A 144179-nucleotide genomic window follows, 5' to 3' on the forward strand; every position below is an offset into this window, starting at 1 on the left:
AAGTACAATGTATGAGAACTGCTTTTTATACACTACCAAAAAAAGAAAAATCGAAGGCTTTTGCCACACTAGTGATTAAATAAAACAGCAAAACAAGAATATCATTGAGCAAAAAGCTTTTGAAAATTATCTTAAATGCTAGGCCTTGATTAAATGTCACTATGGAAGTCAGTAGGGGAAGGCTCTGGGGCATTTTTTTTTTTTTTTGAACATTTGAGTTTGAAACGTTTCTTTATTCTGTCCAGTTTACTTCAAACATATGGTTCCCTCTCCGCTTTTTGATTCAAGTCATTCATTGGTCATGACTGAGAAGTTTCTTGCTCATAAATGTAATTTTGAGATGAATAGAATTTTTTTCAAAAATTAGTTAATATATATAAAATATAAAATAGTGCCTGGCAGGTAGTAAGTAGTTTAGAGTGCTGGGTAGTCTTCTATAGGCTCTTTGAATGTATTCACTCTCTTATATTCATTCACTTAATTCTTACATAACAATCCTGTTATTGCCCCAGATTTATATTGAGGAAATGGAGGCCCAAAGAGCAGCTTTCCCAAGGTAACACAGCTAGCCAATGGCAGAGCGAAAGTGCAAACTCAGATTTTTAACGACTTTAAAAGGGAGGAAAGAGGCTAATGAAGATGTGTGATGGTTAATTTATGTGTCAATTTGGGTAGGCTAAGGTAATCAGATGTTTGATCAAACACCAGTTGAGATGTTGCTGTCAAGGTATTTTTTAGATGTGATTAACACTTAAAGTGGACTTTGGGTAAAGTAGATTACCTTCCATAATGCGGGTGGGCCTCACCCAATCAGTTGAGGCCTTAAGAGCTAAGACTCCGAACACTCAGAGAAGAAGCAATTCTACTTCCAGATTGCCACATAGAAATTCTGCCTGAGTTTCTGGCCTTTGGACTCAAGATTGCATCAGCTCTTAACTGAATTTCTAGCCTGCTGGCCTTCTCTGCAAATTCCAGACTTTGTAGTCCCAACAATTGCGGAAGCCAATTCCATAAAATAAATCTCTCTAATTCTCTTTCTTTTTCTATCTAGACAGGCAGATAGATACACAGACAGATGATAGATAGATGATAGGTAGATAATAGATAGATAATAGAGAGAGGGAATAGAGAGATCTCTGTTGGTTCGTTTCTCTAGAAAACCCAAATACACATGTGATAAACATTACCCACAATCAGCAATAAAGCCGTGGAATGAAAGAAAAATAGGCAACAGGGAAGGCTGAGCTTGCCTACTACGGAGGAAGATGTGGGGAAGGGTTCATGTTGGCTCACACTATACTTGGAGCCAGATACCAGGTAGTAGTGTTGAACCCAAGCAGCATGGCTTCTCACGGTGGAAGAAGGGGTTTTGGAGAAGATGGAGGGCCTCTTCCAATGGGGGCACTGGAGTGTGGGTTGGGTGGAGGTGGGTGAACAACATGCAGTTCACAAACATTAAAGACAAATTAGCACCAGCATCCTGGGGACTCCTTTACACGGGTCTCTCAAGTGTCCAGGAACGAGTTATTCAATACGTTCATTACTATCATCTTTATTCCTCCCTTATGATTTTGGTCAGCTTTTTTGGACCTTTTGTGACATGCAGCAAAACTCACCAATTTGTTAAGTATTTAAAAATTTTATATGTTTCGAGGAACATGCAGTCGTGTTACCAGTCACCACCACCCCAGTGCGGGACATTTCCAGCACTCCGAAAAGCTCCCTCGTGCCCCTTTGCTGTCAATCCCCTCTCCTAACCCCTGGCTCTTGCCAACCACTCTGTGTCTATCACTGTAGCTCCGCTTTGTAGAGCACTATGTGTAGGTGGAATCAGATGGTATGTATTCGTTTGTGTTCAGCCACTTTCACTTAGCATTATACTTTCGAGCTCCCTCCATATGGCTGCATGTATCAATAATTCATTCATCCAATTTGCTGGAATTGTCCCACTTACCAGCTGGATATTTGGATCCTTTCCAGTTTTTGTCTATTATGAATAAAGTTGCTATGAACATTCATGTACAGGCCTTTGTGTGGACATATGTTTTCATTTCTTTTGGGTAAATACCTAAGGGTGGGATTGCCAGATCATGTGGTAAGTGTATGTTTAACTTTATAAGAAACTGCCAAACTCTTTTCTCAAAGTGGCTGTATATGGTTTTTAATTGACCACAAGAGGGAAGGAAGAAACTAGGGGAAAAAAATCTTGCTGTTGTTTACTAGAAAGTCAACAAGAAAAGGCTTGGTGGAAGAAAAGTTTGGAAATAGCAGTGGGTTCCATTTCTATGTGCAATTCTCTTCCATGGGCCACAAAATCAAGAGCTGGTTGTGCTTTGACTTCTTCAAGTTAACATAATTTGAGACAGGTATGAGTATTCTCAGACCTCGGATTCGAGGACGCCAGGAAAAAAATGCACTAAAACATTTTTTTAGATCAAATTAATTTTGGCTTGGTGCCCACATTCCCTGGGCTAGAAGAAAACTCAACCTCAAACCATTCTTAAGGTTCTTTCCTTATCTCCAGTGACATGAAAAGGTGCCAGGGTCTTACCTGGACCAAAGCCAAGGGATGGGTCCCCTCTGGGACACCGACTGACCAGTCCCTAGGTCACTTGGCTGTGCTAGAGAGTCACTAAGATATTTCTGCCAGTCTTGGAGGATTGATGACAGGAGGCCTCTCTTGGTCTAAGTAGCTCCAAATGTCAAGCACCCCTGATAACACCATGAGATTCTTGGGGCACGGGAGCATTTGACAAGGCTAGGGATCCCACAGCCCCTTCTTCTCTGAAGTATTGCCAGCTCAAGGAGCAGGATGCAGTGCCCAAAAAGGTTTATAAATAAAAGGGAAACAAAGAAGTCTTGGAAATAACTCCTACTTTCCACCCAAGTAACTTGTTAGCTACTTGGAAAAGAGAAAGAAAAATACACGGCAAGGAAAACGTAAATTAATGTTATAAAATTATCCTGCCAATACGGAGTAATGTTTGTGACATGGTCAAAATAATTCATCTTTTTTAAAAGATGGAAAAATGAACACATGAAACTATGAGAAATGTTGAAACCAAATGGAAAAAAGGATTAAATGCCAGCTCACACTCTGCCTGGTAGAGATGAAGATCTTTCAGGAGACCCTCTAGCTCCATGAGCGACCTTCAAATTGCTCACCCAGAATCCTCAAGCATCCTCGACCCAAGGGAGACAAAGCTCTCAGGCTCGCAAACCTGGTTGATCTGAGAGAAGAATGTGAAGGCCAAAAGAAGCCACTCCTAGAAGGTGGCTTGTCTCTGGCGATGACAACAGACTGCACTGGGCTTTGGGGCTTTTCTCCCCTACAGACACATCTTGTTAATCTCAGATTTTTTGCTTTTTCACGCAACAGGGAGTAGAAGCTAGACTTCGTGGAGACGTTGAGAAAAGTTTGGAAGGGGAAACTGTGGTTCACACATGTTGAGAATGCTTAATGTGCTGCAGGTGGCTAATCGTCCAATTCCACCATCATGGCGGTGATTGTGAATCATGCTTGCGATACTATCTCAGTGCACAGTCACTGGGTATCTCCGCTAAAAACTATGGATTGATGGCAGTGGGACCCCGCTGGTCAAAGTGGCTTTCAAAGGGCCTTAGTGTCATTAGCTGGCGGATCTCACTCCCTTCAAAGCCCTCCTGGTGAAGGAACTAACATCTCCACTTGCCAGACCCAATGACAGTATATGATGCTTACCCCAGGGCACCTCTTGGTAGCTCTAATCTCAGCAGAATGATCCCTCCTCTTGTCACACCCTCTTCTCTGGCTTCTCCACCTCCCTGGTTTTCCCCCTTCGTCTATGACTACTCTCCCTCTTTGCTGGCCCCTAATTCTCCACTTGACATCTAAATGAGACATTTCCACTTGACATCTGCCCAGCTCAGCCCTCCCTGCACCATCTTGCTTGGCCGTCTCATTGGTCAGTCACCTGTTGTAGGCGCTGGTTCCCCTGCCCCCGCCCAGCAGACTCTCTTCTGCCTTCACTACAGTTTGGAAGTCACTTGTACCATTTGTCAGGCTTCCATATGGGTGCTTCTCCAAGACAGTGTTTGTGTGAAAGGCAGAGTTAGGCATAGGAAACGGATAGAGACATTTGAGCTTTTTTTGATACTCATTTCTTTTTTTTTAATTTTTGTTAATATTTATTTTTGAGAGAGGGACTGAGAGAGAGGGAGACACAGAATCCAGAGCAGGATCCAAGCTCTGAGTTGTAGGCACAGAGCCCGAAGCCAGGCTCCACCTTATGAACTGCAAGACCATGACCTGAGCTGAAGTTGCCACTTAACTGACTGAACCACCCAGGCGCCCCTTGGACACTCATTTCTTATTTGGTTATTGACAGTCACCCTTTCCTGACTCTCACTCTTTGGTTGTTTGCACTGTTAGGTTTTGAAGGAAAGAAGTTTCTGAGATCAGTGTTCCCTCTGTCAATGTCAATCAGAGGTCAGAGACCCAAGGAATATGTTTTCTTTCCTTCTTTCTTTTTTCTTTTTTGAGAGAGAGAGAGGAACAGATCACGAGCAGGGAAGGGCAGAGGGAGAGAGGGAAAATCTTAAGCAGGCTCCACACTCAGCACAGAGCCCGAAGCCATCCTATGATCCTGGGATCTGACCTGAGCCGAAACCAGGAGTTGGATGCTCAGCCAAACTGAGCCACCCAGAGGCTGCCCCCCGACTTTACTATTTATTTATTTTAAGAGAAAGAACACGAGTGGGGGAGAGGAGCAGAGGAAGGGAGAGAGATAATCCTAAGCAGGCTCCATACTCAGCGCAGACACGAGCCTCGATCCCACAACCCCGAGATCATGACCTGAGCCAAAATCAAGGGTCAGACGCTTAACTGACTGAGCCACCTGGCACCTCTTATTTTGTTTTTATTTAAAAATCTCATTAGAGGAAGCATATGTTTCTGCTGTGTCTCATACACCAGCCTATCTATAATATTCTTTCCCTGCTCTTATCGCAAATTGTAATTATGTATTTATTTGAGTAGTTATTTTTTAATTTCTTCCCCAAGCGTTAGAAACTCCATGAGGTCAAGGATAGTATCTTTGCTGTGGTCTCAGTCATTAGCAAGCTGCCTGCACTTGTATAAAGTGCATAAAATATTTGTTTGTGAACGAATTAATCAACAAATCAGTCAGTCAAGCAATGGTTACCCTCTCCCACTCATAATATCATGGTAACAACTAATCATGCCTCCACACACATTATTCTGGGGTGTGTGTGTGTGTGTGTGTTACCATTAACAGACCTAGTTGAGTAATACATCCTGACACTGTGCTATTTGCTCTGCCACATGCCAAGGTGAAGGAATTCAAAGTATGAATCCTTTGTATCTTTTGGTCCCCATGCGGTGTTTAGGCTAAAATAGACAGTGGCCGGTATGTGCCGTATCACAAGCATAGACCAGGGAAATGGCAAATCAAAACCACAATGAGATAGCACCTCACACCTGTTAGAATGGCTATTATCAAACAGACAAGAGATAATGAGTGTTAGTGAGGATGTGAATAAAAGGGAACCCTTGGGCACTGTTTGAAGGAGTGTAAATTGGTGCAGCCAGTAGGGAAAATAGTATGGAATTTTCTCAAAAAATTAACAATAGAACCACCATATGATCTAGCGATGCTACTTCCAAGTATTTATCCCAAGCAAATGAAAACACTCTCTCTTCACCACCATGTGCATTGCAGCATTAGTTGCAAGAGCCAAGACATGGAAAACAACCTAAGTGTCCATCGATAGAAGGATGGATAAGGAAAATGTGGTTTGCAGCGGAATATTAGTCAGCCATAAAAAAGGAAGGAGTATTATCAGTCTTGAAACGAAAGAAATTCTGACGCAGGCTACAGCATGGATGAAGCTTAAGGACATTATGCTAAATAAAAGAAGCCAGACACAAAAGGTCAAACACTGTATGATTCCACCTATCTGAAGCACCCAGAAGAGCCAAATTCATAAAGGTGGAAAATAGAAGGGAGGTTGCCAGGGACCTGGGGAGAGGTGGGGGATGGGGAGTTATTTTTTTTTTCAGTATATGAAATTTATTGTCAAATTGGTTTCCATACAACACCCAAGTGCTCATCCCAAAAGGTGCCCTCCTCAATACCCATCTCCCACCCTCCCCTCCTTCCCACTCCCCATCAACCCTCAGTGTGTTCTCAGTTTTTAACAGTCTCTTATGCTTTGGCTCTCTCCCACTCTAACCTCTTTTTTTTTTTTTTCCTTCCCCTCCTCCATGGGTTTCTGTTAAGTTTCTCAGGATCCACATAAGAGTGAAAACATATGGTATCTGTCTTTCTCTGTATGGCTTATTTCACTTAGCATCACACTCTCCAGTTCCATCCATGTTGCTACAAAGGGCCATATTTCTAAAGAAGACATCCGGATGGCCAACAGGCACATGAAAAGATGCTCAACGTCGCTCTTTATCAGGGAAATACAAATCAAAACCACACTCAGATATCACCTCACGCCAGTCAGAGTGGCCAAAATGAACAAATCAGGAGACTACAGATGCTGGAGAGGATGCGGAGAAACGGGAACCCTCTTGCACTGTTGGTGGGAATGCAAACAGGTGCAGCCACTCTGGGAAACAGTGTGGAGGTTCCCCCAAAAATTAAAAATAGATCTACCCTATGACCCAGTAATAGCACTGCTATTTATGGCAAGGGATACAGGAGTGCTAATGCATAGGGGCACTTGTACCCCAATGTTTATAGCAGCACTCTCAACAATAGCCAAATTATGGAAAGAGCCTAAATGTCCATCAACTGATGAATGGATAAAGAAATTATGGTTTATATACACAATGGAGTACCACGTGGCAATGAGAAAGAACGAAATATGGGGAGTTATTTTTAATAAGTATAGAGTTTCAGTTTTACAAGATGAACAAGGCTCTGGAGGCGAATGGTGGGGATGGCTGTACAACAATGTGAATGTACTTAAGGCCACTGAACTGCCTACTTAAAAATAGTTACAATTGCAAATTGTGTTATATGTTACCATATTAAAAAACAAACAAACAAAAAAAACTGTAAAGTCTAGGCCAAGTGCTGTGGGAGTTCAGAGGGAAGTCTTCTGTGTCTCTCCTGCGAGGATTCTGATTCCAGTTACTATGACAACGTATTTTTTCATCCCTAGTGTAGCGTATTAAGTAAGGTCCTATGGGCAGAGGCGAGTGCTTACGAAGCTAATTAATGAAAGATTGGGTAACACTAAGGAGAAGTAAAATGCATTTTGTTTAAGCGCTTTTCACGTGAAAAGATGTTTGAAAGCTCTTCAGGAGAAGGCTTGGGGCACGGTTTCTAAACAGCAGACTTGGGGCACTGTCTCAAGTCCTGATCCTGACCTTGAATCACCCTGACTTGGACCATCATTTCCATTTCAACATGGATCCCAGGACTGTTCGCTTCTGGAGACATTCACCAGGCAGAACAGAGCTGCTCAAATATATTTGCTGCTTCCAAATAACAGAGTTTTCTTTTCCATTTTTAAAAAGCAAATTTCCTCTTACTGCCAGCTCCAATCAGTACTTAACCGCACAATGACTTCAACTATCCCAAATGTTCCAAGAGGATGGAAAACATTTCCCCTGCACACATGTACGTGGCTCTGAGGCAAATGGAAAACGCCAAGTAAGGGACGCTTTCGGGAGCTGATGGCCGGCCTTGCAGATCCTTTTCATGAAAGCCTCGTGGTGGTGGGGAGTGCTATTTCAAATGAATTCCCTGGAGCCTGAAAAATAATAAATGCCACTCTTACGTCTTCCCCCTTTTTGTGTTTCATTCTCTCCTCCAGTCTTTGACCCTGGCACCCAGATGGTGCCAGCATCTGTTGGCTTGTTCCCACCAAGATGGCTGTGCATTTACGCAGCCACAGGAATTAAAGAGTCTGGAAAAAAGGAGCTCTCCCACCAGCATGGACCACCAGCACAGCACAGCCACTCAAGATGGTCCTTGTGAGAGCAAAAATCATTATAAATGATAGTTCCATCTGAATAGGTAGTGTTCCAACAATGGTTGGAACATTTTTGGTTCCTTTTTAGTATTAAGTGCCCTTAAAAGATAATAGAAATTCTCTTTTAAGGCACCCAGTCTTTTTAAAGAGCACAAAACCCCCCACAGACTTGTAATCTGATAATTCAATTTCTTTGGACATGAAATCAGTGTGAGCATCTTTACTGAAATGGAACTCTCATTATTTTCTGCTTCCTTTTTATAATCTCTAGGATAAAATCTGAGCAATTCCTATGTATCCAAGACCCCATTTTACATGGGAAAAAGGTCTTATCAAATGAAAAGTCTCTCAAGGTTTGTACTCCTCCAGATAAACTCTGCTGACTTTTATTTGTCATTTGGGTCACCTTTCATTTGCTGTCTGGTGCAGCAGTTGTGGAAGCTCTGATGAGGAAGGTTAAGTCAGCAGGCAGAGAAGGACCACACCTCCCAAGGCTCTCCCGCTCCTTCCCCTGCTCCTAAACAGCTGGGACCCAAAGACTGATCTCAGTATTGTCAGAAACAGCCAAGCACTACCATTTGTAGTTAATTTAATGACTGTTTTATCAGCCAATTAGGTAGAGCACTCCAGGTGGGAGAGCAGACCTGGATGGAGATTTAGTGAAAACATGTTTTTAAAATAGGTGATCCCCGTTTCATTCGATGGTGGACCAGCGGACGAGGAGTTGCAGTCCCAACATTGGTTGGTTACCTCACAGTCAATAGGTACCCCACAAGTTCCCCATGATTCAAGCATCCCTGTGGCTCTCCAACCTGGCAGGATGACTGAAGATTGGAAGAAGCGATCAGAATTAATTTAGCTGAAGCCCACTGGTTTTGTGTGTGTGTGTGTGTGTGTGTGTGTGTGTGTGTTAATTTTTTCGAAATTTTATTTATTTTGAAAGAGAGTGAGTGAGAGCGGGGAAGGGGTAAGGAGAGAGAGAGGAAGAGAGGGAATCCCAACCATGCTGCCAGTGCAGAGCCTGATGCAGGGCTCTAACTCACAAACCTACCAGATCAGGACCTGAGCTGAAATCAAGAGTTGGATGCTTAACCAACTGAGCCATCCAGGAGCCCCTGAAGCCCATTGTTTTTAACAGATGCTTTTACCAGATCGTATGGCTGGTTCCACTATTCTAATAACCCAGGAAGTCCTGAAAGGAAGATACCATGGGTCCAGTGATGGAGCAGCTCCAAGCCCTGTGAGTTTCAGCTGCTCCTTGGAGATTTCTCCTTTGGACTAACCCTGCCTCCACCACCTGGGCTCCTGCTGCTGCTGGACCACCCAGGCTCATGCTTATGCTTATGCTTAGCAAAAGTGAGGCAGGCTGGTAAGAAATCCTTAAAAGATGATAATATCATAATATATATCAATATATAGTAATATACCATATAATTATATAGTATATATGTATATAAAATAAGGTCAAACAAAAGGCAATGTACAATTAGTAGGGAAATAGTTTGGCTTTACATAGAAAAATGGAATAGAGTGGGGCGTCGCAGGGGCTGGGGGGAGGGGAGACGGGGAGATAGTGGCCAAGGGGTACAAACGTCCAGTTATAAGATTAAAGTTCTCGGTGATCTAATGGAGAGCATTATAATACTGCATAATACTGTACATAGTACTGTATTACAATACACTTCCACTGTACTATAATACCTGAAAGTTGCTAAGAGTAAATCTCAAATATTTTCAGCACAAGAAAGAAACGGTAATTATGTGACAGGATGGAGCTAATGCTATGGCGGCAATCATTTTGCAATATAGAAATGTATCGACTTACACAATGTTATATGTCAACTATATCCCAGTTAATCTGGAAATCATTTTTTAAATTTTAGTTTTAAAAAAATTAAAAATAGTTCAGCTTTGAAGGTAGAAAGTTCTGGTTCTACTAGAGTTTGCTTTATTTCAGGTCCTTTCCAAATACCACATAGAATTCCCCAGTATGAAGACCCACAGAGGGAACCCTCTTTCTGATACTATAGCTTTTCCTCCTGTTTCCTAGTTTTTGACATAGTGAGTAACCTCCTTCCCACCCACTTGTGCACAGGGACTGGTATTCCCAGGGCAGAGCCAACAGTTTTAAAACACTTTTTTTTAAGGTTGTAAATCTCTGATTTGGAAGACAGTATAGATATAATAGTTTAAAATGAGATATGTAGAAAAAAAACAATAAAATAAGGGCATGTGAGCTCAAACTCTCTGTATGTAACAAATACACTTTCTGGGAAAAAAATTTCCAAAGAGAAGTTTTACTTCAGGTTCTAGCACAGGAACACAAGTACTCCTCACTCTAAACAAGTTCCTTGTAAGATACAAAAGAGAGAGAATCCAAGCACACAATGTGTCCGTATTCACCATAAAGTATCCTCTCTGGGACGTGCGCATGTTTGCAGGAAACAAGCACAGCTTTCTGCAAAGGTAATTTCTACTTTCACCAGAGAAGTAGGTGAAAGTGGTTCTGCTTCTGCAGCGGTTCCTAGTGCATGCAAACACCAGCTTCAGGATGTCCCATGTCACATATTTCCTCCATATGAATTATAAGTGTGGTCCCCCCTTTGCTGAAGGCAAGTGACACCATGATGAAGGGCATGCAGGTGAACTGGTAATTGGGTCCCAAATAGTTACAAATCCATGAGAACCACTTGTAGAAGTGTATCCTAGATATTGTGAAAGAAAATCGCACTGACTGGATAAATCTGCTTGGTATTACATTCTTTTAGTCTGTGATATTTGCATATATACCTCTTCTGTAGCTCAGGACTTAAATATTCACAAGCCATCTGACATCTGACAGAGTTTAACACATAACCTTGCTTAAATATTGGACCCTCTGCAAGGTCATATGCAATGGGTCCAATATTTAAGACTGAACTCGTTTTTCTCTGCACATCACCCATGTTCCTTAACTTCTGCTCCCACAGTCCACATATTGACAGTGTAGATGCCTTTTCAGGCTGAGATGAGGGGTCTACATCACAAGGACTTCTGGGATCCTTCCATTTAACTAGCTGATTCCAATTTCCAGTAACTGTCACATTCCCTCCTGGACAGAATTCAAAACATCTCAGTTTCACTCCATATCCTTCAAATAAGAATGGGGATCCAAAGCAACCCAAGTGTCCGTGGATGATGGATCGATAAACAAAATGCGATGTCCACATACAATGGAATATTCCCCATCCTTAAAAAGGAAGGAAAATCTTGTCATATACTGCAACATGATGAAACTTGAGGACATTATGCTTAGTGAACTAAGCCAGCCACAAAAGGACAAATACTATATGATTCCACTTACATGTGGTGCCCAGAGTGGTCAACTTCATGGAGACCGAAAGGAGAAGTGTGCTTGCCAGGGGCCAGGGTGTGGGGAGGGAGAATGGGGAGTTACTGTTTAATGGGACAGCATTTCAGGTGGTGTCAGAACATGTTATGCATAAGCTTAATACCACAGAACTGTACACGTAAAAATGGTAAAAATGTTTAATTTAATGTTATGCATATCTTACCACAATAGAAACATTTATCAAAAATGCAAAGAATACGGGGAAACCTGGGTGGCTCAGTCGTTGAAGCGTCCGACTTCAGCTCAGGTCATGATCTCATGGTCTGTGGGTTCGAGCCCCGCGTCAGGCTCTTGCTGACAGCTCAGAGCCTGGAGACTGTTTCGGAGCCTGTGTCTTCCTCTCTCTCTGATCCTCCCCCGTTCATGCTCCGTCTCTCTCTATCTCAAAAATAAATAAATGTTAAAAAAAATTTTTTTTTAAATACAAAGAATATGGATCCAAATAGTTGCTTTGGGAGGAAACCCCAGGAAGAACCATGAAGGAAGAAAAAATTCAATATGGGGTATATCAATGCGTTTCCACTGTGGGCGACTGGGTTCAATTTCTCTGAGCAGAGCACATCTCAGATGGGACCCCTGAGAGTGAGGGGGCTGGGGTCTTTACCCACCACCTGCAGTCCCATGCTTTCTGGGAGTTTTAAACTCTCTGACCCTTCTAGCTCGCGTGTACCAGGCAAAGCAGTCACCAGAGGCCAGCAGACGCAAAGACAGGTGCACAGGCCATGGACGGGTACAAGAACTGTCCGCAGACAACCCCAGGGATAGGCCAGGGAGATGTAGGTCAGCCACCAACGGTGTCTGCTACAGGCACACCACGTTCCAATAGCCCAAAATTCATGTTCCAGGACAAGCAGGTCTGTTGTTTCCTCACACAAGGGCAGCATAATGCTTTGGTGACGATTCTTTAAAAATGCCTCTATTTGCCACTTCATTCGCAGTTAACAAACGACATAGTTATGTTTGGAAAAGGTTTCCTTGTCATCCCCTAATTTCAAACTGCACCCTCTGAAAACATTTCCTTTTATAGATAAACATTTCCAAGCCGAGAATATTCAGTCTGAGGGTATTCCAAGTAATGTTGGAAGGATGGAGGAATACTCCTCTAAGCCAAACAAATTTGTTTCACTCTTATTAAGTTTGGTGATGTTTCAATTTGAAGGCTTCAGACAGAAAATGCCAGGAACTCCTTAGGAGAAAGAAGTGTGCATTTTTTTTTTATTGTGGGTAAATATACATAAAATTAAGCACTTTAACCATTTTTACGGGCAGTCCAATGGCATGAAGTACATTCACACTGTTACACAACCATCACTGCCACCAGGACTTTCTCATCTGCCCAAACTGACACTCTGCATCCATTCAACGCTGACTCTCCATCCCCCACCCCATCCCCGCCCCCAGCCCCGGCAACTGCCCTTCTACCTTCTGTCTCTGTGAATTTGACTCCTTGGGGACCTCATGTAAGTGGAGTCGTGCAGTGTTCGTCCTTTTGTGGCTGGCTTATTTCGCTGAACAAAATGTCCTCAAGTTTCATGCATGTTGTAACATGTGTCAGAACCTCCTTCCTTTTTAAAGCTGAATAATTTTGCGTTGTACGTAAGGCCACATTTTCTGTATCCATTTATCTGTCAGCGGGAGCTTGGGTTGCTTTCACGTTCTGGCTGTTGTGCTTTTTTAAAAAAGAAACGAAATTTTGTTTGGATCAACTGATAAGATAAATACCTCACATAGACGTACTATTCTGTGCTTTCTTGCTCTCATCAATAAAATAAGAATGAGAATAGGGGAGCCTGGGTGGCTCAGTCAGTTAAGGGTCTCTTCATTTTTGCTCAGGTAGATCTCACCACTGTGGGATTGAGCCCCGCGTGGGGATCTGCACCGAGTGGGGAATCTGCTTGGGATTCTCTCTACCCCTCCCCCCCTCTCTTTCTCAAAATAAATAAACACTAAAAAAAAAAAAGAATGGAGGGCCCCTGGGTGGCTCAGTCGGTAAGCATCTGACTTCAGCTCAGGTCACACACTCACTTTCACGAGTTCAAGCCCTGCATCAGGCTCTGTGCTGACAGCTCAAAGTCTGGAGCCTGCTCTGAATTCTGGGTCTCCCTCTCTCTTTCTGCCCCTCCCCTGCTCGCATTCTGTCTGTCTCTCTCTCTCAAAAATAAGTAAAGATTTAAAAAAAATTTAAAAAAAAGAATGAGAATAAGAGTGCCTTCCTCCTAGAGATTAGGACTGAAGAGGACTGGCTGAGTTAATACATGTAAAGCACTGGAACACAACCAGGCACATAGTAATCACTTAGTAAATGGTAACTATTATTACCATTATGACTGTGATTGAGAATCTACTTTAAATGTATTTGTTCTTTTCCCGGTCTACTAGTCTCATGGGACCTTGAGAGTCCAATGTACACTTTCTCTTTGTCATCACAAATCCGTTCTTGAGGCTGGGGTGTGTCATGGTTACATATCAATATAATGACTAGCCATTTATAATGGTGTCTTGAAGAACATCAAATGACAAAGAAATGTGTTCCTAATATGAATAGGAAGCTTAGTGGTGGATTAAAAGTTATACAAACAGCATAAGGTCATTCAAAAATACATTAAGCCTATACAAAGATGTTTTATAAAAGTATGTCCATTTTTGGGGCGCCTGGGTGGCTCAGTCAGTTAAGCGTCCGACTTCAGGTCAGGTCATGATCTCACAGTTGGTGGGTTTGAGCCCCATGTCAGGCTCTATACTGACAGCTCAGAGCCTGGAGCCTGCTTTGGTTTCTGTGTCTCCCTCTGTCTCTTCCCCGCTCCCACTAGTTCTCTCTCTCTCAAAACTAAACATTAAAAAGTTTTTTTTAATAACAATAAAAATAAATAAATAAATAAATAAAAGTATGTCCATTTTTTCTTTCAAACACCAGAAGAACAGTGGTCCTTGCTTTCTCACCTGGGCTAATGCAATCCTCTCCTGATTTTCTCTGACCCCTCTCTGCCCTCCATTCATTCTCCATTCAGAGACCAGAATGTTTCAAATATCTAAATCCAATCCCAACTCAGGGCCATAGCCTGTAAGGTCACGGGCTGCCTTTCAAGGTCTGGCCCCTCAGGACTTCTCAGCCTTCACCACTGCCTCCTTTTCTCCTCGCTCAGCGAACTCCTGCCGCATCAGCCTGGTCCCTGCCTTGGGGGGGTCTCTGCCTGGAATGCATCATCCGCACCTCATCTGCCCATAGCTAGCAGCCCCTTGTCAGTCAGGCCATGGCTCAAATGTCCCCTCCTGGGGAAGGCCTTCCTCACTTCCCGACCACAGCCGTCACCCAGTCCATCACTATCACGGCACACCGATTGTCTGCACAGGATTGTGCATCCCTGAAAGTTTTCTTCTTTGTCCAGTCTGTGGACTGTGAGTTCCATGACGGCAGGGACCTTCTCCGGTTCACTGCGGTGTCCCCGGAATGGTGTGTGGAACAAGGCACAGACACAGTGGGTGCTCGCTGTGTGTGCTGGAGGAGGGAGAGGGGGAGCGACAAAGACCACACCACACACAGCAGTAGAATCTCTGAGACACAGAGTTAGGCTACACATGATTTCGGGGGGCCTTGCTTGTATTTCTCACCTTTCCTACAATGTGTGGAAAAGGTGTTTGTGTAACGTAAAACTCTTTTTGTATCAGGCAATCAGAAGGAGGTAGTTTGCACGAATAACGGCTTCTGTGGCGTAATGAAACCAGCGCAAGAATAAAATTTGGAGGAAATCATGCAAAGAGGGCTCACCCACATGTTTGGTTCCCTTGCTTGGTATCTGTGTCTCCTCTCACATCCTCAGCCTGCTTGAGGCACAAACGGGGACTTCTCCCTCATTCCAGGGCTCGGAACATCAGCAGGTGCCATGTCAACAGTTACTCGTTCTTGGAGAAATCTGAACCGAGCATCATCAAGGAGCAAGACACAGAGCCAGGCACTGACTCTGTCTGGGGGGACGACATCCCTGCCGTCATTTGACAAGGAGGTATTGAGCGTGAGGATGAAGACTCGTTCGGGGCATTTTGATTTCTGGCGAGTATAATACAAAGCAACACCGCCAGGAAATGGCTCTGGCCAAAAAGGTCGGGAGTCATTTGAGAAGACCCTTATGGGATGAGTTAAATTTCAATACTGGAGATGCTCCCTGATAGACAATTTTATCTAGCCAGATTCAGAGGGAGATCGGAGAATCATTTTCCTCTGGTCATACTCAGCACATTCTGAATACAGAGAATGGTGGGTATGAAGGTGTTTTAGGGAAAGGACTAGAGGCAGAAGGAGAGAAGTGACACATTCAGTCATCAGAGGAAGAACAGAAGTGTCTGTTCCCTCATCATGATGGCCCTGGCACCTTATCAGGAATCCAACCTGAACTCCCATCTGTAAGATTTTAATAAATCTGCCACAGCAGTGTATATGAGTGTGCATATGTGTGTATACATTCACACACACACACACACACACACACACACACACACATTGACATGGTGCCCTTGTACTAGGTAGGAAGATGAACTCGGAAAGTAAGGGTGAAACATTTAATATTTAATACACACATTAATCTTGAGTAATTAATACACACATTAAGTGTATTGAGTCATAATACACACATTGATCTTGAGTAATGTGTGTATTAAATATTAAACGACACCAAGCAATTACAGAGGTGGAACCTATTCTGATCTTTAGGAAGAGTCTCAGTAACTCAGTAACTGTAAGACGTAAAGGCAGAGGAAAAACCACAGCCCTGAGCCAGGAGGCAACTTTCAGTGTAAGTGAGGCTGCCTCAAGAACTGCATAATAACTCCAGGAAAGCAGGAAGAAGATGGCTTGTAAACAGAAAAAGTTAAAGTTATCAAAGTTACCACCACCTCTTGCATTTTTAAATTTGCGTGAAGAGTCTCTTTGGCTCGTGTTGTAGGATTGGCAATTCCAGAATTCACGGTGAGAAGATGTGGGGGTGCGTGAGTGTGGAGGTAACGGGAGTGGGAGTGTGGACATAATAGAGGTGGGTGTGGGGGAAGTGAATGTGGAGATAACAGGGGTGAGTGTGAAGATAATAAGGGCGGTGTAAGACACAGACCAGACTTCCTCTCTTGTGCCTCACTTCTATGGCCAGCACCATGACTCCATCCCCCAAGAGACAAAGAATCTTTGGGATTATTGCCTCAAGAGAGAAAATCAATGCCTTTTTCATTAATCTCCCTCGCTCTTCTTTATCAAAGCAGTCCTTCTGGATGAACCTAAGTGCCTTGCTACCAGGACAAGATTGACCTGGGTAACAACTATGTGCAAATAGATAAATACGTGTACAGAAAATCAACCCTGATAAGCTGTGTTAGGCATGACAGTGTCTGCTTTTAGTTCTGGATTTTCGTGCAGCCATCTGAGATCAGCACATGACAGTATTTTCCTAGCACGGGTCAGATACTCACTCAGGAACAAGATAAAGCTGGGATGAGGACCCAAGCACTCAGAGGCCCGCTGGGAGCGAGCGTGCACAGGACAGAGGGTGGAAAGCCCCTGCCCCGCCCACGGGCAGTATCATCTCTGAGAATAGAGAGGCCTTGGAAGAGCATCCACGTCTGAATGGAATTCAAACCACTGGCTGAAGGTGTTGTGAGGGGAAAGACATGCCTGTACCCTTTGCCCACGGCAAGAAAGGAAAGGGGTCCTGGCCACAGACTGACCTGTAGCTTTAGCTTTAGGAATGTGGATTTCACACACCTCAGAGGAGCGAATGTTACTGCAACATGGAACTGAGAGAGTTTTTAAATGACTACAAATCAAGACACAAGGGAAGTTCTAAAAGTGAAATTGTCATAGCCCCTGCTGCTGGGGTGTGGCTCTTGTGAAGGCTCCATGGGAAATTCTCTGTCCCCTTCTGCCCCTTTCACTCCTCCTGGGGACACGCCGGGCGGATGGGTGAGCTTAGGAGGAGGAGCTGGGGATTCCCCGCCTGCACAAGGCAGGTGCCTGCTCCACAGGAACAGGGCCTGACGGAGGGGCGTGCATTTGCCCAGCTGTGCGGACAGCTGGGGGTGGGATGCCATCGGGGTCCCCCATACTTCAGCTGTGTTTTCTTAGAGTATCAGCATTAATAAAGCCAACATTACTGTTCCATCTGGCCCCTCTGTCCATCCTGTTCTGAATTTGGGTGGAGAGCAGCGGGATCCTAAATTATACCAATTATGAAACAATGGATGGCCAGTGTTTCTGTGGAAACAGAAAGCAAGTTAGTGGATGCCAGGGGTCGGGGGCAGGGAGAAAGGAATGCGGAGTACTACAGGGACTGAATAGTGTTCCCCCAAAATTCGTAGATGGAAGCTAACTCCCGGTGTGACTATATTTGAAGATTAGGACTGGGATGGGGGTAAATAAGATTAAATGGGGCCATGAGAGCGGGGCCCTGATACAATAGGATTAGGGCCCTCCTATGAAGAGATACCAGGAAGCTTGCTCTCTTTCTCTCTGAGCGTGCACAAACAGGTCACATGAGCACACAGGCAGTGCCTACAAGCCCAGAGAAGAAACCTCAGAATGAAATCTACTTTGCCAGCACCTTGATCTTGGGACTTCTCAGTCTCCAGAACTGTGAGAAATAAATTTCTATTTTTTTTTAATTTTTTTAATGTTTTTTATTTATTTTGAGACAGAGAGAGAGCATGAGCAGGGAAGAGGCAGAGAGAGGGAGACACAGAATCCCAAGCAGGCTCCAGGCTCTGAGCTGTCAGCACAGAGTCCAATTGGGGGCTTGAACCCACGGACCGTGAGATCATGACCTGAGCCAAAGTCGGACGCTCAACCAACTGAGCCACCCAGGCGCCCCCATAAATTTCTATTTTTAAGCCACTCGGTCTGTGGTATTTTGTTAGGACAGCCCAAGCTGTGAGTGACCACCAATGGGTACAGGGGTTTCTTTTCAGGGTAATAAAAATGTTCAAAAACTGATTGTGGTGACGGATGCACAGCTCTGTGAATATACCAAAAACCATCAAACTGTGCATTCTAAATGGGAGAATTATATATGGTATGTAAATTGTAGCAATAAAGCTGTTTTTTTAAGCAGTGATAACATTAAAAAAATTTTTAATGTTTGTTTATATTTGAGAGAGAGAGAGAGACAGCATGAGCGGGGGAGGGACAGAGAGAGGTGGAGACAGAATCTGAAGCAGGTTCAGGCTCTGAGCTATCAGCACAGAGCCCGACATGAGGCTCGAACCCACAAGCTGTGAGATCATGACTTGAGCTGAAGTTGGATGTTTAATGAACTGAGCCGCCCAAGAGCAGTGATAACATTTTATATACAGATTTCTTCTAGAACTTACAAATAGTGAAACAGAGTTAAAGTCCACACATGGCAGATTCCACCTGTAAAATGTCAAGTGATGGGAGTCGGCACACCAGATAGTAGGCTTGGGGATGCAAGTGACAATGACTTAAACACAATGACACTGCATCTCGATTACTGAGAAGTCCAGATGCAGGGCTCTTCCAGGATTGGTTCGTTCTGAGTCTCAACACTGTCACCAAGAACCAAAGCTCTCACCACACTGCAGCCTTCAGTATGTGGGTTCATCTTCTTATGTCCCAAGCATCATGCTTCACACAGCCATGTGCTGAGGTACAAAAGTGAATGCTTTTTCTAACATATCACTTTTTAAGAACAAGAAAAGCCTTCTCCAGGAGGCCCCCAGGAAACGGCCTCTTATGTGACACTGGCCAGAACAGAGTCACATGACCACTCCTAAATCAATGGGGGAAGGTGTTAGGTCACATGACTAGCTTAGACCAAGGAGCCGGGGAGTCCCTTTCCTGAGCACATGGGCTCTGTAAGCAGGAAAGCAAGGGTGAGGAATGGACTTAGGGATGCAACCAGTGATGTCTGCTAGTGAGCTGAATGATCCCTAAGGGTCTTTGCAGCTCAAATATCTGGTCACTATGTGAAACACCAACATGTAACCCCAGCTAAATAGTGCCCCTTGTTTCTAACATGCACATGTCATAACATTTGCCTCTTTGTTCTTTTACATCAGCTCAGATCTTCCACCAAGAATCTCACGATTCATTCAAGAGCCCAACCCAGGACAGGTATTCAGAGCAATGCTAAAGAAGTACGTACCCAAAGCCACTACATTAGTTAGGATAACCTAGGGTGTGCTATGGTAACAAATTAATCCTGAACTATTAGTAGCTTCACATAACAAGGATTTATTTCTTCCTCATTTGCACATCCCACGTGCTGTAGTCACTCAGCAATCCGGGCTGCCAGACGATCTGCGTCTCATGATGCCACCATAGTAACATTGCTTCAGAGTCTGACCTGACATGGAGCATTCACACCTGCTCATTAAGTGCCTTCTGGTTCAAAGAGACACTTGTTCCTTCTGCTCATAACCCATTGGCCAAAACTACTCATATGGTCCTAACATAACCGTTAAACATCTGGGAAATCTTCTCACGTGCCCAGGAAGTAGAGAAAAATCGAGTTTGATGAACACATCTAGTCTCTATCACAGACACTTTCCTTCTCAAATCATCAGAACCTGGACTCTTTCTCCAAACACTTCTATCTTCTAGTTCTACACTGACATCTACCATCTGAATTATCAATTAATAATTTTGCATTTATACCTGAGGACTTATGCATTATTTTTTTAAGCCAAAAAAAATGTTTTTAAAGCACTCCCTCAGTTTTATTTGTTTATTCCTTTCTAAGTCATGAACATACTATGTAAGAAGATGACAAAAATAAATGAACATAAACTAAAGGCTGGGTATCCATGAACAGAGTCTAGGACTGTAATCAAATAATTTTATATTAAATATATAAATTATCATATGCAGTTACAAATACAGTCATTATTTGGCTCTACTGAAATAAACCACAAAGGTGGAAAGTCCACATAAAATATTATAATTCATGTTAATTCTAAGCAAACTGACACCAACTCTCCAACACCAAGTGGGTGTCTTGCAACACAATTTTGATACTAACTACCTGCAGTTAATATCACACTAACACAGGCTTAAAAAGGCTCCATCCTCCACAAGACTGCCCTCACTTCAGATGCCAGCCACAAGGTGGGTTCCCAGGCCACATGCATTTCTGATTACAGTTTAGCATATAGGGTGCAACTCAAAAACAGCCAAATGAAGGGACGCATAGGGCAAGGTCTGGGGGCAGGAAGATAGGGAAGACAGGACAGGGCACAGAACTTCCATGCCTTCTCCTCATGGAATGTAGCCACGCCACTTTCCCAGGACACCAACATGTTCGCCAACTGGGAAGCTCTACTGAATCTCAATGTCCAGAGTTTTTTATAGGGGGCTTCATTATTATACGTGATTGATTAAATCATTAGCCACATGACTGAGCTCAATCTTCAGTTCCCTTCCCGTCCAGTGGAGGACAGGCTGGCCCAAAGTTCCAACTCTTAAGTGGTGGGTTTTTCTGGTGACCAGATCCTGTCCTGAAGCTACCTTGGGACCCACCAGGAACTGTCTCCTTAGCATAACAAAGACACTCCTGTCACTCTGGAAGTTCCCAGGGGTTTGAAGCTCTATGCCACGAAGTGGGGACAAAAACCAGATGTATTCTTTATTATACCTTGCAAACAAATCATGTTTTCGGTATTTCTTTTCATGCTCTGTTAATCCTACAGTATTTCTGATCAGTGATGATAATGGCCGTTTTCCTAATAGGATAACAGACCTAAACTAATATCATCAGGAAGGATCTTAGAGATTCCCCTTTTAACAGATAAGGAAAGTAAGACTCATAGAAGTCATACTGCTTGCCTAAAGCAAAGCTAGTTGGTAAAAGAATTGCAATTAAATCCTAATCTTCTGTTTGGCCTTCATACTTTATAGAAAACCACAGTATCTCTCTCTCTTTCTCTCTCTCTTTTTTTAATGTTTATTTTTGAGAGAGAGAGTGTGAGCAGGGGAGGGGCAGAGAGAGAGGGAGACACAGAATCCAAAGCAGGCTGCAGGCTCTGAGCTGTCAGCACAGAGCCAGACACGGGGCTTGAACCCACGAACTGTGAAATCATGACCTGAGCCAAAAGTCGGATGCTTAACTGATTGAGCCACTCAGGTGCCCCCCAAAACTACAGTGTCTCTTAATGCCATGTGGCTAATACATATTTTTGGAGAGGCCCAACGCCTCCAATCCAGAGTTCCCTACGAACCTACCCCACAGCCAAAGGTAAATTGCTCTTGGTCACAGCTGGTACCAGCCCTAACTGGCTTCTACTTCCTGATGCTCCAGCAGCCAAGTCTGTCCCCTACTTCTATCCTGGTCCTTTCACAGAAGCAGAGAGATGACAGAAGAAACCAGTTCCCCCTACACACCTCAGAATGACCAGAGCAGGCTTAGAGCCAGCCTAAGCAAGGGTAGTATGATTACTATGCTATCAGAACCCACTCCAATACCATCATCTGCATTCTGAAACCTAAGACCTTTAAGGTAAGCAAATCCTTTCATTTTATGATGAGGGATATGTTCCAAAATTTCAAAACCCAGCAGAGAGAATACACTTATGCAAACTCTCTCTAGAGTGTGATTGACTGCTATCTGATTATGAGTTTTGCTTTGCATTTCATTTTAAAGCCAGAGAGCATTAACAACCACAAAGACACTGACTATATTAAGTGCATCCTGAAATTATACCCTAAGCTGAGCACAGCAACACTGAATGTGCTTGTATTTCATTTCTAATCCCTTGCCACTGCTTATGATGGAGATGTTGATGGGGGTGAAGTACGCTATGGGAGTAGAAGCAGGAAATGTATATCAACTACAAATTGACTAGTAAAATCTTGAACTGTCTAATAATGAAAAAGCATTGCCCAATTGCCCCATAATCAAGAATCATTGCCCAATTGCTTAATAATCAAGAATAATCAAGAATCCTCATGAATTGTTGCCTTCTTCCCTGGAAGGCCAATGAATAGAGAAAGATATGAGCTTCTAACATGAAAGTAAAACTCAAAATTATTAAAGAAAACTTTTTAAATGTTTATTTATTTTTGAGAGACAGAGCACAAGTGGGAGAGGGGCAGAGAGAGAGGGAGACACAAAATCCAAAGCAGCTCCAGGCTCTGAGCTGTCAGCACAAGAGCCCGATGTAGGGCTCAAACTCACAGACTGTGAGATCATGACCTGAGCCAAAATCAGAGGCTTAATCAACTGAGCCACCCAGGCACACCAAAATTCAAAATTATTTAAAAATTCACTCATCTAAACATATGTTTGTTAAAAGCATAAACATACCATGTTTATTCATCTGGGTCCTTTATGAAGAGAAATCTTCTCTACTTGTTATACATCCCTTCCCCTCTAAGGAATAATTGAAACAAGCTGTTTTTTTCTAGATAATTCTTTCTCCCTCTTCCCCCAACCTCTAATCAAACAATTTCCTCAAAGATCATAATTTTTTTAAGATTTTATTTATTTTTTCAAATTATTTTTAAACGTTTACTCATTTTTGAGAGACAGAGACAGAGCACAAGCAGGGAAGAGCAGAGAGAATGGGAGACACAGAATCTGAAACAGGCTCCACACTCTGAGCTATCAGCACAGAGCCCAACGCGGGGCTCAAACTCACAAACTGCGAGATCATGACCTGAGCCGAAGTCGGACGCTTAACCAACTGAGTGACCCAGGCACCCCTAAAGATTTTATTTTTTTAAGTAATCTCCACAGGCTATGTGGGGCTCAAACTCACAACCCTGAGATCAAGGGTTGCACGTTCCACTACCTGAGCCAGACAGGTGCCCCTCAAAGATCACAATTTTTAAGACCCCTGAAGAAGGATGAACTGTATTAAAACATGATCCCTTTAAGCCAATGGATTGATGAATCAGGCAGTGGTTCTCCAAGGCTGGCCAGTGAACAACTATCAGCCCTTTTCATCAAAATTGCCTGGGAAGCTGTGTGACAATGAGATTCTGAGAGCTTATTATATTAATGTGTAAATGTGCTATGCTCCTGCTGTAGGCACTTAGTTTGATCTCTAATATATCAAAGCTGTTATTAAAAAACAGTTGTCCTTCAAGTTATGCATAGTTCATTTCATCAAAAGTAACTTGTTTTTTAAAACTTCTGCATTTTTTTCTCAAAACAGTAAAGTCGTGTATCACTTGATCATTATTAAATGGAAAGACCATAAAAAGAAACATTTATTAATTATCTGTAATATGGCTAAACTCTGCACCAAGAGGAAAATTCATAACTTTTGATGGTGTTAGTCTTTAATTCCCAAACGAATGCCTTGATTCATTGCCAAATAAATATTAAAGAATGTTAGTAAATCAAAAGAGTGATTATTTTAAAATGCTAATACTGGGAGTGGAAATAAAAGAGCAAAGACAAGTGTAATTTATCTCCCTTTTTATGTGCTATAACATTCTCTAATTTGGACAAATAGCTCTTTATATTCAATAAAACCACTAGGCTATGAGTCATAAGAACAGAGCAGCTACATAATTTGCAGGGCCATGGGAAAAATAAAAATGCAGAGCCCTTGCTCAAAAAGCAGGCAAACCAAAAAGATTTTTCCTGTCTTTCATGATCTCTTTCTTGACCCGTCATAATGGGTTTTATTTGTTTTCAGTCATGAGGATGGTCACTGGTCAACTGTTGACTCCCATAGGAACACTGGGGTGAAGGCGCCCAAGCTCTCATGGGGCCAAGGTTGGGGAATGAGGGGCTGTCTCAGTGAGGTGGGAGGTGAGAGTGAACCAGGGCTCTAAGCCCCAGTGTCCCATAGGACTACTCTAACAAGACACAAATTCAATGATAAAAGCTATTAGGAATTTCAGAACGACAATGGCAGAGGATTGAACCCCAAGCACAGATTCTCTTCCTGAGAACGGGGCTCAATGTAACATCTACGAGGTTAGCCCCACAAAAGCGTTGGGGTTATAGGGATATGCTATATGGACATCCAGAAAGGACACCCAGAAAATTGTCAGAATAAAAGCTGGAAGATGCTGTTACTTATTTTAAAACACACACACACACACACACACACACACACACACACACAATTAGTCATTCTTTTATAAACAAAACCCAAACTTTTTGATCAGGGGTGGGCAAACTTTGTCCAAAAAGGGGCAGATGATAAGTATTTTAGGCTTTGGAGGGCATACTATCTTGGTTGCAAGTACTCAACTCTGCTTTTACAGCTCCCATATGGCCATAGACAATATATAAACAGGTACAATGGTGTTCCAAGAAATAGTCATTATGGACACTGAAATTTGAATTTTATAGGATTTTCATGTCATGAAATATTATTTTTCTTTTGACTTTTCCCCCAACCATTTAAAAATGTAAAAACCATTATTAGCTCACAAACAGCAGGTGTCTAGTTGGATTTGGACTGTGGGGAGTGGCTTGCCAACCCCTGCCTTGCAACAAAGTAGATTCAGTATGGATGATTAAAGAAGCCTATACTAAATCCCTCAAATCTATAAGGGTGCCATTTCGATAGTGTGATCAAGAGAAGTAATATTTATGAGTATTCAGAAGAGAGTGAGACTTCAAGTTAGGAAACTTGGATTGTAGGCCTGGTCCTGTTCCACACCAGCTGGATGCTAGGGACTGAATAATGTCCTCCAAAATCTAAATGTTGATGCCCTGACCCTCAATGTGACTACATTTGGAGTTAGGGCCTGTGAGGGGGTAATTACGGTTCAATGAGGTCATAAGAGTGGGGCCCTGATCTGATAGGATTCGTACACTTGTAGGAAGAGACACCAGAGTTCACTCTGACTTGTGAGGCCACAGTGAGAAGGCGGCTGTCAACAAGCCAGGAAGAGGGCTCCCACCAGGAACCACATAGCCAAACCTTGATCTTGGACTCCCTGGCCTCCAGAACTGTGCAAACATAAATTTCTGTCATTGAAGTCTATGTGTCGGCATTAGGAGAGACTAATATGTGAGGCAACCTCAGTTTCCTCACCTATAAAATGAGGGGGGAGAAATGATGAGATAAGCTCCAAAGGCTTTTCTAGCCTTAAACATTCTAAGATGTGAAAAAGTCTTTTAAAAAGTCTTTTAAGGGACGCCTGGGTGGCTCGGTCGGTTGGGCGTCTGACCTCGGCTCAGGTCATGATCTCGCGGTCTGTGAGTTCGAGCCCCGTGTCAGGCTTGGTGCTGACAGCTCAGAGCCTGGAGCCTGCTGCGGATTCTGTGTCTCCCTCTCTGTCTGTCTCTCCCCTGCTCACACTCTCTCTCTCTCAAAAATAAATAAAGATTAAAAAAAATTTAAGTCTTTAAAAAAAATTTTTTTTTTTTAAGTACTCATTTCATCCATCCTTTCCAAGAAAAATACCTGAGGGTTAAGCCCAGGGCAAGGTTCTATGTTTCCACCTGCAAAAAGCAAACCCAAGACCTCTTCTTGTTCATCAGAAAGTTTTCCCTCCTTAAACTGTATTCATTTGGTACACATTGTATGTGAAGGGGGTAGGGAGGTGTGTGAACCACAGCTTTAGTAGGCAGTGCTTTTGAAAGATGGAGTTTATCTAAGAATTTGCATTCAGTCCCTTCAGAGTCAGTGAACTTTAATTAAACAACACCAACAAAAGCACACAAGCAGTGTGGCTGACACCATAAAATTCTGCTTCTCTTTTTCCTTTCTGTCGGCAAACCTCTAACATAGAGTCAAGAAAAATCATCATAATCTATAGATGCCCTCCTACCAATCTTTAATTAGCCACTTTTGTTCTCTGTGCTTTCTCAATCCAGTTAGTTGATAAGTTTAACTGACATCAGAAGTATCTGGGAAATTTGCTTAAAATATAGATTCCAAGGTCCTATCCCAGACTTTATGTAAATTGTGATCTTCAGAGATGGAGCCCCCAAATCTGTATTTTTTATTAGCCCCCATTATGATCTTGATACAGCCAGCCCAGTTCAGGTCCCCCGGCCAACGTTTGGAAAGTGGCACCAAATCACACAGGTCCAGTGTTCAGTGACCAGGACCCTAAGGCCACACTGGCTTTCTTGTACACTGAAATCCTGGGTCACAAAAACATAATGACCAAAGGTCGTTCACCCAGTATTTACTAATGACCCACAGTAGGATCAGAACTATGATAGCCAGGCACTTCCAGCCCCTTGTAGGGAATTCTGGTTCTACCCAGAGATCTCAGACATGATGAGACATAGGCAGAATTGTGGCTCTTCACCTTGATTCTCTCATCAATGAAGTAGAGATTATAAATAGATGTGTACCCCTTTCCTGCATGCATTCCCCGAGGGGCAAGGCCTGCCACCCCACCACCTTGCAGGTGATGGCCCTGCTCTGAAGAGGTTGTTGCCAGGGGTCGAGGAAAAAGGCTGTGTGGTGGGCAGGTCACAGAGGGCAGTGGCAGATGAGCACAGCCAGTCAGTGGATTGAGGTCCCAGAGGAAAATGAGTTAACTCTCACAGGCCCTGTGGGGAAATGAAAGCCAGATGCAGAATTGTCTCAATAGTCCTGAGCAACAGATGGATGTCCCTGCATCACACAGCCCCCAGCTGTGCAGTGGACATGCTCAGCACCTCCCCGGGAACCCGCAGAGGCAGCCAGGCAGGGGAGACAGATATATTCACGCATGCACCAACGTTTGACTTTGTTCAGACCAACGGGAGAGAAGTGACTTTTGGGTGCGATAAATGGTGGCAGGGGCATCACATGACCAGCCCCATCGCCCACTACCTGACATCATGCTGCTGGCCCAACGAAGGAGCAGACGATAGGCCACAGGGCAGGGGCTCCACAACGACCTTAGCACTAACCAGCCTCCTTTCTTTGAGGTTTCTCAAGATCTCCATCCACAATCATAAGGGACAGCAGCTACACCTGAAGTCTGTCACTGGCTGTACCTTACCTGCAATAGTGTCCCCGCTTCAGACACCAGGAAGACCTCACGGTCTATGGGGAAAGGTCAGACCAGGTCAAGGTCAGGTCTCACCTGAGACCACAGGGGAGGTGCATCAGGGCCAGGCCAGCCCAGCTGAGGACACAGTAGGCACGCCTGTTGGGGCAGAGTAAGCCGAGCTCAGCTGTAAGTCTGCAGGTGCAGGAGGATGGGAATGCGGCCAACAGCTGATATTGCGAAGCCCCTGAGCCCTGTTGGGCCCACCAGGAAAATGTATCGCATTTGAAAGGGCTCAGGGCCTAGAGTCACCCCTGGGGGACATGCCACACTGGAGAGTCCTAGGGGTTCTCCAGAGCATGACACGAAGCTGCATTTCCCAACGTTGTAATCCCCTCCACAACACCCTGGTCATCCATGCACTTCTGGAACACTTCCTGCCCCGACGCAGACGGTCTCAGCGGTTGTGAGACATTTTAACCAGGAGAAAGTCCTTGGTTTGTCTGAGCTGCAGTCTGTCTCCCCATGACTGCCCTACACTGCATACCAGCACAACGTGTGGGGGGTGGGGGGGTACCTGTAACGTGTGCATGAGCAGGCCCCCTGACCAGCAGTCTCACTTGCAGGAATCGGTTCTACAGACATGAGCACAATGTGCAAAACAGAACAGTGAACGATTTTCATGGGGAACTTTCATGCTCTCCTGCTGAACAAGCAGAACCTTCCGTCTTGCTCTCCTGCTGTCCAAGATTGCCCCTCGGGTGTGCCGCAGAAGGGAGCCCTCCCCGAACTCCCCAGGACAACGGACTTGACAGCCTCGAAGGGTCTTCCTTTATATGCTCTCCATCTGAGATGCTCTGGCCTCACTGTCTTCTCGACCTCATTTCTTTCTCCTCCTCTCAGGATAAGCCGAGGGCTCCATGGAGAGGAGACGAAGGTAAAGTTGAATTCCACATGCTCCCTGAGCTGTCCGAGGCCACCTCTTCTGGCTAGGCTGGAAGGGGACAGTCGGGAAAAGGGAGGGAATCCACGTGTCCCCACACAGACTCTGCTCATGGGACGCCCAGCGCGACCACCCCTCCCGCAGTCACCAAGTGCACAGCTGTGGCGGAGGGTCCACTGTGAGGAGCAGCAGGAGCGGCCACAGGTCCCACAGCCAGGCCGTGAGCACAGAGGCCCCCGCATCTGCAGGCCCAGGACGGAGCAGCCGCCCAGGCCCAGGAAGGGGGGAGGCAGAACGGCCACGGGAGCAGCAGCACAGGCCCCTGGGGGCCCTAAAGGGCTGCAGGGGCAGCGCGACCCTCCAAGGGCTGCACGATGGGACTGCAAGAGGGGCAGAGACGCCAGCAGGTGGATGGCCAGATGGGAGCCTCATGTCACCCTCACAGAGGGAGGCGACAGGAGCAGCTGAGGAGGAAGCCAGGTCTCAGCGCGGAGTCGAGGCCAAGGAGGGAAAATGGGGAAGAAGGGGATCCCAGGAGGGGGAGCTCCCCTCACCCACGTGACCATCCTCCGGCTGCCCCACCAGCCACGACAAAGGGAGAGGCTGGAGCAGCCCAGGGGCAGCCCCCAGGGCTCTTCTGCTCACAGCGCCCCCCCCTCCCAGTCTGGCCCTTCCCTAGCTGGAGGGTGGGGGGTTGGGGGGGCCCTGACATCACCCATCCAGGCCCTGCTGGTGACAGGCCAGTGGCACAGGCTCCTCCTCCAGGAAGGTCAAAGCCAGCCCTGGGCAAAGGGGTCACGGGACAACCGTGGGCTTGAGGGCTGGGCGAGTGTCTAAGGCCGCGGGGGGAGCACACAGGCCAGGGAGGTGACTGCAGAGGGTGGCCGAGGCTGACATCCGGGGCCAGACATCTGACGACCTTGGACCCTGCAGCAGGAGCCAGAGCAGCACGCAGTAGCAGCCAGGCTTTGGACAACGCCCCCAGAGCCACACGGTTTTGCTTACTGCGTGCGGGTCCACGAAGGAACCGAGGCCAAAGGGCCTCCGAATGTAACATCCTCTAGTGTCCCACAGCCCAGCAGTGACCACGCAGTGGATTCTGTGATGTCACCATGCTGCAGCCTGAGGCCCCGGTCTCCAGGTCCCCGGAGAGCAGGTGCCAGGGCACCGCCCTGCTAGGCTGTGCCTGCTTTGCCTCCCTGGGCTGCCGGCAGGAAGTACCGTCCACACCTCCTCTCCTCCTCCTCTCCTCCTCCGTCCCCAGGGCACCTGACCACAGACATTCAGGCCACAAGCAAGGCCTCCTGTCCCCTCAGGATGGTCAGGGAAGGGGTGCAGATGCATCTGAATTGCCAGCAAACAGAACTGGGAAGAATCACGCAGACCCAGCGGTTCCAGAGGTCTGTGCTCTGGAGAAGTGCTCACCTGTGTTCCAGGAGATGAGCAGGGAATACTCGCAGGAAAGTGTTTGCAGCAGCAAGCACCAGGAGTGCCAAACGTCCCCAAACAGGAGGAAGTGTGGACGCACACACAGCGGGACACAGACCAGAGTGACCGTGAGCACACTCCGCACAGGAGCAAGGCTGCACCCCACATACCGTTGAGCGAAGAAGTAAGTGGTGGAAGAAGACACGCAGAACGGCTCAAAGCCAAGACTGAAAATGTCTGAGGGCACATGTTTGGAACAACAGTAGAGAAACGAGGGCATGGAAACCACAGAAGGCAGGAGTGTGGATGTCTGCAGGGTGGGAGGAGGGAGACGTGATCAGGGAGGCTTCCACAGGGTTGACACATGACAAAAACCCACTCACCCCCTTCCAGTAAGATTCAAAATTCGAAGTGACAAGGTCACAAGACGACGTCCACTGTGCAGTGCTATGAGGAGGAGGAGAGGTCATGCCCATCAAGTGCTTGGCACAAATAGGTGCCCTACAGTTATGCTAATATTATTACTGTCATATTAGTGCAATTGTTCCTGTTTTCAAAGGGTTTATGATCTAGGAAAGAACCCTGAAAATATACACTAAATGATTAATGAGATGATAGAGGTGCTGTTTTCATGTTTCAGTGAAGAGAGTGGGAAGCCTCCTGGGTGGGACTCAGGGAATGAGCCCGATTCTGTTAAAAGGAAAGACAAGAAATGTAATTGCAGTCAGGAGGAAATGAGTATCATACATTTGTGGAGAAGCTTATAGCAGAAAACTAAGAAATTTCATTTCAAAGATACTTTTCGAATAACAACACAAAATGAAGTACTCTGCGGGGGGCGCCTGGGTGGCTCATTCGGTTAAGGGTCCGACTTCAGCTCAGGTCATGATCTCGTGGTCCATGAGTTTGAGCCCTGCGTCCGGCTCTGTGCTGACAGCTCGGAGCCTGGAGCCTGCTTGGGATTCTGGGTCTCCCTCTCTCTCTGACCCTCCCCCATTCATGCTCTATCTCTGTCTCAAAAATAAATAAACATTAAAAAAAATTTTTTTTAATGAAGTACTTTGGAAGATGAGTTTGCTGTCATTTTTCTCTCGCAAATATGTTATACCAGAAACAGGATAAGCAAATACCAGGTGACCACGTAGTCCATGCAAGGCGGGATGGGGTGACACAGTAAGGAGGGAATGTACCTGGGCTTGCAACCGGCATTCCCACTGACAAGTCATTCGAGCCATGTGAGTTCTGTTTCTTCAGCTGTGAAACTGGGACCAGCCAGTACCTATCTCGTGGGGTAGTTACAAAGGTCAAATACAATGGTGCCTCAGCTGCTGTTCGGCACCCCACAGAAGAAACTCTGCTCCTAGGGAACCTAACCCAACACATCTATGCAAAGTGCCTCATTAGTAGAAAGCACTCAAGAAAGAGAAGCTACCATATTTCAAGTCTAAGAGGCATCAATCATAAGATGCATGCTAAAGACAACATTTGTGTCCGCCACAAAATATATATGTTGAAACCTCATCCCCAGTTTGTGGTAATTGCATTGGGGCCTTTGGGAGGTGATCAGGTCACAAGGGTGGAGCCCTTGTGAATGGGGTTAGTGCCCTTATAAAAGAGACCCCAGAGAGTCCTTGCCCCTCCTACCATGTGAGGACACAGCGAGCCAGGTCTCACCAGACACTGAATGTGCTGGCACTGTGATCTTGGACCTCCCAGCCTCCAGAACTGTGAGAACTAAATGTTATTTCAGTCAGCCAGTCTATGGCATTCTGTTACAGCAACCTGAATGGCCTAAGACAGTGCATGCTATTAATTAAGGGGGTAGGTGCTTACAAAACTACTGAAAAAGGCTGGAGGAACAGGCCCCAGGCTGGCTTTTCAGGAATAAATCCCAGAACAACACCTGAGAACTGGCCCGCCAAGAGAATTGCCACCTCGGCCACAACCAGGAGCTGGGGAATCAGGAAGCTGCTGAGTGACAAAAATCCAGGATCACATGGCTTAGCAGAGATTCAATGATAAGGAAGCCACTGCTACTGTGGCTTTCTCCAGAGAGAAATGCCCTTGGTTCAAAAAACACCAGGAAATCTCCCCAAGAACCAAACCTGCAGAACACAGGCCCTGCTTTCTGCCTGGGATGCCAGCTTATGCTGCATTCACTCCTACCTGCAGATGGCCCACAGGCCCATCTGACTGGAAGCCCGCAATCGCATCGTTAACCCTTGTTGCAAACCAGAGGCATGGCTTTTAGCCTCTACAGTGCAGGAAGACAAATGAGAAGGAGGGTAGAATGAGCCCCAATCCCCCACACCCAACCCAGGGAGCTTAGGTAAAGAACCCATCACTGGCCTGTAACCAGCTAGAGCAAACAATGAAAACTGATACCTGTTTTCCCTCTTGGCATAGGGAAGAATCAAATAAAAGGGAACAGCTAACCTGTTTCTTTTCTTCTAGGTGACTTTTGTCCCCAAACAGGAATGTCTCCCACTGTTATCTACCCAGCAATAACACAGATGGCTTTTTGAAGTAGCTGGTTTGCAAAGCAGCTGAGGAAGTGAAATTCCTACAAAAAGTAAAAGAACGCTCCTTTCAACTAAAAGAGTTATCTTTTATGGCTCTCACATCAGATTCATTGAAATTTTTTCCTCCCTGCAAATACACTGCTCCTTCTTAATGATTAAGCAAGCCAACAGAGCCCTAGAAATTTCAGAAATTCTCTGAAATGCTTTACTTCTTGCTTCCCACGGAAAATTTCAAGACTGGTGACACTGGTTTCTCCAAGCAGGTGAGGAGACAAAAGTTTCATCTAACCATCACCTGCCCTGGTCACCTCAAAGGTGAAGGGGACAACATCTCACCCTCCCGTTAAGAAGCCTCTACTGGTGGGGGTGCCTGGCTGGCTCAGTGGGTAGAGTATGACTTCAGGGTTGTAAATTCAAGTCCCACATTGGGTATAGAGATTACTTAAAAAAATCTTTCTTGGGTATCTGGGTGGTTCAGTCAGTTGAGCATCCAACTCTTGATTTCAGCTCAGGTCATGATCCCAGGGTGGTGGGATCAAGCCCTGTGTTGGGGTCTGTGCTGAGGGTGGAGCCTGCTTAGCGATTCAGTCTATCTCTCTGCCCCTCTCCCCTGCTTGCTCTTTCTCAAAAATAAATAAATAAATAAATAAATAAATAAATAAATAAATAAATAAATAAATAGAAAAAAAAATAGAATATTTGGGGGAAAAAAAAGAAGCCTCCACTGGGATACACATGGGGAGCACAGGGACAAGGTGACACATCTGTGCCCTGGTCATCAAGTCACCCCTTCGCATGATTCTGGGCAAACTACCATCTTCCCTGGCCTTAATGATTTCACTTCTAAAGTGTGGACTAAGCTACTTTCTCTAGCACCTTCCATGAATATGAGGGCAGGAGATAAAACATCGCCATAGACTGGGGCACCTGGGTGGCTCAGTAGGTTAAGCGTCCGACTTCGGCTCAGGTCATGATCTCACAGTTTGTGAGTTCCAGCCCCGCGTCAGGCTCTGAGCTGTCAGCTCAGAGCCTGGAGCCTGCTTTGGATTCTGCGTCTCCCCCTCTCTCTGCCCCTCCCCCACTTGTGCTCTGTCTCTATCAGAAATAAATAAATGTAAAAAAAAAATTAAAACACATAGGCATAGACTGCACGGAGTGTAGAGCAATAAGCTAGTGTGGCTGCCCACCCCCCCCGCCCCCATTCATCACCATAGTGAGTCCCTGCTACCTCCTGTGCACTTCTGTGTAAAACCTAGCCTTACTGTTTTTTTCATTCCAACAGAGAAATTCTTACTACGGCCAGACATGTACATTTCCCTCCTTCTTTTCTACCAATGAACGTACTATGAGATGCCAAGAGTGCAGCCCTCAAGCTTCATGGTCAAGAGCTGAGTCTTAATGTCAGGACCGGATATGAATCTTCAGCAACTTACATTAGCTGCTCAATCTCTCCAAGCCTCAGTGTCCTTATCTGCATACTGGATATTGACGATGACAGTAATTCCCATAGGGTGAAGAGTGAATATGATATATGTGCTGCTGGCTGTGGTGTGCCACCCAGATCTCCCCTATGAATGGAGGCAATTTTCCCCAGCCACCAGATGATAGCCACTATCTGACATACTCCCCCAAATTGCCTTTGGTCCAAGGGAGACCGCGTCCAAAGTTACAGCCCATCCAGGGTGTTGGGTAGAAGGTGGAGCTTGCACCCAGTGAATGGTGGATGTGGGAGTATAAAGGTCTGCTTGCTGCTTGCCCCAGCTAGAGACAGCTCTGAAGGATCACCCCAGTCTCAGAATCCCTACTCCCTCTAGGATCAGGTAAGGCCTTTGTCCTGACTGCATTGGAGTTAAATTTCCCCTTCTGGCCAGTCAGGCTTCTTTCCCCATCCCACAGGTGCAGATCCTGAGAGCACGCTCAGCATCAAATCTCAGTCTCAGACACTGTTCCCAAGGAACCTAAGACATGTATGCAGTGTCTCATGAATAGGAAGAATTCAGTAAAGGGAAGCTCCATATGTCATCAAGTCTAAGAGTCATCAATCACAAGAGGCCCATTATTTTATGTACCATTAAGAAAGAAAAGTATCCCAAATGGCAAGTCTAATAATAGGTGACACCCACATAGATAGAACTCAAACACCAACCAGAGAGTGTTCCTCCTGCAGAATAGGACAGCAAGGCTCAGCCACAGTACTGGATGAAGGAAGGGGGAAAAATCACCCTGACGGTCTGCATTGAGCTCTCTTCAAGCAAAGAATTGAATCTGAAGGACCTCAGGGTGATAGCACTGTTCAGGTTTCAGAGATATTAAACAAATTTTTTTTAACGTTTGTTTATTTTTGAGAGAGATACAGAGACAGAGTGCAAGCAGGGGAGGGGCAGAGAGAGAGGGAGACACAGAATCCGAAACAGGCTCCAGGCTCTGAGCTGTCAGCACAGAGCTCAACGTGGGGCACGAACTCAGAAGCCGCGAGATCATGACCTGAGCTGAAGTCGGACACTTAACTGACTGAGCCACCCAGACGCCCCAGGTTTCAGAGATGTTAAAATAAGTAAGAGAGGTATTTATATTAGAATCAATGAAGTACAGCACTATTCTGTTCAGAAAGACGTGAGCATGCCCAGCTGTCACTCTGCCATGACGGTCACTCCGAACATTGCCCATGTAGCTCACCACAATCAAAACTGGCCACAGGAAATGACCATGTTTCCTCTGAACCCTGGAACCAGTAGACCCAAAGCAGAAATCACAGAAATAAAAGCATAACCCACTATGGGCAGAAATAACATATTCCAATAAGACTGATAATGATAGGAAAGAACTCAGAATAGGAAATGGGAAGCCAGGGCCCCAGTCTATTTCTCCTAATTAGCTATTGGAACCAAGATAATTCACTTAACTTTCCTAAGGCTCAATTTCCTCACACCTTCTCAACAATGCGAGGGGAACAAAAAAATTAAAAAAGAAAAAAAGAAACTATCCTTCCTACTCAAGTATTATAGTAGATGAACAAGTACTTTGAAGAGTTAGTAATTATTATTAAACATATATGTATTGAACACTTCCTACATGTTTTAGATCCTGGAGATACAACTTTTTACAAATAAAATCCCTGCTCACATAGAGCTTGCATTCTAGCAGACTCTAGCATCATTACTGTAAATCGTTCTTCCTTCTGTAGCAGGAATTTGCCACACTCACAGATCACCAGAGAAGGCTCAGTTCCACACGGGCAAGGCTTTGAACAGGGTACAAGAAGCACAGTATGGTCATTGCCTACTTCCACACATACTATTTAGAAACGTGTAAATCAACTGCACTCTGAGTTCTGATAATGAGACATTAGACATTTATTTGCTTGCAGGTCATGCTGGGAAGATGGGAATTTGGGCGAGGCAGACACATCTGGAGATAAGAGAATACCTCTGATTTGTCACATCCAGCCCACATCCATTGACAAGGGCATTGAATCCTTCCACATTCCTGAGCCCCTCTCTCTGGTCCAGTCCCCTCGGATCAGGCACGATCTACCTTAACTCCAGACCAAAGCAAAGCAAGCGATCACTTTCAGATGACTGCAACAGTAAGTACGGTGGTTAGGGGCAGATGTTCCAAAGGTAAACACTTCTGAGTTGGGGTCACTTCTCTGATTTGTGGTGGCTGCGCAGTCTTGGACATGTCCCTAGAGCTCTAAGTCTGGGTCCTTATCTGTTAAGTGGGAATGATAGCAGTTCCTATCTCGTATGGTGTTGTGGGGATTAAGTGAAGTAATGCATGTTAGGTGCACGGTACTTGGACAGAACAAGTGCCCAATGACAGCCGTCATCATTGCTGTTGTTGCTACTGTTGTTATTACCAGCCTCCACTTCCGGTCTAGATGTGTGTCTCAGTGATGTTCCTGACAGTTTCTGGAATGTTCCCATAGCTAGAGAATTTTCGGGGAACTGAAGAGGAGGCCAGAAGTCCTGACACTTTTCATTGCAGCTTCCTGGTAAAAGAACAATGGTTAACACTTCCATGACCCTCTAAGAGATGCCAAATCCGGAGGCCTGCCTGTCCCGTCTGAGCTCTGAGAGGCAGTTAGCTGCTGTCTGCTCACCTGTGCCCCACTCCCTCCATCAATTCCCTCAGGCACCCGGATGATACCCAGTGCTGCTCAACCCCTCTCCTCACACAGACAGTACAGGGGCTGGGCCACAGGCCCTACACTGACAAGTGAGACAGGTAAGGAAGGGTGAGATGGCGGGAGAGCCTCCTGGGAGCAGCTATTCCCTTCATCAGAGACCAGCTCACCAGCTTCTCCTAACTCAGAAAGCCCAATGCTCCGAAATCAAGACTTGGCTCTTTCATTTTGACTTTTAATGTGCTTCAATTAAAAGAAGCGGGTCCGGAGCCAGAAAAACATGGCACACTGTTCCTTTTATGTTTATATATTACTCAGAAAACTGACCTCCAAGAAGTTTTTGAAAATTTCCAAACTCAATTCTTACCCTGTCAAACAAAGCCACGTTTACAAATAATTGTTTTTAAAAATAGATTTTATTTTTTAGAACACTTTTGGTTCACAACAAAATTGAGCGAAGGTATAGAGCTCCCATACATCCTGACCCCCGCATGCACAGCCTCCCTGTCAACATCCTCCCCAATCATTGTCTTTGATGATCACCTCTAATAAAACAATCTAAAGCTGCAGACCTTTTTTCGTGAATCTCCTGGAATAACTTGCCTTGCATATACTAGTCACACTCTAACCTGGCAAAAAATTATGGGAAATGTATCTATTCTTGATAAAACCATGATTCAACAAAGCTATCAATTCTGCCTCCTTGGCTCCAAATTCTACTTTTTCTCTGAAGAAATCAAACTGTTTACACCTGTAATATTTTTTAGGTGATGAGGCTATTTTCTCAAGTGGGTTGTCCACATATATCTCCTGTAACAGGGAGAAAATTCTTTCTTTTCCTTCCACCTCTTTAAGTCTCAGCATCCATCTCAAATTAGATCCCTTTCTCTTTGTGGCCTCAGAGTTAGTTTATTTCTGCTTCAGGGTTATTACTAGAACCACTAAGTTTGGTACTTCATCTCCAATAGACTGCTACTCGAAACCCATGACCCACAGGCATATGCCCACAAATACTCTTCATGTAGAATAACACAATTTTCCACATGTAGTCTGTGTCTTCACCTATACTGTTAACTTCCCAGTGCTTCTCAACTGTTGGTTTCTATTCTCCCAGTGATTGTCCTAAAGTGTGTTTCTTTCAAATTCCCAGCACCAGGCTGGATACACTGTACATATTCCAGTTGAAGTACAGTTGCTTCAAGTTGCCTTACCCAGGGGAGTCCAGGGTCCTTCCAGATTGATAAAAGTAAGACAGGCTGACTTGTTAAGAAGAACGTCTCTTAAATTCCTTCCTCGAAGGAAGCTGGACTTGCTTCCCTCATGGCTTAACCGAGCATTACTGATAACCATCCCAGGGCATGGGGTTACAGCTACCAGTCCTAGGCGTGATAGAACATGTTTAACTGAACTAACTATACCTGACTCCTAATCATTCGTTGCCTTAAGTTTCTTCCAGACTATCTTGACTCCCTACATAGACTGGGAGCTCCTGGAGGGGGGGATGCTATCATATTCTTTCTTTCCTTTTTTTTTTTTTTCTCTTCCCATTGCTGAGGCATAGCTTCAATAAAATAAAATTCACCAATTTTAAGTGTGTGATTTGGAAAGTTTTAACAAACGTATTCAGTCTTATAACCAACACAATAGTGACACAGAATATTTCCATCATCCTAAAAGCTTCTTTGTGCTACTTTATAGTCTCCTCCTCCCGCCAACCCCTAGCAACCACTGATTTATCACTGTTTTACCTTTTCTAGAACTGTATATAAGGGGAATCATATAGTATATATACTCTTACGTGTGGCTTCTTTACTTAACATGCTTCTGAGATTCATCCATTGCTGTATCAGTAGTTCACTCCTTTTTATGGCTGAGTAGTATTCTATTGAATGGACAGATAATTTGCCTATCCATCTGCCAGCGGATGGACATTTCAGTTGTTTCCACTTTGGAGCTACTGTGAATAAAGCTGCTATGAATATCTGTGAACAAGTCTGAGTGTGGATATGTTTCATCCTTGGTAACACAGAAACACTCTAGGAGTAGTCTAGGAAAAAGACTGCTGGACTGTATGGTAAATGTACATTTAACTTTTAAAAAGAAGAAAAAAACACTCTAAGTCTTCTAAAATGACTGTACAGTTATACAGTCCTGCCAGCATTAAACGAGAATTGTAGTTGTTCCACATTCTCAGCAACACTTGATATTATCAGTCTTTTAATTTCAGCCATTCTTGGGTGTGTAGTGTTGTTTTATTGTGGTTTTAGTTTGCATTTCCCTTAGTAATGACGTTCAGCATCTTTTCATGTGCTTATTTTTCATGTATCTTCCTTTGTCAAGTGTCTACTCAAATCTTTTGTCCATTTTTGGGAGGTTGTTTCAAAAGAGTTCTTTACATAGTCTAGCTATGTCCTTTGCTACATGTTTTGTGAATGCTTAGTCCCATTCTACAGTTTGCCTTTTCAAGTGCAAACGTTTAATTTGATGAAATCCAACTTAATGGCTTTCTCTGTTTTCTTTTATGTGTCCTATTTAAGAAATCTTTGCCTAACCCAAGGTCACAAATAACTTCTGCTATGTTTCCTTTTAGAAGTTTTATATTTCAGCTCTTATATGTAAGTTTATGATAAACTTCAGGTTGATGTGGTATGAGATAAAAATTGAGGTTCATTACATTTCATATGGATATCATGTTGTTCCAGCATATTTTGGTAAAAGTATTATCCTTTCCTCACTGAATCTCAGTAGGTTCTGAAAAATCAACTGGTCACATCTCTGTGCATCTAATTCTGGATTTGCTCTTCTGTTCTACTCATGTCTATCCTTATGCCAATACCACTCTGTCTTAGTTACTGTAACTTCATAATAAATCTTGAAACTGGGTAATATAAGTCTTCCAACTTTATCCTTTTTCCTTCTAAAATGTTCTGATTCTTTTAGGTCCACTGCATTTCCATACACACACACACACACACACACACACACACACATTTGTTTTTTTTTTTTTTTTAAGAGAGAGAGAGTGAACAGGGGGAGAGTCAGAGAGAGAGGGAGAGAGAATCCCAAGCAGGCTCCATGCTGTCAGCACAGAGCCCAATGCAGGGCTTGATCTCACAAACTGTGAGATCATGACCTGGGCTGAAATCAAGAGCTGAATGCTTAATCGACTGAGTCACCCAAGCACCCCTTCCATATAATTTTTAAATCAGTCTTTCAATGAAAGAATGGAAAGAAAGAATGGAGGGAAAGGAAGAAAGAAAGGAAGAATGAGAAAAGGAAAGGAACAAAGAAACAAAGCAGGCCAGCCAGTCTGCTAGCATGCTACAACATAGATGAACGTTCAGGGCATTATGCTAAGTGCAATAAGCCAAACACAAAAGGACAAATATTCCATGATTCTACATAAATGAGATTCCTAGAGTAGCAAAGTCAGAGACATAAAGTGAAATGGTGGTTGCCAGAGGCTGGGGAAGGGGAAATAGGGAGCTATTTAATGGTACAAGAATTTTGGTGTGGGAAAATGAAAAAGTTCTGGAGACGGATGGCGATAATGGTGGCACAGCAATGTAAATGTACTTAATGCCACTGAACTGTATATTTAAAAGTGGTTTGGGGACTGGGTGGCTCAGTTGGTTATGTGTCTGACTCATGATTTCGGCTCAGGTCATGATCTCACAGGTTCCTGAGATGGAACCCCACTTTGGGCTTGGCGCTCACAGGGCAGAGCCTACTTGAGGTTCTCTCTCTGCCCCTCTCCTGCTTGCATGTGCTCTCTCTCAAATAAACATACAAAATAAAAATGGTTAGAATGGTAAATGTTATGTATACTTTATAATAAAAAATACATTATGCTTTTTCTAAAAAGGGCCTGCTGGGAATTCATTGCACTTGCATTGAATCTATTGTATTCAATCTAATGAGAATTGGTATGTTACATTTAGAGTGTTCTGATTTATGAGCATGGCATCTCTCTTCATTTATTTAAATTTTCTTTAATTTCTCTAAGCAAGATTTATAGTTTTCAGTGTACAGGTCTTACACACATTTTACCTCTCTACATATATTTTATGTTTTTTTATGCTATTTCTAATTTTCATTACTAGCATACAAAAATTATAAGATTTTTGTATATTGACTATATAGCCTTGCTAAATAAGCTCTAGTAGATTTTTTTTGATAAATACCTTACAGGATTCTACATAGAGGATTATTTCACCTGTGAATAAATACAACATTACTTCATCTTTTCTAATCTATACACTTTCTTTCTTTTTACTGCATTATTGCACCAATTAGGACCTTGGTACAACATTGAGCAGAAAGGGCAGAGCAGATGCCTTTGTCTTGCTCCCAATCTTAAGAGATTATTCATTCTTTAACCATTAATTATGATGTTAAATCCAGGGTTTTTGTAGATGTCCCTTATCAGGTTGAGGAGGTTCTCCTCTATTTCTAGTTTGCTGACAATATTTTGTTTTGTTTTTTAAAACCATGAATAGGTACTGAATTTTATTATCTGCTTTTCCTGCATCTAGAGAGGATAATAGGATTTTCCTTTTTTAGTCTGTCAATATAGTGAATTACCTTTATGTTCAATGATGTTCAATATACCATCCTTAAATTCCTGGAATAAAACTCACTTGATCATACTTTTTTTTTTTTTAATGTGTTGCTGGATTCATTTGTTTGCAAAACTTTGCCAACTTTTTGTTAAGGTGTCTAAGCTCATGAGATCTGTTGGTCAACAGTTTACCTGTAAGATCTTTGTCTGATTTTGTTATCAGGGGGACAGCTGGGAGTTTTCTTCTTCCATTATCTGGGTTTGTGAAGAATTGATATTATTCCTCCTCAGATATTTGGTAGGATTTACCAGTGAAGCCACCTGAGACTGAACTTTTCTTTGTTGGAAAGTTGGGACTAAAGTTTTCTTTGTTGGAAAGTTTTTAACTGAATTCAATGTAGTTACTGAATAGATATAAGATGATTTCAAATGATGTTTCTTCTCAAGTGGGCCTAAGTGATTTGTATATTTCAAGGAATTTATCCATCTAAGGTGTTGAATTTATTAGCATATTATTCATAATACTTTTTTTTTTTTTATCATTTTTTAAGTGTTTATTTTCAGAGAGAGAGAGTTCAAGTGGGGGAGTAGAGAGAGAGGGAAGAAAATCCCAAGCAGGCTCTGTGCTGTCAGAGCAAAGCACAACACAGGGCTTGATCTCATAAACCAAACTGTGAGATCATGACCTGAGCGGAGATCAAGAGTCGGACACGTAACCAACTGAGCCACCCAGGTACCCATTCCTTTTTATCATCTTAAAGTCTACAGAATCTATAGCAACATTTCCATGTTCACTCTTGGTATCAGTAATTTGTGTCTTTTTTTTTGTTTTTCCTCTTGGCTAGAATCTGGTTAGATCCATCTGTCTAGAGGCTTGTCAATTTTTTTCAACATTTTCTTGAAATCTGCTTTTGGTTTCATTTACTTTCCTTACTGCTTTTCAGTTTTCTAGTTCACTGACATCTGTTCTTTATTGTCTCCTTCCTTCTGTTTAATTTGATCTTTTTCTACTGTTTCCAGGTGGAAGTTTAGATCATTAATGTGAAATTTCATCTTTTCTTAGTTAAGCATTTAATGCCATAAATGTCCTTCCCACAAACTTCGATGTTGTTTTTATTCTGATTCAGTTTAAAACACATTCTGATTTGCCTTATAATTTTTGACCCATTAGTTACTTAGAAGTAGGCTGTTTCGTTTCTAGATGTTTGAGGATTCTTCAGATATCTATTATGGATTTCTAGTTTAATTCTGTTGTGGTCATATGTGAGCACATATTTTGTATGATTTCAATCCTTTCAAATGTACTGAGAGTTGTTTTATGGCCCAGAATATGATCTTGGTCACTATCACAAGTGTGTCTGAAAAGAATATTCTGCTGGTTGTCCAGATGGAGTGTTCTACAAATGTCAGGTCAGGTTGGTTGACAGTGTTGTGCAACTCTTCTCTTCTTCTCTTCACTCATGTGCTGTCTGCCCGTGCTATGAATTACTGAGGGAGGAGAGTCGAAATCTCCACTGTAATTGTGAATTTGCCTGGTTCTCCCTCAGTCCTGCCGATCTTTGTTGCAGGTATTTTGAACCTCTCTTGTGAGGTGCACATATATTTAGGATTGTGACATACTCTTGATAAGCTGAATTCTTTGACATTTTGAAATGTTCCTTTTCATCTGTGGTAGCATTCATTGTTCTAAGTCTACTTTGCTTGTAATATACTTTCTTTTGATTAGTGTTAGGACACATTTTCCCTATCTTTTTATTTTTAACCTACTTGTATCCTTATATTTAAAATGGGTTTCTTATAGATAACATGTGGCTAGGTATTGCCTTTTTATCTAATTTGACAATCTCTGTCTTTTGAGTATTTAGAATATTTACACTTAATGTTTAATAAGGTCAGTATGAGTGGGTTTAAATCTACCCTCTTGCTATTTGTTTTCTATTTGTCTTATTTGTTCTTTTCTTCTTCTTCCTTGTATCTTCTTTTAGATTGTTTTTAATGATTCTGTTTCCTCCCCACTATGGTTTATTAGCTATTCCTCTGTGTTTTATTTATTTAGCAGCTTCTCTGGGGTTTATTATATATATTTACTTACCACAGTCTGTATTCAAATACTATTATACATGTACAGTGTGAAACCCTTACAACAATATACTTCCAATTCCCCCTTCCACACTTGTGCTACTGTTGTCTACAGACAGCTGTGGCTGATTCAAGTATGTGTAACCAGGTCGCGATCGGTATTCCCACAATACCACAACCTACATACAGAGCATACTATATAGGAAAAAGTGAGAAATGGAATAATACATTCCATGCTAACAATGGTATCTCTATTTGGGGGAGAGGCTGACTGCATAGTCACAATTAATCAGAACAGCCACCAACCAGCTTTAGCTCTGGAGCAGGGTACGCTGAAGCCGACAGCTGTGCTAGACATCAGCCCTTATTTGTTGGATCATGGCGGTGCCTAGGAGAGAGTCAGGAAACTCTGTGGCAAGAGGGTGAAATGGGAGACAGCAGTTATTTACTAGGCAGTTTAGAAGCATTTCAGTATTTTTACACTGGTCAGCCATTCAGGTGCGTACCAGCTGTATATATACCCTGGAGGTAGGTAATGTGAAGCACCTCCCTATATACACTTCTTTACAGAGTCTTCAATGATGTATTGGCTTATGTGCCAATATTATAGTCAGACAGAATTCTGAAGGCCTAAGAGAGGTTGGTCTCTAAGCCAAGCAAGACATATGAGGCAGAGCAGAAAGAAAATATTCACAAGTATGCTACAAATAATAATGGCAGGTACTTAGTACTTAACATCTATCAGACACCAGGTGAAGCAAATCACATTCATTATCTTGAAACCTCAGAGCTACCCTTGAGAGCATACTGTTACTCTCAATCTACAGATGAGGAATAGGAGGCATGGAAAGATTAATTCACCCAGGGTCACAGTGAAGAAGGAGGCAGACCTATACTGTATCCATCTGACTCATCACAGTGGTCCCTTTGATAGGGTATTCCTTCCATTATGTGAAGAATTTGTTATTTAAAAGTGTTTCATTTATATTAGTGTCAGCAACAGCAAATAAAGCCCATCTCTCTGTATTCCCTATATCTCCCCTTAATTAGCTTTCTCATTCTAAAAGAGGAATCATGACTTCGAGCTGGAAGAACAACTTGGGTTACCAAAGCGCCATGATTATGGGAAATGAGCCTCATAAACACAGTACTCAAGCAACCCAACCCCAAATCCCTTAATTGGTGCCACAAGGTATGATCCTCAGAAGGCAGGACTCTCTGGAGCCTGCAGCCTTCCTTAATTTAATAGTGTCCAGATGTTATGTGCAGCAACTTTTTAAAGTGGAAGTGCCTCCTGCCTTTTATTACTAAACCAAAGAACTAAAAATAAGCTTAGAAGTTTACATTCTATTTTATGGCAGCATCCTTTCTCTTAGGTGGCCATACTGGTTTTTTGAATGGGAAACTGACTCAACTTACTCAGTACAGATGAATCTAGCATGCAGCCCCTTACATCCGACAAATCTTACTTTTTTCTTTCCTGAAAGACAGAAATACAAATCCTGGTCCCAATCTAAATATCCAAAAGCTGTGAGGACTTTCAATTACACCAAATTCCCAAATTTGTGACCAGAGTAGGAAGTACAATCATTAATGTAACAAATAAGTGAGGTTTAGTTTAGTAATTAACACACCTGCTGGCTCAATTGTAACAACTCAAAAGCAAGCTACATAAAAAGAAATTAGCCTTATAAATATACTCAAACAACTACAAGTAGATTTTGTTTTTTTATACTCAAAGCAACAAAGCTTTACATCAGACCTCTTGGACCTTTATGAACTCACTAAACATTAAAAGAAAGCATCCTCAAAGACATGGGTAAAAACCCTACACACACTTTTATAGTATTAATATTTCTGTGTGATAGAATATATAGGTGATTAGAAAATATTTTTCAAAGCCAATTTAAAACATCTTATGTAAAATTTACCATTTGACAACTAATTTTCACTAAAAGGCCTGAGATTATCCAATCAGCCTTACTCAAAAGTGGCCAATACCTGGAGATCATTGATCTAATTAAATTCTGAGTGATGAGTTAAGTTTCCTATTGAATGTAATCAGTGTCCTGGGCTCTGCACAGCAGCCACCTTGACAACAAGTACATGAAAGCAACCAAGTCTAAATATTTGAGAAGCTTCCTTAATTTCTTTCTGCTCACAGATCCCTTCTCTCTTGAGTTTCAGCATTAGCACCATTATCCTATGATAGATTGAAAAACCATACCCACATCCTCCTCCTCAAGATAAGCAGGAAATGGGAAGCAGCAGACAGGGGATTAAGCAGGTCTGAGTTTTTCCTCAGTTGTTTCCAATTTCCTTATGTTGGCTAAGATTTCTCTAAGAATCTATCATTTAACTATCAAGCAGTCTTAATTTGGGGAGGTGCTGTGAGATTTTGATTTTTATGAGTTCATGTGAAATGTAAAGCTGATTGATGCAATGAACTTGGGTGCACAATTAAAGGGTATCAAGATACAAAGCAAGTTCATTTATGGATCAGCTTGAATTTAACAAAATGGCAGGCGGCAAAATGTTCATTTTTTTTGGATTTTATAAAGGAGTTCAGAGAACTTGGTGGATATACAGAGACTGCTATGAAATGGCAGACATTAACATGATGGGAATCCATTAGAAAGTATCCACAGTTAATAAAAGTTTGTATAGGGGTGCCTGGCTGGCTCGGTTGATGGAACATGCAACTCTTGATCTTGGGGTTGTGAGTTCGGGCCCCATGTTGAGTGTAGAGATTACTTAAAAAATAAAAATCAAAAAAATAAATAAATAAATAAAAGTTTATATAGTGGTTAAGAGCAGGGGCTCTAGTTCCAGTCTTTGTTGTGTTGTTTGTATGATGTTGGGAAAATAATTAAGCATCTCTATGCCTAAATTTTCTCATCCACAAACATTTATTACCTACATTATTCAAGGAATCATACGAAGCACTTTGGGGATTCAAAGATAAGCATTATGTATTTTACTTTCAAAAAATTTTAAAACCTAGTCGGAGACAGAAGCAGTGCATGAGTAATTATGAGAGAGAAATACTGAAAGAGCACGGACCCTGGGGCAAGACTGCCTAGACTAGAACTCCAGCTCCACCACTGTCTTTGAGAATGAGAGAAAGTTACTGAGTTCCTTCAGCTTCAGTTTCCTCATTTCTAAAATGGTGATAATATCAGTATTTAATGGTGTGTCAGAGTGTTTTCTGAGAACTAAATATGTTTAATATAAAGAGCTCATCAAAACCACAATGAAATACCACTTCACACCCACTGGAATGGCTATTACCAAAAAACAAAAAACCACCAGAAAATACCAACTGTTGCCAAAGATATGGAGAAACTGGATCTCTGGAGCATTGCTGGCCAGAATGTAAAATGCACAGACCCTGCGGAAAACAGTGTAGTGGTTTCTCAAAAAATTAAACACAGTTACCTTATGACCCAGCAATTCTAATTCTAGGTACACATTTACAAGAAGTGAAAGCAGGGACTCAAACAGATCTTTGTACACCCATGTTCACAGCAGCCAAAAGTTGGAAATAACCCAAACATCCACCAACAGATGAATGACGAACAAATATGGAATATACACGCAATGGAATATTAGTTAGCCTTGAAAGAAATGAAATGCTGATACATGCTACAACATGGATGAACCCTGAAAACACTAAGTAAAATAAGCCAGACACCAAAAAAACAAATATTCTATTATTCCACTTACATGACTTCCCTAGAATAGTCAAATTCCTAGAGACAGAAAGTGGTGTGGTGGTTACCAAGGGCTGGGAGAAGGGGTAAACGGAGAGTTGCTGTTTAATGAGTAGAGATTTTCAGTTTGGGATGATGAAAACATTCTGGAAACGTATGGCAGTGACAGTTGTACAACAACATGAATGTTAATGCCACTGAACTATACACTTGAAAATGGCTAAAATGGTAGAGGAGACTGGGTGGCTTAGTTGGTTAAGCGTCAGACCTTTGATTTTGCCTCAAGTCATGGTCTCACAGTCCGTGGGGTCCATTCGCACAGGCTGTCAGAGACTGCTTGGGATTCTCCCTCTGCCTCTCCTCCACTCACACACACACACACTCTCTCTCTCTCTTTCTACTCATACACACACACACACACACACACACACACACTCTCTCTCTCTCTCCCCCTCTCAAAATAAATAAACATAAAAAATTGGCTAAAATGGTCAATTTTATGTTACGTACACCGTGTGTGTGTGTGTGTGTGTGTGTGTGTGTTTGTGTATGTGCAAAACAGAGTCTGCTACATAGTGAGTGCTCAATAAATGTTAGCTATCCTTAGTGCTTTTAAAAGACTTCAGGAGAGAATATTGTTATAGCCAGTAGATCATAAATGTAGGCAAGAAGGTACCATCAGAAATAGGATTAAATAAACAGGTAAAATGGGTAACAGTTATAGTAATTATTAATATCAGTACTTTATGAATCAAAAATTAGATATTAAATGACAGGGGCTTGCAAATGCTTTTGTCAAAATTTAAGATAATAAATTGACAACCACTGTGGGGGGTTATATTGATAAAAATGTAAAACCTGCTCTCAAGGAGCCATAATCCAGTGAAGGAGTCTGAAACATAAAGAGGCAAGCATGGAAAATTAAAACATGCAAGGATCAAACAAAGCCTCTTATCATCTACATCTATATTTTAATGGATAGTTCGCAGTAGTTGATATTATACTTAAAAATCTGTAAAGAACCCTGGTTACATTTTACGTGTCATTCTTGCCCAGAAACCATACTAATCTTCTCTGTATTATTCTCTGTATTATTTCAATTTTAGCGTATGTGCTGCTAAAATGGGCACTCTGGTTACATTTTTCCATACTATCCTACTTTTCCCCAATCCCACCACCCCACTTCTCCTTTCCACTTATTTCTCTCTTCTACTAGAAACCCAAGTATGCCTTTCAATCTTACTCTTCAGTTTCTTCCACTCAGCAAAATCAATGAAATCATATTGAAAAACAAAATGATAAATTAAGTTACAATATATAAAATTGCTGGTAATTCAAATGGTTTTGACCCACAAAAGCAGCAATTTTACATGGTTCAACATTATAATGCCAAAATCCTTAAGATTTTTAAATCTGAATTTTATATATTTAGAAATTAAGTACAACAGCAGTAATAAGACTTCAAATTGGCAAGTGAACAGTTGATTTCCAACTTATAAATCTGAGAGTTGTTTCTCATACCTGAAGCCTAACAGCCAATCTGATCTAAATCCAGTCAACCTTTGTGTCATTATCAGTCACTTATTGAAATAATTAAAGTTTCATTTCTATTTGGAACCCACCCTGGAGTCTTTATCCTGGGTATCCAAGAATCACGATGTTGCTATTAGACATGAGATGATTAACATTTAATGCTTAAGTCTCACCTGGGTGATCCATCATAACAACAGAATATACTAAGAAAAATAAAGGGACGACTGATGCATACAACATGGATTGATCTAAAAACACGTGGAGTAGAAGAAGGTATGTATGGTAGGATTCTGTTTATATGAATTCTAAAAAAGATACATCTAATCAACAGCAACAAGAACCAGTCTGTGGTTGCCTAGAGGGGGGGCAGAGAAACTGCCTGGTAAAAGGGGCATATGGTAACTTTTGGGGATGATGGAAATGTTCTCTATCTTGATTAAGGTGATTTTGTTGGCAGGGGTAAAAGTTTGTCAAAAGTCAATGAAACTTACACTTAAAATGGATGTATTTTATTTTATAGAAGCAGTAAACCTCAATAAAAATGATTTACATGAAAGAAAATACAGTGTATTTTTAATTTTAATTAAAATCTAATTTTAATTAACAAGTGAAACATAAGCATCTGATTTTTAAAAATTAATGTATTATGGATAAAAGCTAAAATCTTCTTCGACCACCTTCTCAATCCTGGTTTTCACTCCTAACGTCTCCCATCTATAACTCCTCCCCCAAATAATCACTATTATGAATTTGGTATGGGTTCTTCTAAACCCTTAAAAATGTATTTACATACATATACGGTCACAGAAAATGTATAGTATTGTATTGTACATAAGTATAACTTGTATCTATCTTTCTTCAGCTTGTCATTTTCACTCAGCATTATATTTCTGAGATCTATCCATGTTAATCTAGATAAAGTTTATTTCTTTTAGGTCCAATATAGTAATCACACGACTATTCCATATTTTATTTAACCAGGCCATTTCCCTTCTGACAGATATGTAAGTCGTCTTTCCCTATTACAATTTACCAGTATAGTGGTAAATAGTAGTTCCTGGGGTGGCCACAGGGCTTATAGGTGGTGTTCCAAGGGGACATTAACCTAACTGAAAGGTTTAATTTTTTTTTAATGCAAATGTATTTGTGTATTATTTATATAGCTTAAGTACGGACTTTAATTAAAGAATTTTCTGATACATAAACTATCACAAAGAATGAAACAAAATCAGTAATAGGAAGCAATCATCTATTAAAATATAAGTAAAACAAAACTATAGGGCATGATAGTGTACTCATGGTTAGAAACATAAGTACTTACTGAAAATCAATAATCTGAGCACTAAACAAGTCATAGAAACACATTCTTTTACTCAAAGCAATTGTAATTAAAATATTGGCATATTGGTTATCATGGCATAAGCATAATTAATACATGCACAAATACCTCATTTATATTTTTTGCTTTCTTCTTTTATGACTATGGTGTCTTTCCCCATCCCTGAAATGACAGGAGTAGAAAAAAAAATATTACAAATGATGGACATTTTAATATCAATGTTAAAACGATAACTCACTAGTAATATACTTCAGAACAAGTTATAACATGCATTTAGAACTAAACAGTAATTGTTTTTACTAAGTAAGCTCTACACTCAACATAACTTGAACTCATGATCCTGAGATCTAGACTCACATGCTTTACCAACTGAGCCAGCAAGATGCCCCTAAACAGTTGTTTAAGAGTAAATGTAGAAAATTAAACGTTAAAACCAAGGGACAAAATTGACATGGGGACAAGCAAAATGAGATTTTTTTAAGTTGCATTTTGGAGTTCCACTTTAAAGGTGATTTTGAATATACACTCATGAGAAGGGGAGAATTCATTTCAAATAAAATATTGAAGTCAGAAATGGCCTGATATCCTTATGCTGGCTCCTATCTCAGCTCCCTACAATTCATTCCACCTCAAGTGTGGATATCAAAGATTAGTCCTACACTACTGAGAAGGATGTATTTCCTACTGATACTCAGTTTATATTTAAACTCTAAATATATCTTCTCTAAAGGAAAATTATTTCATGTTTATATTTGAGGCTAATGTATTTAAGTCAATAAAAACTGACCAGAGATGCCAAGAATTACTCAAATGGAAGAAGCATGAACAAACCATAAGTAAAAGAATAACTCTGATAACTAAGAGTTAATTTGTGTATAATTATTATAAAATACCATTCATTATGTGAATCAAAAGGGATTACTAAGCAAATACTTCATATTTATAAGAAAAGGATAAAATCACAGCTAGCTTGAAACCTATGAAATGAATGACAGTGAGATGAGCAAAATTATTGAACCAATAAGCATTACTAATTCCTGATCACTATTGGCCCTGAAGAGAGAAAAGATATCATTTGAGAGGCCATTATTAGACAAACACTGGGCATACGTTACTAAGTAAGACATCGACCTGCCTTCAAGGAGCTCAGTCTAGTAGGGAGAGTAATAACATAAGTTCAATAAAAAGAACATGCTAAGCAGAGTGCTGACACAATGGGAGAGATCAGCTCTGCCTCAGTGAGAACAGGTTTCATGGAAATGACTAAGCTGGGTCTTAAAGGACAAGGAAGAGCTCACCAAGCAGGCTTTAAAAATAAAAATTAGGCAGCAGAACCTCACAGAGAAAGATATAAATGTGGGACAGTATAGATGAGGAACTCTAAGTAATTCAGGCTGGCTACAGCATAATTTTGGCATTTCATGGGGTTTTGGCAAAATACAATGATGGGTAGGCGGAGCCCTTATCCTGGAGGGTTTAAGAGCCATTCTAAACAATGTGAATTTTGACACTGAAAAGTTTAAGAGTGAAAGTTCACTCTGGCAGTAGAGTAGGGATGTCTCCATATAAGACAAGCTTACAAGCAGATAGAACAATTAGGAAAAACTATCATTTTCCAGATGGACAGCAGTAAGGACAGAGACAAGGAGGTGCATGTAAAGTATCTTCAGGTAAAACTGACAGCAATTAGGAACTAAATGGTAGGAATAAAATAGAAGCCACTAAAATAAATCCTTGACTTCTGCTTAGGTGAATAGATGATGGTCATCCCATTAATCAGAATATGGAATGCTGGGAAAAGAGGGGAAGAATGAGAAAAAGTATGTTCAATTAGAGACCTGATGAAAATGAGATCCAGGCAGATGCCCAGAGGCAGCTGGAATACAGGAATAGACCACAAATGACTTACATTTATTATTTTAGTATTAGTTCATATTTTTCTAGCCATCAAATTCTATGAGGGTTATTAACAAGGGCAAAATTGACTTGACATTAAAGTTTGGATCTTCTCTCTGACCCTATATACCCTTTAACTCAAGAATTAGCAGGAGAGGGGCGCCTGGGTGGCTCAGTCGGTTAAGCAGCCGACTTCGGCTCAGGTCATGATCTCGCGGTCCGTGAGTTCGAGCCCCGCGTCGGGCTCTGTGCTGACAGCTCAGAGCCTGGACCCTGTTTCAGATTCTGTGTCTCCCTCTCTCTGACCCTCCCCCGTTCATGCTCTGTCTCTCTCTGTCTCAAAAATAAATAAAAACATTAAAAAAAAATTAAAAAAAAAAAAAAAAAGAATTAGCAGGAGAAAGAAATAATAAGAAAAAGGAGGGAGGATGGAGCAGAAAAAAGAGATCTAGGCAAACACCTTGTTGACAGTTAACCTCTTACCTAGACATTACTTCCATATGTCATGACTAGGAAACTGACTAGGAGTAAAAGAGGGAAACCCACATCCAATCAGGCATATAGAGAACTATGCCACCAGAGCTGTGGTTATTTGAACTAACGTAAGACAAATGATATGAATTCTCATCAATTACTCTCTGTACTGTAATTTACTCTTATAATCCATTTTCTCAACATACTCTACAACAGACAGATCTATTTACTTTTCAAAAGTAAACAGTTCAACATCAGATGATGCAGTGTTAGACTCACCTCTCTTTCCTTCTTCTTGAGTCCCAGTTTTTATCCTTATCTTTATTTCTTTTTCTTTTATGTGGACTCCTACTCCGATCCCTTCTATGTCGTGAACACTCAGCATCCAAATAGCTCCCACCAGACTGCCGTGAATCTACTGAAGCCGATCGCCTTTCTTCATTCCTGAAAAACAGAAAGAATAGTTCAGTTTTTTCTTTAATTTTTTTTAATGTTTTTTTTTGAGAGAGACAGAGACAGAGCATGAGCATGGGGGGTACAAAAGAGAGGGAGATAGAATCTGAAGCAGGCTCCAGGCTCTGAGCTGTCAACACAGAGCCTGACATGGGGCTCAAACTCACGACCTTGGGATCATGATCTGAGCCAAAGTTGGATGCTTAACCAACTGAGCCACCCAGGTGCCCCAGAACAGTGTTTGCCACCAAACACACACAGACACACCAGCTTAAAGTTGAATATTCTATATCAGAACAACAACAGAATCGATAGAAATAGGTATAAGCTGGGGCACCTGGATGGCTCAGTGGGTTAAGCATCCAACTTTGGCTCAGGTCATGACCTCACAGTTTGTGAGTTTGAGCCCCACATCAGGCTCTATGCTGACAGCTCAGAGCCTGGAGCCTGCTTCAGATTCTGTGCCTCCTTTGATCTCTGCCCCTCCCCTGCTCGTTCTCACTCTCTCTTTCTCTCAAATAATAAACAAACATTAAAAAAAAATAGGTATAACCTTACATTCCATATGAGAAGACAATTAAAGAAATCTAGCTCTTAAATATCTTACTGTGTTAATATTTCATCAATATATTTGTTTCTCCAAAACTGTCAAAGGGCAATGTCACAGAGAAACCCTGGTATAATAATCTTGAGGAAGGACAACATGGAACAATTTAAGCATATTAATTAACTACAGTGTGTTATTAATGGTCTTAGAAATGCTAAAATGTAGTCAAATGATTATAAAGTAACAGATTAAAAAGAGAATATTTTACCAGTAAACACCATGACATACTTTTCAGCATCATCCTCTGGTCTTTCCTGCTCTTCCTGCCAATGACTACTGAGTTCTTCCATGTGCACATTTATGACATCCCGAATCACCTTAGGAGAGATAAGCACCCAATCTCAGATAAGAAAGCTTTTTCAAAAAATTAAGCTAGAAAAATCACTGCTAACAATCATCCAAATATTTACTAAGAGTTATGACAGAATGAACAGTGGGATATGAGTTTAGAGAATATTAAAAATTCTGTGGCCAAATTACAACATGAATGGTAGATGAAAATACTACAGGGGCACCTAGGTGGCTCAGTTGGTTAAGTGGCTGGCTTTGGCTCAGGTCATGATCTCACTGTTCGTGAGTTCAAGCCCCATATCGGACTCTGTGCTGATAGCTCAGAGCCTAGAGCCTGCTTCAGATTCTGTGTCTCCCTGTCTCTTTGCCCTTCCCCCACTCTCTCTCTCAAAAATAAATGTTAAAAAAGAAAAAGGAAAGTACTGTAATTGTTGCTAAACTTGCTAATTGATTACTATCTTATGATTAAGAAAAATATCCCTATTTTTAAGAAATACACGCTAAGTATTTAGTGACAAAAAAAATCATGGGTTATGAAACTTAAATAGTTTAGAAAAAAAATAATGCATAGACAGAGATCAAGAAAGAGAAAAATATACAAATTAAGAGAGAGTGCAAATGACAAGCAAATGGGACAAAATGTTAACAGGTGATCAGGGTAAAGGATATTTAGGAGTTCTTTGTACTATTTTTAGTTTTGCAACTTATTTGTATGTTTGAGATTATTTACAAATAAAGCTTTTTAAAAATCTTGTAATTAAGATGAGAGACAAAATATGAAACATTATAGTCACTTCACAGATACTTTCCTATAAGATTAATATAAACCCCTTACCTGTAAGAACCATTTGGAAGTTTCTTTCTTTCCTATTTATCCATGCCATCAAGCACAGGGCTAGTGAACTGAGAAGCACAGATGAAACTAAAATAGAAGGTTACATTTCCCTCATGCCTAATTAGAAAATGTTTTAAGAAGGTACAGGGGACAAGGGGCAATCTCAAAGACAAACACTAAAAAGTTCAGTTCTGACTGAGTTTCTCCCTACTTCAAGGAAACTTTCAATGGCTCCCAAAGTAAAATGGAACAGTGTCCAAATTCCTTAATAGAGCCTTTGAAGCCTTTCATGATTTTACTACATCACATAGCAGAAACCAGCCTTATCTCCTACTGGAGGTTCAGAAACCCTAAATGCTAGCCATCTTGGACTACTAATGGGTATCTCAAAAACTATACTTCTATTTATTTTTAGGAACACTAACCCTTCCACCTGGAATATCCTCATCCACCACTTCCCCTCCTCCACCATATTCTCCTGAGAAAATCTTAGATGTGTCCAAGTACAATCCAGAGAGTGACATGAGTCATAGACACCTGAATTCCAATTCTAGCTCCAGCACTTCCCGAGTAGCCTTCCATGACTCCCTGACTAGCTCTACATGAACTCCGTGAAGCCCAAGTATTACTGGACACAGTTTCCACAGACCTAACCTTGCCTAGATTCGCCATAGGAAAGAGCTGATGAACAGACATTCTTTATCCTTCCTGCTTCTCCCTTTCCTTCAAATGCTATCTTCTCTATGAAGCCCATACCAATCTTATCTTTTAAAAATAATTGCTCTTTTCTCCCATATACTTTGATCTCACTTTATTTTAATACTGAATGCAAGCTGTATTTTGAAAGCTCTGTTCCACTTGTATAAACTATTCTAAGCTCCTTAAGGGTGGTGTCTGTTGCCATTTATCTTTACCTACCCAACAGCAGTGTGTTATGCACAGTAACTACAGTAGGTAACTTTTTTCTGAAATTTGACAAAGTTCAGGTTTAGTCCAAACAAAAATTATAGAGGACATGAATGAAGCCAGAAATAGATAAAATGTTGGAAAATTCATGACCAGGAATATGATAAATCACTGAAAGATTTGTGAACACTGAAGTTTTTACAGATGAAAGGTATTTGGGATCTGCTTCCAAAATTACCAATGTGGAGGAAGGAGGTAGCAAGTGAGGATATAAAGAAAATGACAAGGCCATAATGTTGATAATTGTTGAAGCTGAGTGACAGGGACAAAAGAGTTCATTAGACTATTCCACCCACTTTAGCATATGCTTGAATATTTCCATAATAAAAAGTTAACCACAGGGGCGCCTATCTAGCTTAGTCCCAAAAGCGTGTGGCTCGCTCTTGGTCTCTGGGTCGTAAGTTTGAGGGCCATGTTGGGTACAGAGATTACTTATATAAATAAACTTTAAACAAAAAAAAAAAGGTTAACCATAAAATTGTGAAGAACACTAGCAGCAACACTTACACTTGGTTACAAGGTACTGAGACCAGAGAAGAAACAACTGACGAACTACCAAGTATTTGAGGGGACTGTACGAATACTTAGGTAATATGACGAGGTCCCAGACCTCTACTGGAAGAGATAAGACTGAAACATATACTTTAATTATACAAAGAACAGCATAAGATTAAATGCTAAGCTATGTGGTACAGAGAGCATTAAAACAATAAATCAACAAATGACTGAGTCAACTAGCACCTCATGGAAAACAATGGGCCTTAAAATTTATATCAAGATTTAAAACAACAATAAAGAGCATTTCAGGTGAGAAAACATGTTATTTGGACATGTAGATAAGAATAAATGTGTGTAATCAGATACAGTTTAAGAGACATGCTTGACTAAAGCAAAAGAAAATGCTTGGTAAAATAAGGTCAGATTATGGAAGGTCTTAGAAATCATAGAGAGAAGTAAGAAATAATGTGGGAAGAATTTAGAGATTCAATAAGGAGATTATTTGTAGAGTCTGAGCAAGGTAATTCATGTACCAAAAAATTCATCAACTCTGACTATCCACTAAAGGACATCTGAAAACAACTTTGGATATACATCAAGAGATTAATACATAAATAATTTATACCAGACATATCTTAAGCCCAAACATTTAGAAGAGTACATAAAAGCATGCTAAAATTTCTGTAAGGAAAAGACAACAGCTGTTTATTAACCAACTTCTGTGTCCACATGCATTATCTCAATCAATTCTTATAACACCCCCACAAAATCTACATAAAATGTATACAATGAAAAAAGTTGCAACTTAAAAAGCTCAAAGAATTTGTGCAAGTCAAATAGCGAATGATAAAGAGTACAATCAACACTCAAACCCAGGTCTAAGGCCAAAATCTATGCTCTTATCATGATACAATGCTTTCTCAAAAGTAGGTATTTTTTAAGATTGTACAGCCTCTTTACAAAAGATTTTTGTACCTTGAAAAGGCCTTATTTGCCTGGTACAGTGGATCTGAAAGTAATGGAGCAAATACAAATCAGGTATTTGTATTTCAAGGTGGCCACCTTGAAGCTATTTTCTTTCAAAAAACCTCTATGAACTGTGGAAATCCATAGAACAGATAGAAAACTATCGAAGGGACATTCTGTTCTCAACAAAGCTCTAAGAGATTATGTAAAGCTTACCTCAGTATATGATTTCTTGGTTATGTGAACATTCTTAGCTCTATAGGACTGGCGTCTTCTTTTATAATCTCTCACTTCTGCTAGGATTTCAAGGTAAGACTTTGGACTTTTTCGACTATTATCTAATAAAAGAATAAAACAAAATTATTATATCCTTGGAAGCTTTTAAATTCTTACTAATTAGCAGGAAGAAAGACCGCAATCATCCAATATTTCAACATGTTTCCATGCATACAAAAACATCCTAAAAACTCCATATTATACAAATAGACTAAGTTTTATATCATTCCTTTTCTCCATTAGTTGAACCTAAGATTGTTAAGGTACAAAGATTAAAAGACCAGCACAGCTATAAGTGACATTCTTATAGAAGGAGAATATGCTTAATGCAAAGGACAGAGAGCAAAATTTCATGCCCTGAGTAAATATCTTAACATATATGTGAGTATCGGATAATGCAAAACCATCCTCTTTCAACTCAAAATGGCCTAACAACTAAATCTTTGTAACACTCAAAGAGCGAAATGACAATTAAGAAATATAAAACTATTATATTCATCTCAAACCTTGATTGACTTTGGCAGCCAAGTCTACAAAGAGATCACTGTCATTTTCAATAATTTGAGAATCCGAGCGCTTTTTCTTCGTCTCCTCCATTACAAAATCATAGAGGGCAAGACGATCAGCTTGTGTTAGATCACAAACAAACCGTTTGTGATTCAGAGGAACTTCAACAGGTAATGAAGAATAAATCCCTAGTAAAAATAAAACCACAAGAATAAACAATACATGAAGCACTGTGGACTTAAAATTTACTCCTTATCTTTAAACATGCGCTGTAATAATGCAACATTAACACAATTGTTTTCACAGTAATCCCTAAAATACGAAAAATATCCGTCTGTGTGATAAATAATAAACAGTGACTTTATCCTCAAAGCCATACCCACAGAAAGCATGTACTGTGGATGTTTGCTATTCTCTCCAACAACATTAAGACACATCCCATGAAGGCAAGCAATAATAACCATGAGATAATTTGCTCATAAGGAAACCTTCTGGGTAACAATTTTTAAAAGGCTACCCATATGATAAAAATAGTAACTTCCTTTCTGTTTATATGCTTTTTCCCGTAAGAGCTGGGGAAAAAATGCTTTTAATAGGTAATACACGCTGTAGTCCCTCTGAAAATATATTATAGAAATATGAAAAATGTGTAAAAAATGTCTTTTTTATATGAGACATCAAGTTAGATGCTCCGTATTCAAAATATACCCCACTTGTGCAATGACTTAGAGCCAGGGACCAAAACACAATTAATTAGGTAGCAGAAATCCCAAACTTCCTCAGACCAGAGAAAGACAGATAAAACTGAGACTAAATTTGTTTTAATTTTCGGAAGAGGAAGCATATTGACACAACCAAATTAATTTAAAAGAGTTAAGAGCACTGCCCCCCCCAACAGTCACAGAACTTTCTAAAATCTGCTCATTAATGAAAGAAAGTAAATACAATACCTTGATATGATGTATTAAACATTGAAGAAAATTTTTGTTTTGAGATTCAAATTTTCTCAAAGAAATAAAAATTTATGGTAACTGTAAATAAAGCAATTGTTTTAACACAATTCTTTCTAGCCTTCATTATTTACTAATGCAAACAATAAATAGGAGCTACTACCCTAAAGTAATAACTTTGGTTCACAGAACAAGTAAGATCAGTAGCTCTTCCCAGATACTTTTATTTGATAAAGTCTAGCCTTAACTTCCCAGATAAAGAGGCAAAAGAAAAATTCAAGTAAGAGCAAACTACCAACTAAGCACTACAACACAAAAAAAGAGATGACTTTACATTTGTCTACATTAGGAGGAGGGCTACACTGAATATGAGTCCATGAACAGATACGGATAACAATACAGGGTCATTTGTATTAGTCGAAGGGTTTTGAATTAGTATTGAAGGGTTTCCTTTCAAGTCAATCAATTTTACTATAATTGTGGTAGACACTATGAAAAGCTTTTTTATGAAGGCAGATGTGAAAACATTTAATTTTGTACCATAAAAATGAATTAGCTTTGATAAGCCTAATTCCTTTGAATATAGGCTTTTATAAAAATCTGGGAGAAAAATACAAAGATTAGAAAACACTGATATATTACAAACAAGATCCACATAAACCTTTGCCTATTATTTTTAGACAAAGAAATATAATTTCCTCCTTAAATTATTCTGAGTTGTCTTCATTCATCTTAAATTTCTGTATGGTGATGATGGATACTTAAATTCCTTGAAATTCAACGAAAATTCCAAAGACTCTAATACTGTGACAGTGGTAAGATCAAGTTTAGAAATTTGAGTGATACTTTTAAAAGGATATCATTTGCAAAAAGGATACTGCATATCTTTAAATAAGGAGTACATTCAGGTTCCTAATTCCTCTTTATACTCACCCCAATTACTGAAAAAGAAAAAGTACAGGAAAAGTTAAACAACAAACTGCATTCAAATCATTCAGAACATAGATATTTCTGACAAAAAAAAAAAAAAAAAAAAGGATAAACACAAATAAGCTTACATTTCCATAAAATGTAACTTTTCAAACACAAGCTTCTACAGGATTTAGAAATACACCTAGACGTGCTGTAATCATTAAATTCCATGATCCTCTACTTTTTTTTGTAGTAGCCTTTTAAAAGCTGTAGCAAAATATATATAACATAAAATTTACCATCTAACCATTTTTAAGTGTACAGCTCAGAGGCATTAAGTATATTACACTGTTTTGCAACCATAACTTCTGTCTCCAGAAGTTTTTCTTCACCCAAACTGAAACTCTAATCTACCTTTTTAGTAACTCTAATTCTTTCTTTTTAGTCACTTTTGCCATCACAGAGCATCTTAAACGTATGACATATATAATATTAAACATTAATAGAAGGTACTGGCTCAAAGATACAAATTCAGAATTTTAGGAAGAATACATACAGAGTCAATTTCCAACATCAGAGATAAAGAAATTAAGGCCCATAGAGGTAAAATGACCTGCCCAAGTCACACAAGTGGTAAGAACAGATTAGGCCTAGAACCAATCTACTAGGGTCTCTCTAGGGTTTAGTATAATACACTGATCTTCAAATCATGGCCATGATTCAAATATAGTCATGAAATTGATATACAGCAAATAATACTGAAAGAAAAAGATACGCCACTAAATGTAAAATGATTGTTTATGATTAAAATTAGCATCTTGGTTATAAAATTAACACCTCATGGTTGATAATAGGTAAGTACATCTCATGGTTGCATCAAGCTTTCACAAGTTCATGAATTGAGAATTCTGTACACTGAGTGGAGACCTGGTATGACTGACAAAATGGAAACATAAATATAACTTATCAAAAACTTACAACTTAGTACAAGACACACAAAATATTAATTAAATGGGAAAATGTAAATTTGCTTATGTTAGTCATTCTTCCTTCAAAGTAAATAAATCAGTAACATATTAAAAAAGATTCTTGTTCTAGGCTGTAAGATTTAAAAATGTCTAAGACATAAGTGGGTCACAAAAATAATGTCTATTGAGAAACTGCAGAGCTCTACACAAGATGAAAAAAAGTTTTAAAAAGAGGGTTACAGATCATTTAAGAAAAAATTCTTAACAGTTTAATTTAATGGACTGTGAAAACAAAATAAAAGTTCCTCTTAACTTTTCTACTGAAAGAACTATTCAAAGTAATTCTTTGCTTCTGTACAGAACTAAATTCAATGTCTAATCCACCTTATTACTTAGTTAATATAAATTAAAAAACTTGAGAACATTAAATTACCCACATATATAAAATTCTCACCCATTTCATTATCTTAATATGGCTTTCTATACATTAATGTGCTTAGAAATTAAATTGCTTAGACAATAGAAATTACCATATATTAGAGCTAGTGCTAGTTTAGCATTCATTATCTCCATTGTTTTAAACAACATTGTAAGATAGTTTTATACTACAGAAAAGGAAACAAACCTCAGGAAAACTGTCATTTGTACCAGGCCAAGCAACTAGTTTCTTTCCTTAAAATAGGCTTACAAACTAGAACAAACAATGAACATTACTAATAGCAGTGAGTAGGTACAGATTTGAAGTCTGTGATTTCCTTGTACTTACTTATAATAGACACAATAAATAATGAATATATTTGAGCAACAGCTAGAATCTTAGTCCATAAATTTCACTAAATGAAATTTTCTAACAGAAAACAGAGTAACTCAGAGTGTGTACCAAAATTCAGAACTTGGCCCTCAATCCAGCTTTGCTATTACCAAGACTTGCTATTATCTAACGAAGGAGTGTTAACCCATTTCTGTGTGTCTCTAATTTCTTCACCTGATATGGAGGGGAAAATATTTGTCCAGATTATCTCAAGTTAGTTATGAAAGAGAAACAAAATACATAAAACAGCTTTAAAAAAGAATCTCTTTAAAAAAAAATAAAATATTGAGAGCCTTCAGAACAAACACACCAGAACCTTATCATTACTCTCAGATAGGGTTTGTTTCCTTATCTGTAAATCAGATGCCAGATTAGATGATTTTCCAGTTCTCTTTCAACTCTAAAATAAATTCAGCAAATCTATCTGACTAGTTAGTCAAAAAGGCCTTTAACTATTAACCCCTCCAAAAAGACAATAGCAAAATCCTCTACATTTTTATTGGTTTGTTAACTAAACTGGGGGTAAGAGACAGAATCAATAATAAGGGCCAAAAAAAGGCTTGACTGATCAGAGCTCAGTAATCTCTTCAAGTAAGAGTCAAATGTCTCCCTCAAAGAAAAAAAACCCTAGAATTTGGCAAAATGTACATAAAAATGGGAGCTTTAAAACAGGAAATACAAGAAATGTGCTTCTGGCTGTTGCATGGAACCAATGTAATATACACCACCGGTAAGAGAGTTCCTCCTCCTGAAGCCACAGTGCAGCTTAAGAAAAAATCAAGTCCAGATATTGGCTTAGAACAAAGGGTAAACACTGAACTTCAGCAAGGGAGAAACAAATCCTAACTACGGGCTAATGAATATAATTGAGCTAGAAAGAAAAATGAGGGGAGGGAAAAAAAAGGTAAGATGCCCAGAGAAATCTATCTTTAGAAGGTTCAAAGACAACTCAGAAACCCTTATAATAAGGAGCCAGTAATGCTTTGGCTACATGTTATATCTAGGTTCAGAAATCTATTAACTCTATCTACTCATTTACTTCTATGTTTTGGATGGATTTCGTTTTCTTTTCATTTCCTAAAAGCTCATACTTAAAAATTCTAACTTAGTCTCTGCTAAATTAAGTCCCTGGAAGAAGGGACTGGGCATGAAGGGGTCCACAAACTTTCTGAACCTGTATGGAAAACCTTGTGTTTGGGCTTTATTCTCAAATTCTCTTTCAGCCTAAGCCTTTCCTTTTACATTGTGTTTCAATATCCTTACATTTAACAATGGGCTAATTCTCAAGAAAGGAAAGAAATCTCAGGGTTAGACAATCTCAATGGGATTTAGTTACCAAATAACTAGAATAAAAATGATCTACAAGATAATCTCACCTATTAGGTGATTCCAAGGCATGAAACCCTAGCTAAGACAGCAACCCAGTGAGATTCTGCTATATTTGAGCAGAAAATATCTAACAAATGAAGCTGACACCAAACACATTGGCCTAATGTTAAATGTAAAACTTAATTTTTCCCATGTAACTGTTTGCACAAGATTTTTCTTAAAAATTAGTAACATGTCCTTAAAAAATAGTTTGAATCATTAATTAGCTCAAACTAAGATGCTACTTACTTTGATTATAACAGTCACCCTCTTTTCCAACTGCAGTTCTAGCTTGTTTAATTATCTGGAATTGTGAGTCCTTATCTGTCAAAAAAGCACCCATAAACACAGAATGAATCATCAGTGTCCACAACTAAATTAACTAATTGGTTTCTAATCCAAGCTCTTTGGGCACATTGACAAATCTTCCAGAATCTTAAGAACAAAACACCCACATCACTCCCCACGTAATCTGAACGCACAATTCTTTCAGATCTAGCCAGAATCCAGTAAGTAACAAGACTTCAAGCGCTTCAGAAAACATTACCATCAGGCATACTGCAGTAGGTGTTGCAAATGTTAGCAACCAATAATAGCTACCATTTCTTGACTCTAGCTAAGCGTCAAGCACGCTTCTAAGCATTTTACATATATATCATTTAATCCTCACAAAGGTGCTATTATCACATCCCCCATTTTATGAAGAAATTTAGGCAACAAAAATGTTAAATTACCTTTCTGAAAGTCACAAATCTATTAGTGACAAAACCAGGAGTTGAATCAGGGCATTCTGATTCTACAGCCTGAAATTTTAACCTCTATCTATGCTGTTAACACCTGGAACACACTTCCATACTCAGTCTGCAAACTGTGTTGTGTGGCCAGATTTTTGTTATAACCAAGAAAGAAAGTATCTGTCTTACTGTACAAAGCTTTCCATGACCTATTAATAAAAGCCTCATCTCTAAATTTCAGATTAAGCAAACTACTTTCACTGTACATTAATTAATCCTACATTCTCTCAAGGTACAAAATGTCCTTCTTAAATCACAAGCCTACTAAAAAGTCGATTCTTTTGATAATTCAAAAATGAAATATCAATGCCTATAGTAAGATATTTTTAAATTATAATTAAATTTGGGGCACCTGGGTGGCTCAGTTGGTTAAGCGTCCGACTTCAGCTCAGGTCACAATCTCGCTGTCTGCGAGTTCGAGCCCCGCGTCAGGCTCTGGGCTGATGGCTCAGAGCCTGGAGCCTGCTTCTGATTCTGTGTCTCCCTCTCTCTCTGCCCCTCCCCCATTCATGCTGTGTCTCTCTCTGTCTCAAAAATAAATAAACGTTAAAAAAAAAAATTTAAATTATAATTAAATTAATACTTACTCAAAGTAATTGAAGGTATCTTCACATTCTCATAGAAAAAATCAGAATTATACATTTTATCCTAAATGGTAAAAACAAAAAAAAAAGTTAGTATTCTTGAGTAACAGATAATTGACTATTTTAAGATTTGACATGAACAAAAGATATCATTTAAATATTTCTTAATAAAGTTTGCGAAATTAGGCAAGTACCATTCCACCCCACAACTGACTATTATTTTGACAGAAAACCTCACACTATATCTTCCGAATACTGTAAATTTATTAATGTAGGAATTACATGACATATATACATAATAAATATAGGGTACCTCTTCTTCCTTGGTATAGCCCAGTTTCCTCAATCTACAAGATACCATGTGCTTTGCTAAAGATGATTTAGGCATGTGATGATTGGAATCATAGGGGCATATCACAACGTCATCCTATAAAAAAGAAACAGAAGCAAAAAAAGGGGTACATAATATTTAAATAAATGATTATACCGTTTAAAGTTTATTACTCGATTAAGTGGTACTACCCATTCATCTCTTCTGGAGGCCTCTTTCCCAACCCCCTGTGTGATGTATGTGCCCATTAAAAACAAAAACAAAAACAAAAACCTCCCTCCTTCAATCTCTCTCTCCTTTATAGCCCCCTCTCCACTCCTTCAAAGACCAACGCTTTGAAAGATTTGTTTACAGACAAACTACCAGTCAGGAGGTTACTAACAATCATCTTACTACTATAGCCAAAGCACATGTCAGACTCTTTAAAATATGTGAACTCTTAGAAGGTTACAATCCAACTGTTCATTTCTGTCATCCTCATACAGTCTTCATGTCCTACCTCTCTGGTTCCTTCTACTTGGTCTCCTCTAAAGACGTCTTCCTTGGGGCACCTGGGTGGCTCCAGTCGGTTAAACATCCGACTTCGGCTCAGGTCAGGATCTCAGTTCTTGGGTTTGAGCCCCGCATTGGGCTCTGTGCTGACAGCTCAGAGCCTGGAGCCTGCTTCAGATTCTATGTCTCCCTCCCTCCCTCCGTCTCTCTCTCAAAAATAAATAAACATTAAAATATTAAAAAAAAAAAAAAAAAAAAAAAAGATGCCTTCCTTGTTCTACCTGTACCCCTATAAATGCTGATGTTTTATATAAGTCAAACCAGTGACTTTGTGCCGTTTGATATACACTTACTAGAAGATCTCATGGCTTCAATTTCTACTATATACTAAGGACTCCCAAAATCTAAATCTTTAGACCTGGATTCTCTCCTGAGTACCTTATACTAAAAACACTAACAATCCACTATAACAAAAATAAATTCATTACATTCATGGTCTCCTGACCCCCAAACCTATTCCTCTTGGGTTTCCCAGTTTCAGTGAAAGGTCCCACTTCCTCAAGTAGAAAACCGTCTCTTCTCCCTCATCACTCACATCTAATCAATCACCTAGTCCTTTTCACTAAATAACTCTGAAATCCTACCACATAATCCATCCTCTCTGCCACTTCCCCACTTCAGGACATCATCATCTCTCTTCTGGATTACAACAGCCATTGCCTAACTGCTCTGCTTCCAGATCTGTTGTCCCTTCCACTCTCCACAATGCAGCTACTTTGAATTCCAGGTCTGCTACTTACTGATTACATGAACTTGGTTCAGGTACTTAACCTTTCTTTGCCTAAGTTTCCTCATCTAAAAAATGGGTAAAACAGGACTTCTGTCACAGATTTATTGTGAAGATTAAATAAGTTATACACGAGTTTATACACATAAAACAATTCAAACAGAGCCTGGAACATAGCAAGTGTCAATAAATGTAAGCAATTATTATTTTATTAAATGGCAAATATGATGATATAGTAGGACTTAAAATACCTCCATAGCTCATAAAAAAAAAAAAAAAAATCCAGATTCTTTACTATGGCTGACACAAGGACCTTTAAGATCTGGACCCTTCCCACCATCATCCCCCTCTTTCTCTATAGCCTATGCTTACCTATCCTTAACCACCTTACGTTTCCTGATCTGGTCACATCCTTTTCCCCTGCTGTTGATGCTTCCCCTGTGCTTCACCCAGCTAATTTAGCATACTTTTATCAGCTGAGAATTCACCTTATCCAGGAAACCTCCACAGTCCTACGACAGCCTCCAATAACCTGTACTACAGCTAGTCATAGACTGAGTCACATGATAATGTAGGCTGATTTCTCTGCACTCCCCGTCACCACACCCAGACAGTAAGCTCTGCGACAGGACCTGTGACTACTGTTCACTGTACTTCAGCATTAAAACACTCCTGCAGAAAAGTGAGGCTTCATTAACTATCTGGACTGCACCTATTCCAGGAATGATGACTATCACGTACCAGGATTTTTAAACCAGTCACTGTCTTGAATAGCAGACCTTGGCTCGGTAAAATTTAGATGTACACTCACAGCTAATTGTCATAATTTTGGAATTTTACAAAGAAGTTTTAGAGAGGCAGCATGGCAATTAAACACACAGACTCTCGGGAGCCAGAATGCCTGGGTTCAAAATCCCAATCGCCCTTTACTAGCAGTGTGTCCTAGGCAACAAATTACCACCTCTCTGGCTTTGTTTTCTCATCTATAACATGTGGCTAATAGGGTAATTAGAAGCATTAAACGAGGTAACTAACCTATATAATAAATAGCATAAGCAAAGTGCTATTTAAGTGTTATTAGAAATTTCAGTGGTAAGGAAAGGCATGGTAGGATCCACGCAATGGAATTCACAGCTTCAAACACCCCTCTAAACAAACAACAAAGATCTTTTTAGGGGCACCTGGGTGGCTCAGACAGTTAAGCATCCAACTGGTTTCCGCTCAGGTCATGATCTCACAGTTTAGTTAGTTCTCACCCCACTTAGGGCTCTGCACTGGCAGAGGGGAGCTTGCTTGGGATTTTCTTTCTCCCTTCTGCCCCTCCCCTACTCGCGCTGTCTCTGTCTCTCTCAATTATATAAACTTAAAAAAAAAATCTTTTAAAAATTTCCACCAGGACTTTAAGAAACGTGAATTGTTTGTGTGTAAACTAAATATACTCTAACTGCCTTTGGGGAGTCAGTCATGTAATTTAAACCTGGGAGAAATTATTAGAGCTCGATAAACCCAGAAAGAGTATTAGAGATCATGAATTATCCGAGTGAAGCGCTTCCGTTCCTCCCATCCCATGAAAAATAACCAAAAATCAGGACTGTTCACTCTCATACACGTGCCTACATTTTTAAAAACAATTTTAACGTTCAAAAGAGTTGCTAGTCACCATCTCTTAGTGACATCCTCTAATAATCCTAGAATCGGTGCTGTCCCAGGCGGAAGCGTACAACTTTAAGGCAGAGACAGCTGAACTCGCAAGCTCTCTCCCGACGCCGAATCTGGTGCAACTGCGGCATCCATGTGACAGATGACAAAGCAAACGGCCAACACGTCTGCTAGCAGCACTCCGACTCCCCTATTTTCTAGGTAAACCCCAGACCTGCCACCCCTCCCCACCCACCGCATTTTCACCTCCTCAAACCCAAGCTCCGCGCTAGGAGCGCCGCACAGGTGGCGGGTGCGCGTCGTTCCGGCGGCTCCCGCGCGCCCCACCCGAGGCCCGCCGGCGACGAGGCGCACCAGGCCGGGTCCCGGGCGCCCACCACGGCGCTGCAGACGGGCGGGGGCTCCCACGCGGAGTCCTCCCCCGCCAGAAAAGACCGCAGGTGGAGAGCCCCCAAAAGGACCCTGCGCGCAAGCCGCCCTCACCTCTGCCGCCCCCTCCTCCCCGGGGTCCAGCCGATCCAGGCTCCAGCCCAGGGACGCCGTCACCTCCTCCAGCGTCCGGCAGCAGCTCTCCACGAACTCGCTAAGCTCCAGCTGCAGCCGCCGCCGCTCCTCCACAGGAGGCGGCTCGCCCTCCATGGCCGCACCCGGCCCGCCAGAAAGAAGCGGCAGAACAGCCGGCCCCGCGCGCGGGCCTCTGGGAGGTGTAGGCGGGGCCATGCCGCCACGTGACTGGAACCGCCTATAGGAAAAGGCCCCGGAAGGAGCAGAGCTGTCATTTAGAGAGGTGTTCCCCGGTCTCTTCCCGGTGTTGCAACTTGTGTAATTGCTCCCGGATGCGTTTGCGACGGGGCTTCTCTGAACTGCATTCCAGCCTGCCCCCACAATTGTAAAACAAACAAAAAAGTTTATGTCGCCCTTTGCTCAGTTGCCTCTAAGATTCTCCGTCCTTCCGACGAAGCCAGGCCATGTTGGGATGAGGCCTTCACTTAATCCGGCGACTAGTACAGGCTCCTGGCAGCTCCCACTGGACACTTGCCCGAAGCTTGGCCTCTGTCTCGGAATTCGCCTGCGTCTACTCAGCCCTCATCCTGCACGACGATGAGATGGCAGTCACGGAGGATAGGATCGATGCCCTCATTAAATGTTGAATCTTTCTGGCCAGTGTCACCATCAGGAACCTCATCTCAACGTAGGGGCTGGTGTACCTGCCCCAGCGGCTGGCGCTGCACCAGCAAAAGTGCTGCCCCGTCCACCACTGCTACCCCCTAAGAAGAAGAAAGTGGGAGCAAATAAAAGAACCAGAGGAGTCTGATGATGGCATGCATGAGCTTTGGGTCTTTTTGACTAAACCTCTTTCAACATGTTCAATAAAAAACTGAACTTTTTTGTTTTTAATGGTTTATAACTACAGAATGTTTAAAGAGTAGTACAAGGAGAATTTGCAAAGCCGTCCTCCAGCTGGTTAACATTTGCCCACGTTTGCTTTCTCTCGCTCTCTCCACACACACACAACCTCACAAACTTATTTTGCAGAATTATTTAAGGGTCAGGTGCAGCTGTTTCAACCCCCAAATAGGTCTGTATGCATCTCCTAAGAATAAGGATATCGTCCTGCATAACCACCATACATGATTAAACCTCAGATAAATAATAATTTTGTAAAACCATCTAATGTTCAGTTTATATTCAAATCTCCCCAATTGTCTCCAAAATTCCTTTCACAGCCATTTGATTAGTTTTTTCAACCCATGAACTATAATCGGCTCTTGTCTCTTTTAACCTGGAATGTCTCCCCACCCTCCTTTTTAAAAATTTTTTAACATATATTTATTTTTGAGAGAGTGAGAGGAGGGGAGAGGGGGAGAATCCGAAGCAGGCTCCAGGCTCTAAGCTGTCAGCACAGAGCCTGAGGTGGGGCTTGAAATCACAAACCACGAGGTCGTGACCTGAGCCAAAGTCAGATGCTTAACTGACTGAGCCACACAGGCACACCCCACACCCTCCTTTTTAAATTAAGTCATTGAATTTTGTCAGGAGCCTCAGCCAGTTATCTCATAGAATGTTCCTCTTTCTGGATTTATCAGGTTTTTCCCCCATGATTAGATTTTTTTGAATAATTTTTGCAAGGAGATGTGTATGCCTCTTTATTACATCTCATAGAGGACACCCATCTTAAATTCTCCTTCTATTAGTAATGCTAAATTTGATCACTTGCTAAAGGTAGAGAGCTGTATCACTCTGCTGTAAGACATTTTCCTCTGTGGGATGATACTTTGAAGCCATATGATTCTTCTTCCCCAACAAACTGATACAATACTTCAGTGAATCTGTCATTATGTTAGGAGTTATAAATGATGATTCTCTAGTATTATCATGGCTTCTGTATTTGTTAGCCGGCATTCTTACCATACTTTCTTTTTGTTCACTATGAAATCAAGGGATTTTTAAAATTTTTTAATTTTTTTTTATTTTTGAGAGAGAGCACGAGCAAGGGAGGGGCAGAGAGAGAAGGAGACACAGAATCCCAAGCAGACTCCAGGCTCTGAGCTGTCAGCATGGAAACCAATACAGGGCTTCAACCATGAGATCATGACCTGAGCCCAACCAACTGAGCCACCCAGGCGCCCGGAATCAAGGGAATTTTAAAATCATTATTGATTTGAGGTTACTTAATTCATTATTACATACTCTGTTACCATCACAATTCTTAACTGATTCTCAAATTGTCCCAACCTTGACCAGTGAAAGGTTGGTTTGATTCCTTTTCCTTGCTTTGATTAACCCAAGCTTACTTTGTACATTTCCTATCCAAGACCTGGAATCAACCCTTTTAATTTCCCCAAATGGTTTTAACTCCCAGAACCTAATCCCTCTTATATTATTTTATACTATTTTCAAGCTTAATGTCAAATCTTTGCTTCCCTTTGCACTTACTTCTATCAGATGGAGAAACTGTGGACAGAATAGCTATTTCAGATAGTACAATTCTCTCAACAACAACAACAAAAAAAGTTTTGAGTATAAATAAGCAGTACCCAAAAATACGGAAATAGGCCAAGAGCTACAAGCAGATATGAAGGGATGAATTCCAGTTTATTCATACTTTGTCCACAGCATACCTACCTTTATCAGCATTTATATGTTTAGCTCAACTAGCCTAGAAAATGTGAAACTATTTTTGAATGTGAAATAATGACTGTCATTGAAAAGTTGTATATATACGCCCCTTTTCTGTGGAGGCTCACTATAAATGAGCCAAATCAAAACTTATCCAAGGCCAAGCAAGTCCTGTCTCTAGGACACAGCCTATCTCGTCTCAGAGCTTAATAACAACTTTCAGCAACAGCTTAGAGGTATACTCTTTCAACCATAAGAACTGCTTTACATGGATACTTATTCATCTGTTTAATCACCATTTTTTCTAGAGAGATCTCCTGTCCCGTTCTGGATTAGGCCTCTATGATAGGCTGAATTGTGTGTTGTCCTCACCACCACCATCACCCCCCATTCATATCCTGGAGCCCTAACCTCCAATGTGACTTATTGGGAGTTATGGACTGTAAGAAGGTAATGAAGGTTAAATGAAGTCATAAAGAAGAGACTCTAATGTGATAAAACTCAAGTCTTTCTAAGACAAGGAAGACACACCAGGGCTTCCCCCGCCCCACTACTTACTGCCTACCATTCAGAAAGAGAGCTCCCACCAGAAACCAATCTAAGGACACCTTGATCTTGGACTTCTAGCCTCTAGAACTGAGAAAATTAATTTAAGTCACATAGTCTATGGCATTCTGTTACGGCAGCCCAAGCTGACTGATACAGTCTCCTAGCTCTAGCATGAAGATCCTTCTTCATTTCACCCAACACAGCATTTACCACTTATTTTTCTCTTCCTTTTATATTACAATGTGTTAATACCAGGGGATCCATGGCTTTGGGCACAATGTGTAGCACACAGAAGTCAATTATTAGTGAATGAAATTAATTTCAGAGTGCCTGGGTGGCTCAGTCGGTTAAGCACCCAACTTCAGCTCAGGTCATGATCTTGCGGTTTGTGAGTTCAAGCCCTGCATTGGACTCTGTGCTCACAGCTCACAGCCTGGAGCCTGCTTTGGATTCTGTGTCTCCCCCTCTCTCTGCCCCTCCCCTACTCATGTTCTGTCTCTCTCGGTCTCTCAATAATAAATAAATATTTTTTTTTAAATTAAAAAAAAATTAATTTCAAGTCTTCCAGATTGGGAGGGGAGCAAGGAGAAGGAGGTGAGACAAGGAAGGAAGGAATGCTGTTTTCATCCGAAGTATCAAAAACCCCAATAATTTAAGTATTATCTTAAATATGATCTTTTTTGCTCTTCACAATTAACATTTCATTTGTTTTCCTATTTTCTAATCTGTACTGTACTTGATTATATTAATACATATTGCTGATATATGAAAGTTCTTCCACTGATTGCTTTATAGGTGTCTTCTGTCCCCATCCAGACTGCAAATGTCTTGGAAGTCGTATGTACTGAATATCAATGTATTGAATCCTCATAGTATCTAGCCTAATACTAGACATAACAGGTATTCAGTAAGGTCATATTGATTTAATAACAAGTGTTTGAATTTCAAAAGTTTCTCTTTGATACAAAGAATAGGTTTTATCTCATTGTCCTTCAACAGAGAGCCAAAAACCCTTCAGGACTCATTTTTATAGATTCAAGGACAACTCATACGTCTGAGGGGACAAAATGAAACACCATATATTTTGAGAATACCCAAAATAGAATCTTAGGCACTTCATTTTTTTTCTAATGGTATTATGGTGACTTTTGCCCATGCTACTTAGAATTCACTGTCCAGGATAAACAAGAACTGGGTATTGACATGTGGCCTGGCCTCTTTACATGGGCTTCTTTCCAAGAGCTCTGCCTGGTACATAACAGGCACTTGAGAATGTTGAAAAAAACTACAAAAGACCAACTTCTAACAAGAATTCAGAACTAAGATAGTTTTTTTTTTTTAATGGTCATCCTTAATAGGCACTTAGTAAACAGAAGGTTTTAGACATATTAACAGAAAGATGCTGATAAATGCCTCGTATGTATAAACATATAAAATCAAAACACAGAAACTTCAAAAGTCTAAAAGTTTATTGCCAGAATTGCAAACTTCATAAAGACACCTTTTTAAAGTACATAGTAAATGACAAGCAAAATAAACAGAAAACTTTGACCAAAGAAAAGCAAAGATTGCTGCTATCACGCACATATAGTCAAATTAATGCCGAACCAAACAGGTGCATTGAAGAGTATATAGGTTACACGATCCACAATCTAAAACTAAAGGAGACTCATTCCAAAATGTTTGGGTTTGGGGCGGAGTATTCTGGGGAGAATGGGATGGGTAATTTTCTCCTAATACAGAAAATGGAAATATTTAGATGAAAAACAGACTGAAGTCTAGAATATCAATGATCAACTTAATTTCATCTCCAAGAACAGAAATCTGTATTATAGGCCAAAAGAAGTACAAGAACCAATCAAAAAAAACTAAACACAGAAGGAACGAACTCTAGATTCAATTTGTGCTATCCTTACAACTGATTACCATTTCAGACACACTACATCCAGTGTATTAGATATGTTAGATGAGCTGAGAAGATAAAAAGCCAGAACAGTATTTGATTTCAACCAAGGTTATATCTTCTTAATCATTGAAACTCTATCACTATACTGCAAGCACTAGGTTTTCTTTTGTTAGTATTTAGTAAAGTGAAAATTCACATAAGTAAAGCCAAGGAAGTAGCAACTAACTGATTACTAGTGCCCAATAGAGCTACTGCTAAAGGAGTAGGAGTAAGAGTAGGAAGAATTCCCTGTTGCATCAAAGCTTCCTCTTCGGGACCCACTTCGGGAACCAGAGCGAGAGCCGGAGCGGGAGCCGGAGCGGGAGCCAGAGCGGGAGCCCGATCGGGAGCCTGGGGCAGAAGACATGTTGTAAGGGCTAGGCAAGCCCTTGGAAGAAACAGAGGCGGCCTCCAGAAGGCGTAGGCCAGTGATATCTTCCACCATGGAGCGATTCATGGCATCCTTATAGGATATTTTTAATTTGGTTTTGGGGCAGGTCAGGATTTTGGCATAGCTGCTGGTGTCTTGCAGCCTCTGAGCTGCTCGGCCGTCGATGAATCCTTTCCTGATGGCTTCTTCCGTGCTTATCCTCCCATGCACTTCTGGGTCAACAAGGCCTCCAGTGAGGTATTGGAACTCTAGAAAGCGCTGACCTGCCTCATAGGGGAGCCATTTTTCTTTTACCGCCTCTGCTGCTGACATCTTCTTCTTTCCCTTCACACCTTCAAAGCCAATGAAGGCTTTCTGAGCGGGCTTCAGCCTGGTGGCCATATCTTGGTCAATCAGGCCCTGGGAGACTGCATCCTGAAGTGAGAGCTTCTGACCACTGGTTGGGTGGATGATGCCACCCGTGCAAGCCTGAGCTTCCAGAAGCCTCTGACCAGTGATGCTATCGACAATGCCCCGCTCTATTCCCTCTGTAATGGAGATCTTCTCTAGGTTTTCTGTGTCAAAGATGGCTGCAATGGGGCTTGATTCTTCCAGGGGGTCAGACAGAGAGCTGCTCCTGATGGTTATGTTCCTGACACTGGATATGGTAGAAATCTTACTTACTGACTCATGTCGGCTGTTGCTGAAAACATCGTCACTGATGCCACCACCTATGCCGCTGCTGTTGCCCACGCCATTTTTCAAGGAGATCATATCAGCAAACTGAGTGAGGCTGAGGCTGCCAGATCGGTACTGATCAAAGAACTTCCTATCAATGAGGCCCTTGTCAATAGCCTCTTGAATATCATACTGACTGCCTGTCTTCCTGTCTACCAGGACCACCCTGGTGGAGCCGTCAGATCCAGTGATGGTTATTTCTTCCCACTCGCACTCCTGCTCACACAGTTCTCTGAAGGTTTCATAATCTATAAGGCCCTTCTTGTAGGCCTCCTGAACAGACATCTCCTTGTTGGTCTCTGGGTCAACGATGACCACTCTGCGCTTCCTGAGGGTATTCTTTTGTGATGTCTGCACCTCTTTCTTCTTTTCTTTCAGGGGCAGAAGACAGAGCCCTGTTTCTTCATCCTTGATGCATCTTTCTTTTAGCTGAAGATAGGTAAGATTTTCTTCTGTGTTGGGGTCAAAGAATCCTTTTGTATCGTCACTTGGATCAGAGAGAATCTCACTGAGCTCCTCATTAAAGTAGCCCCTCTTGTACGCCATGTCAACTGGCAGGCGATGGCTCTCCTTCGGGTCGATGATCCCCCCGGTTGCAATCTGTGCTTCCAATAAACGAATGCCATGGCCCTTTTCAATGAGTTCCTTGTTCATGGCTTGGAACAAAGAGATGATGTTTCCCGTTTCAGGATCATTATACCCGGTGACAGCTCGTTCTGCAGACAGGAGCTTCTCTTTGAACTCAATACCCACCAGGCCTCTTTTGTAGGCTTCTTCCACCGGTAGCCTCAAGTTGCTAACAGGATCCACTATAAAGCCAGTAGCTGCTTGGGCTTCCAGCAACTCCAGGGCAGTACCAGGTCGGACCAAGCCAATTTTCATGGCCTCATAAATGCCAAGCTTCTGTTTCGTGGTCTCATTGTATATGCCCGCTATGCAACTTGAACCCTGAAGGAAGTCTTTAATTCTTTCGCCAACCTCATCATAAGAAATCTGACCTGATTCCAGTTCATTTACAGTGGATGGTCTCAATATACCAGAATCCACCAGCTCAGAGACGGTCACCTGTTGTCTGATTCCTTGGAAGGACATACTTCTCTTCTGCACTGACAACAGGAGCAGACCAGTGTGTGGTTCGATTCTGCACCGTTCTCTCAGCTGCATGTAACTGACCTTCTTTTTGGTGACTGGATCCACAAAGTTCTTCTGACTATCTCGGGGATCATTCAGGGACCGATACAAATCCCTGTCAATCAGCCCACGGGCCAAGGCTATGTCTTTCGGCAAAAAGACGCTATTCACGGGGTCCACCACACCCCCTGAAGCAATCTGGGCTTCCAGCAGGCGCATTCCGGTTTCTCTATCAATCAGATTTTTCTTGATGGCTTCTGAAACAGATACGGTCTTGCCTGAAAACGGATCATCGAAACCAGTGATAGCTTTCTCTGCTGTGTATATCTGTTGACGGTCATCAAAGTCAATGAGGTCCCGAGCGATCGCGTTGTCAACGGTCAGCTTCTCATTCCTATGGGGATCAATTATACCGCCTGTAGCTGCCTGGGCTTCCAGGAGCATGACTGTGGATTCCGGGGTGATTAATTTCTTTCTTTTGGCCTCTACCAGAGAGTACTTTTCCTTAGGGGAAGCAGATGCTCCAGCGATAGCCCCTGCACCCCGAAGGAAAGGCTGGATTTCAGAAGCAACTTCTTCCACGGACTTTTTCCCCTTCAGCAGTTTGTCCAAGGTTGTTTTGTCAATTAGCTGGCACTCATAGAGCTGCATGGCCGTTACCTTCTTCCTCAGTCCATCGAACACCAGCTTTGAGGAGTCAACCGTCCACTCGTATTCTGTCTGGGTCTCCCGATGGGACCCATAGGGGCGCTGCTTGAGTTTGTCGATTTCCCTCTGAAGTCGGGAGCGCTCTGTTTCCAGCTGTGACTGCGTCTCCCTGGTGGAGTCCTCCAACTTGCGCCTGTACCGCTCCTCAATCCTCTTGATCTCTGCCTGGAGTCTTTCGATCTCACTCCTAAGGCTGTTCTTCTCTCTCTCACTCTTCTCTCTTTCCGACTCGATCTTCCTAATCGTCTCTTCCTTGCGGGAGTACTGGGTTTTCCACTGATTGAGGTCATTCTGGATTTGCTGTTTCTCACACTCGAGGCGTTGTTTCACCCTGCTTTCCGCATCCAGCGTTGCTTTCGCGCGAGTGAGCTCATCCTCCAGCCTCTGCAGCCTGCTCTTGTCTTGTTCCAGAACTTTGATTTTCACTAGAAGGCTCTCTCTTTCCTGCACCACCTGAGTGCACTGGTTCTTTGATTCCTGAATCCGATTAGATGCCTAGAATTTAAAAAGAAAGAAATGGGAAGAAATAACGTTTTGATCGTATCATAGGGTTATAATTCCTCTTTTCCTACACTTAAAAAATAAAACTTAGTTTGAACTTCCTCTATTTTCCCTGGATATACTGCTATTTTGTTATCTTATAAATTATGAAAAAAAAATTCTGTAGAGGTATGTTGCCACTTTGATAAATGGCATCATACTTACTTTTTTTTTTAGAAGGAACTAGGAGAAGTTATATACCAGTCTTACTCTTAACAGAAATAATGGTTTGAAAAAATATGGGGAATTTTGTCCCAGGTTATCACACCTGCTATACCTACATCTCCCCTCTTACAGCTATACTAACATGTTTAATAAAACAAAATAAATCTATGGGCATATACACACCCTACACCCAGCCCCACACAAATATTGTCTATAGAAGTCAAACGTATTAGAACTTAAAGAAGGTATTTTTAAACTAGGGGTTAAAAGAAAAGCCTAGCAAAAACAAACACATCAGGGTCGTGATCAAAAGAGAACAGATCATGCATGCAGAAAAGCCATGTAAGCAAGCAAGAAAAAGTGATTTCAAAATTGCATAGACAATACCTTTACCATGGCTTTTATTTAGGAAAATTTTAACGAAAAAAATGCAGGTCATAGCTCGCTAAGTAAGAGCTATCTTGTAGAAAACAGACTGGAATAGTCAGAGGACAAGCTCTCAGGTGTTAAACCTGATGGTGTGCTAAAGTTTGAAAAGCACGGCCAAACAGAGGTGACACACAGATTGGTATTGATGCGGGAACAGGACAGAAGGGCAAAGAGGGCAAACTGCTTTCAAGCAGTGGCCTGGGTTATGACAGCTAGTAGTACAGCAATAAGGAGAAAAATTAGACTTTCTGCAAGCGGCCATCCCAGTTAGCAGGAGCACAGCTGAGATGAGATGAAAATGGAGGGAATTATTTGAAGGACAGGGAAGCTGTGATCAAATATTTGTGAATACCTCTAAAGCCTGCTTTTGGAATTTCTCAATTTCCTGTCTCAAATTTTCCCTCTCTCTCTGTAAATCATTAATCAGCCCCTGCAGTTCCAGGGTCCGGTTGTTGCTGATCTGCAGCTGGCTCCTGAGTTCAGCGATGGTTGCATTTCTATCGCTATCCGCCTCGCTCCGGCTCCTCCTGAGGTCGTCGTATTCCAGCCTCAGGTTCCGAAGCTCCTCCTCCAACATCAAGTGCTCCTTGGTCAGGTTCTCCGTGAGAGACTGCAGCCTCTCGATTTCTATCTTGCTTTCATTTAAGCTCCTGCTTTTATCCTCTATCGCCTTCTGGAAATGCTCGTTCCTCAGGTGAGCCTGTTTGACATTCTCTTGTTCCTGCAGCAACTGGCGTCTCAGGGCCTCAACCTCCACGGAGAGCCTTCTCAGCTCTTCCTGGGTCCTCTGCTTGTCCCTCAGGTGGCCGTCCAACACGTCCCTCTGCTGCCGGAGGTCGTCCTCGCTCCGTTTCTTAACGATGGATGCTTGCTCCAGCTGCTGGGTCAGGCTGGTGATTTTTATCGCCTGCTCCTTCAGAGACCTCCTCATGCCTTCCAGCTCCTCCTCCAGCTTCTTCCTCTTCAAGGAGTCTTCCGAGGCGGTCCTCCTCAGCCGATTCAGCTCCTCCTCCACCTTCTGCTTCTGCAGCTGCAGGTCCTTCAGAGAACTCTGGAATCTCGTGATGTCCTGGTCCTTCACAGCCCTCTCCTGGGACACCCGCTCGTAGTCGATCCTCAGGCGCGTGAGCTCTTGCTCCTGAACTTTCAGCTTGCTTATCGTCTCCGTCGCACTATTATTTGCTTTCTGCAGATCATACTGGGCCCTCTGTAATTTAGCGTTCTCTTCTTCCAGGCGTTTCCGTTCACTGGTTTCCGTTTCTATCAGTTGTTTTAACCTCTCGATCTCCTTGTTTTTATCCTGGATGGTCTTGGCGGCATCATCGAGCGACTGCTTGTATCTCAGGCTCTCTTCCGTCCGCATCTGAGTGACCTGCCTCAGCTCAATCTCCAGCTGCTGTTTCCTCTGCGACACCTCCGAGCCCGTGGCCTTTTGCTGTTGGACGTCTTCTTCGACCCTCCTGAGGTTCTCGGTGGTCTGGGCTAACGTGTTCTTCAGTCGCTTTACTTCCTCGGATAGGCTGCGGTTTTCTCTGGTGAGGCTGTCGATCTGGGCTCGGTAGCCACTGGTGTCCTCTTCCTTCTGCATGGTGAGCTGGTGGATGGTGGTCTTGGTGATGTTGATCTCAGTCTCGAACTGGTTTTTTAAGCTGATGATTTCCTCGTCGTAATTGTTCCTTACCTTAGCCAGTTCATTTTCATATTCCCAGCGGCGCTTGGCCTCCTCCTGAAACTCAGCTTTGAGTCTCTCAATCTCCTTGTTTTTGTCCTGAATGGTCTTTGCAGCCTCTTCCAGGGACTGTTTGTGCCGAGCATTGTCCTCGGAACGCTGCTGGATGACCTGCTTAAGCTCCATCTCCAGATGCTGCTTCTTCTGCATCATCTCAGAGCCACAGGCTTTTTGCTGCAGGGCATCTTCTTCGGCCCGCCTTCGCTGCTCGGTGGTCTGCAGAATGCTGTCGTTGAGCCTGACGATCTCGTCCTTCAGATCTCGATTTTCCCTCGAGAGCCTATCAAGCTGGTTTCGGAGATTTTTGGAATCGTCCTCTTTTTGCATGGATATCTCCTTGATGGTGGTCTTCGTGATGTTAATCTCTGTTTCATACTTGTTCCTTAAATTACTCATCTCCTCATTATAGTGGTTTCTTACCTTTGCCAGCTCACTTTCATATTCTCTCTTCCGGGCGCCCTCCTCCTGCAGCAGAACCCTCAACCTTTCTATCTCGTACTCCTTCTCTTTGATGGCTTTCTCAGACTCCATTTTCTGCCAGCCAAGGCTCTCCTTTTCACACTGCCTTGCCTTCTGCAACTGGTCATAGTCATTCTTCTGTTGGTCAAACCTGTCTTCCACAGCCTTCCGTCTTCGCTTCTCGTCCTCGATCTCGTAGGTCAGCCTGGTGATCTTCTCGTTGAGTTCTTTTATTTGGCCGTAGCACTTGTCCAGGTTTTGCTTGGCCGACTTGCCGTCCAGCTCTGCCTGCCTCTTCAGCTCCTCCAGGCTCACAAGCTTGGCTTTGAACTGGGAACATTCTGCCTGGTACTTCTGCAGGTTCTGGTCCAGGAATTTGTTCTTATTGCAGTTTTCAGAGTTGGCATCTCGGGCCAGTCTGAGCTCCTCTTCCAAAACTTCAATCTTGGTGTTTTTCAGCTGCGGAAGTGAAATCAGAAATTAGGATGAAAGGAAAACCTCTCACGTCCTAAAAAAAGAAACAGTCTTTTCCCCCCCTCCCAGACCATTGTGTGTTCTCGCGTCTCTTCCCACACCTGCACATGTGCACACGCACACCACACACATAAGCACACATAGAAAGAGTGACACAGAGCAAAAGCTACTGGACAAAACCCCACGAAATCTGTATTCTCGTCGTAATTCTTCCATCAACTGCCTGAATGATCTTAGCAAATAATACAGCATCTTTGAGGTTCCCCTGCCTCATGTGTAAATGAGGTGATTTCTTCCAAGATCAAAAGCTTAAGATTTCATAAGTTACGTTTCCTTTATTTCAAGGTATTAAATTTCCATACAAACTCAATGCATGTATTGGAAATGATGAGTAAATTAAACAATCAGATGTTTTCAATGTTCATAAAAACATCAAAATTTGATAAAGCAAATCTGTATGTTGGTAAAAAAATCCAAATCCAGCCAGTCCAGGATGTTCTCTTCCTTAATTTAAAAAACACATGGGGCACCTGGGTGGCCCAGTTGGTTAAGCGTCCGACTTCGGCTCAGGTCATGATCTCATAGTTAGCATTGGGCTCTGTGCTGACAGCTGGGAGCCTGAAGCCTGTTCCAGATTCTATCTGTCTGTCTGTCTGTCTGTCTCTCTCTCTGCCCCTCCCCCACTCATGCTCTGTGTCTCTCTCCCAAATATAAATAAACATAAAAAAAAAAAGAGAGAGAAAACACACACCAACAAAAAAAGCAAAATCCTTGACCAAACAGTAAATGAAATTAGTGGGGTTTTTTTGGTAAGGTAAAGCAGCTAGAATTTTGTAAATATCACCTAACTCCATTCAGAGCAGTGTCCTGAAGCACAGAACTAACCCCTGACTTTTGAACAAATTCTACAACAGTGAGTATATACCAGGGAGTATGTCCAGATCCATGTTCTAATGAGGCAGTAATAATAAGGCTCTATTCCATTTTCTTTTCCAATGCTCCAAGGAAATAAATTAAGTAAATTACCTTCAGGTCTTCCAAACTCTTCAGCATCTCGCTTAAGAACCTATAATAGTCTCCAGACCTTGTAAGTAGTTCTATGTATCGAGCATGCATATCTGCGGCCTTGCAAAAAAGGGGTGAAAGAAAAAAAGAAAAAAACAATTATTGCATTAAAAAAATGTCCCATGCAAGCTGACCAATTTTGTTTCCTAAATCAATGAAATAGTGAAATTATAATTTAAGAGTGAATTCCTGGGGTGCCTGGGTGGCTCAGTTGGTTAAGTGTCTGATTCTTGATTTCAGCTCAGGTCACGATCTCATGGTTTGGGAGTTTGAGCCCGGCATTGGTCTCTGCACTGACAGTGTAGAACCTGCTTAGGATTCTCTCTCCCTCTCCCTCTCTGCCCCTCCCCTGCTCACATACTCTCTCTCAAAAACAAATAAACACTTAAAAATTAACACAAATAAAGAGTGAACTCCCTTCCTTCATGTGTGCTAATTCCAAAATCTGGAAGCACCACAAAAGGCTAACAACATTGTATCCTATCCTTATCCCTCTAGAGTGTTTCCCCTAAACCATCTGATGGGTGATGTTCTCTGTCATCTTTGGGAAGAAGTTGTCTTTTAAAAATCGACTAGACATCTTCTACTTGTTAAAAGCTTCCCTCACTAAACCCAGAATTTAAGCGCAGTTTCTACCAAGATCCTACTATATAAACAACAGATCCAGACTTCCACTAACCGCCTCCTAAAATCACTCCAGTATTGATGACTCCTACTAAAGGAGCATAACCTGCTATTAAACCCTTTGGGAGTGGAGACCCTATAACAAGGGGTGAATTCAGGGTCTGCAGGGAAGACAGGAAGAAGGCAGGGACAGTGAAGGTGCAGGAGGGACTGGCTCTAAGAAATACGTAACGATGTACATACCTCTTGCAGAATCACCCCAGAGGGAGACTGAACCAGGGTTCTCTTGATGGGTATGTTCAGTAGGGTTTCCAATCCTGAGGTGTATGATGCCAGCTGGAGTTCATAATCCTACAGAATAAAAGGTTTAAGACAAATATACTCAATGAACTTCACAGAGTCACTGACAGCTACAATTTCATGGTTCTGAATCATCAAGCTGTGTTTCTCATGACCAACCTCAAAGGCTACCATGCATTGATAGTGTCCAAGTCACTAACATGACATTATTAAACCAAGGAGTGCATCTTTATATGCTATAGGAAGATGTTTACCCATATTACCAGTCTAAAGAATGAAGACCAGGCACTTCACTGATATTGCCAATGTGAAATGAACTCAAGTAAATGGATAACAAACTTTTCACGGTATGTTCCGGAGAGAACATATAAAAGCCACAATTGCTATCCTCAAGCAGTTTTTACTCTTTCGAGTAAATCAGAAAATAATGCAGTTAATAATATATACTTTTAAAATATGGAACACTTCACAAATTTGCATGTCATTTTTACACAAGAGTCATGCTAATATTCTCTGTATCACTCCAGTTTTAGTAGGTGTGCTGCCAAAGCAAGCACTTACCATTATTCTTGATGAGATGACAACATTCTTTGAGAAACGAACATACCTTAATCGAATTTGCACAAAGTTCGGCGATTTTCTGTACTTCCTCTGATTTGTCTCGCTTGCCACAGATTTCATTGTGCAAGTTCTAGACAAAAAGTAAAATATTTATAAGCGTTGAAGTATATAAATGTTTTTAAATAAATGCTATTTCACTGCTGAACAATTGGTTTTCCACAGATTATGACTACGTGCAGTGAATTTGTATTCTCACAGGTCAGCCTTAGAAGATGAGCATGTTTTTCCTTCAGGAGAGTAAGCAAGATCTTCGACTTCTTACTCTCTAAGAGGAATCTTTCAAATCTGTACACTTTTCTGATCCTATCACCTCAATTTATAAAGATACTTTACTACAATGTTACATTATTTCTTTTACAATTGATTTCCACGATGATTTCCTTTCAATATCTCAACTGTTTTTCCACTGGGCCTTATGCAAGCATTCACCAAATGGACTAGTAATATCAAACACCACTTCAGGGTATTGGGTGACTCAGTCGGATAAACATCCGATTGTTGATTTCAGCTCAGGTCATGATCTCACGGTTCATGTCAGTCTCTGCACTGACAGCATGAAGCCTGCTTGGGATTCTCTCTCCCTCTCTGTCTCTGCCTCTTCCCTGCTCACGTTCTCACTCTCTCTCAGTAAATAAACATTTAAAACAGTCTTTAAAAAAATATATCATTTCAAACCTAGACACTGCTATGAAAACTAGAGGAAAATACAGTGCACCCTCAATGTTATCTAAGGAAGTGACAAACTGGCTTGTACCTTCTGCTCATTCAAAAATCGCAGGACTGTGTTGGAATCACCAAACTTCATGGATTCTAAGGAATCCTGACGGCGTTTGGCATCATAGAGCCACTTGCAGAAGGCCTGATAGTTATCACGGTAATTCCTCAGTTGCTTGATTTGTTTCTCCAGGTCCCATAATCTGCAGAAGATAGATATGATAAAATCAGAAAAGCAGTGCTACTGGTCCTGAGAGTATTTAACAGAGTTATCATATGACCCAGTCATTCCACCTGCTGTGTGCTCAAGAGAATTGAAAACATGCCTCCCTACAAAAAGTTATACATGAATTTTCATAGTGACATTTTTCATGATAGCCAAAAATCATGAATGAATGAAAGTAAAAAAATAAATAAAATAAAATAAAATAAAATAAAATGTAGTAAGTATAGCTATATGATAGAATATTATTCAGTCATAAAAAGGAATGAAGTACTAAAACAAGCTACACCAAGGATGAACCCTGAAAACATTATGCTGAGTGGAAAAAACAGTCACAAAGGAGCACATGATATATGATCCCTTCATGCAAAATGTCTGGAATAGACAAATCTACAGAGACAGAGGAAAGATTGGTGGTTGTTTAGGGCTGGAGGATTGGGAGGTAATGGGAAATTAGTGATAATGGGTACGGGGCTCTTTTTTTAGCATAAAGAAAATGTTCTAGACATAGATTGCGGTGATGGTTACATAATTTTAAATATAATAAAATCCATTGGATTATACACTTTCAATGGGCAAATTGTATGACATAGGAATTAGTTATCAATAAAGGTAAAAGCACTGTTAGTAAAATGAACTACTTGCAAAAGTGAAGAGACTTTTTAAATCCTCATTTGGAAGAAGGCATTTCTTTTGTAGAAGATTTAATTTTCTTAAATTTCAAAAGAACACTCACTCAAAACATCTACTCCTTCCAACAATCCTAGCAAGAGTTTATAGGGCCCAAAAGGGCCTGATCAATGGCTTCCACTATTTCCCTAAGAGCCTGGAGAGTACCTGGTATGGGTTGGTTCAAGCTTGGGTACCTGCTTCCCTCATTTGCGACAAAGCTGACTCCAGACAGTCCATGAACAGAGCGCCTCTTACGCCTAACTTACACAGCAAACCAAACCACTGCTTTTAGAGTGACAAATTCAAGTGACGCTATCTTGGAACAACCAAATGGGAAGAAAGTAGGGAAGGAAGTTGGCACACCTGTAGTCTATCTGTTTGTCTATTTTTTGCCAGCGGTCTGTCAGCTGTGTGACTTTGTCACTGAACTTGCCCAGATCCAGGTCATAAAGTGGATATTGTTGTGAGGTCTGGGAGTGGATCTGCTGGGCTTTCTGGAGCTCTGTCTTCATGGTGGCCAACAATGACTTCTTCAAGTTCAAGTCATTTTTGATTTTCTGTCATGAGAGAAAGAAAGAGTACAAATTAATCTCTTGGAATATTTGTATCTTTAAGTGATAATCAAGCCAGAAAAATATATTTGCTGATTACATTTCCCATTATTTATGTCAATAAATAGCTCCTTACTTATTAAGCTACCCCCTTAATAAAGGATTCAGTGTGTATGTTTGTTTGAGAAATGCTAAATACCATACTCTATTCCATTCCTGAATAATTATAGTACATATGAATATATTAAAGAAGAAAAATCCTATAGTGAAGAAACTAGTTCAATTATGTTTAACTCTGCATTCCTCAAACAAATCTCACCACAAATTATATCCGCACATAGTTCCTAATAGTACGCTCTAGAAAGCAGTGTGCTAGAGATAACGACAGATATCAACCATGTGTGGCTGGTGAAATCCAGTAATCCTCAAACTCATGAAAACTTAGTGAAGCCTTGGATTTGGGTACTGAGTAGTCCTGCATGATTTCCCATAATACTGTTTATAACAATGGTTATAAACTGAATAGAACTTTCAGTTACCTTCAGTCCGCAGCGGTAAGCTTCCACTTTATCCAGATCCAGGCACACGGTTTCCTCTTCAGTGAGTCTGGCTTCGTAAACCTTTAACATGTCTTCTGTCTGCAGGATAGCTTGGAGTAGAGCTCTTACTGTGCATAAGCTGTAAAGAGCAAAGGAGGCAAATAATATTGCCAGTGACGTAATTAGCCTTTGAACATTTGGCTCTTGCCACTATTAATTAAAGAAGCCGATAAAAATTTATTTTGCCTATTTCTAAGCTGCAGGAGCCATAAACTCCTATATCATCTTTCCCCCCTATCTCATCTTTCAGACAGCCATTCTGCATTAATTGAAGAAGAATTCTAAGTCCTGACTCTTACAGCATATATCTCAGCTGTAAAACACGTTAGGTTTCACAACAGTGGAATTAACATCTCAAAATTACTATCTCAAAAGCACAGTATCTACAAAAGTACTATCTCAAAATTACTATCTCAAAAGTCTGCAATGAACAGAAAAAACTGTAAGGCAAGACTGTAGTAAGTCAGGCATACAGAGCAAATGAAGTCTGACAAAGCTTGAGAAAAGCAAAACATCTGTGATAAATGTTAGGGGCGTTTACCTATTTAAGTAGCCATCTGTAACGCCATTGATATTTTCCAGTTTCTGAAACAGTCCAAATACTTCATTCTGTAAATAGCAGTATTTTTCTGAACCTCTGAAGTTAGCGAGCATATCTTTAAGCTGGTTGAGAACTTCAGCGATTGCCTGGGAATCATTCTGCACACTCTGTCAAAAAAGAAGAAAAGCTCTTGATTGAACTGTGTGATTCTTATGATCATTTCTGTCCTGAAGAAGTCCACTAAATGGAAAAGACTCAAGAGATAGAGTTGACATTCCATTTCCTTCTTTGAGGAGGCCTTATCAGCACTGTGTAAACATGGCCCTCTTACTCAGAATATATTATCTTAGATATCCCAATGCAGTGCGCAGGCATGGCGGAGCAGGAAAGATCACAGGGCTGGGAGTTGATTATACTTGGGCCGTAGTCCCAGCTCTCTCTGTAGCTTTGAGGTTTTACCTCCCCCGACCAAACAAATCTCTTCATGTCAGTTTCCTGTCTATAAACAAAAATAATTCAGGGCACCTGGGTGACTTAGTCAGCTAAGCATCCAACTCTTGGTCATAATCTCACAATTTGTGAGTTCGAGCCCCACATCGGGCTTTGCACTGACAGGATGCTTGGGATTCTCTCTCTCCACTTCTCCCCCACTCACTCACGCTCTATCTGTCTCTCTCAAAATAAACAACTAAACTGAAAAAAAAAAAAAATCTACTTGTTTAGCCCATATCATAGGTGGTTTCAGGCAGCAACCAAATTAACGTTTATGAAAACTTTAAAAATGAACAAAGTACTATGTGGACACAAAGGAAAAACACTGGGGTCTGATTCAACAATCCACAAACCAACATGAAGGTGCTTTAATCCCCAGCCTGGTAACCTTCTACAAATTTGGAAGTAAGGGAAAGAAAAAAGGAAATCCTGCTAGAAGCCTGTTTTCTTGAAAATCAGTGCTCCTTGCCTATAAGTATTTAAACCAGGAGGGTTTTCTAATTAGCTTGCAGATAAATAATATACCCGGAATCGAACAAAATATCACCGGATGCCTACCTTCAGTTCATTTATTTTCACTGTGATGTGGTGTGTAGACCCTTGGTCTGCTAGCAGGATGTTCTTAAGGCTCATTCTGCCCTCACAGTGTTCCATCTGCCTGCGAATCTTCTGGAGTTCCATCAGCATCCATGTTTCCTGCTTGTCATGTTCTCTGTTGGTTTCAATCACTTTATTATGGTTGACATCTTGGCAGGAACCATGATGAGTGATTTCAGTTGTGGTTACTGTAAAAATATGTTAGGACCACAAAAGTCAGAGAATTCCTAGCTAGAAGGGTACTTGTCCTCAAAAAGCATCTGTACTGCCTAAACTGCAGCTCCTTCTTTGATTTGAGTCTGAAAATTTGGTGTATGAGTGACTTCTGATATGTTATTTTTCAAAGTTGATTCTGAAACCATTTTCTGTTAAAGCTGTGTGTGCGGTTTCGTGCAAACTACTTTCTGTTAAAGCTGTGTGTGTGGTTGATAACAAAGAGAATAGACGCTCCAAACCTGTCTGGTGCTGGGGGTAGCCGGGGAGCTGTATGACCAGGGTCTGGTAGTGCTTCTGGGCATCTGTGAACTGGGACTGCATTTTCCGCTTGTCATCATCTCCAAACATCTCCGAGCCCTGGCTGTTTCTGATGAACTCTTGGTAGTGCAGCTCAAGGTCAGATATTGTCTTCATGTAATCTTCCTGCCGCATGGTTTTCAGCTGGAAGTAAACCAGGCAGGAGTGTTTGATTACCCCCACAGGGTGACCAAGGGGAGTGCCCAGAAACGCCCTATGCTAGAGGGGGCTTAAGGCAATCCTTGTTAAAGACCCGTTAAGATATAAAAGGTCCTGGAGAATTACGAGATTGCTCCTCAGAACCACAGCAGTGGGCTGTCAATTTATTTTTCCTACAGAATTTTATTCTTCAAAGGAAATATTACTCAGAAGTCGCAAATCTAAAGCAGATCACAGCAAAGCTGCTCTGACCGCAAAGAGAAAAGGGGGACAAAGGGGATCCCAGACTTACTCATTCTGTACCTCTCTCCTGGCCCTGTTATCCCTAGTGGAACCCCTTAAGCCGGGATTCTTCAGACCACAACTTGAAAACAACTGATCTAGAGGAAGGACTGCTTTGAGTGTTATGCCATGAATTCTGTCCCACCATTCACTTCTGTGATATCCAGTTAATAGTTTACGACCTAGCTTTCCACTGCATCAAAGGACAATAGGATCCAGGATAGTACAGGACCATGTGTCTTTTCCATGGGTACTTCTGGCTTGTCAGGTAACTTCAGTCAGTACTTCTTTTTGTACCAGAGCCAGCCGTGTGCAAATCCCTCCCATCCTACTTGGGATGAGCCTTGCAGGCAGGCTGAGCTGATCTTCAGATGAGATATGAACAGATTAGCTGCCCTGCTAAAAGGTCTGCCTGGCAGAAGTGAGCACCACAGGGGGCAGCTTGGCGCCTCCTCCAGGCAGCCTGCGTGGTCCTCAGGATGTACCTTGGCAATAGTCATGGCCCTAATTTTCTCGATGTCGATCATGCAGTAGTGCCAGGACACGAGGCTCTTCATGTTGATGTACAGCTGGTTCCACAGAGCCAAGATGGCTTCGTAGTATTGTTCGATCCTGGAAGGCACAAGGGGAAAATACACTGGAACCCAGCTTTCAAACTTCCACCCAAACAGGAAACCTGCTATGCTCACATACTGTGTTAAAACTAAAACAAGAACTTGGGGAGCCTGGGTGGCGCAGTCGGTTAAGCGTCCGACTTCAGCCAGGTCACGATCTCACGGTCCGTGAGTTCGAGCCCCGCATCAGGCTCTGGGCTGATGGCTCGGAGCCTGGAGCCTGTTTCCGATTCTGTGTCTCCCTCTCTCTCTGTCCCTCCCCCGTTCATGCTCTGTCTCTCTCTGTCCCAAAAATAAATAAACGTTGGAAAAAAAAAAAAAAAAAAAAAAAACTAAAACAAGAACCAACAGAGTAATAGTTAACGTATACAGTGAATGTATACTTTCCAGACATTCATCATTTCAATGGGTCTGGACTAATTTCTTCCCCCAAAGTTCATTCTCAATGATTCACATCAGTGTAGACAATTCACTTTTGCTCAAAACACACATTTCCTTGTTACTGTGTTGTTTGTCAGCAACTTTTTAATTTACAGAGGTCTAACACCATGCAGGATGGCAGGGAGAAACCAGTGATGGAATGTGGATGGCTACTGCAGCCTGGGAGTGAGTGTGTGGGCTCATTATGCTACTCTCCCTATTCTGTGTACAGTTGAAGATTTCCATACTTAAATGTGGAAAAGAATCTGCTGTGGACAATCTGTAAAATGAATGCTCTACTTGCTTGTTGATGAGCAGGTATTCCTAAGAAGGGCATTTTATTTTTGTGGCTACCTGTAAAATTATTGATTGTCTAAGAAGGGAAGAAGAACTTTGAAACAATGCTTCAAGATACATGGTAAGAATGTTTCCTCACAGACATCCAGGTCCAGGAGGCACAGAGAACTCCCATCAAAATCAATAAAAGCAGGCCAACAGCAAGACATATTGTAATTAAATTTGCAAAACCCAGTGCTAAAAAATCTTAAAAGCAGCAAGACAAAAGAAGTCCTTCACTTACAAGGGAAACCTCATAATGCTAGCTGGAGATTTCTCAACAGAAACTTGACAAGCCAGAAGGGAGTGGCATGATGTATTCAAAATACTGAATAGGAAAAATCTGCAGCCAAGCATACTCTATCCAGCAAGGCTAACATTCTGAATAGAAGGAGACATAAAGAGTTTCCCAGGCAAACAAAAACTAAAGGAGTTCATGACCACTAAACCAGCCCTGCAAGAAATGTTAAAGGGGGCTCTTCGAGTGCAAAGGAGAGACCAAGAGTGACAAAGACAAGAAAGGATCAAAGAAAATCTCCAGGAACAATGACAACAAAAGTAACACAGTGGGAATAAATACAGATCTATCAATAATTACTTTGAATGTAAATGGACTAAATGCTCTAATCAAAAGACATAGGGTGTCAAAAAGGATAAAAAAAAAAAATGACTCATCCATATGCTGCCTACAAGAGATTCATTTTAGACCTAAAGACACCTGCAGATTGAAAGTGAAGGGGTGGAGAAATGTTTATCACACAAAATAAAGTTGGAGTAGCAATACTTATATTGGACAAATTAGACTCTTTTGCTTTTGTATCATTTTTATCCTGCTTTGGTATCAGGGTAGTAATGGCCTCATGGAATGATTTTGAATGTATTGCCTCTATTCCATTACTTGTAAGATTTTGATAAAGATCATCATTAATTATATAGTTTTTAATGTTTGGTAGAATTCACCAGTGAAACCATATGGTCTTGGGCTTTTCTGTGCTGGGAGATTTTTGATTTCTAATTGAACTTGAATTCTTGTTATTGGTCTAAGAAGATTTCCTATTTTTTGGATTCAAGATCTGAGATTCAATCATGGTAACTTGTGCATTTTTAGGGATTATCTGTGTTTTTTTTCTAAGTTATCTGAATTGTTAACATATAATTGTTTATACTAATCTATTATCACACTATGTATTTCTGTGGTTATATGCTGTACTATTTTCTCTTCCATTTCTCATTTTTGTTTTTGAGTCTTCTCTCTTTTTTTTTCTTAGTTAATGTAAAGCATTGCCAATTTGTTTCTTTTTGTGGAAAAACTGGTTATTACTTTCCATGTTCTGTTATTGTTTACTCTGATTTCTATTTTATTTCTTTCTGATTTTCTTTGTTCTTTTTTCTTCCTCTAGTAAATTCTAGCTACGTTTCTTCTTTTTCTAGTTCCTAGTGGTGTCATGTTGTTTATTTGAACTTTCTTAATACAAGCATTTATAACATAAATTTCATTCTAACATCCGCTTTTGCTGCAACCCATACATTTTGAAATATTGTGTTTGCTTTTTCTTTGGTTTCGAGACATATTTTGATTTGCCGTTTGATTTCTCATTTGGCCCATTGCTTGGACAGTTGTGGGTTGCTTAATATTTATATAGTAAATATTTAATATTTTTTTAAAAGAATGGCTTCCTCCAGTCCCCCTATACAGTCAGACATTCTTTTTTACCTTCCAATAAAAACTATAGTATCTTCAACAAAAAGTTACATGACAATGCAAGGGGACCTTCCCAAGGCTGCTTTTATCAAAGGAGGGGATTATAGTGAAAAAGGGTGGGTCTACATTTCTTGTATAAGCATTTGCCCCCTATTTCTCCACACTTGCATTCACGATGTGGCCACTAGGAACTTCAACAACTTACTTGCAAGAGAGGTCCACAGCCAGAGGATTCGGAGGGGGTATAATCAGACCAACAGAAGGGACGAGCATGTCCACGCCTCCCGGACCCGTCACATACCACTTGCTGCGCTCATTATTGTCCTTCAGGATACACTCGTCCCCTTTGTGCACGATTTTCTGTAAGGCAAGCAGCCCGGTGTTTTGGCTTTACTCATGAGTACACACATTCTTATCTTTTTTCTCAAAGGGAGAAATAGAGATGAAATATGCAAACTGTTTGAGCTTTTATCTTATTATTTGCCCTTAAATGAAGATGATCTTTACACATCCCATCAATACTGATGCTTTAAATAATACATGTGAGCCTAAAAGGTGTGTATAAAATGAATTAGGTAAAGTAACTTTCCAACGACAGCTTGGGGAATCCATCAGTAAAGCGAGAAATCCTTTTGTAAAGCAAAAATTCCCCCCGTGGCTTTTCTATTTTTGTGAGTTCATATTTTATATATTAAATTTGAGTATGTGGGAGTCACCTGTCTCATTCACTTGCTCTTAAAAGTTAGAAATAAAAAGAAATTCTGAAATTCTTTCCCAGAAAATAACTTTCTAAATTAACTACAACATCTAAATAGCTTACTTTTTTTTAAGTTAATTTATTTATTTTGAGGGAGAGGAGGAGAGAGCGCACAGGCACGAACAGGGAAGGGGCAGAGAAAGAGGGAAAGAGAGAATCCCAAGCAGGCTCTGTGCTGTCAGTACAGAGCCCCACATGGGTCTTCATGTCACGAACTCTGAGATCATGACCTGAGCCAAAATCAAGAGTCATATGCTTCACTGACTGAGCCACCCAGCCCCCTGAATAGCTCACTTTCTAAATCAACTCCATAGCTTCTTGAAATGGGTACACTTCAAATAGAACAACTATCTTAACTAGTGAAATGTAATAAGCTTGATATTTATGTATTTCATATCTCTATTTCAACTTGCTTCTCTCCATGCAAGTTCTCTTTTTTTTTTTAATGTGTATGTATTTTTAAGAGTGCGAGAGAGAGAGACAGAGTGAGATTAGGGGAGAGGCAGAGAGAGAGGGAGACACAGAATCCAAGGCAGGCTCCAGTCTCCGAGCTGTCAGCACAGAGCCCAATGTGAGGCCAGAACTCACAAACTGTGAGATCATGACCTGAGCCGAAGTCAGTCACTTAACTGACTGAGCCACCCAAGTGCCCCTTACCATGCAAGTTCTTAAAACATCTCCACCTGTTAGAATAAACTCCACCGTTTTATAACATGTATCTAAACAGCTGGTCATATATTTCTTAAATCCTCCATAATTTTTACAGGAAAACAAAGTTGTGCGGGGGCGCCTGGGTGGCTCAGTCAGTTAAGCATCTGACTTCAGCTCAGGTCATGATCTTATGGCTCATGAGTTTGAGCCCTGAGTCAGGCTCTATGTCTTTTGACTCTGTGTCTCCCTCTCTCTGCCCCTCCCCTGCTCCTGCTCTGCCTCTCTCTCTCTCTCAAAAATAAACATTAAAAAAAATTAGAAAAAAAAAGAAAAAAAGCTGTGAAAATCACATAAGTAATTAGTAAAAACAAGTCCTCTTTCCATATAAATGCTTGTATTTACCACAGAGCCTAATGGATTAATATGCTCAATCAATTCATAATGTCTGTAACCACATTCACTTCAAACGCAGCATAATGCTCACATTCCCGCTTTCTTTCATGTCAGAAACTTAAAGTTCTTTATAGAAATTTTAAAATTTTAAAATTTAAGATTTAAAGGGTGGGGCATGGGGTGGCTCAGTGGGTTAAGCATCTGACTTCGGCTCACGTCATGATCTCACAGTTCATGGGTTCCAGCCCTACCCTGTGCTGACAGGGCAGAGCCTGCTTGGGATTCTCTCTCTCCCTCTCTCTCTTTCTCTCTCTCCCTCCCCCTCTCTGTCCCTTCCCCCACTCTCATGCACTGTCTCTCAAAATAAATAAGCTTAAAAAAAAAAGATTTAAAGGGTAATCACAGATGAAGTTCTGCATATTAGAAGAAGAGAAGTATTAATACTTAAAATGAAAAGTTTAAAAATAACTGTTGCCCTGGGCACCTGGATGGCTCAGTTGGTTGGGCATCCGACTCTTGATTTCGGCTCAGGTCATGATCCCAGGGTCATGAGACAGAGCCTCACGTAGAGCTCTGTTGTAACCTCAGAGCCTGCCTGGGATTCTCCCACTCCCTCTTTCTCTCTGCCACCGCCCTCCACTTGCCTCTCTCTGTCTCTCTCAAAATAGATAAATAAACATTTAAAAAATAATCACCACTGTCCTAAAAAAATAATCACCACTGTCCTAATTATCAAGAGCTATGATAAGAGTCAGAGTAAAGCTGCTGCAGTTCAACAGTTTGTTGCTCTGTGTATGAAAGCAAGGCATTGACTTGGCTGCCCACTGATACGTGGATTAAACTCTACTCCCTCGGCAAAAATCTCTAAGCAAAGAAAGGGAAAACATGTGATTCATTCTGAAGAAGTGAGTGCACACCTGGTCTTGTTTGTAGTCACAGAGAGCCCTGAGAATAATGGGTTTGTTGCTTCTGTAGTCTGGGTTGCGTGGTTTCAGCTGCACAATCTTCTTGGACTTGTTTACCAAGTTCTGGACCTGACGCTTGTATTCCAGGATTTTCTCTCGTTCTTTCTGCAATTGGAAATAAGATTGTACTTTAGCATAGGTGCTCAGTGCATTTCAGGTAAGACCTGCAAATGACATTAATATAGCTGCTACGACGTCACAAATTAGGTATTGCTACAGTTGCCTCAGCTACAAAAGGCTGCAGGTTTATCTATCTGCAGGGACGATAGGAACCTTTCATAACAAGCCACTTCAGCAGCTACAGAGCCATGAATGAAGTGGGCAGGAAAGAATATCATTGTGTGAAAAGACTTTGCCAATAGAATTTGAAGTATGCTTTCCAAAGGAATTTTCTTGGTAAGTAATCAGTATTCTGTCTTTGTTTTGCGACGATACCTCCAGCTCCTTGATCTGTTCCAGCAGGCGCTGCAGGGGCATGTTCTTGTCACAGGGGTACTTCTTCCTGATGGAGTCCTGAAGGCCCTTCAAGTAGGCTTCAGTTGACTGGGCTTCTTCAAAAAACTATTAAAGATGAGAGTGATCACATGTTAAGGAAAAGGAACTCAGTAGGCAACTACTATTTCCATTTCAAGGAGCACCTTCCCGGAGTCTATTTAATAGGTGGCTAAAGGAAAAGGTTACAGCAGAAGGTATATTAACCTACGTGACAGCCAGAGTCATCTGAGTGACTCATGATCAAGTTGCCAATCTGTGCTCCTTGACACGAAAAGCCAATAAATAGGATTTGTAAAATATTTTGAAGACTGTATTCAGTGCTTCTAGGAGTACATTCAAAAGATAAAGTATTCTGGGGCACCCAGGTGGCTCGGTCGGTTAAGAATCCGACTTCAGCTCAGGTCATGAGCTCGTAGTTCACAACGAGTCGGGCTCTGTGCTGACAGCTCAGAGCCTGAAGCCTGCTTCAGATTCTGTGTCTCCCTCTCTCTCTGCCCCTCCCCCACTCATACTCGGTGTGTCTCTCTCTCTCTCTCTCTCTCTCTCTCTCAAAAATAAATAAAACATCAAAAAATATTAGAAAAAAAGAAGATAAGGTATTAAGACCTATACGACAATTAAATTACTACTAAGCATAAAAACCTGGAAGTAGGCAGCATTTTCTTTGAGATGAACATCAATGCACTTAGTGATCTGGAGAATCCAGCTCCACTGTGTCTGAAGGGTATCCATATATGCCTGAAACAAGAAACCATCAGCTGTCACATTGCCACTCAGTGACAAGGACATCCATTCTTTGATTGACATGTGAGCTTGAATGAAAGCTATGAAATATGTTTTATCTATACCAAATCAAGCAAACATTTTTCTAAAAATTGAAAACAGAAACTTCCCAATGGGGGGGGGGGGGTGCCTGGGGGACTCAGATGGTTAACCGTCTGACTCTTGGTTTCGACTCAGGTCATGATCTCACAGTTTGTGAGGTCTGTGCTGATAGCGCAGAGCCTGCTTGGAATTCTCGCTCTCTGTCCCTCCCCCACTTGTGCACATGCACAGTCTCGCTCTCTCAAAATAAATTAAAAAAAAAAAAAAAAAAATTCCCAATAGGGAACTCTTGGTATGGTAGAAATTAAAAACAGTTTTAGCAAATAGATACCACCAGGAGATTAGCCAAAATATTCACTCAAATGGCATAGTTACTGACCAATCAGAATCAGAACAGACACTGGGTGGCACTGGGGCAGGGTCCTTCCACTGCACCCTGTTCCTATACAGCTTCTGGATGATGAGGAAGTCCAAGGAACCCATGCAGAGGGCTTGAGGGGTTTAAGGCAGTGACTCTTATCAACTGGTATGAAGAACAGTTTCTAACAACCAGTATGGCCATTACAGTGCTGCTACCAGCTAATGTTGGCCTTAAACACAGCCCACAGATGGCAGCCTAGGGCAGAGGTCAGCGGCCCGAAGGCTACACTGGACCCACTGCCCTAGGTTGGAACATAAATAAAGTTTTGTTGGAACACAGTCATGTTCATTCATGTTGTTATGGTTGTTATGGTTACTGTCACACAACAATGTCGGCGTTAAGTAATCTCAACAGAAACCAAATGGCCTGCAAGCCTAAAATATTAATTATTTGGTCCTTTCCAGAAAAGCTTGTCAGCCCCGAGTCTAGGGTTTTGATCCCAAAATATGTAAAATAAACTTGTCATGGCTTTATGATACATACGAATCATTCAATCTGTAGAGTATTACTTTATAAAAAGTTCCCCTTTACTCTCTAATGAAAATATCTCTTGAAGCCTACCTCAATTTTGTCTGAAGCTGGATGCTGATTGAGGACAAGTTGGTCACTTTCTTGTTTAAGCTTATTGAGCTCTTTTTCCTTAACTTCCAGTTGGCTCATGCGTATCTGTAAACGAAAGAAAAACAAATCCATCAGAGCAAAGTCACCATTAGCCGGCCATCACTTCTACTGGTTTTAGGGAAAATTAGAATACAAAACTGCATTCTGGAAATGAACAATGTCAAACAGTCGAATTATGGTGTCCTCAAGAATCATAGCATTTTAAAGACCAGAAAGGGTGTTTGAGATCATCTAGTACATGGCAGATGTCACACTGGAGACGTGTCTTGTCCCAATGCACACAGGCAAAGGGACAGCAACAACTAATGGTGAGATTTCCTAATCCTAGATTTGAATCCACCACCCTACTGGGCTACACACACTTTGGGATATCCAAATGCATAATTCTGACTCTTATCTACTGTCTTCCAGGATGGTAAGCAATGCATTGCCCCTCTGGAGTCACTGAGAAGTTTCCAGAAAGGAACGGCTTGTCATGACCATTTCAACTGAGGCAGAAGTCCACATAGCTGATTAAATTATTGAGGCCTTTGTCCCCATGTCGGGGCCCTCTCAGGCAAGAGCCTCGCATCTACAACTCCGAGGGGCAAGCTTACAGAGAAGGCCTCCTGCTTCTGGGCGATGTTGGTGTTCCGGTCACTCCAGTCATAGAGCAGTTCCTCCTCCTCACAGTCATTGATCCACATGATCTCTCGGGACGTGGCCTGGATGATGTTCTGCAGCTGTCGCAGGTGATCCATCCTCTCAAAGGACGCTTTCTGCAAGGCAAGTTCAAAAGCAGCATTAGGATAACAGTATGCACCTTACTGGTGTTCTCTGCAGTTTCCATAGATAAATCTGTGTGGTCCCTTTTATTTAAAAAAAAATTTTTTTTTTAATAGACAAATACAGGGGCGCCTGGGTGGCTCAGTCAGTTAAGCGTCTGCCTTCAGCTCAGATCACGATCTCACAGTTCGTGAGTTCGAGCCCTGTGTCAGGCTCTGTGCTGACAGCTCGGAGCCTGGAGCCTGCTTCGGATTCTGTGTCTCCCTCTCTCTCTCTGCCCCTCCCCCACTCATGCTCTGTCTCTCTCACTCTCTTGAAAGTAAACATTAATTAAAAAATAAATAAATCACATGAATCGGTAAAATCTTCCCTGACCACCTAGGATGTAAAAAAAAAGAAAAAAAACAAAAATCCATCCAAACTTATGATCAACAAGGGAGCAATTTTAGATTCAGTGGAATAGCCTAACGCAAAAGGGTCTTGATTCAGACACTGACGTTTGGTTTCGAGAATTAGTTTTAGACTACAAAGGGAAAAACAGATGCTTAGAAAGATAAGCCAAGTTTTTCCTGCCCTCTGCCGCACGCCAAAATTTCAAGGTGCCATCAGTCATGCCCTGGATCTAATAGGACAATTGTGTCCTACATTGTGTCCCACTAGCCACATTATTTTAAAAGGATCACTGCCAACAAGAAAATATTGAGGACGTGAAGCCAGGGTGTCACAAGTAGGTGAAAAAAATGGCAACCACTCTTCTTACCAGTCAAGTGAACTGATTTCACGTTTGTCATAAAATGGTGATGACGGTCTAATCACTCTCTATCTAGGGAAAACAAGTCTTATTTTTGTTTATACTTCATAATTGCTGCAATTGACCAATGGAAAAGCTTTATTTAACACCAAGTATTTAATCTGTGTTATATACGTGACCCTCAACTTGCAAATAAACAGAATATCGGTGAATACTGTCTTCAGAAAAAAAGTCTTCTAACTTCACTTCTGAAGGAACCCCAGCAGTGGAAATGCAGTTAGCATCTACAAGCCCCTAACTATTACTTCCGGGTACTTCCTGGGTTATTAGGTGCTGCCGCCCAGGCTGTTCTCCACTTTTATGGAACTGAACTGAACTGAATGCAGAGATGTCAGAAATAAGTCTGCTTACCAACAGGTTTTCATACTCCTCCTCCAACTGGTAGATCGCAGATTTCTCCCTCTAGAAAAAGACAAACAGCGAGCAAGTAGTTAATTCCCCTCGTGGGTTTGTACAAAAAGAGCAGCCCTTCTAAACCTCCTTTTTGTCAGATATTGACTTCAGATCCCTCAGTAGAAAGAAGTATTTGCTCTAGAAAATCTCAGAAAATCTCTCAGTAAAAATCCCTTTTACTCATAGGGACCTTTTCCCTCACTGGCTTTTTTCTTTTTTCTTTTTTTTTTTTTTTTGAGAGAGACAGAGAGAGAAAGAGAGAATAAGCAGGGGAGAGACAGAGAAAGAGAGAGAGAGAGAGAGAGAGAGAGAGAGAGAGAGAATCCCAAGAAGGCTCCATGCAGAGCCTGATGCAGGGCTTGAACTCACAAACCATGAGATCACAAGCCAAAATCAAGAGTCAGACACTCAACCAACTGAGCCACCCAGGCGCCCCCTTACTGTGCTTTTGTTGCTATCACCACAAAAGGTTGATCACTTAAAGATTCACATGTTAATTCATGTGTTAAGTTTCACAAGACAACTTAGGACTCTCTAGACCTTAGAGAAAAAAGGGAGAAATTTGGTGAGATATTCAGGTAGACAAAAGTAAGGGAGGAAAAAAGGCAGAAGTGAGGATGAGTATCTCTGGTCTAAGTAAAAAAGTGAGGGATTTAAAAGCAGGAGATCTGGTCAGGGGGATCCAAGTACTTAAAATCGAGTGATTATTTCATGCTGTATTTCTTGAGCCAGATGCAAGTCAGTCCTTTGACAAAGGAAAAGTGTTAGGAAGAGACACGATTTCCCCTATTAGAAATCCATTGAATTACCACATAGGAAAGGATTTTCCAAGCACACAAATTTTATAATTGTAGCTCTTTCTCTATTTAAGAGATGCTCTGCTTTCTAAAAACAAACAAATAAAAAACCCTACCACCCTCAAATACCCTATTCTACAAACTGTGCCCAAATGCATGTGTGTCCACCTTTCGCCTTCTGTTTACCTCTCCCTCGAGTGTTAACACAGTCTCTAGCAGGTCTATTTGAGCCTGCTTCCCCATTTATGAAATGGGATTTTTAGAAATTTCCAGTCTGTTATGGAAGAAATCTTAGGCTAATGTTTCAGACAAAAACGCCCGGGATCGAGAAATTCCACAATCCCTCCATATACTTTTCTAAGATTCTAAAAATGAAAACATCTCAAAGTACCAGGTCAGCCTTAATTTTGTCCAGCTGCCAGCGATAGTCCCCAATGGCGTTGTGGATGCTCCTGTGGCTGTTGATGTGCTGCTCCACGGAGGCCAGGTCCACGCCCCAGGCCACCATATCCATCTCCGCCTGCCAAGGGAAAGAGTGTGCCCTTCATTTCCAATCCTTTCCATTAGATTCACCTTAGCCCCAGCAACAGGGGTCAGAGTATCAAGGGACAGCCATAGCTTCCATTCAGATAAACATGAAGATATAAATATTCAATGTTCTTGAACCCCCCCCACCCCCCCCCACCCCCCCCCCGCCAAAAACTGTAAAGGCTTGGAATTCCTGAACAGCAAACAGGGCTTGCCCAATACTTCCCACAACTTGTTCAACCCCAGCTCAACACGGCTGAGGAGAGATGATGCAGGAAGGAGACCCCTGAAAGCTAGATTATGTCCTCTAACGAAAAAAATATCTACCTGTGCACATGCAAGTGGCATGTATCTGTATAGTATGTGTATGATATATTAGAAAATACTGATAGAAGTTCCTATATTCAGTCATTTTATTTTTTTTAATATTTATTTGTTTTGAGGTGCAGGAAGGGGCAGAGAGAGAGGGAAAGACAGAATCCCAAGAAGGCACTGCGTTGTCATTGAGGTGAAGTGAAGTGAAGCCTGACACGGGACCCGATCTCACGAACGGTGATATCATGAGAGCTGAAATCGAGTCGGGCCCTCAACTGACTGAGCCACCCAGGTGCCCCTATATTCATTTTAAAATGTGCATCAGAAATAGCTCAGTAAGCTCAGTCATGTACTACTTCCCAAGCTAAACGGCTGACCTCAAAGTACTTTTCACTGTTCATTTCTTTAAATTATTGCGATTCGTGTTAATTGTTGACTCTTTAAACTTGCCATTTACCATTACCTTTCAGGATGCAAAACTCCCTATGGCCCACTTCAAAGAGAAGTTACTACAGCACATACTCAAAGCCTCATGTTAGCTCTTTAAGAATTAAACCTGACTTTCCAATTTGAGTCCCCACTACTTCAAATTTAAGAATGCCACATAATAAGAAACAAGCGTACTATTCCACAAGTTTCATACTGAGGCAGGTCTATTATCTCATGTTTCTTTTGCACGAGCTCATGTAAATTTTCAAATCACCTGTGTCATCTCTTACACACGCCAAGGCCAAACATCCCAGTCTGGTATTGCAGCAAGAACATAACACACATTGTTCTAAGCCACATCCATGTTCTAATACACTTGGCAAGCCTTCAGAAAGGGGAGCCATTTCAGTCAGATTGCTGAAAGTTACCGGGGACTTTGACCTTTCTCTCCCTTGCTCTTTTCGGCTTTCGAGCAGAAACAGGTGAGTGCACTAGGAAGTTAATAGGATGACCAGGCTCCCGTGCACGCCCCTCATTACCAGCCAGGTGTATAGTATCTGAGCAGCCCATCAGCAGAAACACAAATCAGGGAAACAACAAAAACCTGGCACAGGAGATATGTGACTGCTTACTGATCATGTGGCTGGGGACACTGCTGCTCCCTTATCAGCTAGCTGGGCCTGTGGCCCAGTCTCCTGGGAGTGAGAAAGAATGCAGGCTGTGCCTGGGGGAAGAGGGATAAGAGGAAAAGGGCCCCGAGACAATCCCAGAGCAAACCCTCAGTAAGTGATAAAACTACTAGTTCCTTTCAAACCATGGGGGCCAGCTGATCTGAACTGCATTGCTCATCAATGGCACCTATTAAAACAATACTCCCCCACCACGACAGAAAAGTGAGCCCACGGGACGATGCCATTTTCCAAACTTTTAAAAATGTTGAGCCTTTGCTACAAAGGATTCTTGTCAAGCTACACCCAACATGAATACAGAAAATGGTGATGAGCTGTCATTTTATATAACTGTCATACTGACTGAGGAGGAATTAGGCGATGGGATGTTTTCACACCAAACAAGTAACTTGGTTCAAAGGTTGTCTCACCTAACATCACTTATGATGTAGCTCAAGCCCCACCGGCTCTGCCAAGCAAGCCTTCCTTTGAGGGCTCCATTCCACAGGGACTGGAGCACCACCCCTCCCCCAGCCCTATCTGAGCAGGATTTTATTACAGCTCAAACACAGCAATTAATCCCACACTGTTCTGGACAGAAATCTGGCATTTGGGCGTACATGTCTTGTTTTCTTCAATAACATTCATTTCCAGGACCATGAAACATAATTTTGAACACACCCTTTCTGGTATGGTGCCAATAGATATAAAAAAGCTCAAGGAATGTGTGTTCAAAGATGAGAAGAGAATCTGAATACATGCAAATAGGACTCTTATTTATGTTTCTGGGATTATAACTGACTTTTCTCCTCTATAAGCCCCACCTTCTATAATAGTATTATATGGTCTTTATAACAAGTAGGAGAAAAGCTTAATTGAATGAATGAATGTACAGACCCGTAAACCCTCACCACTTAGGTAAAAACATATACAAAAAATGTTAAGTGGTTGAGAAACTTTGAACCCACTGCTCAGTTGGTCCAACAACAAACAACAAAACCAGTATTTCTTACAACCACAACCACATGGCATAACAAACGATGTCTGCACAACTTATCATTCTATCGTATCCACCTTCTCGAGAGAAGGGTGGGTTATTAGCATCAGGTTTTTCATTATAAAATCCCCATCTACATGATTATGATATATTTCTAATGCCACCTGTTCATTAAAGGGCCTAATGACCACATAAAACAACAAAACAATAATTAGCATTGGAAAACACTTTGTAGAAACTGCAGTTGTAGGGAAAGGCTCAGCATATACTTTGGTTGCCATTATTTTACTCCCCTCCCACACCCATGACGTAATGATTGCACAAGGCAACTGATACTTCAAAAGTATAAGGTAAGCAACCGATGAACCCAAACCAGAATATCCAGTTTTACTGTTTCCAGCTCCTCCAATTTAACATTTTAAATAAACCTCTACAAGATTTTTTTTAAGTACCTATCAGTAACACGGATGAGGTCACTTACCACCTTACCACTGCTCAGGTAGAAAGAACAATGACCCATGAACTCCAACACATTTTCAGGTTGGAATGGTAAGAGCTAGATATTCAAAATCTACTTATTAAATTATACCTGTTAAATATTACCTGTATGATAAATTAGGACCATAAAACAATGAGGCTGATTCCCTAAGCCACAGAAGAGAAGAAAAAAAAAAAAAAGCTGAAGTTTTATTTATTTCAAAAAAGAAGCATTCAATTTAAATTGTATATCAGGAAAATATGGAAAACAGCAAGTTTCTACTGCCAACTGAGGTCCCAGACCACTCTGTGGCCAGACCACTGGGGCCGACCCTGCTGTGTTCTATACACCTGACACCCAGGTGTGGAACACTCCAGAACCAACCGCGTCTGGAAGTTGCTTACCCTCTGCTGCCTCATCCACCCCAGACATTCGCTGGTGAGGCGTTTGGTGAATTCATCCCACCCGGAGCCACTCTGACAGGTGTACCCTCCACCACCTTTGGAGCTGGCCCTTCGGACTCGAGGGACGCTAATGGCTTTATAAAGGGCTCGCATTTGCTCCTGGAGCTGAAGCAGTCTGAAAGGAAAGGAAAACAATTACACTGTGGCAGGAAAACAGCCTATGAAGACATGTTCTGGACAAATGTCCCCCCTTCTGAGTCTCCTTTGTGTTAGCACGGAGGTCACAAATGTCTTATTTAAAGAATTCTTTTCTTTTCTTTTCTTTTTTTTAAGTTTATTTATTTTGAGAGCAAAAGAGACAGGGTGAGTAGGGGAGGGGCAGAGAGAGAGAGGGAGAGAGAGAATCCCAAGCAGGCTCTGCACTCCCAGCGCAGAACCCGATGGAGGGCTCGAACCCATGAAGGTGCAAGATCGTGACCTGAGCCGAAACCAAGAGCCAGTTTAACCAACTGAGCCACCCAGGTGCCCCTGAAGATTTATTTTCTTTACCACATGACTTGAATCTCAATCACATACAAGAACCTCAATATTATGATGCTCAGAGTCTGAAACATCACAGAAAGTGTCGCTGGCTTTGCCTAACCCGGTAGTACCCCCTGCTTCCCCCCAAGTTTCACCCTGGGAATTTGCCTCGTGCCATGGGCCCCAAGTACCATGACAGCAAAATCAAGACCACCCATCTCTGCTATGAACTGCTTTTTCAACTCTACACGCCTCAGTTCTGTATGCATCAAACAGGGCTTGCCTTGGTATTAGACTCTTGAAAGTCAAATGCTGTGCCCAAGGTTTTCGTTGCCCCCTAAAAAATGGAGGTACATGTAACATCTCATAACAAACTCAACCCCTCAATCAATACAAGCCCACTCCTTCGGGCACCTCTGTTTAATTCTTTTCATGGCAGCTTTGTGATTCCACCTAAGAGGAAGGTAGAATAGAATCACTATATAGCTACTGTATATAGTAGCTGCACAAACACCAAGCATGCCCAGCCTTCCTCCGGAATGGCTGTGGTTCCTTCAAGGGAAGACCTGGGCCACATGACTGAGTGCCAGTGGGTGCATGACATTCTTCTTCATGAGGCCTGCCGGTAAGTGTGCTCTGTGATAAAGGCAATACCTTTTCTGATAGGCATCACAGGGCTGGCCCATCTGTCGCATCTCTCTGATCAAGCTATCGGTAATTTCCATCTGATCGTTGGCCTGGGCAAAACATTCATCCAATTCTCTGCTCCGAGCCAGCTGTATCCCATCTCCATATTTCAGTTCCTAAAGGAAAGAATCCACATGAAGGCAACACACGATGCTGGAGAGGAAGACTTTCACTTGTGTTCACGGAAGCAAAAGCTTCTGCTGTAAACTTGACAAATAGTAGAAGATGCCATTTTGCATGTGACTAACTGAAAATTACCTTATTAATTTGGTGGGACAGGTAGGTAAATATGGGCGGATTCATGAAGCAAAATTTGTGGACTATATTTTAAATTTTTACTAGGCCTTTAAAGGCAAAGTTACGGAACACTGAGTTTTCCCTTGCTTCAATATGTTAAATGCTATCTTTCATATTTACAAAGAACATCCATCCAATGGGAATTTCACTGGGGTCAGAACACTCTACTGGATAAAGTGTTTTACACACACACTGAGCTTTTCCTGCATCTTCTAGGAACACAGCTTTTCAGTTCTTAAAAGGAAGCTATCTAATTCATGGTATGGGGCTAATCAATTTCCCGCTTCTGATGATGCATCACAGTCGTGTGAGATGTCACCTCTGGGGGAAGCTGGGTGATGGGGTACACCAGGGTGGTCTGTACCATTTTTACAACTTCTTATGAGTCTATAATTATTTCAAAATTAAAAATTGTTTTAAAAAAAGAAAGCTTCCTCTTTTCACATGCAAGAGGCCACTGCTTCAGGGCCATAGATGAGCTTTCCCTCGAATTTTACAATTGCTGTTTTCATTTGACTTCAGCCAAATGAAGCAAGTATGCTATCTATTCCTGACATTATTACACTTCAATGCATGTAAGTCAAAATACACTGAGAATATGATGCCAGGTACATTTTTACAACCACATGTAAAACGTTTCCACAGCCACTACAAATCGTGTCCAGGACTGTGGTGTGTATGTATTCAATAGTAAATCACTGGAGCCTCCCATTTTTGTTTTTAATTTTTTTAATGTTTATTTTTGAGAGAGAGAGAGACAGAGTGCAAGCAGGGGACGGGCACAGACAGAGGGAGACACAGAATCTGAAGCATGGAGCCTCCTATTTTGCTTTATGTTAAGGAATCACAGCTCTGTGAAGAAGAATGTGTTTTAAATGAGAGACTTGGCAGGGGGGGCAGGGTAGCGCATGGGAGGCTCAGTCGGTTAAGCGTCCAACTTTGGCTCAGGTCATGATCTCGAGGTTCGTGGGTTTAAGCCCCGCGTGGGTTGTGTGCTGACAGCTCAGAGCCTGGAGCCTGTTTCAGATTCTGTGTCTCCCTCTCCTTGCCCCTCCCCCATTCACGCTCTGTCTCAAAAATAAACATTAAAAAAATAAGTCAATAAAAAATAAAAAAATAAACCAGGGACTTGGAACAACCAGAACTAGAGTCAAGCTAGTTTGCTGATCCCCAAATATCCTTTTATACTGATTAAAGTGAAGTCATTTTTTAACTGGGTAAAATAAACTAGAACCCACACAGATCTCTAAAATTGAGAAATTAGAACATTAAAGATATTCTCCAGACAGAACACATAAATTTACTTGGTTAAAATCTCTCTTTGTATTTCACAGGGGGAACTTTGTGATGGGCCAGATTCCAGGTGTAACCCCTACATTAATGTCAGCATAGGGAAGATTGAAACTCAATTCCTTCCCTGGAGAGATACGATAAATCAGGGGAAACAGAGAAAAGGTGTCTACAGCCCCACCATTCTGGTTTTTAGCAAAACCAGAGCAAATCTGAATGCTAGTTACAGTGCTTTAAAATTAAAACTTTACAAAGACAATCCATGATTGCTAAGCCTGTTTCAATGAGAACTTAAGCTAATACTCAGAAATAACATGAGGCTTTCATAAATGTTACCATTTTTCCTCAATTTTCCATTGCTCATTTTCTTTCTTCCTTCCTTCCTTCCTTCCTTCCTTCCTTCCTTCCTTCCTTTCTTCCTTCCTTCCTTCTTTCCCTCCTTTCTTCCTCCCTTCCTTCCTTCCTTTCTTTTTCTTTTCTCAAATAGAATTGTTCTCACAATACAGTAATATTTCCTGACCAAAAAAAAAAACTTATTACATTGATGGCGTACGTCACAATCCAGTGACATAAACATGTCAGGTTGCATTTCTAGGAAGAGAAAGCATGACAATAATCATCAAAATAATAAATAAATGACAGGTTGTTGCAATTCCAAAAGGGTGGCAATCCGTAAACATTTGTTGGAAACTGATGGCCGTTGTTAAACCAACAAATAGATGAAGAAGATACACCTCCCTCTCTAGTCTGTTTTGAAAAAGATAATCTCTAAACTCTAAGTATGCAGGACATCAGTGAATAAGGATGCACAGATCAGGACAAGAGGTCTAAGCTAACGGGGACAAAGGTAGAGGTGGATGGCATTCTCGAAGAACAAGAAAGCTCACCGGCTGTACAATCAGCTCGGCCCGCATCAAACAATCCGAGCAGTTCTGCAGAAGCTCTTGGATGGTGTTCTGGTTCTGGTGCCTGGACATCGTCCCGGTTTGACTGACAAAGCAAACACAAAGAAAGCAGATGTGAAATTTATTTTTTTCCCCATTTCGAAATAATCTCAAACTTTCAGAAAAGCTGCAAAAATGAAACAAAAACACGCCTGTAGACCTTTTGTGCAGATTCCCTCATTGTTAACGTTTTGCATGTTTGTTTTATCGCTCTTCCCCTCTCTGCAGGTGTATTTATTGCCGTATATACACATTTGTCTGGGGACGCCTGGGTGGCTCAGTCGCTTGAGCATCTGACTTCGGCTCAGGTCATGATCTCTCAGTTTGTGAGTTTGAGCCCCACATCGGGCTCTGTGCAGACAGCTCGGAGCCTGGAGCCTGCTTCGGATTCTGTGTCTCCCTCTGTCTGCCCCTCTCCCTCTCGCTCTCACTCTCTCTCTCACAAATAAACATTAATAAAAATTAAAAATAAACATTAAGAAAAAAACTTATATACATTTGTCTGAAGCATTTAAAAATATTCATAAACTCTTTACCCCAAAATATTTCAGCATGTTTCCTAAGAATAAACATTCAATTATATAACCACAGTACAGTTACCAAAATCAAGACATTCAAAATTGAACATTATTTTGTAATCTATAGAACTTTTTCCAATTTTACTAATTAGCCCAATAATGTCCTTCACAGCAAGCTTCCTCCCCACCCCCAGGTCTAAGATCCAAACCAGAAATATTCCCTTGAGTTATAAAAACACATTTCCAGCAGCTTATCCATCATCTTTCCTGCTTCATCCCATAATAACTGATAATGCGGATTATCCATGCAAGGCCCTCCAAGGGAAGACCTCAAGGGATCAGACCCAGAACAGGAAAGTTTCACAGTCAAGTCTGGCTGAGGAAAACAGTAGGAGGTGTGAGAAGAGTTTATTCTACAAAAAATATTGATAAAGACATATGTGTCAGGAAAGCAACGGGAAATTTAAACATCTTGAATGCAAAAACAAGCTGCTTTTCCTTTCAAGATGACCCTAAGGAATATTTTTCTCTACAATGATAATCACCCAAATGCACATCTCACATGAAACATTTCCCTGGCAGATGCATGGCAGAAACCTTAAACAAACAAAAAAGGCGGAGGGCACCACCCAGGTGAAGCGTCTGACTTCAGCTCAGGTCACTATCTTGCAGTTCATGAGTTCGAACCCCATGTCGGGCTCTGTACTGACAGCTCAGAGCCTGGAGCCTGCTTCAGATTCTGTGTCCCTCTCTCTCTGTTCCTCCCCCACTTGTGCTCTGTCTCTCTCTCTCTCTCTCTCAAAAATAAATATTAAAAAATTTTTTTAAAAGGTGGTGTTGTAGATGTTCCATATTTTTTAAAGTTTATTTATTTATTTTGAGAGAGAGAGAGAGCACAAGCAGGGAGAGAGAGAATCCCAAGCATGCTCCACGCTCAGGGCGGAGCCCCACATGGGGCTCGACCCATGAACCATGAGGTCATGACCTGAGTAGAAACCAAGAGTTGTACACTTAACTGACTGAGCCACCCAGGCACCCCTGTAGATGTTCTATATTTTAAAGAAAGAGATTACGAGACTATAATGTGCTCCAGATATACATAAAAAGAGCAACATAGAATAAAAGTATTATTTTTTAATTTGCCAAGATACATTCATTATGCTACAGCATAGCCTCCTAAGCCTTAGTGGAAAGAGATTTAAAGCATATTAAATTATTGCTGAATGTTTGGGAAAAGGCCTCCTGAGTTCCTCACAGGGCTTCAGAGCCACCAGGGCTTCAGCCAGGACTGGTCTACACCTGCAGATAAAACTGATGCCCGTTGGACGCACTGGACTTTCTCTTATGTGTATATGTGCCTGCATGTGGGGGTTGGGTGTGTCTGTGTGTGCTGTAAAGAAAGAATGTCACTTTGAAAAAAAGGAGGGATTTGTAAAACACAGGCTACCCCATGGGTAGATGGGATGAGATCGCAAGAAACTTCTCCCACAGCACCTGATTCTGCGTCTTTTCACGTTGGGGAAGCAACTGACTTTCTCTGCCACCTATTTCGGTCCCTCTCTCCAAGGAAGGCTTCTCAACAAGCCAGCACTAGCTGATGTACGTGGGTGAGGAAGCTCTCCCTGGGAACCACTCCCGGATGATGACACGGCTTCTCCAGGCAGGCCCAGGCACAATGCTGCCTGAACTGCCCACCTACCAAAACCCACACACCCCGCCCCTCACCCCCCATGAGCACAGCCTTCTCTTTCTTCCACTCAGAATTATACAGGAAACCTGGCACACTTCTCATATCGCTGAGATGTAAACAGGACTGCATCAGTTGTCAAAACTTGTGCAAAATTCCAATGGACTTAAGAATCACATGAAAGAAATTCAAGAGACAAAGGAAAAAATTAGGAAATACAGAAACCTCATTTAGAACCCGAGGATGGATAAGGAATTTAGGAAGGTCCTGTGTAATTATATTTATTTTCTTTATTGAAAGGTGATGAGAGTGCCTTTGTTCTGAAACGTTTCGTGACTGCTTCCAGCAATCTGGTCCAGAGAGTGATTCCCACAAAGCAAGCCAGTCCCCGGTATATAAACGAAAGGGCTATCTCTTAGTGCAATGCAAAGTCAGGGTTCCTCAAATGATTTAATAGCATGGGCTATTGTAAAAAGTATCACAAACTGAGCTGCAAGACAGAGGCTGATAGGAGAAACTGAGTGAAGCGCATATGAAAACTCTCTAGTGGATCTGCAACTTTTCTATAAATCTAAAATTATCCGAAAATAAAAATGTATTAAAAAAAAAAAAAAAAAAAAAAAAAAGAGGCAGGGAGGCCAAACTCAGCTGTGGATGAATGGACCAAAGTGTACATACGAGTCTTTTTAAGAGTGAGGTGATGACACTAAATTCACTTGATGACAAAACAGAAAACTCACCAGCTGCTTTTAAACCAACTATTAGAGTAGTTCCATGACATAGGAATGAACTGTATGCAGCAAAAAGGGAGGTGAGGGAATTCGATGTTGGCTTAAAAATACACGGACTTTTGGGGCGCCTGGGTGGCTCAGTCGGTTGAGCTATCAACTTCAGCTCGCGTCTGAGTTCGAGCCCCGCATCAGGCTCTGTGCTGACAGATCGGAGCCTGGAGCCTGCTTCGGATTCCGTGGCTCCCTCTCTCTCTCTGCCCCTCCCCCACTCACATTCTGTCTCTGTCTCTTTCAAAAATAAATAAACATTAAAAAAAATTTTTTTTAAATACATGGACTTTCTGCATGTTTTTTGTTCCCTCCTACTTTTAGAAGACATTTCCCCTACAAAGATCTGAACTTAATCAAAAAAACAGGTAACTCCGTATGTTGCTAATAATTCTGAAAAAAATCTTCATGCTTCACTAAAGGACTTGCCTATGTTCACCATGCATGCCTTAGACATCCACTAAAACCCCCTATGTGTTGCTTGGCAATTAGGCGAATAGATTAACCACTGTACAGGAAAGAGAAAAGTACAAAAATTGAATCTTTTTAAGGGTCAAAAAGAAAAAAAAGGGAAAGCTAAGTGTTAGAAAAACATAATGAAGAATTTTCCATCTTGCTATATGTCCATAGGAAAATATGACCTAATTAACCAAATTTCAACTTACGACTTTTCAAGACTTCATCTGGTTCCTTTTTTTAAGTTTATTTACTGAGAGAGAGAGAGAGAGCGAGAGCACGCACGCACGCACGCACACACGCACACACGCATGTACGCATGTCACAGGGAGGGGCAGAGACAGAGGGAGAGAGAGAATCTCAAGCAGGCTCCACCCTCATCGTGCAGCTGGACTCGGGGCTTGATCTCATGAACTATGAGATCGTGACCTGAGCGGAAATAGAGTCAGACGCTCAACTGCTCAACCGACTGAGCCACCCACGCGCCCCAAGACTTCCTCTGATTCTCAAAGAGAAATCTACCCATTTTGTCTCTCATCTGTAAAAACCCCACTTCAGCAGTGTGGCCAGGAACACCCTTTGGGCACAGAGCTAGGTGAGAGAGGGAGCCAGGTGTAGGCTTTTCTAATAGGTGAGTCCAGCAAAATCAGGGGCAGGGAGGCTCAGGCTGACTGAGGTTTAGTGACCGGGGAAAAGAGAATCCACTTTCACGTTCCATTTGCTTGTCTGCGGCCCTAGGAAGACTCCACGTAGAAATGGCTGTACTTCAATCAGGGAGAAAGTGCAGGCGAATGGACTGTGACTCATCAAGTCAGTCCGCCATCAGACGCTCAACACTGTGCAGGATCCGTCAGCATGACAGCCAGGAGAAAATCAGAAAAGAGTGAATATTGCTCCCTGAGAGCTTGCTCAGGGAGCACGTGCCTTTTTGTTACAGCTGTGTGCCACTCAAAACTTTTTAAGTCAAGTCATATTTTTAATTTACCACATCACAATTTCAGAACTTTTTTTTTTTACATCAGAAATTTCTGGACCTCAGTTTTCTCATCTGTTAGGCTAGATAGGATATCTAAGATTTCTTTAGCTCACTCCTCTGTAACTGTTTTATGAAACCACCAAACTCACTCCTACTGATCATAATACAAAAGTCTCTTCTAATGGTAGGGAATGAAGTTTCCTCTTCAGTTCACAGGGTGACTGGAAAAATGCAAAATTCTACCACAGATGAAGAAATAATTTTTAAGTAAAAGTACTTATTTAGCAAGCATATAGAGATTTTAAAAATCCCTGGCCTCAAAAAAAATTGTCAATACTGCTATGTATAGATGTTGGGGTGCAGCGATTTTAAACCATGTTGGGAATTGAACTAACAAAGCTCAAAGTTCAATTTTTAAATTCATGGGAGATGAAAGATGTCATGTAAAAAAAAAAAATGTTTTAAAAAAGCCCACAAGAAGACAAAACTTACTTGGGTCAAATCAATCAAAAATACTGACTTCTAAACTAAAATTAATTACTGTCCTTGAAAAAATAACATTTGTCCTTCGAAGTTTTTAACTTCTCAGAAATTCTGTTTTACCTTCAAACATACAAAGGCAAGTGGTTCATACTATAAAGAACCTGCCTGAACAAACATCAAAAAAAAAATTCATTCTAAAACTTGTTTAAACAAGTAATGGTTCTAACTGTTTACATAAAGTTCCCTTCATCAATGGCTAAAAGGAAAACCCATTCTGGATCTTAATCCAAATTTTAAAGACAGACCACATGATTATGTGAACAATATTAGAGAGCTTTTCATGTTTTATTTTCCTACTGCCAAATAACATTCTTTTCTTTAAAAATAAGACTTCAACATTAGCTGTATTGAGACATTAAGTTTAATGCCTATTGCCGAGAATATAAGCAAAAAACACAAGACAAATATTTTGAGTGCATGCAGCATTACAAAGTAAAAGAAAAAAATTTAATATTTACTCTTTCTGATTTTCAAAGTCATTTTATAATAATCAGTACTGCTCATTGCACACGTGGTCCGTGCCAACTAATTCTGTATTGCTTTTGTGTATACACTTTCTCTCCTGTTGGATTCTTTCTTTTCTTCCTTCCTCTCTCTCTCTCCCTCTCTGTCTAGCTCTACCACCATGTTTATCTCTTGCCTTTCTTTTGTTCAGTCCATCAACACAGGGTCCTTATGTCTCTTTGTATTCAGGTTCACAGAATAATGGCTTTAGAAAAGCTCAATAAATATTTGTTGGAAATTATAATTATGTAATGCATTAATATGGATCTTAAAGCCTATTTGCTTAGCTCTTTCTAATTTTAAACAAATTTTTTAATGTTTATTTAATTTTGAGAGAGAGAGAGAGAGAGAGAGACACAGAGCAGGAGTGAGAAAGGGGCAGAGAGAGAGGAAGACACAGAATCTGAAACAGGCTCTAGGCTCTGAGCTGTCAGCACAGAGCCCGACGCAGTGCTTGAACTCACGGACCGCAAGATCATGACCTGAGCCGAAGTCAGCCGTTTAACCGACTAAGCCACCCAGGAGCCCCAGCTCTTTCTAATTTTCAAAGCATTTTCACGTAAACTATTCTGAGTTTCTTTAGAGGATCTTAAGTAAAAAGGGGGGGGGGGGGAAGGTGACGTTTGAAAAAGGAAAACATCTTTACTTCTTCATTTCAGGGCAATATCCTACCTCCAAGACACACTAAACACAGTACGTATCAGTCGAAATGTCACTGAACAAGCTCAAAGTCCTTCAGAACTTACAGACCAAACTGCTGCCTCTTCACTAGGCTCTCAGGTTCACACCTCTGCCCTCATTCTGCACTAGTTATTTACACACCTGTCCGTCCTACTCCTGTCGAGCAAAGTCTCACATCTTAGTCATCCTTGACTCACACACGCACCTAACAACACAGTTTTGCACAAAGGAAGGTACTTAATGTGTATTTGTTTGGTTTAGTAAAGGAGAAGCAAAACGAAGGTAAATAAAAAGGCTGATCTGAGGATACTACCACTCGCTCATTACCCAGATTTCCAAAGCCAAGTCAGGTGGCGCATCTATTCTGCCCCCTACCCCCATTCCCACCCCAACAATGTACAAAGAGAGTTTTCTTCTATAAATTTTAGAAAGGGGCCTCCTCTGAGCCTTCCTTTTGTCCCCACCCATGAGCTTTGGAAGCAGTCTCTAATAAAAGTTCACATCCTTTCCATGTTCATTATCTTCACACGGTTTTCCGTGGATTGGAGCATCACGGGGCAAACGAATCACATACCATTAACTTCATATAAACACTTCCGAGGTCGGGGAGACAGATTCCGCTCTCTGCTCAGCTACTTCCACTTGTACAGCCTGGGACTTTGAGCAAATAAATGACTTGGACTCCCGGTGCCTGGAGTTTCTGCGTCTGCAACATGTAGGAACACACCCACCTCCTGGGGTTGACAAGACACTCAGAGGAGCCAGTAAAGGCCCACAAAGCCCAGAAGAAATTCAATCCTCACTGCTGCTGCTTGCTAGGCTAGGCTTCTCAGATTTGTTTTATTTTTCATTTTGCGTCTCTGTCTCAATGCATAATTTTGAACTTTTCCCAAAGATGTTTTGCATCAAACCGGGGTGAGGTGGGAAGAAAGAAAGAAAAAGAAAGAAAGAAAGAAAGAAAGAAAGAAAGAAAGAAAGAAAGAAAGAAAGAAAGAAAGAAAGAAAAAGAAGAAATGGATTAGGCAGTAAATATGAGGCATTTCAGAGGTTATTACAAGACCTTAAAAGGGGCACCTGGGTGGCTCAGTAGGTGAAGCGTCCGACTCTTGATTTCAGCTCGGGTCATGATCTCACAATTCGTGGGATCGAACCCCATGTGGGGCTCTACACTGACATGGCAGGGCATGCTTGAAATTCTCTCTCTCTGCCCCTCCCCTGCTCTCTCTCTCTCTCAAAATAAATAAATAAACATTAAAAAAAAAAGATGTGAAAATAACACCTTGAGAGGATTCAAAGAAAGCGATACATTTTAACAACGTGAAAGAAATTTCCTAAAGAGATGAGAAAATTCAGAAAAAGATGTCCTCTTACCCTTCATGAAGCAGAAATGACTTATCAATATTTGGTCCTTACAAACTCAATACCACAATAAGGATTTGTATTTTGAATTATTCCCCTATGAGAAAACTTACATTCATTCTGAAGCCTAAAAAAAAATCATTGACAGGTTATCTGCTTATCCATCAAGAAGTCAGCTCCTTTTTAATTTTTTTCAGGTGCCAGATGAAGTCAGGGATGTTATGTTTGCATGTAAAAAATTTAGTTGCAGGGGCACCTCGCTGGCTCAGTTGGAAAAGCATGCGACTCTTGACATTGGGATCCCGAGTCTGAGCTCCACGATGGGGGCAGATATTACTAAAAAAATAAATAAATAAACTTTCAAAAGTAAATAAAATGTTTTTTAAAAATGTAATTCCAAGCAAGAACTTAGACCTATTTGCAAAAGCATCATCATTTTCACGAAATGTAGATTTCACATCCATGAGGTCCTTGCAGGTTCTGGACCCGACCAGTCCAAGCTGTTGGTGGTAAGATGTAAATTGCTGGGCGGCACTAACATTTTACAGGATGTTGCCTCAAAGGAGAGGCTCGCTGAGTCTTAGGGTCTGTGGGGCGGTGCCTTCAACATCAGAACCACACCTGACCATTTCCCACCAAGTGCAGGAGGGAGAAAGAAAAGCAAAGGGTGGGGCAGTGCCCTAAGCACCTGGGCCTCCAGAATGAAGCACTCCTTCTAGAACCTCCTCATCTGGAAAGACAGGTTGGCTGAGGGTTGAGTTAGACTCCCCAGGTCACACCCAAGCCCTCCTTTGCTCCACCCTAAGCAGTCAGCACTGAGGCATCAGGGGCATCAGCAGTTTTTTTTCTTCCCCAAGACATTTCAATCACCTGAACAACAATGAAATTATGCCCATATTTAGAGAAAAAAATTAACTGCTGTTGAAAGCTGCTTTGTAGGTCTGACCAACATGAGTTGGCTTAACACAGCATCATGCTGTGTTTTTTCCTTGGCAGATGGAAACCCTACTGGAGTATTAACAAAAGAATACATTGGTTATGAAATAAATATTTCACAGGAGTGCAACAGATTAAAAAGAAGCAAACACTCGGTTTAGGTAGAAGAGTTTACCGGGACAAAAGATGAATTTTTTTTTTTTTAATGTTTATTTATTTTTGAGAAAGAGAGAGACAGAGCATGAACGGGGGAGGGTCAGAGAGAGAGAGGGAGACACAGAATCTGAAGCAGGCTCCAGGCTCTGAGCTGTGAGTACAGAGCCCGATGCGGGGCTCGAACTCACAGACCGTGAGATCATGACCTGAGCCAAAGTCGGAAGCTCAACCGACTGAGCCACCCAGGCGCCCCCAAAAGATGAATTCTAATAACTAGGATTTGATCTTTTCTTGATCCATTGTAGTATACTGGATTCAAGTGCAGCTCAACCACTAACCAGTTGTGTGACGCAGGCCAAATCATTAACTACTTTAACCTCGGTTTTGTATCTGTAAAATGGGAAGTTTGTCAGGAGGCTTAAGAAAACATATATAATACACCTGGCACACTGTAGGTGTTTGCCAGGTGATGGTAGCTATTATTAACCACTCATCTGATATTTTTATAAAATATGTAACTTACTCAAAGATAATAACCATGGAAGTGTTTGTTATCAGTCATAGATTGAGCTAAACTGAATCGTGCTTTGCAATCGCTTCCCAGAAAAATATTTAGAAGATCCATTCTGTGAGTCACCCGACTCCAGGCCTGTTTTCTCAGGCTCTCCCCGGCCTCTCACATCCAGTTCTCAGCCGAAGCTGCCACTCCACCCACCACATCTACTTTCCTATCCTGAGGCCAGGCCCCCACCCTCAGTCAGGCTTTCATCACCTCTCCACCCTGCTCACTGCTACCACAGAAACAGTGCTACAGCTCGCGAGGACAGTCTTATGTCCCTGTTCCTTCAACGTAGGAGACCATCACTGACTTCGAAGAAAACCTGCCGTGGCTCCCCTCTACATTGTATCCACATTCCCCACCACCGAGTCAACGTCTCCCAGGCTCTGGCCACAACCTACCCTTCTTCTGAGTCTTCCTGCATCCCACTTGCTCAAAAAGCAGACCTGCTGCTTTTTCACCTCCCAGACTTTCCTTCCCCTGGAATGCTCTCTCTGCCCACCCATCTTTATCAGCTGAAACAGTTCAACGTCTAATTCAGCACAACTTTCTTTATAAAATCTCACTAGTACCTCCAGTACAGTATGAGCCTCTCGGTCATTTACACCTTCTACTATCCTTTTGTATTATAGTACTTATTTTTCTTTAAAAAGCTATGTTCCTTTTAAGAAGTCTTTGGGGGTGCCTGGGTGGCTCAGTCAGTTGAGCGTCCGACTTTGGCTCAGGTCATGATCTCGAAGTCCGTGAGTTGGAACCCCGCATCGGGCTCTGTGTTGACAGCTCGGGGCCTGGAGCCTGCTTCGGATTCTGTCCCCCTCTCTCTCTCTGCTCCTCCCCCACTCATGCTCTGTCTCTCTGTCAAAAATAAATTTAAAAAAAAATAAAAAAAAAAGAAGTCTTTGTATTTTCACCTTTGACACTCCTTGACACCTAATACACAGCAGATGTTCAGTATTCACTGAATGACTGAATGACTGAATGAATGACTGGAATTGAGACTCTTTCATTGTTTAGGTACAGGACTGTCCAGTCTAATACCCAAGGTACACATGGTCTAAAGGCACAGAATGACAGGAGGGCAAAGGTGAGAAGCCTTGGGTTCTCATGCCAACTTAGCCACTAGCGGACTCTGGGATTTAGGGCAAGTCTTACTTGACTTCTCTCTAAAGTGGAAGAGTGAGGCTTTATACACCTCGGCCCTCTCTCCAACTCTAAAATTCAATGCAAATGGACCTCTTTATCTCCTGCTAAGGAAGACACTTAGTTTAAAACAAACTTTAAAATATATATCAAATATTAAAATATAGATCACATGTATTTTGGTTTGGAAATCACGAGTTCTGGAGAGAAGTAAGCATTAACTTTATAACCACATAGTTCTGAAGCTTAATGACTGTATTTGGCTTTTAATCCTCCTACAATATCCACACTTTGATCAGTGAGAGATCTAACTGTGGGGCTTTGTCTACCAAACTGAATTTTGCTACCAAATTTCACTACAGATTTATCATTTCTTTTAACTGTAGGAACAAGGCGACAGTAAGGTGGCTTTCATTGAAAGCAATATTAATGTAACATCCTATAAGAAAATCCAGTTTAAATTTTCAGAAATATATCTTACATCATCAAGCACATAACATTTACCAAACTTTATCAAGTAGAGCAAAAAACAGTTAAAGTAGTTGTGATTCCGGTCAGCCTAAAATAAAGAAAACACAAAAGGTGGGTGGGCACTGAAGAAGGAGAACCACAAATGAAATAAAATACTGTCTTAAGAACTGACAAGTGTTATCAATGCAAAGCACAGACACAGGACAGTGTTTTAAAGTCATTTTAAAAAGAAAAATAAGTCTTAGGCTCCTTACACACTCAAATTAGTTTATTTAGGGGAAGGTTAAATACAAACACGGATTGTTTAAAAAATCAGCAATCTAATTCTGCCAATAAAGTGGCAGTGTTTTAAAGAAACAAGTTTAAATTCAACCAGTAGTTTCATACAGGTTTTGGTGCTTTAAAAACAAACAAAAAAACTTCATTTAGAACAACTTTTGGTCAGAAAGCACTTATTAAATTCTTAATCCTTCTTCATTTGGCAGAGGGCAGTCAGGGTCATACATGGCATCCTACTTCTAGAAAGTACGTGCCGGGGGACAACAAATCCCTGGGCATAAAACCATTAAAAAAAAGGACCACACGAAACTGTGTGCGTGAAAGCCTCAAGTCTCCTAAGTCAGGCGCCATTATTTTTTTAAATGCAGAAGTCAGCAGTTGCAGGCAATGTTTTCGTGTGCTAATTCTTGAATCCAGCAAGGGTTAGCGGCACCACTAGCCGGGGGGGCCAGGCTGGGAGAATCTCCATTACTGGATCACGGAAGAATGGCCCCACAATGACTCAGGCCTCCAAGCAAGACACCCCGCTGCCCTAGCAGATCCACCTCAAAGTGCAGAAAAACACCCCTCCCCAAAAGTAATTCTAAACTCCAGTCTGTTTCCCCTTCTCAGAGAGACTTAAAACTTGACATGTTTATAAACAGCGCTTAGGTTGGAAAATAATGCTATGAGAAAACATTGAGCCCCCTCAAAATGTAGTGTTTCCACGAAGAATCCTTATAAATCATGTATCTTTATGCAGTTCATTAACCAATATAGTAATTCATTACAAATTTACTTCTACAAGGAGCCAAGGGAGTGAAATGGTCAATTAACAGTAATATTTATTGTCAATTTAAAATATAAGGACTCTAGATTAACAGGTTCATATTTTTTAAAAATATAAAATGAAAATAAAACACTTGGTTCGTAAAATGCCAGAAAACACTGCTGCTCAAGAATCCTTGCAAAATTCTGACTTGGATTTAAATGGGTAGATGAAAAGAACGTCCTTCCCAAATACAGGAAGACTGAGAGGGGAAAGTGGAGTTTCGGATTTAAATGCTTGGCCAAGTTTTAAAACAAGGTTAAAAATCAAAGTGATAACTAGTAACATTTTCTCCCCATTCTTCCTACTACTTGGCACATTTTTCCTGGAAATCCCCAGGCGCATTTTGTTCAGAAAACAAGAGCGCCAAGGCTAAGACAAGTCTTCGCTAACTCTAAAAAGAGAAAATAAAATGTCAAGATGCTCGGGGAAAATAAATATATAAATAAATCGAAGCAGAAAACAGGTCGCAACTCGACTGGTCCTGCCTTCAAAACTGCTGGTAAAACAAAAACCCCCTGGAGTGTATTCAGGTTGCTCCTCCCCAGCCTAAGGCCACAAGGCAGGGTAAATAATCTTCTGGAACGCCGGCCTGTTTCCCAAAAGCCCTACTGGGGAAGGGCTTGCAGGGGGCAGGGGGAGGGCGCGGACCGCGAAATTCTCCCGGCTGCCGTGGGCATCCCAAGTCCAGCTCTAGGGATCGAGTCAATGCAGCCTCATGATCTTCCCCCACCCTCCCAAATGACCCCCGCGATCAGTTTCTGCGAAGTTTCTGAGAAGACCCTGCCCCCATCCCGCAGGGCCCCCGACTGGGCCCCCTGACCAGGACAGGCTCCCAGCGTCGCGGGCTCGCGCTGTGAGAAGCTGCGCCCTCCGCGCCACAGGTCCCCGCTCCCGCTCGCCGGCTCCAAAAGCCAACCCTGCGCCCGCACTCTGCTAGCAATACACCGAGGTCGTTCCTCCGAGTTTTAAAAGGAGGAGACAAAGGGCGCAGGCGCGGGGCCACAGGTACGCTCGCCGGCTGGGACTGCGGCGCAGCGGGGCCAGGGCGACCGGAGCGTCCCGGGTGAGCTGGGACCTGGGGCCGGCCCGCTGTGCCTGCGGGGAAGCTCCATTGGGTAGCAGGGGAGGCCCAGGCGGGGCCTTCTCGGGACCAGACCCCGCGCGGCCGGACGCACGGCCTCTACACAAAAGCCCTTGGCTGGCGCAGCAGCCCTGGCGCCCGAGCTGGGGTGGTCTCGGGGCGACCAGGAATTTGGAGTAAGCCACTGGAGCCCGAGGAGCTCCGAATCCGACCCTGGCTAGCCGGAGCCCCCGCTGCTTTACTATTCTACTTTTGGTTACAGTTGGAGAGATTGGGTTTTATCGTTGCAGCCCCGCCCGCCCGACCTCCCACCTGCCGGCGGGGACAAAAGGGATGCCAGCCGGACCCGGCGGCGCAGGGGGCAGTCCGGGAGGCAGAGACCCCCACGGCCCGGCCGGCCTGCGGCGTCCTCCTGCACGCCTCGCTGGCCAGCCTCCAGCCCCGGCTAGCAGGAAGGGAGAAGGGCGGGACCGAGAACCCGTTTGCAGGGAAGGAGCCGCTCCGCTCCCCGCTCGCACACACACCCACCCGGCTGTGCGCAGCGCACAGGGCGGCAGAACACCTGGCTCTGCCCCGGCGCGAACAAGCAATGCTTTCATGAACTCGAGCAAAACGGTTTTCCTCTTTCTGGACCTGGCTTTTCTCGTCGGTCAGAAGAGGGAGGGCTCGGTGCCTCCCTTTCCTAACATGCTGGGGTTCGGCAAGGAGAGTATGGAGACCCCCCACCCCCACCCCCCCGGTCCCAGGCTCCCGGTGCTTGCCCGACGGCCGGTACCCACCAGTAGCCGTCCGAGTTCTGGTCGGTGACCGTGCAGCGCCGGGAGTAGTACATCCTGCTGGTGCCCCCACCGCCGCCCCCGCCGCCACCGCAGGTCACCTCGTAGCGCAGGTCCGGGCCGGACTCGGCGCGGGTCATGCGACCCAACGTGTTGATCCGCGGGTGGGAGCCTCCGTTGCAGCTCATGTTGGCGAGCACTCAGAGAGCCGCTCAGCGCCGAGGCATAAGCGAGGGCGGGCCGGCTCGGAGAAGGTGGAGGGGTTCAAAGAGAGGCCCCAAGCCGGGAACTGGGGTGGGCGCAGAAGGGTCGCGGGGACGCTCCTCGCCACCAGGGCCGTCCCGGCCGCTGCGAGCGCGGCGCGGCGGGCGGAGGTCGGGCGCGGGGACGACGACGGGCAGGGACCAGGCGCGGGAGGAAGAGCTGTGGCTCGGCGGGCGGCGAGGGCTCAGAGGAGCTGGGTCGCGGTTGGGTGTTGGTGTTGGTCGGTGGGGGCGCGAGTCTCCTCCCCGCTGGCACCCGGCACCGAGGCCACACCTGGCCGGTTTCTTCCCAGGGCGGGGTGCGCCCGCCGCGCCTCCCCGCCCCCCGCGGGTGTCACCGACGCGCTCGGGCCGCCCCTCCCCACCTGTGCCCGCCGGCCCGCGGCTCCGCCCTGCGCCTCCGAGGCCCGAGGAACGCGAGCAGGGGCGGGGTCCCCGAGACCCGAGCGCCCCGGGCGCGGCCACCGAGGGGAGGACTTGCGCTGGCGGGGGCCGCTCGCTCAGCGCTTCGGCTGCAACCGCCTGGAAAGCGCGGCCCCTGCTTTTCAGGATTTCCTCGGTCCCCGGGCGGAAGTAAGCCGAAAAATGAGGGCCATTCGATTGGACTGTTACTTATTAAACATTTACTTTTGCCAATCCCTTGAAACCGTGCCAGCCAAGCTTTGAATAGAAACATAATTGAGAAGAGCATGCTTAGATGATGAAATTTTTGTTTGGGGAGTTTTTATGAATTTTTGTATTCCAGTAATCCAGAAAAATTGTCTCGGAAGTTCGATTTCCGACGTGTAAAACGATTTTTACACGGAGCCATCACTTTCTGGAGAAGTTTTCACCATTAGTAATGCATTTCCTTGCTATGAAGATAGAGAAGAAAACACTACCCACTTTCTACGAAGTAATGGGAAAATCTAAGTTGTAGTTTATTTTATTTTGCCTGTTGATGGTCATTTGGAACAAGAAATTGCAAAGGACTTCCACCTTTAGACTCACTTTTCAGATTTTGTGAAAGAGCCTTGGGAATGCTTATCTCGCGCCCCCGAGCACCTTCTCTCAAGACCCATCCCTTGCGAAAGTCAACTTTTGCCACAAGTCAGTGGCGGAGGCATTCCTGGGACTTTAGTCTAAATGAAAGCAGCGAAGAGCCCTGGACAGACATCATCCACTTGGTACAGACGAGTAACTCTGAGCCAGAACATTCCAGCAACTTACTTACTCCGGGGCCCCTCCCAGTTAGTGGCCAGGGGTAAACCACACTGCAGTCTCTGTGACCATGATTGAGGTACAGGCTCAGTCACACTATACACAAAGAGCTGTTTTTACAATTTGGAAAACTGTTAAAATTACTCTTTAATAAACACCATTTAAAGGTCCTGATAATAAATATTTGTCATCTTCCCTAGCAACATCCGTTAACTCAACTTCTTATACAATATACTGAAATGTTTAGAACTGAAAACAAAAATGGAGCTACATTTGTAAGTTGTGACGGCAGCCGAGGAGTTTTCTCATATTGTAGTTCCCCTAGTTTTATATATATATATATATATATATATATATATATATATATATATATATATATATTCCCATATTATAGCACCCCTAATTACAGCTCACTTTTTAGGCGCAAAATTTTTTTAATTTTTCTTAACGTTTATTTACTTTTGAGATAGAAAGAGACAGCGTGTGAGTGGGGGAGGGGCAGAGAGAGAGGGAGACACAGAATCCGAAGCAGGCTCCAGGCTCTGAGCTGTCAGCACAGAGCCGGACTTGGGACTGGAACTCACAAACTGCGAGATCATGACCTGAACTGAAGTCTGTGGGTCGCCCAACCGACTGAGCCACCCAAGTGCCCCTAGGCACAAATCTTTAACAAATGAATTGCCCTGTTCTTTTTCTTCACAATCCACCACAGAGTTGAGTTGACCAGGTTAAGCACAATGAGATAAAAGCTTACCACTGTTAGCACACTCAGTAATTTCCATCATTGTGTCACTTTCCACTTTTTTTAGTAAATGTGAATGTGATAAAGTTTAAATTCAGATGATCACACGAACACTGATGTACAGGCAGGAACGGTATTTCCTCTGAAAATTGAATATTCAATGGCTGGATGTTAGTATCAGCACAAATAGCTCATAATATCCATTGGTTGGAGCGGAGAAAAGCCATTTGGGATGCCACGGCATAATGCACATAATTTGCTTTAGGATGCTTTGCCCCTATGCATCTCATTTGTTCAGCAAATAATTATATAACCTATTATATGGGAGGGCCAGCGTTAGACTTTGGAAAATACAAAGGTGAATAAGGCACAATCACTGCCATTAAATATACAGTAAAACTTGAATTAAAAAGATTCAGGGATTCCTTTATTCTAATAATGTGTAATAAGAAGGTCATGCAATTGCACAGAATTCTCCTTAAAAACAGGACACATCTGTGAACCACATCGCAGTGACGACCAAACCTCCACCTAACTCACCGGCTACACATAGACCCAACGCCACCCAGACTCACAGCCCTGTTCAATCTGTTTACAAAACAGGAGAAGAGGTGAAAAGTACAATCCACCAATTACACACCTCTGGCTGCCATTACTTCGCAGCCTATCTTCTGACTTCCTGAACTCCTTTAGGTATTCCCAGGAAGGCAAATAGCTTCCAGCTAACCAAACATTCCAGGTTTGGGAAGACAATGGCTTCCATTTATCTTTCTCTAAGGATGATAAAGGAAGAGAAAAGGATGAAATAGAAGATTGACATGAGAGATGGAATCCAGATGTACACACATTAGTTGTCCAAATTGGCTCATCTCATGGAAGGCTCCACGGTGAAGTTGGGGATCAGAAGACCATAGTTCTGATCTTTGTGCCACAATTTACTTGGGCAAGAGCTCAATTTCTTCACGTGCAGGAGGGAAACAATAATACATACCCTGCCAACTTTATAATATGTGAACATTCTTGAAAATAGAAATATTGTATAAAGCTAAGGTATCACCCATGAAACCAAAAGCTCTTTGCTAGCTGTGAGATTTTAACCTTTAGTGTTTTTGTCTTTAATCCCCCATGAATCAATAAAACTCCCTTTGGGAGACATTTAACGTTCATTCATTTTAAAAACAATTAAGCATCTACTATGTGCTACACAATAAGCTCAGCACTGATCACATGAAGGTGAGTAAGGCAGGGTTCCTGTTCTGTGGGATATCACATCTGTAATAGGAAAAATAAATCACTGCAATATGTTACATATGTTATTACAAAGGTATGTTTATAGAACTGTGGGAGCACAGCAGAAGGTTTAGCTTGTTTCTTACCACCAAGTTCTAAAAGGTCCCAATCCAAAATCTGGCAAAGTCCTCACGAGCTGACCTGACTAAGGTCAGCTATTTTTTTCCCTGCCACTTGTAGATACCTCCCCTTGTACTGTTAGAGACAGATCACTGACATGTAACTTTCTCTCGGGCTGCCCTTAGAGATGACCTTGTGGTTAGGTAAGAGGCATCAGTCATATCTTGAGCATATTTTTGAAACTAAACAGAGCACCTTGATTTCAATGAGATTAGGAGGGATCATTTACTTGCTCAAAATCCCATGGGAACTCTCATATCTCTATGTTGGTTAAATGATATCCCTTGGCCACAGAGAAGATTTACAACCCATGAGTTAAAATGGCTATTCTGCCTGCCAGGGGAACAGTATTTTAACAAATGATAACCACAGAAGCTAGGATTGGAACTGTAATGCCAGTAAAATGCCTATTAAAATAGCAGATAATTTAATTCTTGGTAATTGCATATACCTTTGCCTTTTCTTTCTTACTCTTCCATTTGTATGAATAAATTAGAATCCTCCACAAATAATTAAATCTGGGTTCTCAATATCTCCAAAATAAGATTGATCTCTCCTTCTTCAAGTTGAAACTACTCATTGCAGAAAACAATTTGATAAAGCATATAAATTTCATTTCAGAAATAGGAAAACGTTGGCAAAACATATACATTAGCCCCATTCTACTTTTATTATCCTTGGTTCAAATGTCCTTCAGGAACACGAAGGTGTTTCTGTTTGTAGTGGTTTTCCGTTTTTACCAGGAGAAGGTGGTTAACTTTTTAAAAATTTTAAAAGCTGAGAGAAACATCTCAAATCCATTTTCTGCCACTGTAGTGAAAAGATTTTGTTGTTGATGCCACTTGTTTGGGTTTTCACACAGGTGATATCTAATAAATGGTACTATCCTTTTTTTTTTTTTTTTAAGTTTGTTTATTTATTTATTTTGAGAAGACAGAGATAGCGTGAGTGGGGGAGGGACAAAGAGAAGGGGAGACAGAGAATCTCAAGCAGGCTCCTCACTGTCAGCACAGAGCCCAACACGGGGCTCGAACTCATGAAACCATGAGATCATGACCTGAGCCGAAACCAAGAGTCAGACGCTTAACAGACTGAGCCACCAACGTGCCCCTATCATTTAGGTTTTAAGAGTATGTTTTTTGACTGCCTCTAATTGGATAGCATGGATACTGGGGATTCATCCGTCCTGTCCTGCCTGATCCTCTTTTTCATTAAGAGCCCAAGTTGCAAGGTAGGGCGTCTTGAGGTTAAGGGTATGGATGATGGTGAGCACAGCTATGGACCACCTAGAGGCCACCCTACCCTTGGCCAAGTGACTTCTGACCCACCAACCTAAACAATAACTCACATTAATTTTTAGTAGGTAAGCCACACAGTCAATAAATATAATACACGTGCCAATTAAGTTAGCCTTTTCAATATGCTCTCAAAGTAATTTTTTAAGCTTGCCATGATTGTTAGGAATCGTCAATCTGTCATGTTAGGACTGGAATACTTACTCAGACTTCTATAAATATAAAACCAGGATGCAGATTATTGCTGGTAAAGCCAGTTATCAGCAAATGTCACATCAATATACAATGTGCTTATAGCCACATGAAGAAAATTGTGACTAGCTACTTAGCCTTTACAGGAGGAATTCAAAATTTATGTTCCATAGAGAATTTCTGAAACAAAAGCTGCCTTAAAGAATTTTTATACCTATTCTTCTCAAAACTTTTAGAGCCTTGGAACTCTCTTTATAAAAGAAACCCTATGAGAACAGCCAGCAATCGAAATAGATCATGATAGTGCCAGACTAGTCATAGCTTGGTGGAACCCAGTATCCACCCATGGGACCTGCCCCATGCCTTCTGATGCTCTGGCCCCAGAAAGATTTCCCCAACGAAAGTGCCATATAAACTAAAATCCACATTTTATTTTCTTTTGTTTTTAGTTTTTTTAATGTTTCTTTTTGAGGGAGAGACACAGAGTGTGAGCAGGGGAGGGAGACACAGAATCCAAAGCAGGCTCCAGGCTCTGAGCTGTCAGCACAGAGCCTGATGTGGGGCTTGAACTCACAGACCATGAAATCATGACCTGAGCTTAAGTTGGGCGCTTCACCAACTGAGCCACCCAGGCGCCCCCAAAACACACATTTTAATGAAAAAAAATAGTCCTGGAGAGGTTAAGACAGTTTCCTGAGTGATTTAATAAATAAAATATTAGAATTCTGTCTGTTTCTGGCCTCATGCCCTTTCCACTATGTCAAAATTCCTGTACAATCAGACATGAAAGCATATTATTTCTGAGCAGTGATTTGTTATCAGTTTAAACCCAACAAACTATCCTGTTGATTGTTATCCTCCTACACTAGACATATAGGATGTCTGGAAATTCAGTAAAAGTAATCAGCCTGCTCTACAGAAGTCACACCAAAAAAACGTGTTCATTATTTTTAGTCCTGTTCTTATAGCATAGGTGAAGTGATTGTTTTTCCTGGTGTCTTTAAATCACAGTGCATATTTTTGTTTAGTTTTAGTTTTTTTTTTTTTTTTTTAACATTTATTCATTTTTGAGAGACAGAGAGAGACAGAGCGCAAGCTGGGGAGTCGCAGAGAGAGAGGGAAATACAGAATCCGAAGCAGGTTCCAGACGCTGAGCTGTCAGCACAGAGCCAATGCAGGATTCAAACTCACTGACTGTGAGATCATGACCTGAGCTGAAGTCGGATGCCAGCCGACTGAGCCACCCAGGCACCCCTAGTTGTTTTTCTTTTTTTTAATACAGCTTTCATCATTTAGAAAAAGTGAAATTAGAGATTCATATACAAACAACGTAAAATCAGGATAGAAACAAAGCCATAGATGATCTGATATCTAACTTTGGGTAGAGTGTAATGGAAAGGAAATGTCACCTAATCTCTGAAGTGACCATCTTTCAAAATTAGAGACATTCGTAAGCAAAATAGCAAGTTCCCGCAACCATTATCATTTTATCATCAGGAAGGATTTATTGCATGTATATTGTTTCCCTGCTGCAAAGAGAAATATCCACATAAGGGAATTTAAAGAGTAAGTTCCTATCTTTAACTATCTTGACATCTAAAATATCTAAAGCAGGAGACAAAATATGAAACATAAACCAAGTGCTAGTATTCACAAAGACACAAGAAGTGAGCATCTAAACAGAGCGGTAGCTGGAGAGAAAAATTCTCAGCTTCAGTAGACTCTCCTGATCTAGGGTTGAAATAGTTTCATTTTGTCGGAGACTTGGTAAGATTACAGATCTCAGGGAAAAAACTCTATGCAGATTCTTCCACAGCACCCAGAAAAAAACTGAGGTGACAAGAATTTACGTTCCTTATCAAATTCCCAACCTATGAGGGGCAAAATCTAGATTAGACCTGAGAGTTTGCTAGCAAATCAAGGAAAATATTTGCTTAGAAGGATGAATCCAAAGTTGGGGTTTTCCCCCCATCATTGTAAAAGTATGTTTGTTTGGTGTAAAACAAACAAAAACTCACAAATGGTAGAAGGGAATGCAGAGAAGCTAAGAAAATTTTGTCTATAATTATACCACCCAGATGAAGCGATCACACTATGCATTTTTGGTAGATTTCCTTCCAGTTTTCTTTTCCACTGAATTTCTTACCTGATGTCAGATTATATAAATTTGTTTCCAGCATTAATTTAGCATTATACCATGAACATTCCCAGCCTCATCTAAAATGTCTTATTAGCATTATTTTAAAAGGTGCGTACCATTTTGTTGTTTTTAAAGGTTCTTTTAAAGTGGCTATCTGCAGATCCTGGAACGTCCTATACGAGAGATCCTCCCCATTCTAGAATTTTTCACATCAGTGGCAAATAGTATCCACTGCGGATGGAAAATGAGACAGGGTGAGGCAGAAATGAAGCAGTGAGCCATCGCTTCATGGAAGACAGTCACAACAACATCAAACATGTTTAGGAAAACAATCCTGCCCTGTCATAGCCCAGCAAGTCCTTGCAGGGTCTTCTGGCAATCCTTCTGTAGCCCTCAGTATAAGGGTTACAGACCTCAGAAACCAGAGGTTTGTTTCCTGAAACCTTGAGTAATCCATGGAAATGGGTGCTGTGGAAGCTCTAAGAGACTGGGCCACTTCTGGTTTCTTTAATGAGCTCCTCGGGATTTAGTGAACTGAACACTCATCTCCAAATGAGAAACCTTCCCTTTAGCAAGCTTTGGATTCAAGAAAAAGTCATGCACATCAGGAGGAGAGCCCACAGGATTGTTTCTTCTGCCATCAATTAATGCCCATTACAACAAATTCAACTGGATCTGATTTGTGTGTTTTTTACTGATTGGCAGAAGTTTCACCTGGAACGTGCAAACCATGCTGACGTCAGACAGAAACGTTTCACATTTGGGAAAGAGAGCACAGATCTGTAGCAGTTTCAGCAAACCTGCGAAGCAGTTCTGTCTTGCAAAGGTGGGTGTGGAGAGCGACGCGCCATTCTGCCAGTCTCGTTAAACCTGTCTGGTAGCTCCCTGAAGTTTTAACTGCTTAACAATTTGGCTTCAGGTGGAATCAAGCAAAGCATCTGGAGTCCTTTCCCACCAAGGTACTGAGGAGACATGTCACCTGTCATCTCCAAACAATCTTTTATTTTGCTTTACTGAGTAAGGGAAAAATAACCTCCTGATTCAAAATCAGAATTACTGCATCCTAAAACAAAAAAATCAATATTTCTGTTGGTTTTGCAGCCGTGAGAAAATATGTAATATACAAAAGGAGGGTTTTTTAAAACCTTTTTAACTACAAAGGGAGTTGTCTTTGTAAGAGGGACTTATATTAATATGAAAAACATTTTCATCCCAGTGTTATCAATACAAATAAGTGTTAAGAAAATGAATGTGTTTATATAATCAGGAATGTAGAAAGAAGGCAAATGTATTGTAAAGTAAAACAAACAAACAAACAAAATGATGGGGGCCCCTGGTTGGCTTAGTCCATAGAGCATTTGACTCTTGATCTCAGGGTCATGAGTTCAAACCCCATGTTGGGGGTGGAGCCTATTTGAAAAGAATAAATAAATTTTAAAAAATTAAAATTCATTTTTTTGAGAATTCACCTAAATTTGGTTGTTTCAGTTTATTCATTTATATTGAAGTTAGTTAGTATACAGTGTATTATTGGTTTCAAGAGTAGAATTTAGTGATTCATCACTTCCATATAATACCCAGTGCTCATCCCAACAAGTGCCCTCCTTATGCCCATCACCCATTTAGTCCATCCCGCCACCCACTTCCCCTCCAGCAACCCTCAGTTTGTCTAAGAGTCTGTTATGGTTTGCATCCCTCTCTGTTTTTATTTTATTTTTCCTTCTCTTCCCCTGTGTTCATATGTTTTGTTTCTTAAACTCTACATAAAAAGTGATTCATTTCTTTAAAAAGGCAATTTTTAAGCCACATATACAGTGTGGTCAGATTGTTTACATTAAAAAGTATATGTTAGAAAAGACATATGAAGTTGATCTTAAGGTGTAGAGGTTATTGATGGGAAGTGGCTACATAGAACACTTACTTGTTGGAGTATACATTTCTAATAATAGATTTTTAAAATAAAGGTATGCAATTTTGTAGGAAAATGGTAGCTTCCATATCTAGTTTTGAAAATGAAGGGGAGATTCCCCAATACTTGAGTCATAAAAATTTGGTGTTCATCAATGTGAGAATAAAAATTATAAATTCATTTATTTCTACAACACCTTACAGGGTTTTAAAAAAATGTTTTAATTGTAATAAAATAAATATAATTTAAAATTTACCGTTTTAATCGTTTTTGAATGTACAATTCAGTGGGATTAAGTATATTCACAATGTATGCAACTACCACCACCCATTGCTAGAACTTATTCATCATCTGGAACAGAAACTCTGTACCCATTAAACACTAACACCCTTATCCCCTCCCCTAACCCAGCCCCTGGGAACATCTGTTCTATTTTCTATCTCTATAAATTTGACTATTCCATACTCCTCGTATAAGTGAATCATACAATATTTGTTATTTTTTGTCTGGCTCATTTCACTGAGAATGATGTCTTCAAGGTCCAACCACGTTGTAGCCTGGGTCAGAATTCCCTGCTTTTTAAGGGCTAAATAATATTCTATTGTATGTATAGACCACATTTTGTTTATCCATTCATCCGTCAGTGGACATTTAGGTTGCTTCTACCTTTTGGCTATTACAAATAATGCTACGTTGTTTTTTAAGTAGTAAAATTATTATAAACTTACTCTTCCCTTTATAACTTCCCCTCTTCCCAGAATTAATAACTGTGCTATTTATTTATTTATTTATTTATTTATTTATTTATTTTTGCTTCACTATCTGTTATTACTGATTTATTCCCAAACTTTCCCCTAGTTGAGTAAATATTTTCTCAACACAAACATCCACAACAGGTATTCTGTTAATTTCATCTTCTTAAAGAAATGCTTCCTGGTTGGGGGGGAGGGGGTGGTGGTGGGAGATGGGTGAACCGAGAGAAGGAAGTCAAAAGACAAACTTCCAGTTACAAGGGCACCCGGGTGGCTCAGTTGGTTAAGCGTCCAACTCTTGGGTTTGGGTTCAGGATCTCATGGTTTGTGAGTTCAAGCCCCCCATTGCACTGTGCTGACAGTACAGAGTCTGCTTGGGATTCTCTCTCTCCTCTCTGCCCTTCCCCTGCTTATGCTCTCTCTCTCTCTCTTTCATTCTCAAAATAAATAAGCATTTGAAAAAAAAAAAAAACTTCCAGTTACAAAATAAGTCATGTGGATATAATGTACAGCATGGTGACTATAGGGTTTTTTAAATGTTTGTTTGTTTGTTTGTTTGTTTGTTTATTTATTTATTTATTTATTTTTAGAGAAAGAGAGCTGAGGAGAGGCAGAGGGAGAGAGAGAGAATCCCAAGCAGGCTCCAAACTACCAGAGCAGAGTCTGATGCATGGCTCGACATCATGAACTGTGAGATCCTGACCTGAGCTGAAATCAAGAGTCAAACACTTAACTGACTGAACCACCCAGGTGCCCCAACATGGTGACTATAGTTAATAGTACTGTGTTGCATATTTGAAAGAGAGTAGGTCTTATAAGTTCCCATCACAAGAAAAACATTTTTTATTGTAACCATATGTGGTGATGGATGTTAAACTAACTTGTGATTAAAAAAAAAAAATCCTTCCTGGAATCTTAACGGCTTGCTCTAATCTGAGCTGACTGCTTCTCAGACCCGCTTCTCCACAGTTGACCTGGGAGATCCTTCACTGTCACCCTTCCTTTGCCTGCTGTGTGTTGGTTATACCTTCTGTTTTCTGGATCCTATGTCTTTCATTCTCTTGGTTTATTCCCTCATTTTGATGGCACTTGCCTTCCACCAACCTTACTGAGAAAAACTGCATGGGAGATACCTTTTTTTGAGAACTCGTGTGTCTGAAAGTGTCCTTATTCACCACATACTTGACTGATAATTTGACTGAGTACAGAATTCTAGATTGGAAATCATTTTCCCTCAGATTGTCAGAAGCATTGGCTCTATTGACTTCTGTTTGCAGAGTTACTGCAACCACTCTGAGCTCTGAACCACTCTGGTTCTCTGTACATTTTACAAAACTTTCAGTAATCAGGATGTTCTACTATTTTTAGATAATGAAATTTAGGGAGTTCCACCTAAACACCATTCTTGTTTGGTCCCCAGTGCAGGAGAAAAAGAGTATATTATGGTTCTCAGAGACAGGAACAAAGTCAGCAGTCATTAAACATGGCAGTTATTGGAAGAAGAGGAAAGTGGATATTTTTTTTTAATTTAACACATACGGTAAATAAATGAGTGAATCTTCCTTATGAGTAGGAGAAAAGAGGGCCCTTTTTTCCTCTCTTATCCTTCTTCCTTCCTTCCTTCCTTCCTTCCTTCCTTCCTTCCTTCCTCCCTCCCTCCCTCCCTCCCTTCCCATCTCTCTTTCTCTTTATTTCTTTCCAGAGATGGTTTCTTTATCTGGGAAAAATCATTTCCTCCACGGAGACAGACCTCTCTCCTGGAAATGTAACAAGAGCAAGCAGCCTGCTCTAACTCTACTTCCTAGGCTCCACCTACTTGCTCCTGGTCAAATTAAAATGGAGTGGCAAGAGAGGTCCACAAGTCCACCCCAGTGACAGGAGAAGGAGGAGTGACCTCACCAGGCTTCACCTGTGCTCTTTATCACCAGGGGAGCCATCGAGCACCTGCTGCCCATCCCTTCTCAGCAGGTCAGCCCCACCCCCCACCCCTCACCTGGCTCTCACTCTACCTCATCTAATTCACCTTTTTCCATTCAAGTGAATCTCTCCTGCTGGCAATTGAGCTGCCTCAGTTCAGTTTCACATTCCATAGATTAATCCATTCCATAGAGTAATCCATTTCCTAACCCTAACCACTGTTTATCTCCCAAAATCTCTAAGAAAACAAAACCCAGCCTGGTCCCTAAGTCACCTTTACTTCTTGACTAAGTTAATGCCACATGCTCCATACATCTCATCAATGTAACCTTCTGATTTAAGCTGGTCTCCTCTCCAGCTAAACACTCACCTACAATGAAAATGAAAATGTCATTGTGTATATTTCAAGTGTCACTATGCATGTTAGTAAATGGTTTCAATGGCCATATTAAAAATTCATAAAGGATAGAGAAGACACAGGGACTACAGCCCTTCCCTTACTCTGTCCTTTGTCTCTCTTTGTTCCCATAGTGGTCACAATGGACAGGGACTTGATCATGTCCTATTCAGAGTGGATTGCCCCATTCCCTTCCCCACTCCATACCACACACCAGCACCAGACTAACCTTATGGAAAGTTCTCCTCATGTTCTTCTTCTCCTCAAAACCTTCCTGGACTCCCCACTGTCAGCAGATAAGAGACACACTCCCCAGCCTGCCATTCCAAGCCCTCCACAACTGTATTCCAATCTACCCTCTACACACACTGTGTTTCCCTGCCTCCATACCTTGGTTTGTACCCATCTCCCACTGCAATGCCCTCCTACCTTTTCCACACATTCTGTTAGGTTCTTGTCAAGTCTTCCTCCTTTATGAGATCCTCCCAGGTCACCAAAGTTTGTGGTTCGTTTTCAAAGTTCATCTAATCATCTATCTGTCTATCCATCCATTCCTTCATTTAGTAAAAAAAAAAAAAAAAAAAAAAAAAAATTTTGAGTACTTAGCCAAGCATTGTACTAAATTTTGGAGAAGCAAAAATAAATAAGTCATCCTCCCAATGCTGGCAGGATTGACAATATAATAGAACAGATAGTAGCTACCATTTACTGTGAACATACTATATACCAGGTGTAGTACAAAGCATTTAAAACATTTGCCATAGTTATCTTCAGAATAACACTGTGAGGGAGGTATTGAGATTCTGATTTTATTGATTTATTTATTGATTTACTGATATTATTGATGATAAAATGGAGTCAGCAGTGTCAGGTTACCTGTCCATGGTCATTCACATGGTAATTAGCAGAGCCAAGAAAAAGAGTCTATAAAAACCCGTCCTAAGGTCTTGACTCCTACGTGACACATTCTCTCTCACCACACTACCCACTTCTTTCTCTTTCTCTCTCCCCATTCCTTCCTCCCACTCTTTCCTCTGAGCTCAAAGCATTTGACAATTTTGATCATGTACTACACATTTTCTCTTCACATTTCCTTGACTGGTTATTTGATATTTTGTATACTTATACCATATTTCCCCAATTAGAGTTGCAAATGCCAAGAGACAGAGGGAATTAGGAGAGGATGGGATAAAAAATATGACTTTTACAGAGTAGGATTAATATATTTGTTCCACTTGTAATAACAGCTTTGTAATGTCAACACCTCAATACTTTATTGAACTAGGAGGAGATCATCCATACATTAAATACAAATCACTAACACTTGCAAACAATGACTCCCAAACTTTTAAATTATGAGGACCATTTTATTGTTAAAAATTGCAAACCTGCACGTAAGCAAAGTTACACTTCTGACTGCAACTGACGGAGCAAATACAACTGTGTATCTCAATACTGTTGAGAAATAATACACGTAGGTATAAAATATTATTTATGCAGTTATATTTAATGCTTGCAAACCCATGACAAATGCTTCTGGTCTCTTCAGGCATCCACATCGCAGAGACTAGAAACCACTGATATGAGTTTGCTGACCCTGAGCTGAGAGTAGACAGGATGATGTCACCTTGTAAAGTGCATTCTTCCCTTCTGAGTCCAGAATTCTTTTATGAAGAGGAATCTTAATTTAGGGCAGAGCTCTGACTTGTATGTGTCTTCTGTATTCAACAAGAATACAAAAGGGGGTTGGGTCCCAGCTCACTGATTACGCAATGCAATTAGTACAGGTGTTAATGGGATTAACAGTAGTGGATTCAGTGGAACAAATTTATACCCAATTCAGCAAATTCATTTTAACTGGCACTTACCTCTCCATAATACAGATCTCACAAAAGTTTGAGCTAACAGATATGGGTTCGGTCAAAGCTGAAAATGTACTAATTGTCAATTGATAACAGAATGGATGCCATGGGAAGAAGAGAATCACCCTCTCACCTCTCTTGCCTTCTGTAGAAACTTTTATCATAAATCTTTGCATTTTATCTAAAGGCAAGGCACGCCTGGATGGCTCAGTCAGTTAAGCGGCCAACTTCGGCTCAGGTCATGATCTCGCGGTCCGTGAGTTCGAGCCCCGTGTCAGGCTTGGTGCTGACAGCTCAGAGCCTGGAGCCTGTTTCAGATTCTGTGTCTCCCTCTCTCTGACCCTCCCCCGTTCATGCTCTGTCTCTCTCTGTCTCAAAAATAAATAAACGTTAAAAAAAAATTTTTAAAAAAATAAAGGCAAGGCTATATTATCTGGCTAGAGAGTGTTTGTGAATGTGCCTGCAAGAAATCATTGGAAGCACCAAATATATGACTTACTGCATAACAGGAAAACACTATTCAGTATTTTTTTCATACATCTACCTAATGCTTCCTTAAGGAGGCCTAAAGATCCTCCTGACATGAGACTTTAAACCATAGGCAACACACCAAGTGTAGGCTGTGACTCTCACCAGAGTAGTAGAGCTGAAAGGAGAGAGGGCAGCCTAAAATCCAGTAAGCAATTACCCCACGAAGAAACAGGCCCACTCATTATGGGGTGCAATCCATTGTTGTTGCCTAATTGACAAAGTGATTAGGTTTAATTTTAAAAGTAATAATGATCTGGATTTATTTGAATCTAACCCATCCAAAGTTTATACTTATTTATTATAGAGAAACATGCACAAAACTATTATCTTCATCCCAAAATGTATGTAAAGCTTTCATTATGTGCATGCCATAATTAAAAGCAACCACTGTCTATTTTAAGAGGTGAGGTGTCTCTTGTACTGTAAAGGTCAGATCTATAAATATTCTATTTGAGCTCCTAAGTCTCTGTCCTATATGAAGAACAGAACTTTTCCTTGGAAAGTCCAGCCTTCACACAATGCTTAGCACATAATAGGGCTCAGAAAATGAATTCATGAATGAGTTAGTGAATGGGATGTCTGTGGTTTCAGCAAACAGATGTCTAAACCCAGACACTCCACCCTTATTCAAGGAAAACAGAGGCTCAGACTCAGGCTGATAACCAAAAAGCCATACATTCTAACAGTTGGGTTTCTACTCATTTCCCCCTTCCAGATCTGAATTTCTTATCGTTATTTATGTATTTATAGTTTATTTATTTATTTTGAGAGAGTGTGAGCAAGGTGGGGGTGCAGAGAGAGAGGGAGAGAGAGAATCCCAAGCAGATTCTGTGCTGTCAGCACAGAGCCTGATGAGGGGCTTGAACCCACAAACCATTAGATCATGACCTGAGCTGAAACCAAGAGTTGGATGCTTAACCCACCGAGCCACCCAAGGGCCCCTCTTATAGTTTTTAAAAAAAAATCTTTAGGGGGCACCTGGGTAGCTCTGTCAGTTGAGCATCCGACTGGGGTCATGATCTCACGGTTCGTGAGTTCAAGCTCCATATTGGGCTCTATGATGATAGCTTGGAGCCTGGAACCTGCTTCTGATTCTGTATCTCCCTCTCTCTACCCCTCCCCCACTTTCATTCTGTCTCTGTCTCTTTCAAAAATAAATAAACATTTAAAAAAAATTTTTTTAATCTTTAGGGGTGGAGCGCCTAGATACCTCGGTTGGTTGGGTACCCAACTTTGGCTTAGGTCATGATCTCACCAGTTCATGAGTTCATTCCCCACATCGGGCGTGCTACTGTTGGTGCAGAACCCACTTCTGGCCTTCTGGTCCTCTCTCCCTGCCCCTCCTCTGCTCACTGTCTCTCTTTCTCCCCAAAATAAACAAACATTAAAAAAAAAAGTCTTTAGTGGTGCCTGGTTCAGTTGGTGGAGCATGTGATTTGATCTTGGGGTTGTGAGTTCAAGCCCCACTGTTGGGTATAGATATTACTTAAAAATAAAATCTTGGCGGGGGGCACCTGGGTGACTCAGTTAAGCATCTGATTCTTGATTTCTGCTCAGGTCATGATCTCATGGTTCATGAGATCAAGCCCCACATTGGGCTCTGAGGCTCAGCATGGAGCCTGCTTGGGATTCTCTCTCTTCCTCTTTCTCTGTCCCTCCCCCCCCCCCCAGTCTCTCTTTTTCTCTCTCAAAATAAATAAATAAACTTAAAATAAAATGTTGGAGTGCCTGGGTGGCTCAGCCAGTTCAGTGTCTGACTTCGGGCTTGGGTCATGGTCTTGCAGTTGGTGAGTGTGAGCCCTGCATCGGGCTTGCTGCTGGTAGTACAGAGCCCACTTTGGATCCTCTGTCTCCCTCTCTCTCTGCCCCTCCTCCGCTGACATTCTCACTTACAAAAGTAAAAATTAAACATTAAAAAAAATAAAATCTTTAAATAAACAATTTTTAACATATGCTTATTTCTCTTGTATGAAAATATGACTATAATTAATATTAAAATGACACCATGGAATATTGAATTCACTGACTAAATTTATTTATTTATTTAGAAGAACGAGTGGGAGACAGGGAAAAGGGAGAGAGAGAGAATCTTAAGCAGGCAGCACGGAGCCCACTGCAGGGCTCAATCTCACAAACCGTGAGATCATGATCTGAGCCAAAATCAAGAGTCAGATGCTTAGCTGACTGAGCTACCCAGGAGCCCCCACTGACTTGTTTTAATAATAGGGATTTAGATGATTCAAAGGTTGTCATTTTAATCAGAAAACTTAACTGATGGTGACGTAATGGGTTTTCATAACATGGAAGATAGTTTTTATTGAAGTATAATTGACATGCAGTATCCTATTAGTTCAGGTGTCCATCCTAGGGTCTGATATTTGTACACACTATGAAATGCTCCCCACGATAAATCTAGTTACCTCGTGTCACCAAAGTTATTGAAATATTATTGATTATATTCCCTATGCTGGACTTTTCATCCCTGCAACTTCTTTCTTTTATAACTGCAAGTTTGTACCTCTTAATGCCCTTCACTTATTTTGCCCCACCCCCACCCCCTCCCAGCTCTGGTAGTCTACAGCTTGTTTCCTGTATCTATGAGTCTGTTTCTGTTCTCTTTTTGTTCATTTGTTTTGTTTTTTATAGTCCACATGTACGTGAAATCGTACAGTATTTGTCTTTCTGTCTGACTTGCTTCAGTTAGCATAATACCCTCTAGGTGCATCTGCATTGTTGCAAATGACGAGATTTCGTTCTTTTTTATGGCTGAGTAATACTCCACTGTGTGTACATACCACCTCTTTGTCCATTCATCTATCGATAGACACTTGGGTTGCTCCCATATTTTTGCTGTTGTAAATAATGCTGCCGTGAAAATAGGGGTACATATATCCTTCAGATGGGTGTTTTCTTTGGATAGATATCCAGAAGTGGATTGCTGGATTTTTTTGAGAAATCTCCATACTGTTTTCCATAGTGGCTACACCAATTTACATTCCGACTAACAGTGCGTGAGGGTTCCCTTTTCTCCGCATCCTTTCCAACACTTTTTCTTTTTTTGCCTTTTTTATAATAACCTATCTGATAGTGAGGCACTATCTCATTGTGGTTTTGCTTTGCATTTCCCTGATGGTGAGTGATGTTGAGCATCTTTTCACTGCCTGTTTGTCACCTTCAAGTCTTCTACCCATTTTTAAAAACATAGGATTGTCTGGGTTTTTTGTTTTTATGTTGTATAAATTCTTTACATATTTTGGATACTAACTCCTTTTGGATGTATGATATGCAAACATCTTCTCACATTTAGTCAGTCACCTTTTTGTTTTGTTGGTTTCCCTTACTGTGCAGGAGCTTTTTAATTTGATGTAATTTCATTTGTTTACTTTAGTTCGAGTTGCCCTTGCCAAAGCAGATGTAGGGGCTGGTGCCTGGGTGGCTCAGTCAGTAAAGCGTCCCACTTCGGCTCAGGTCATGATCTCACAGTGCGTGGGTTCAAGCCTCACAGCAGGCTCTGTGCTGACAGTTAGGAGCCTAGAGCCTGCTTCTGATTCTGTGTCTCCCTCTCTTACTGCCCCTTCCCCGCTCATGCTCTGTCTCTGTCTCAAAAATAAATAAAACATTAAAAAAGAAAAGAAAAAAAAAAAAAGAGCAGAAGTAGGGGGCACCTGACTAGCTCAGATGGTGGAGCATGGGACTTTTGATCTCAGGGTTGTGGGTTCAAGTCCCATGTTGGGTGTAGAGATTACTTAAAAATAAATCTTTTTAAATTATTTTTTAAAGTTTACTGGGGCGCCTGGGTGGCTCAGTCGGTTAAGCATCCGACTTCAGCTCAGGTCATGATCTCACGGTCTGTGAATTCGAGCCCCGTGTCGGGCTCTGTGCTGACAGCTCAGAGCCTGGAGCCTGCTTTGGATTCTGTGTCTCCCTCTCTCTCTGCCCCTCCCCCACTCATGCTCTGTCTCTCTCTGTCTCAAAAATAAATAAACATTAAAAAAAAATTTTTTTTTAAATAAAGTTTACTTATTTATTTTGAGAGAGAGAGAGAAAGAGAGAGAAAGTGCACGGGAGGAGGGGCAGAGAGAGAGGAGAGAGAGAGAATTCCAAACAGGCTTTGAGTGCTGTCAGCGCAAAGCCTGATGTGGGGCTCGAACCCACGTACCAGGAGATCATGGCCTGAGCTGAAATCAAGAGTCAGATGCTTAACTGACTGAGCCACCCAGGTTCCCCAAAAATAAAATCTTTTTAGAAAAAGCAGAAGTAAAAAAAGAGATTCTCTGAGGTTGTGTGTGTCTATTGTGGATAAACAATAAAATCAATTCGAGGCAATGTGTGCAGTGGTGATTCATTCTGGAGAGCAGGATTTGTTGAGGAAAGTTTGTATGCAAGGGAAGCACAGCTGTCCACTGAGGACATAAAAAGAAAAAGGATAATGGGGCACCTGGGTAGCTCAGTTGGTTGAGCGTCCGACTTCCGCTCAGGTCATGATCCAGCAGTTGGTGAGTTTGAGCCCCGTGTCGGGCTCTGTGCTGACAGCTCAAAGGCTGGAGTCTGCTTCAGATTCTGTGTCTCCCTCTCTCTCTGCCCCTTCCTGGTCATGCTCTGTCTCTCAAAAATGAATAAACGTTAAAAAAATTTAAAAAGGAAAAAAGAGAAATTGGGGCAGGAAACAAATAGGAAGGTGCATACACATGCACATCTGGCTTCCTCAGGAGCCAAATGATTAAACAAAAAAGGCTGATCCCATTTGTAGGAAAGACTTTTTAGCCTTTGAGTTTATGGCTTTATATCAAGCTGGTCCAACTTATAAGACACAAAGGAAAAGGCGAAATAACAATCATTCTTTAGAATCGAGATTGCTGAGGTAAAAATATTACCAAGGAAGGTCTCTGTCCATTGCAGCAGATTTAAACAGGTTAACTGTCAAAATGGAAAAGTTCAAAGGCGGAAATATTAGTGTATGGTGTTAGAATTAGGGTAGTGGTTACCTTGGGGAGTAACTGGGGGGAGGGGTACCAAAGAAGGGCTTTCTGGGGTGACGGCAGGGTTCTATTTCCCAACCTGGAGACTCCGTGTGTACGTAGGCGTGAAACTTCATCCAACTGTACTCCTATGATTTGTATATATTTATGTATGTATGTTATACTTCAACAAAAAATTTACTCAAAATGCCTACTTCAAGGTGTTTCATTGCCTTGGTAATTCATTGGTAATTGAATCTATATAAAAGAAGAAGCAATTTCAAAGCTATCCCTATTTTTCTTTAAAGAAGGTGCCTTTAGCTCCTTCTATTAGCATCTATTAGTATAGATACTAATAATTAAGAGAAAGAGTGCCTATTCATGAATCAAGTGTTTTGAGCTTCCCAAGAGATGAGAAACTAGCCTCACATAATTAAAGGAAGTATGGGGTTACCCAAAGCCAACTGGGTAGAGAAAAGTCTAGTCCTCTTCAGGTCAAGGGGTCAGCTAGCCTGTACTTTCCTAATTGTTTTCTTCTCTGGTATTATTAAAGGCCTAATTGGGCTGCTGGTAAACAATGAATACAGATTAGTGGTCATTAACCAGGGAGGTGGATCGCCTCAGCAGGTAGTTTCTGCTGGTTTTACTTGCCGTTGATTGATCATCAGGGATGACCGGGGTATGACTGTAGCTGCCCTGCAGCCATGTTCTCACTCTAAGGGAGATACTCTTCCCTCTACCCCCGCCCCCACCCCCACCCCCACCCCCACTTGCGGGATGAAGATGGCAAACACAACACAGGGACACAGAGGCCCCACAGTACTGAACAGGCCTTCAGATGTGACTGCGGCCCTCTTCCCTTAGCTCTTCCATCCAGGGCCTTCCTCCACTGACCTAAGTGGCAGTGCTAGGGCAGCTATTAGCTCCTAAAGCCTTCCCTGTCAGGCATACCCCTTTACCTTGTTTTCTCCAATCTTTTTTTTTTTTTTTTTTGATGTTTGTTTAGTTTTGAGACAGAGACAGAGTGCGGGCAGGGGAGGGGCAGAGAGAAAGGGAGACACAGAATCCAAAGCAAGCTCCAGGCTCTGAGCTGTCAGCGCAGAGGCTGATGATGCAGGGCTCGTATTCACAAACCGTGAGATCATGACCTGAGCCAAAGTTGGACGCCTAACCGACTGAGCCATCCAGGCGCTCCACTCCAGTCTTAAAAGTTGGCAGAAGCGACAAGTAACTCCTCTTTATGGAAAAAAAAAAAAAAGAAACTCTAAAAGGATTTTTATTATTTTCATACTGAAAATATGTTGCAGCATTACATGGGATGGGACTTTCCAGGGAAGTTTATCAGCATTCCGTAAAAACACACACCCACTTCAACACAGTAGATGCCCCTCTGTCCCCATGAAATGGCGATTCTGTGCAAGATTCCATGAGTAAGAAGGAGCTCTGGTGGTCTTACAAAGTTTGAAAACAGAGGCTCCAGCAGCTCAGGGGTGGTGAGAGTGGCAATGTCCAGCTGGCCCCGCTCGGCGAAGGCTGCGCTGTCCCCACAAATGCCCAGGTGCTCCCCAGCACAGCCTCTGCTGAGATGCCCAGAGGAAAAGGCTGTGCAGCTCTAGAAGCGGTAAAGGGAGAGTTCAAGGCCAGATAGGCCAGACGTCGTCCGAACATTCTCATGTACAGACTAAAGGGACTAAGTACGGACTAAAAGGGAAAAGGGGAGCAAAAGGGAAATAAGTCAAAGTAACCAACCAAGAAATTAAAGACCCCCAGGCAGTAAACAGAGAAGCTAAAGTCGGGACAGGTCAGCTTCTGATGAAGCAGGAGAGAAAGCCGCCAAATCTGCTTGACATGATCGGAGTCTCATCAATTGCCCTTTTTGCACAATCCAGAGGAATTGTATTTTATAAATGAAACTACTTTATAAAAAAATTTTTGTGAATGTTTATTTATTTTTGAGAGAGACAGAGACAGAGTGTGAGCAGGGTAGGGGTAGAGAGAGAGGGAGACACGAATCTGAAGCAGGCTCCATGCTCTGAGCTGTCAGCACAGAGCCCGACGCCAGGTTTGAGCTCATGAACTACGAGATCATGACCTGAGCTGAAGTGCAACACTCAACCGACTGAGCCACCCAGGCACTCCTAAATGAAGCTACTTTATAAATGAAAGATGTTAATAGTACTACAAATACACTTTGAAGAAGTAGAAAACACAGGGCGCCTGGGTGGCTCAGTCGGTTAAGTGTCCCACCTCTTGATTTGGGCTCAGGTCATGATCTCATAGTTCATGAGTTCGAGCCCCATGTTGGGCTCTGTGCTGAGCATGCAGCCTGCTTCAGATTGAGATTCTCTCTCTCTCTTTCTCTACCTATTTCTCTCTCTGCTCCACCCCTGCTCTCTCTCTCTCTCTCTCTCTCTCTCTCAAAAGAAATAAACTTAAAAAAGAAAAAGAAGTAGGGGGCACCTGGGTGGCTCAGTAGGTTGAGCGACCGACTTCTGCTCAGGTCATGATCTCACAGTTCGTGGGTTCGAGCCCCGCATCGGGCTCTGTGCTGACAGCTCAGAGCCTGGAGCCTGCTTCAGATTCTGTGTCTCCCTCTCTCTCTGCCCCTAACCCACTCGCATTCTGTTTCTGTCTCTCTCAAAAATAAATAAACATTAAAAAAAAAAAAAGAAGTAGAAAACTCATTCTATGCCTTAAAAAACATTTTTTTGATAAATATAAATACTTTTTTTAAGAAGTGAGTTCATGGGCTCGTTGTTTCTTTTTCAGTACAACTAGAAATCAATAAAATATCAAATTCAGGGAGGCTTTGACCATAGGCTGGGAGGGAGAGGAGTGTGTTACCAGTTTTTAATCCTGTAACAAGAAACATAACCAAATGGCAATTTGAAGTCATAATCATGCATTTAACTTGTTATAAACACCTGATACTAACTTTTTATCTTTTAGTGGAATTATGTATAAAAATGCTTCCTGATCTGGGCTTCTCTTGACAGACTCGGGTGTTCTCGGTGACATCTTTGTTCTCAGGTAGCTCGGCTTTTCCTAATAACTTTGTTAATGTGTTGGGAAAGATTGGAAATTTTGGAAAATGTAATGTAAATGATATGAAGTCATGAATTCGTAGGATTTTAGACCTAACAGATTATCAATGCTTTTTTTTTTTTTTTTTACGTTTATGTATTTACTTTGAAAGAGACAGAGAACACTTGAGTGGGAGAGGGACAGAGGGAGAGGGAAAGAGGGAGAATCCCAAGCAGACTCTGCACTCGGTCAGTGTACAGAGCCTGATGCCTGTCTCAAATTCACAAAACCGTGAAATCATGACCTGAACCGAAATCAAGAGTCGGACGCTCAACAAACTGAGCCACCAAGCAGCCCCAATGTTTTTTTTTTTTTTTTTAAGTTTATTTATTTTGAGAGAGAGAGAGAGAGAGAGAGAGAGCAGGGGAGGGGCAGAGAGAGAGAGGGATAGAGAATCCCAAGCAGGCTCTACGCTATGAGTGGGTCATGATCCCACAAATGGTGAAATCATGACCTAAGCCAAAATCAAGAGTCAGATGGTTAAACAGCTGAGCAACCCAGGTGCCTCGAGATTATCAACGCTTTAAGATAATGATATTTGAGAGCCTCTATTTTTTTCCAAATTTACTGAAATATAACCAACGTACAACATTCTGTCAGTTTAAGGTATACAGTGCAGTGATTTGATACACATATATATTGTGAAATGCTTACCATGATAGGGTTAGCTAACACCTCCATCACCTCCCATAATTACCTTTGTGTGTGTGTGTGTGTGTGTGTGTGTGTGGTGAGAATATTTAATATCTGCTCTTGGTAGATTTAAAGTATATAACATATTATCTTAGTAACTTTAGTAACTTAGTAACTTTAGTATTTTATTTAGTAACTTTTAGTAACTTAGTAACTCTTAGTAACTTTAAAGTATATAACATAGTATCGCGAACTGTGGCCACCAGGCTGTACATTAGAGCTCCAGGACCTATTCATCTTATAACTGGAAATTTGTGCCCTTTGACTTACATTTCCCTCACCCCCAGGCCCTGGGCAATCACCATTCTATTCTCTGTTTCTATGAGTTCAGGTTTTTATATACCACATATAGGTGAGATCACATAGTATTTGTCCTTTTCTGACTCATTTTACTTAGCATAATGCCCTCAAGGGATTTTAAGAGCCTCTTCTTAAGAACAATTTGTCCCCAAATTTTAAGCTGGAAAGTCGATTGAATCACTATCTGGGGGGAAAAAACTGTAATTACATAGCTTTTTATATATTTTTGGAAAGATTTTATTTTTTAAGTAATCTCTACACCCAACATGAGTTTGAACTTACAACCCCAAGACCAAGATTCACATGCTCTACTGACTGAGTCAGCCAGGCATCTCTACCTTTTTCCAGTTTCAGTACTTATGCTAAGAACTATATGCAAGTTGATCATCAGGTTTATGCACTGATCACCAGATAAAAACCAGTAAAACATCAATTGAGGAAGAAAGAAAGTCTGAAAAAACTAGAGTGGTAGCCATCATCAGCAGGTGGACAGGGGCTCTTGACCCGGAAAGGTTATGTGCCTTTTCTGATGTTGTGTTGCTAATGTTTTATAGCAAACCAAGACCTGAACTAGGCCTTAAGTTTCCTTCATGCCTTAGCTCAGTGCTGTGTCCAAACCCCACATGGCCTCCTGAAGGCAACTCATTGTCTTAGGGCCACACCCAGCTTGCAAAGCAAAAACAGCCAGAAAGGGGTCCAAATCTAGATTATTCCAACTCACTAGTTCGCTTATAGTTATGATTTTTTTTTTTTTTTTTTTTTGCGTTTATTTTTGAGACAGAGAGAGACAGCATGAGCGGGGAGGGGCAGAGAGAGAGGGAGACAGAATCTGAAGCAGACTCCAGGCTGTCAGCACAGAGCCTGACGTGGGGCTCAAAGCCACGAACCGCAAGATCATGACCTGAGCAAAGTTGGACACTTAACCGACTGAGCCACCCAGGGGCCCCTATAGTTAGGATTCTTAACGCTCACTGGGTATCAGTCCATCTGAAAGAGCTTTGAAAAAAATACAGTTGCCAGATTCCTTTCCCAGAGATTCTGACTCA

General features: G+C 41.7%; 2 protein-coding genes, 1 long non-coding RNA gene, 2 other non-coding genes and 1 pseudogene across 9 annotated transcripts; 1 reads left to right on the plus strand and 5 right to left on the minus strand.

Annotated features, from left to right (window-relative positions):
- Positions 1–23776: 23776 nt before the first annotated feature.
- Positions 23777–28534, minus strand: LOC128777723 (uncharacterized). The gene is made up of 2 exons (XR_008423055.1): positions 27285–28534; positions 23777–26847 (listed from the first exon to the last, which is right to left on the minus strand). It is a non-coding gene; the product is annotated as an uncharacterized LOC128777723 (long non-coding RNA).
- A 6968-nt stretch (positions 28535–35502) lies between these two features.
- On the minus strand, positions 35503–67643 carry SNRNP48 (small nuclear ribonucleoprotein U11/U12 subunit 48). Of its 4 annotated transcripts, XM_053904918.1 has the most exons (11): positions 67425–67642; positions 63986–64099; positions 63676–63736; positions 62544–62618; positions 57285–57473; positions 56719–56840; positions 53175–53263; positions 52166–52330; positions 49625–49678; positions 48267–48307; positions 47123–47536 (listed from the first exon to the last, which is right to left on the minus strand). In XM_053904918.1, exons 1-9 carry the CDS (start codon positions 67578–67580, stop codon positions 49630–49632), a joined length of 1020 nt encoding a protein of 339 aa, XP_053760893.1. In that variant the 5' UTR covers positions 67581–67642; the 3' UTR covers positions 47123–47536; positions 48267–48307; positions 49625–49629. The 4 variants fall into 4 exon arrangements, with proteins under 4 accessions (XP_019275340.1, XP_053760893.1, XP_019275341.1 ...); XM_019419795.2 differs by lacking the exons at positions 47123–47536; positions 48267–48307 and adding an exon at positions 35503–35876; XM_019419796.2 differs by having other exon boundaries at positions 47123–48307.
- On the minus strand, positions 47651–47774 carry LOC128777891 (U6 spliceosomal RNA; annotated as a pseudogene).
- Positions 67644–72061: 4418 nt separating the features above from the next.
- Positions 72062–120094, minus strand: DSP (desmoplakin). 2 transcript variants are annotated; one of them, XM_053904919.1, is made up of 24 exons: positions 119492–120094; positions 105720–105822; positions 103213–103361; positions 102037–102211; positions 98609–98737; positions 97379–97429; positions 96048–96209; positions 95392–95496; positions 94227–94322; positions 93525–93650; positions 93042–93194; positions 90529–90683; positions 87737–87863; positions 86753–86954; positions 86259–86485; positions 85209–85375; positions 84608–84746; positions 83881–84074; positions 82663–82825; positions 81895–81978; positions 81231–81338; positions 80325–80423; positions 76989–79283; positions 72062–75997 (listed from the first exon to the last, which is right to left on the minus strand). In XM_053904919.1, exons 1-24 carry the CDS (start codon positions 119674–119676, stop codon positions 72749–72751), a joined length of 8643 nt encoding a protein of 2880 aa, XP_053760894.1. In that variant the 5' UTR covers positions 119677–120094; the 3' UTR covers positions 72062–72748. The 2 variants fall into 2 exon arrangements, with proteins under 2 accessions (XP_053760894.1, XP_053760895.1); XM_053904920.1 differs by having other exon boundaries at positions 78786–79283; positions 119492–120089.
- Positions 81738–81844, minus strand: LOC128777863 (U6 spliceosomal RNA). Its single transcript, XR_008423180.1, has one exon. It is a non-coding gene; the product is annotated as a U6 spliceosomal RNA (small nuclear RNA).
- Positions 120095–137761: 17667 nt separating the features above from the next.
- On the plus strand, positions 137762–137834 carry TRNAK-UUU (transfer RNA lysine (anticodon UUU)). The gene has a single exon. It is a non-coding gene; the product is annotated as a tRNA-Lys (tRNA).
- The last annotated feature ends 6345 nt before the right edge of the window (positions 137835–144179 follow it).

Source organism: Panthera pardus, unplaced genomic scaffold (genome assembly GCF_024362965.1).
Source record: "Panthera pardus isolate Hobbes unplaced genomic scaffold, ASM2436296v1 HiC_scaffold_17, whole genome shotgun sequence".
Taxonomy (NCBI): Eukaryota; Metazoa; Chordata; class Mammalia; order Carnivora; family Felidae; genus Panthera; species Panthera pardus.

What these genes read in the sequence shown, in the direction of transcription:
- SNRNP48 (XM_019419795.2), bottom strand. Translation starts at nt 67,580, where the DNA reads ATGGAGGGCGAGCCGCCTCCTGTGGAGGAGCGGCGGCGGCTGCAGCTG. An exon ending in GGGAGGAGGGGGCGGCAGAG is followed by an intron (nt 64,100 to 67,424) that starts GTGAGGGCGGCT and finishes TCTTTTTTATAG; the next exon opens with GATGACGTTGTGATATGCCC. An exon ending in GCTATACCAAGGAAGAAGAG is followed by an intron (nt 63,737 to 63,985) that starts GTACCCTATATT and finishes TTTACCATTTAG; the next exon opens with GATAAAATGTATAATTCTGA.
- DSP (XM_053904919.1), bottom strand. Translation starts at nt 119,676, where the DNA reads ATGAGCTGCAACGGAGGCTCCCACCCGCGGATCAACACGTTGGGTCGC. An exon ending in ACAAAATTAAGGCTGACCTG is followed by an intron (nt 97,430 to 98,608) that starts GTACTTTGAGAT and finishes GTCTTTTTCTAG; the next exon opens with AGGGAGAAATCTGCGATCTA. An exon ending in CTGGGGTGATTCTGCAAGAG is followed by an intron (nt 80,424 to 81,230) that starts GTATGTACATCG and finishes CTTTTTTGCAAG; the next exon opens with GCCGCAGATATGCATGCTCG.